Source organism: Neofelis nebulosa, chromosome 3 (assembly GCF_028018385.1).
Source record: "Neofelis nebulosa isolate mNeoNeb1 chromosome 3, mNeoNeb1.pri, whole genome shotgun sequence".
NCBI classification, from domain to species: domain Eukaryota; kingdom Metazoa; phylum Chordata; class Mammalia; order Carnivora; family Felidae; genus Neofelis; species Neofelis nebulosa.
Genome location: NC_080784.1, coordinates 119514098 through 119658276, shown reverse-complemented (window position 1 = coordinate 119658276; position 144179 = coordinate 119514098). Strand labels below are relative to the sequence as shown.

General features: G+C 37.7%; 1 protein-coding gene across 4 annotated transcripts; it reads right to left on the bottom strand.

The window, feature by feature from the left end:
• Positions 1-41886: 41886 nt before the first annotated feature.
• On the bottom strand, positions 41887-96954 carry CXXC4 (CXXC finger protein 4). Of its 4 annotated transcripts, XR_009259409.1 has the most exons (5): positions 77339-77666; positions 77143-77218; positions 73295-74631; positions 50036-55050; positions 41887-48274 (listed from the first exon to the last, which is right to left on the bottom strand). XR_009259409.1 is itself a non-coding variant. In XM_058721761.1 (4 exons), the coding sequence occupies exons 3-4, from the start codon at positions 74372-74374 to the stop codon at positions 55006-55008; spliced, it is 1125 nt and encodes a 374-aa protein (XP_058577744.1). In that variant the 5' UTR covers positions 74375-74631; positions 77143-77218; positions 77339-77666; the 3' UTR covers positions 41887-55005. The 4 variants fall into 4 exon arrangements, 3 of the variants coding, with proteins under 3 accessions (XP_058577744.1, XP_058577746.1, XP_058577745.1); XM_058721761.1 differs by having other exon boundaries at positions 41887-55050; XM_058721763.1 differs by lacking the exons at positions 77143-77218; positions 77339-77666 and adding an exon at positions 96808-96954 and having other exon boundaries at positions 41887-55050.
• Between the last annotated feature and the right edge of the window lie 47225 nt (positions 96955-144179).

The window sequence follows — 144179 nt, the reverse complement described above, 5'->3', positions numbered from 1 at the left end:
ATAGTTGATGAACACATACCTTTTCTAGTGAAACACATACATTTCAGAAAGAAATGCATAGATCATTTACTGAAGCACATTTATTATAGCAAAATGTGTACCTCAACTAATGAAACACATAGATCATAGAGTAAAATGATTATACTTATATTGAGAAGATTTAACCATTTATGGATGTTTTGGGGACAAAACAGTTTCTGTTAGCAGGCCCAAACTGAATTTACAAACAACAAACTAAACATTTCTGTGGGTTAATTTTTTATTATTATTTTATATTTCACCTGCCATTGAAAATAAGGGAATTCTATGTGTGTCTTTAACGCCACGGTTTCTTCGACAATTACTAATCGTACAATTAACAGGACATGTATATTTTAGCATCCTATAGTGTTGTGTTAACAAGGGCTAAACATGAGTAAATGTGAGAAATTGAAATATGTTTAGGGAAGGCAGAGGATATTTGGGGGTGCCAATGTATTGCTCCCCTTCAAATAAAATTTAGCACTTGCATCTTGACACAATTGTATTCCAGGACCAACAGCACATCTTGACACAATCTACCTTTATCTGCGGTAACAAATGCCAAGAAAAGCCAGAAATAGGATGTGAGTCAGTGCCCCTGCCCCTCCAGGGTCAGCAATAAACTATCAATTCCCACTGTATAAATTCAGTTAGCTCTGGCTCTCTATTGCCCTGAGGAATAGAGTGGGTCAAACACTTTGTTTATGACTAAGGAATCCCTCAGTACACTGGGCTTTGACCATAACCCTAACTCACCAGTGCTACGAATGGATGTGAATTCCAGGCCCTTGCTTTAGTGAGAACATAATTCATGTGGATGAACATCGCACTGAAAAACTTTGTGAGATTGATCTGATTTGTATCATTGTTCTATATTGTGTGTGAACGTCTGTCTTCGCCCGGGCTTCTGTTAAAGCCTGGCAGAATGGCCTCTGCCAGCTTCTGACTTTCCTTTAAAAAGCCAACTAAGTTAAAGAATTCTCTTCTCCCATTTTGCTTCTCTTTCATCCTATTAATACATGCGCGAACAAAGGTACAGAGAAGTAAAGGGGAAAGAGAAAACAAAGTCAAATGTGAAAAATGATCCCCAAGGGAAGGTAAGCAAAGTCTTTATATATGCATAACTTAAAATAAATGTTTTTGTTCTTTGTTTTTAATGCAATGAATCAATCCAAATTTCAATTGCTTGTCTACATTTAGAGCAAGCCAATCTTAATTTCATCTCTTTCTTTTTAGGATCTTCTTGAAATTCAAGACAATCTTCATTTTAGAGCAAGTCTTTGCCCTTTTGATATTTGTAGCTGACTTTAGAACTGCCATCCGTCCCCAACATTGACTTGAAAACTCAGCTACAGAGATTCACTACATTTGAAAGTTTTACTTTTGGATATACTTATAGTGCCTTATCATTCAATATTGCATTTGCTGTTTGTTTGTTGTTTAGTCCCCTTCTCTCATAGTGGGCAACCTTGATTCCTTGGGAACAGGAGGTGTAGGAGATAAAATTGGATTAAATGGAATATTCAGCATAACGCACAATGGATTTTTCACGAGTTACTCCACTTTTCCACGAGTTATAGGAGCTCATTTCATTATTCAGTGAACCCTCCAGTGACCCTGGGATTTCACTATATAATTTATGTTTCCTGATACAATTCAACAGTGTAATCTTATGATTTATGTGCTTCATTTATAATTTGATCATCTCAGTATAATGCATGTTTTTGTACATGATTTATGTACTTTATCTCATAATATATGTGTTTCCCTGTATGATATATGTATTCATCAGCCATGTATTATGGCCTCGGTGGCACATTCCTAGAAAAGAAGGTAGAATACCCCAGCCTGAGGGTAAGTCCCGAGGTTAATTGCAATCAATTCACCTTCCACACAATTACACTTTCATCTGCAGGAGCTTGTGAAGTGAGCATGCTTAACATGGCAGCAGCAGGGAAGCAAATGTGCCAGTTTCTTTTTCCCCCAGATCCAAGAAAAAGCGAATTTCAGCAGCAGATTAGGGAAGGAGAGTCCCTCATTTCAGCTTTCCCTGAAAAAAAAAAAAATTCAGGCGTTATTAATCACATTTCCATCTCCCTGAGGTACCCCATTTCAAGCTATAACAAATGCACTTTTACAGAAAGTCTGGCAACAAATAAACTTTCAGTATAAAGAATCAGTTTTTAAAAATAATTATTATTTAAAAATCATATTGGAACAACTCATAGAAAGTGCTCCACAAGGTGTTCTTTCAAAACAATTTTCATGAAATTCATTCATTCAACAAACATCACTGAGTTCTAACTCTATCAGGCATTTTCACATTGACCTGTCTGTTCATTTATTCAACAAATATGTATTAAGCACTAGATTTGCTCCAGGCAAGTATAAAACAGGTCAAAAGCCCTGTCTTCATAAAGTTTGCATTCTCTGAGGAAAGGCATACCACAAACAAAATGAGTAAGCAAAGCAAATAATACAGAAGTTTAGAATATGACATGTGTCACGCACCAAAATAAAGCATGCAATAAGAGTTCCTAATTGGGATGTAAATAGTTTAAAAATTTTTTTTAATGTTTATTTATTTTTGAGACAGAGAGAGACAGAGCATGAATGGGGGAGGGGCAGAGAGAGAGGGAGACACAGAATCGGAAGCAGGCTCCAGGCTCCGAGCTGTCAGCACAGATCCCGACGTGGGGCTCTAACTCACGAACCGTGAGATCGTGACCTGAGCTGAAGTCAGACGCTCAACCGACTGAGCCACCCAGGCGCCCCTGTAAATAGTTTTAAAATTAAATAAAGTACTTGATTAAAATATTATCGAGAATGAGACATTTGGACAAACACCGGAAGGAGATGAGGGAAACAGCTGTGTGTGTGTCTCAGGAAACAGTATATGCAAAGAGTCCATGAGGCTTCAATGACCTGGTCTGATCGGGAAAGAATAAGGTCCATGTGACCATAAGGGAATGAGGTCACATTCCCTTCTTCCCTTAAGGGAAGAAGGAAACTGAGGAAGCCGTGTTTAGGCAGGTGTCAGTTAACCAAAAAGAACATACAGGACCTTGTAGACCATTGTATGTATTTTGCAGTTTACTCTGGGCAAGTGGGGGGACTGGTAAGGAAAACAGAGGAATAATATGAGCTGATTTCTGTTGTGAAAGGATTGTTCTGGGTGCCATGCCAACATGTCTGTAGGCAAGAAAGGAAGGGGGGGACAAGGGGGAAGTAGTTAGGGGCTATTGCAATAGTCCAGGCTACAGATGATAGAAGAATGGTTTATGGTTATAGAGGTGAAGGAGGAGAAACGTGGTGAGATTCTGGATATATTTTGAAGGTAAGCAGACAGAACTTTCTGGGGGATTAGATAGGGAGTATAAAAAAGTCAACTTATTTACAAGCAAATAAAGGAGAAGATTAAAGCAAATACTTGAGTATCTATGAATATATTTGCTTCACTTGTAAAATAAAAAAATGGATGTGCTACATGGTTATTCACGTGGAAAGTGATATTGCTAACTAGAGAATAACTGATCAAGTCATTTGGATTCATCTTTCCTTTATACATACTCACACCATCTGAAATCATTTTCATGTTTCTGTTCAATTAGCATCAAATGCTTTACCTCCTCCTAATCTGGATTTACTTTCCAAACAGATTGATTTTTTTAATTATTAGTTTATGGTTATTTTTATTTTTTATTTTTTAAATGTTTCTTTATTATTGAGAAAGAGATGAGGGGGCAGAGAAAGAGAGAGAGAGAGAATCCCAAGTAGGCTCTCAGCATAAGGCCCAATGCAGGACTTGAACTCACAAACCATGAGATCATGACCTGAGCTGAAATCAAGATTCAGACACTTAACTGTGCCCCTATTTTATGGTTATTTTTAATTCAAGAATACAAGTAAAAAAATATAGAATGTCTAAAAATATAAGTTGAGTTATTGTGATTTGTCTGGTAAATTAAAATTACTGAAATAACTCTGCCCATATTTTGTGCTCAAAAATCAATAACTCACAATACGAATAAGATTATATTCCATTCTGCAACCACAGTACAATAATAAAAAGACGTATAAAGGGAATTATGTTTTTGTACCTAAAGTAGAAAGACGTTTACTTAAGAAATTAAAAATATTTTCAATATATTTGTATATAAATGCTTCTTAAATAGCAACTGACATTTTTTGACCAAGAAGTGAACCAAAACTAATACTTAATTGACATTTTCTTCTAAGTAAAATTTATTATCAGGCAAATTATAAATTCCACTGATGTCACTATGGATTCCTAAAACCTAAAGATAATATCAAAATCAAACATCTCCTAAGTCTGAAAAAGTTAATTCTATAAATGTTCCAAATCTAGACTCCAAATATGAAATTCTCATCTTCAGAAAAGCTATACTCATCATTTTAGTATCTATGAATAGATTTGAGAAAAGGAAAGGATGAGAAAAATCTTGCCCAATGTTTCACTAAGTTATAAAATTTAACAGAACATGTCTTGACTAAGAAAATCACTTATTAGAAAATAGCCTTTAAAAATCAGGGTCACTAATAACTGCTTTTTGAGGTATCCTTTACAATTATTGGTTCTTTGATTCAAATAAATCAATTTCCATGTTTCTAATGATTAAAACAGATTTCTTAAAATTTGGGGGGTTGTGAATTTTAAAAGTGGAAAGTATTGTTAATGGGATTCCAAGAGTATTTCCCAATGTTAAATAAGATATTCAAATCCAATTAAAAGCTGTCCAAAAGATGAGCATCATTTAAAAATAATTATTAAAGTTACATCAATTAGTATGTTACCAGGTAAAAATATATTAAAATACTTATTATTTCTCTATTTGTTTCCTTTTATTGCCCAAAATAAAATGTAGTTTGAAAGGAGAGTTATATAACTTTTCTGTGTATGTGTGAAACCATTATGACTAAGGTTTTGAAGTGTCCTGGTTTTACTGAATTTGGGGGTTTAATTTCTGGGGCCCAGGCCCTACTCCACCTGTCCTACATCACCTGGGGGCGCTTCTGCAACCCCTCTGCTTGTTTACCTGTAAAATAACAAAAAAACATAAAACGGAGTTTATACAGACAGGAAGTAGTTTAATGGGAAATCCCTGTGCTCCTTCACTGAAGAAGATAGTTAATAAATCTAAAAAGCAAGGGTCAAGGCATCCAAGCTTCCATTCAACAAATATAATTTGAGCATTTACTATTAATTACTGTGTTCATTTTTCAAGGGGTCCAAAACCGAATCCCTAATAATAAATAAGATTTGCATACTAGGGGATTTAGTTATTTTAAGACAGGATGTTAAAAGCTATGACATATGAAATGAGGGTGCTGGACAGTATGAAATGAAGGCATTTAGTCAGCTTGATCATGTGGGAGTGAAAAGAAGACTTTCATGACACTTCCTGGAAACAGTGGCACTTGAAAGGAGCCGTAAGGATGTTAAGGGCCAGCTCAGAAGAAAGGAAGTGGGGTGCATTCTAGTAAAGGGAATTAAAGAGGCAAAAGCTCAGAGGTCATTAAAAAGCTAGGGCTTTAAATGCCTAAAGGATTGAACAGTTAGGAATTAACCTGGAAGGGTGGACAGATCAGATTCCAGAGGATTTGGATTTTATCCTGTAGGTCAGAGCTTTCCACCCCTTGTGCTGGGACACATGCGTGAGCTGTGAATAGGTTATACCTGTGATCCTGTCAGCTTCCAGGTGACAGGAGAGACCTGAGTTAGCCATAGCCTCAGCATGAGTCACCTCAGACCTTGAACTATTGTGCCCATTTTTCTCACTGTATTCTATAAAAATGATAATTTCCTGTAACAATGTGACATGTAAAAGTTAGGAATCTCGCTGTAATGTTAGGCTTTAAATAGTTCCTGCCAAGAGGCAAATTTGTTTTAATCAGAGAGGTACTCTTCCCTACTAGCAGAGGACTAAATCCCTCCTGTTGCTGGAGAGAACACAGGGGCAGTAGAACACAGAGGCTGGCTGAGGATTCAGTCTGTGCCCAGGCACCCCGGGGCTGCAAGGCCACACAGCCAGCTCTGGGGTAATGAGGGATGCTGGTGACCAGAATTCTACACAGCACATTGGAAGGAAGCAAAGCCTCCATGGCAGTGCCTCTGATAAGACCTGGGGATTTAATGAGGAACTTAGAACAAATATGTCTGCTGAGAGATAGGAATGAAGGAAATGAGATACCAAAGAACATCCCAGCACAGCTCAGCCTGGTTCACTCAGAAGAGGCCCCATATGACTCAGAGAGCTCAAGAAAAGGAGAATCTAGATAAGCCAGGAGAGAAACCCATTTCTCAGATCTCTCGAAGGGTTTCTTCCATTCTTTACGGGTGAGAAATCATGTATTTATAATGCATTTAATCAATGTGAGTTCACAAATACTTTTATAGTATTTATAAGATGGGGCACCCAGGTGGTTCAGCCGATAAAGGGTTCCACTTCCGCTCAGGTCATGTTCTGTCTGTGTGTTCAGCCCTGCACCAGGCTGTCTGCTGACAGCTCAGAGCCTGGAGCCTGCTTCAGATTCTGTGTATCCCTCTCTCTCTCTGTCCCTCCCCCACTAGCACTCTGTCTCCCTTCCAAAAATAAATAAAACATTATAGTATTTATAAGGTTCCAAAGCTATTCTAAGTTTTTGCGGTTTTTTGTTTTATTCACACATCATAACAACCCAGTGAGGTAGGGACAATAAAGTCTGCAGTTATCCTGATTTTACAAATGAAGAAGCTAGGATGCAGAGAGGTTAATAAAAAAAAAAAAAAGTTCCAAGATCACACTGCTATGAAGTGTTAAGGGTTGTGATTCTACCCAAGCGTGGTTGCAGATTTTTAACAACTAAGCTCTATTCTCCTAGAACCCACCGACTACAGTCTGTGACTGTAACATGTTATGTTATAACAGAACATGACAACATCATATTTTATACAATTTGACACACACACACATGTTTAGGTGTACAGAATCTATATAGCTTTTGTTTTCCAGTGTTGACTCCATCTTTTTTGCTCCCAACAATGAATTTTCTGCCTAGCAGTAGAGAAACCTTCCTAAAAAAATAATGATAATACTGATGATTCATGACCTTGAGGGAAACCTTTCAGGAGTTTCCCATTGCCCTTAAAATAAAATCCACAGTTGCTGTGGTGGTTTACAAAATAATCCCCGCCATCCCAACCTCCACCTCCAAGAGTCACAACACTCTTCTTATGACTCAAAGCCCTCCAGTTCACTTGTGTTCTTTCTCCTTGGGACTCTGGCGACTGGCTCTTCTTCTTATCCCCATCACTCCTGTAACACCTTTCCTCAGAGACCTATTCCTTGACCACTGTAAAGTAGATCCTTCCCAGACCTTTTGTGATGTCCTCTTGTTTTATTGCCTTTGAACTATTTATCAGTCTCTAAAACTATCTCTTTTTATTTGCTTACTTTTATTATTGTCTCCCATTTCCTGGTAGAATATTAACACAGTGAAGGCAGGCACTTTTCATGCTGTTCACTTCAATTTGAGGCATGTGGATGTCTGAAACAGTGTGACATTACCCAGACAACTGGTGCCCTGTATTTTTTGAATAAATACATAAATGGATTATCCAAGAAAATAGATTAGCTAAAAGCTTCCATTCAATCAGTGATAAAATTCTGTTTACCTTATGAAGAAAAAAAAAATCACTCTAATGGCTAACATAAAATAAATGATTTATGAAATTACCTAATCTTTAGAGAATCAATGTAACATAATTCAAAGAACTTTGAAGTCGAACAGACCTTCTTTGAATCTTGACATCCTTAATTACAAGCTACGAACTTGCGTAAATTACCTGATCCAGTTATGCCATAGTTTCCTCAAATTTAAAATTAGAATGGTCATAGTATTACCACATAGCACTGTGTGTAGGTTAAATAAAATCACATGTATAAAACTCTTACCATAGACCTGGTACTTAATACATCTTAACACTTACTACTATTATAAAGAAATTAAAAGCAAAATCCCTGTTTTCACATTGAATCAATGGGTAATAAATGAACACCCAGTACTGAAGATTTATTTCAAAATAAAGATAAATATATACCATAGTAGTTCACTTATTTATTTATTATTTTGGTTAAGATAACAGGATAAAAAAGTGTTTTGCCACACTGTTACTTGACAACTTCTCTGAAAATGTGGGATGGAAATAAAAACCAGTTGCTTAATTTCAAATAATAAGATTTAAAATCTAACCAAATTATAATTGTTAGAATGAGAAGAAAAATAAATTTAATTTTTTACATTCAGTTAGTATTAAGTATGTAAAAATTAACCAATATTTCATTTTGGCAAAAACTATGAAATCCATTTTATTAAAATATCCAACATATTCCTATTTAACATATTTAACACCTAGCAAAAGGCAGTTATAAAAATCCAAAGGGCAGTACACATTGCATGATACTAACAACCCAATTCTATTTGTCAGCTAATGGTAATTGTATGTGTGGCATTGTTTTGATGACATTACAGTTATATAAATAGGCTACAAACTTTGTATCAAGTATTAATTATCCCATCTAAGTAAAGTGACATACTATGATACTATTTAGCTGTTTTAATAATAAAATATACCAAATGGTTATTCTTCAAAAAACTTGAAAATTGTGTTTCTATGGTCCATAAGCCAACAGACTTGGAGGTTGGTTTCTAATTTGTGTTGCCAAATGCTTGTATTCTTTTCCAATTCCATAAACACCTATTTGAGTAGTTGTCCAATTATACATAATAGGGATAGAATTTTGTCTGATAATTTTCACTATTCTTTCCATCAGTTTCAAATCAATTGCAACCCCTTTCCACCCCCCAAAACCAAACCAAATCAAACTAAACATTGCTTAATTTCTCCCCAAACTAAACTCTTAGATGGATTGCAAATTAAGAAGAAAATCTTAGCATATTGAAAGTGAAATATGCATTGATTGATAGTTGCTTTGGATCTTTTTATAATAAATAGATACTGGGAGCCATGTACTTTTTCAGTATAAACAACAATAATAACTGTAATTCTTATAAGATTGTACTTAGGAAACTCATCAAAGTAAAGTATACAAGTCAGATATCAAAGATCTCAATTTGTCTATAATCACAAAGGTCTAGCCAGTCTGGTGGCTTTCTCTGTTAGAATATATTATCTGCATTTCTATAATTAAAAGAAGGAAATTTTTTTTTTTATTTTTTTTTCAGCGTTTTTTATTTATTTTTGGGACAGAGAGAGACAGAGCATGAACGGGGGGAGGGGCAGAGAGAGAGGGAGACACAGAATCGGAAACAGGCTCCAGGCTCTGAGCCATCAGCCCAGAGCCTGACGCGGGGCTCGAACTCACGGACCGCGAGATCGTGACCTGGCTGAAGTCGGACGCTTAACCGACTGCGCCACCCAGGCGCCCCAAAAAAGAAGGAAATTTTTAGAGTAAGTTAAGATTTCAAATTTGAAGTAGGAAATGGCTCAGAGTAGACTGTACACTTTCCTGTGGTTATTAGTCTATTTGGGGAAACCCAGGACATAAGAGGAAGAGGCTAGCTGGGTTTCTGTAGCACAAAATTCCAAGGTCCATCTAGGAGGCACAGTAGTGAATGGATACAAGAGGTCCCCAGCTATTTTCAACACTTTATACCTAAGAGACCTTATCTTCAACTTATTCCTTGGCTCTGGGATGCATGATCTTGCTCATCACAAGATGAAATGCTACTAAAAGGCAGGTTTCCTGCATGGACACTTTCCTTTCCAACTTAAAATCTCCAAATTACATATAAAATGTTCTGAAAGAAAGAAAGAAAGAAAGAAAGAGAAAGAAAGAAAGAAAAAGAGAGAAAGAAACCTATATTTGATTTCTTCTAGAAGAGAAGCAAACTGGAGGGGAAAAAATGAAGTAAATTAGTCTGGAAGATTACAGTTATCACCAGCTATGAAGAATTTCAATTATAAAGCCCACTTTGCTCCTCCTGGACTTTCCACACTAGCAGCTCTGTGGAGCTTAATAACTCTAAAAGCATCTAGATTTTCTTTCATTGATCAGATTGCCCTCTTTTCCTTTCTAGTTTTGATCTGATAAGAAGGGAATGTTAAAAAAAAAAAAAAAAAAAAAAAAAAAAAAAAGGTTTATAGAGGCAGCCCAGAAAAGGAAAAAAAATTTAAAAGGCTCAAGCAAACAAACTGTTAAACTGTAAGCAACGATATACAACACTGCTCTCTTTACACGAGGCTTGGGAGGCATTTTCCTGAACTGTCTGTGAAAGAGCTATGTAAAGCTAGGGGATTGAGGGAGTTGAAGTGAGAAGGCACAAAATTGTAATGCTTCCCAGAGTGGTCGAGCTCAGCTCCATCCCCCAAGGCGCCTCTCCCTCCCCCTTCCCCCATCCTCCTCTAATGAGAACACATTAAGCCTTTCTCAATGCCCTGATGTGCTCTTACACTGCAGAATCCTTGCATTGCAATGCACAATGCAGTCCGAGGATTTCTAACATTATAAAGAGAGAGAAAATGCTTTCTAGACAGCTCATCCAACCCCTCCCTAGCGCTCAGCAGGGATTTAAGTGTGTCTACTTCTACTGAAAGTAAATGCATATTTTTGCCCCCAACTAAAAGGGACTTTTTCCCTGTTTCCTGCTCACAAAGGCATCTGTATATTCTCTCTGCATCTTACTCTTACACTGTGGACACTGTCAGAATTTGGAATTGTAGACCACACACACATAGTTTATGCTCTTGGTTTATAATACCTTCGCATTTTATTTCCTTACACACATGGCCCATGAATTTTAAGCTCTTCGTGGAAATAAAGAAAATATTTAACCCAGCTAGGCAGGCTGGAAGCCCAAATTAATTTTAGGAATAACTCCATTACTTAATTTCTCTTTTGTTTTTATACTCTTAACTATGGTGGGATCAAATATTACATTTTCAAAAAAAATCATTCAAAACAATTCCACTGCCCAGCTTCTTTGATTTAGGTGAAGATTTCTATAATGAAAATTAGGGTGCCAGTTCCTTCAGGATTTCCAAGATTATGTAGCATATTAGGTGAATAAAAACTGAATTTTCTCCCCATGGGAAAATGCTTTCCAAACACCTGCCTTCTGCTGTTGCTAAGCCCAAGGACAGTTTCTGAGTCACCAAGCAGACACTACAAATGATGGCCAGCAGAATGAAGCCTCTGGTCTGACAAGGGGTTAAAAATGCTGGTAGGAAACGAAACCAGCTCACAAACCAGGCTAGTGTCCTTGGCCCCTGTGGCAGAGTCTCACCAACATTTATAATAAACATAAATGCAGCCCAGTGATGGCTTTAAAATAGGAGGAAGTTTCACTCATCTGGTGGAGAGAGGTTGCCTAAAGATTTGTAGTTTTAGTCCTTTTAGGTGATTCTTTCGTTGTTGTTGTCGTTGCCAGAAATTTAACAGGTAACAGCCCCCATCAGCAATTCATCTACCAAAACAAGCTCAGAGTTGCAAGTAGAAGAAATGTTCAATTTTTAAACTTTCATCAGGACAGATAGCTAGCAGGGCTGGGTGCCAGATGGGATTATATGACAGAGAGATATGTAGTGTGGACTCAGGGTGAAAAATGGGATGTAAATTGTTAAGTGACACCTGGGCAGTAGAACTCCAGTCAAGTGCAGGAGATCAACCATGGATACTTGTACTTTTCTTGCCCTGTGCTAAGATCAGCTTGTTTCTGAGGGAGAATGTGCCCCTCCCCCTCCAGGCAAAAATGAACAGCTTCATCAGTCTCCCACTGCCTACCTAACACAGACGCAGGGGCAGTTCAGAACCAAGCGGTAAGGCAGAGGGGTGGGCACCTCAGAGACAGAACTGCTGGATGAATGACTTGTTATTTTTGCTCCTTTTTTGCTTTTTTTTTTTTTTTGCCAGTTATGTTCTGGTCTCTGTACCCCCAGTATAATTTCTATCTAATATAATTTATTCAAGTCACCTAATATTTGTTGACTAACATCTGTGTACAAGGAAATTAAGAAATGTGCTGACAACCGGGAAAGGTGTGTGATACTATATTCAAGGTCTCTTTGCCATCCGTGCACCGGGATTTTACCCGTGCTGTGATAAAGGTGTTCACTCGCACACAGTTCTCTGGCTTTCTTGCTAGATTAGCACCCAGTCCCGAGTGTGTCCTTGCTTATTGCAGGCTTCTTTCAGTCTCTGAGGTTCAAGATTGCCCACTTCTCTTTTCCTAACCAGGAGACTCTCCCTCAGCCCCAAAGCATGCATTCATTATAGAAATTGGTAGTGTGAGAGTTCCCAAATGAGATAGTGGCCACTTCCACCAAGGAAGAGGGACACTTGACCAAATACGTGATTTAATCTTTGGTTAAAAAAAATCTTATTATTTTTTTTAATTGGTCATCATGTGCCCTGTCATCAGCACCTGAAAAATGACTTAATCCTACCAAACATGCTGTTCCGTGATAGAGCAGTTTAAAATTAAACCAACTTCATGGAGTGAATACACACACACACATACACACACACACACACACACACACTTGTTTTCTAATGGAAGGAATTTCTAACTTCTACAGAGTACCATTCCTTTGGTTTTGTCAACTAGCTAGCTCATTCAGCTCCCTCTGGAATTTCTGCACCTGCTTCCTTTAGTCTGAAAGTTTGGGTACTATCTCTTCAGACCACAGTGGTTTGAGTGAGAGGCTCTTGGAGTTTTCAGCACCCAGGTACTTCTTAATCTTTTAATTTCTCTAGTAGCTAAGGGGAAGCATTGTTTGTCCTAACTTTCAATATACGTGTAATTCCACAAAGAAGACGAAGTAGAAAGTAAAATGTTTTCAGCTAGCTCAGTGTAGATTTAAGTCTTGTTTTGAGGCAGTAATATAGCCAAGCATTTCTGACAGGGGGCATTTGCCCAAAGCAGATCTTCATACAACTTCCCGAGTTTTTAAAATTGTGTTTGAGATCTTACTTCCCTTTTTTTCTCCCTTTCCAAACTTAATTGCTGTCTTTTACAGTCTGTGCTGAGCTTGAACAAAGCAGGAAATAAAATAAAAATTAACACATGTCATTAAGAGACAGTCCTGCAAAATGAATCTGAATGTTTGACATATTTTAGTTAGATAATCCGACAGGCAAAATTCCAGATCTCAATTGGATACTTTAATTATTCCTTATTGGTAAAAAATTTCTTTATTAATAAAAACAAAAGTCAAAATTTACCTTTTCCTTATAATTATTGTTATATTTTCAAGGATAGGTCTTGATTGCTTATCCTCACATTTCCTTTAGCTTTTTTTCCCCCAATCTTTTATGCTTGTTTGGGATGCCAGAGAAAATAAGTCAGATTCAAAAGGCACTTCACAGATGTAGTTATTTTTTTTTCCGATTATTAGTAATCATGGGAACTTTTTATAAAACACCTACAATTTAAATGCAGTCTAGAGGAAGACAATACGCCTTTGTGTCTGTTGAGTGAAACCTCCTATTTCCCTTTGTTGTCTGATGTATTTCACCCTTCTGTCAAAGTGTGTCCCCTCTAACCTTTCCTTTCCCACTGCTGGCATCCCTCCAGTCTCCAAAATGCCCGTTTGACTCTCCTCTGACACCTTCATCTGATACAGTCACAACACTTCTTTGCATAATGAGCAGGCATTCCCTACCCATCAGAAAGGTAATTAAAAAAATGTTTAGATTTTTGTTTTCATAGACGTAACAGTATAAATGCAACTTCTGCTCAATTAAGCCCCAGTGTCAGAGATGGGGGAGGGGAAGAATGGTTCTTTTAATAAGACCCGGTTCTATGCTTCTATCTTAAAACTGGAGATACAGATTTGTGATTTTCCCTCCCCACCCCTCCCCCCCCCCACACCGAAAGAAATCTTTAAATAAAGATGTCTTCATCTGAATTGACCACCGTTTATAAAAGCAAATCTGGTTGGGGCTCTGCTGCTTATGCTAAGGGAACATTCCTCCCCATTACAACGGCATTTGCACATTTATAGGAGGAATAAAGAAAAAGATGCATGATACATGTGAAGGAGCCTTCTCTCTGCCATCCAGAGAAAGAAGAACTAAAAGGATTATAAAAGTTCAGATTAAAATGATATAAAATCTAGCATTTGGCTCCAACACTAGTGCCTTGGTCCTCTGAAGCTAATCTGTATGCACTCTGTGACCTCCTCGCAGCGAACCCTGCTAAATATATTATTCCCACGGGGGCTTTCACTGCTGCTTGGTGTCAGAAATCAATATGTATGAGGCGCGTGGATGGGAATTTCTAATAGATCTGCCTGGCCCTGTGCTGCTTTTCAATATCTGCCTTGGACTATTAGTGCCGGCTCGGTGCCTGTGAAATAACCGAGATAATCTTTTAAGGTGCACTGTTAAGGTGGAACCTAAATGTTGCTGTTTCAATTAAAACAAAAATTATATTCGTAAATCAGTCAGGTCTGTGTAACCTTGGATAGTCACTCCAGAGGGCTGATGAGAAACAAGATGGAATTTAAAGCTTTAAGGAGCGAAATGTTATTTTTAACTTCTATTTAGAGTTGGGAGGAAGGCTAACTATTTAAAAAAGGCTAATGATGTATTATTTGGGGAAGGGTATCAGGTTAGAAATGAAATTTAGAAAGCTCAGAGTTCTATAACCCAGTCGTGTTTATTTACTATATGTAAAAGAAAAAAAAGAGTCATAATATATGGAAAGCCCAGTCACTTTTCCCATATTGGATAAGAACACATTCATATATAGTCCTTTTGCATCTACTTTATTCACACTAAAATTATTGCATGAGTGATTTTTTTTTCTTTACTTATTTTGGACAACTGCACAAATTAATTTTATCACCATCATGCAATAATATTGTGCCATTATTTATATCTGTATAAGTATTTGGACATAAAAGTGGGCAAGAAACTGGTTCACTAAAGGTCAATGTTACCCACCCTCATCGATGAATACCCTCCCTTCTTCAGGCCCAGCAGCCTGAGCACAGAGCAAAGAGGCTTAGGTCGGAGCTGTGTACAGGGAACAAGGCGCCAGTCTCTTGATTCTGGTTGTTTCTCTCTTTGTTTTCAGGCTAGTGCTCAGACGAAGCTGTTCCAGCTCAATGCACCGAGGTACAACACGCAGAAACAATGAGCTAAGGTGCTTCATCATTAGTGGTAGTAGCATTACCATTATTAGCAGGAATGAGGAAAAGGGAGGTGGTCTGTAACCCACATTTACACTCATCTGGCAGTTCACGCAGCAAGAATGGGTTCAAATCCCTGTGAGGTGTGTGCCACCAAGAGAGGCCTCACCCAAGGGCGTCATTGTTGGCCTCCTTTAGCTCTCTTGCCTTGTGATGTTGTCAGCCTACCAAAGGTTGAGGAACTGGCATATAACTCTTTTTTTTTTCTTTTCTTCTTTTCCTGCACAGTTCACTTAACACAGCACAGTCCACCTGACAAGCCTCCAAAACCTCCCTGACTGCTTGTCGGCCTTCTCCAGATTGTGTGTGAGGCCGCAGCATACAATCAGGGATATGTTGGCTCCACACTGGAAACATCAAAAAGGAAGCGGAAGGTTGGTAACCCTCAGGTGATTAGGAAGCTGTGTTTTTAAAATATCCCAATCTAGTTAGGCTTTATTTATAGTAATATTGGTGCAATTGTTTGGGGAAAAAAAGTGTGTATGTGGGAAGTGGGGGGTGGGAGACATGACCCGCTCTTCTTAAAAAAAATACTAATTTTTCTACTCATTTAGTGAATTGAAACAAATTTAGTAGGAATTGAACTTATCGAACTGTGAATCTACTCCTTGGCGCAAATTTCTGAGACCATGTATAAGAAAACTCTCTTTGAGGCGGTTTCTCTTGAATGTTTATTGTGTTTGAGAGATGCCAACCTACAGGTATGTTGTTATGTGACCTATAACCACACTTCTGAATTATTAGGAGAAAAAAAGTCAAAACACAAGAAACCAGACTACTCTATGACCTCTTTATTGAGGAAAGAAGATTCCATGTACTAACGTTACTTAAAATATCACCAAAGCCCATAAATAAAACGTAAATGTCTATAAAGCGGCGTACCATTAGAGCCATTTCTTTTTTCTCCACCATCCAGTATGGAGTAAACAAGGCAACAAGCTCACATTTCAACTGGGTATGTAACACAGTTGTGATCTAACATAAGAAATCCCCAGCAGTTTAATCTGTCTCAAAGTCCCTCCCCCTCCGAATCCCTCCCTCTCAACCCTTCAATTAGAGATTGTGAAAACAAACAATCTATGTGTTTTCCGCATCTCCCGGGGAGGTATAATGTTGTGAAGCAGTGGCTATAAGCATTGGCAAGAGTAAGGGGAATTATGATGGAGTTTTATAAATGAGGACTTTAAACAATGGTTTTAAAAAGTGGAGGAGGAGGAAAGAAACAACTGCCAAGGCAGTAGTGTTGAACCGTCTGGGTTGTTTTTTTTTTAATGTTTATTTGTTCTTGAGAGAGAGAGACAGAGCATGAGCAGGGGAAGGGCAGAGAGAGAGAGGGAGACACAGAATCCAAAGCAGGCTCCAGGCTCTGAGCTGTCAACACAGAGCCTGACAGGGGGGCTTGAATTCTGGAACCATGAGATCATGACCTGAGCCAAAGTCTGACGCTTAACTGACTGAGCCATCCAGGTGGCCCTGACCTGTCTGCTTCTAAACTGGCTGACAAAGAGTAACTATTCTTAATAAATTTCACTAAAGGTGAAGTCAGGGTAAAGGAGAATCATTTTTGAAGATAACTTCTTAATCAATATATTGGCTTCTAAGCCTAAGTCAAGCAAAGCACAGTAAAATAAACAACAGCAATACCAACAATATGATCATAGGCATAAAGAATGTTCTTGACCAGAAGAACAAATGATAATATTTTTTGTTTCATACTCTTGCCCCAAAGTTGGACAAAACACCCTGTTCATGGATTTGCATCATCTTTCTTTGATATGTCACCACAATTTTACCTAACATGGAATACCTGAAGAATTATACTGTATAACATCCTTATCCTCATTAAATATCAATTACTTCTACAACAGCTAGAACACAATGTAAAATAACTATTGGAATCTTTCGTGGATCTGTCCGTCTAGTCAAGAAAATGAAGACTTTTCCTTTCATAGATTCTCAAACATAGTAGTTAAAATAACCAAATCTTTACTTTACAGTCAATATCACTGATGGAAATTTCACCACCCAGCCACATAAGAATAATATACATTCAACCATTCCTGCTCCACCTGGGATTAGAGATAATTCAAAACATACCATCAAACCAATATGGAAGAAAAGTGTGAGTTCACATCATAAAAGGGAAGCTTCGTATCTTGACGTTTTGTCAAATCTAGGAAAAAAAGGGCTTTGTCCCACAAGTTCTGTGCTCTTTCTTCCAATGAGATAGAAATATCCCACACAGAGATTTAAAATGCAATGTTACTTATTTTGGTCTGCGATGGCTCTCCTCTGTTTATTTCTTTCTGATTTTTCTCAATATTTTGGCCCATAAGAATAGAGTAGGTGACTAAATCACAAACACAAGGAAGAAGGAAGAATAGAAGAAAGAGAAGTAAAAGGTAAATAGGTTGCTTCTTATGAAATTATGAACTCCTTGAGGACACTGAGCCCAGCGTCTTCCTTTACGCTTCCACAGATCCAACTAGAAAGCTGTCTTTGGGCATCTTTAAGTCTCTGTCAGTGTGACAGGCTCTACAAATAAAAGGACTAGTAGGGTTCATTGCCCATACAGAGCTTATATTCTAACAGAGGACAGTGACCTGCAAACAATATTTAAAATGTTACATGGGGCGGAGGGTGGTGCCTGGCTGGCTCAGTCGGTAGAGCCTGGACTCTTGATCTAGGGGTTATAAATTCAAGCCCTAAGTTGGGTGTAGAGTTTACCTAAAAATAAAATCTTTAAAAAAAATCATAAAATAAAATATCACAAGGAAAGTTCAACTTTTCCTGTCATTCTATGAAGTCCGCCTTTCAGCCTGTTTTTCTCACCAATGGCCCCAGTGCACAGTCTTGCTCGAACATATAATTAGTCAATCAGTCAATGTCCAGTCAGAAAAAAAGAAGGTCTTTCCAGGAGGGAGGAATTTAATGTCAGGAACTCACTGAAGGGAGTTAGAAGAGCTCTAAGAGGCGAAAGAAGAAAGTTGGGGCTGGTGAAAGCATACCCAGAAACCAGGGAGCTGCCATCGCCCCCAGGGCTGAAGCCAGGAGCCAGCGCCCGCTCCAAGCGCTGACACTGTTGGCCCCGCAGCACATGTGCAGGAGCCCCAGGAGCAAACACTTGCGCTCATTCCTCTGGAGATGCTGCTGCTTCCGCCGTTAGAAGGCATTGTCTGAGCAGGAGCTCGGCTCCCCTGCTGTGCGCCACTGTGGGAGGTGGCTCCCGCGGCTGGGAATGGAGAGGGGCAAGCTTCTTTTTTTTCTTTTGTTTTCCAAACTCCTACTAAAGTCTCCCATTGGCAGAACCTAAGGAGAAGCGGGCTGACAAGGGAGTCCAGAAGAGTAGTTTGTAGGCTTTTAGCCTGCTGAGATACAAAGGAGAACAAGGAAGGGGTAGAAATAAAGCTGAGAGGCAACAGGCGAATAATTGGCACAGTAGCTTTGCAAATAACTTTTGGTGAATGCACAATAGAGGTATATAAAATGTGCAAACGTGACAGGGAAAGGACTGGTAGCTCAGCCTAGAATCCTGTTTAACTCCAGCAATTTCCAAATGTTTTTGGTAGCAAAACCATTATTTTTTTTCAAGTGAAATTTTAATAAGAAACACTAATATACATGAAGTGTGGGAGCCAGCAAGTAAATTAGAAGTTCCTATACATTGTAATACAAGTTAAAAGCTACTAAGAAGTTGTTGAGAACAGCTAAAGCTGTTTTGATCAACGAAAACTTTTCGTTCTAGGGATTCTAGATGACACATGAAGTCAGGATCCGAAACGTTCCAAATGAATCTTAGAAGATTTCCTGAAGCACCTATGCAGAAACCTTGAGTTTCAAAGAACGTTTACAAATCTCTATTTTAATCAAAACTGTATATTTGATAGCTATTCCCAAATCATAAATTATCAAAAAGCCCATAGCACTATTTCACTATAGCAAATCTTAATTTTAATATAATTCATCATAACAGAGATGTATTTATACCCAGGTGATATTTAGTTTATTAAAATTAATGACTGCGTGCCGTAAAAGCTTTGAAATAAAAAGTCCCACAATAGGGAGTCAATAAATCATATTTATCTACAACATTTAGGTTACTCCATGTCCCTTTATAGGACCCAATAAGATACAGAATCTGGCTTTGCCCACATTACTCCTCTGCTCAAATAATTCTAATACTTTTTCACAGCTCACAAGACAAAGCAACAAATGTCCAGCTGGCCTAGAATTCAAGGACTTCTAATGTCTGAGATGAAGTCATCTTCCAATCCTGTCTTTCAAGATTTATTTACGTGAATGAATCCTCTCCTCCAAATTGATCCCTGCATGTTATTCACATTTTTCCCTTTTCTTCTTCAACTCATTCTTTTTATCAAAGTGTTCCCTCCTTCTTTACCCAGAACACCCCCAAATATCTACACCTAACTATACTGCTGTGGCCTTCCCTGAAATATCTCATCTAACATGTGCATGTGTGTGTTCATGTGCACGTGTGCACGTGTATTTCTAAAAATCTGAATTGATTTGAGAGCACTCTTTACCAAAATTCAAATTCAAGTCAACTTTAAAACACGTACACCTGCACACACACGGGATGACAAAGCCATGAAGCCATGAAGGCAATCATGGTGTATATTTGACTTAGAAGCACCTGTTACATAGTTTACTACTTAGTATTTGAATTCATAAAATCAACCATTTTTTCCTAAGTTCCAAACATTCTCAAACTTAATAACTTGTAATAACTGTATGTGGATAGGCCTTTATGTCTCTCTCCCTCACCATGGACAGAGATCAAAAACTAATCAAGGGTGCCTAGGTGGCTCAGTCGGTTAAGCTTCTGACTCTTGATTTGGGCTCAGGTCATGATCTCAATGTGGGTTGGAGCCCTGCTTTAGGCTCTGCACTAACAGTGCAGAGACTCCTTGAGATGCTCTCTCTCTCCCACTCTGTCTGCCCCTCCCCCACTTGTGTGCTCTCCTCTCTCTCTCAATAAATAAATAAACTTAAAAAAAAAACTGAATTGACACTTTTTTTTTTTTTACTGAATTCAGGATTACTTTCATAAAACCTTCTCAACACAGTGGCTCTAAGCCACCATTATTCATAATCAGAATGGGATAGGAAATAATTATTTGCTATCTATTGGCACTCAATTGGTCTTTAAACTATGACAGTGTTTTCACTTGATATTTAATGGCAGTTTAACATTTTGCCCACCAACTGGAATATAATTTCTGTGAAGAGAGGGACAAGATATGTCTCCGCAGCCTATTCAGGGCTGTACACATACTGGTAAATAGATATTTGTTTAAAATTTGTGAGAATCTCCAAGGTATTCGGATTCATTTCTACAATGTCACCCACCAATGAATGTGCTCAGGAGAGGCTGAACATTATGGGAAAATGTCCCATTACTGAATGTGTGGCTTCTATAGAGCATGGTCAGTTGAAGTTCCTGACACAAATCTCCTGAGGATCACAGTCAAATATAAGCCCGTTTACAAAGGTCATAAGCCCTCCTGCTGCTCCTCCCCCTTTACCTCCGAGTTATTCTACAGTTTGTGATTTCTTTCCATGTGCTTAAAACATAGCAGGGAAAACCAGCTACAGCATTTTGTGTGAAAGTCACACACATGTTGCCTGCTCTTGCAATGGGTGATGCGATCAGCCTTAGAAAAATCAAACTTATAAAGATAAGCCTTCCTCAAATGAAGCTATAGCTACATATTAATATAAACAGGGAGGCAGGGGAGAGTGATACAAAGTTTTACCACCTTTTACTCACATAGTCAGAAGTAGGATTGGGTGTTACTGGTACAAACAAACAAACACTACCATTTAGCTTTGCAGCTAGGTCTTGGCCAATTTTGCAGGAGCCACAAGACAATAGCAGCTGCACTAGGGCTGAAGAACTCTCTTCCCATGTGCACTGAAAATGGCATAGCTGTCTTACAAAAAAAAAAAAAAAATCCAATCCTTTTTAATCATGTTTCCAGTCTGCTTCTAAAAAACAAAAACAAAAACAAAACAAAACAAAAAAACAAAAAATAACAAAAACAAAACAAAAAACAAAACAAAACAAAACCTGGAGGAAAGGGGTTGACTTACAAAGTATAGGACAGCCTGTTCTTCTATATTCTTTCATTTCCTTCATAAAAATAATGAGTTTGATAGTAAAGTATCAAGATGAATCCAGCCAGTATCCTTCCAGCACACTCTCATTTATCATGACTGTTTTCTCTATCATATCTCCTTGTAGCTAGATAATCCCTTGCCCATTTCAGTTCAAAGAGCTTTATACATACTACCTCATTAACTTCACAAAGAGTTGTGTGAGCTGGGGAGAAGGGAAGTAAACCAACACAAGACCTGGGAACAGGTTGCCAAGTGTTAAGCCATGCAATTGAGTTCATAAACCAAGAGTTTTGAATGCTCCTTTTTGTGCTACCTCTGTTAATGACTCCATAGTTTCTCATATAAATGTAAACAGTCAAAATTAAACAGAAAGTGGACTAATTCTCTAGGAATTATCTTTACCTGAATTCTCTAGGAATTACCTTTATCTAGGAATTATAATATACCATCAAACAGGATAATTCCAGCAAAAATAATTTGAATTATCTAGCCACTCTGGGCTAGCTTTCTACCAAATAAAGTGAGGTAAGTAACAACAAGTAAATATTATCCAAACTGGCTATTTATCTACTTGAATTTATCAGGTAACTGCTCAGTCCTTGGGATGACTTCTGTTGGTGAATCTAAACTTTTGAGGCATATTTTCATTTGTAATTAATCTATATACTTGATATAGTCTCTGCTTCATTAGTTAAACTCAATACCAGGAAATCTTTCTGACAGATTCATAAATACTCAGAAATATAGTATCAGGAAAAAAAATTATATATATATATATATATATATATATATATATATATAGCAATATGTTTCCAGTTTTCCACTGTTTGCAGAGATAAACTACATGTCCCAACATCCATTGCCATTAGTGGTGCCCACATGACCAAAGTCTGACCAATGTAATGTGAGTAGGAATGATGTGTCTCTTCTGCATAAGAGTAGTTAAGACATGGGTATATTTTTCCCATGGTGTCTTTTTCCATCTGTCTGCTAAGTAAAGACTTAGAAAAAGGTAGACATATAAGACAAGGGAAGCATGGACTACTGAATTATTACATTGGAAACTGCCCAACAAGGAACACTGGAAGTGAATTAGAATTTGTGGTTTATCTTTAACGGCAGTAAGCATCCTCTCAGTTTCTACATAATTGTACAGCCTGACCCCAGGTTCCTACTTTTCATGGCAATGTTTCAGGTGTTCCAGGTTTGGCACACACTATTGAGTGTCTAGAATTGTCTGTCTTCCCTGTTCCTTGCATTTCTCTCACTCCTGATCATCTGTAAGATTTCAGATAAACTCCACTTTTTCTGAAAAACTACTTTTCCCAAAGGCCAAATCTGTACTCAAGCATGATTTCATAACATCTTGTGCCTAACTTACTTAAGCACTCATCAAGCACACGGTATTGTAATTGCCTATTTATGTCTCTAACCCACTGGTTCTAGCTAGGTGCCTTCTCAAAAAGTATGTCTGTGACTTGTTCACTGTAGTGTGTTTAGCAGATTACACAGGGACTGAAATAGTAAGCATTTACCTTTCAAACAATAAATGACTATACTGTTTGTATTCATTCAATTCACAAATATTCACTGATACTTTAAATACTAGGCTCTGTACCAGACAAAGAGAATACAGTGGTAAACAAGATAATTAAAGGCCCTGCCCTCATAGAGCTTAATGGATAGTGGGCAGAAGATACAAATTGTAACAAATGCCAAGTAGGAAAATTATATAGCAAATAAGAGTGTCAGGGGTGGGAGGAGTAATTTGGATTATAAAGCAGACCTTCCATGGCCTTGAATTCTAAACTACAGTTTGCTTTAATTCTGTGGGCAAATTACCTCAATCATGGTTGGTAAGTAAGAGAATAATAATGTCAGTAGAACATGGAAATTGCGTTGGTTCACGTACAGTTTTTTTCCCTAGTGTGCCGATACTTTGTTCCTCCAGGTTCTTGCACAGTTGAACCCAGCAGGAGTGCGCAGGAATATAAAACAGGACATGATGCCCATTCACCCTATGCTCTTACTCTTAGCTCAGGCCACATGTTCTGTCCTGGAAATGGTAGCACATGGTCTCCCTCGTAGATGTGCATTTTCTCATTCTCTCCGTAACTCAGCAACCTCAACCTTTTGTTAAAATCCTTCCATAAGCCTACCTCCACTTATGTTTTTAGGCATAAATTTCCTGTATTTACTCCAGTAGTTCTTCTTGTGCAAGGAACTTAAACACATCTTTCAAACTGTGTTAATATTTTTTTAGGCTTGTTACTGGGTTTTGTTAGTGTGTTGATTATGGACATTCAACGTTTCTTAGTTTCATGAAACTACAAAAGTTTCAAGTGGTCTACCCCAAACCTATCCTCCTGTAAACCCTGCTATTCTTCTGTAAATGTTATGAAACACAAGGTTTTTCAGAGACCTATATTTTGTGTGATAGCAGAAATCCTTCTACTTCCTTTCCCAACCTTCCCTTTTTCCTTAAACTCTCTCTATAGAGCTTCCTCTGGAAATTAATAGGTGCTCTGCTCCTCTTGCCATGCACCAAACACTGGGCTTGTCATCTGGTTCCATCTGTGTACAGAAAACCTGTCCAAATCTACTTGTTTAACTGTGAACTTGGCCTCTCCACCCAACTTGGCGAGAGTTTTCTGTACAAGGCATTTCAAACTGTATGTACTGTCACTAACAGAAATGAAATGTGGAGAAGACAATTCAGCTTATCATCTTGCAGTGACAGAGCTCTGTGCCTGGTTTCTTTGTCACACTGGGTAATGCCACTATATCAGCAGCCAGCCACGCAGGAAATCTTGGAGTCATTGTCAACTCATCACTGTCCTTTGTTCTATAGATCCATTTTCTTCAGCCCTTGCTGTAATTGTACTTATACTTCCCAAATATGGTTCTTCACTCTGCTCTACTTTATCCCCTTATTACATGTTTCATATTAAAATCCTCTCATCATCAGACTTTATGTATCCAGTTACAGTGTAACAGGAAAATGAATGAGTTCTGGGGCCAGAGTGTCTTGTAACAAAAAATTTGCCAGGTGGCTCAATGGGTTAAGCCTCTGACTCTTGATTTTGGTTTAGGTCATGATCTCACAGTTCATGACCTGACATTAGGCTCTGTGCTGACAGTATGGTGTCAGCTTGGGATTCTCTCTTTCACTCTCACTCTTCCCCTTCCTTGCTCATGCACACATGCATGTCTGAACTATCTCTCTCTCTCTCTCTCTGTCTCTCAAGAATAAGTAATAAATTAAAAAAAAAAAAAAAACTTACTTCATGGGACCTACAGCAGGTTATTCAACCTACCTGAATCTCTATTTTCTCATACACAGAACGGCAATAATAATGCTTATAGTGCACAAATTCTTATGACATTTGAATGACTACATATAAATTAAAACACATATACCAAAAACCTTAAATAATCAGGTTAAAAACAAACAGAAGTTGGGCAAGTATTTGCCAAAAAATTAAAGACTTAATATTATATTTAAATTTTATAAGCTGTTAAGAAATAGACTGAATGCTCACTAGAAAACCATAAGAGGGGCGCCTGGGTGGCGCAGTCGGTTAAGCGTCCGACTTCAGCCAGGTCACGATCTCGCGGTCTGTGAGTTCGAGCCCCGCATCAGGCTCTGGGCTGATGGCTCGGAGCCTGGAGCCTGTTTCCGATTCTGTCTCTCTCTGTCCCAAAAATAAATAAAAAACGTTGAAAAAAAAATTAAAAAAAAAAAAAAGAAAACCATAAGAAAGGACTTGATAACAAACTAAATTTAAGAGGCTAAAATTAGGGAAAGATTTTAATCATACTAATAACCAAACACATGCCAATTAAAGTATCTATAAGATACTATCTTATCATAAAATTAGTGAAGAATAAAATAATAAAACCCAATATTGAGAAAAAGATGTATTAAACAGAGACATTAACTGTTAGGAGTTTAATTAGTACACTCTGAAACCATTTTTGTAAAATTTATCAGAGCCTTCACTTTTTTATCATTGTGACTTAGTAAATTTACCTCTCCAGAAAGCTCATACAATTGGTATTCTTAGAACTCTCCTTTCCTAGGAGAAAATATAAAATAAAACATAGGGCAATCTTGCAAAGAAATTATGATATATGGGATTATATAGCTAAAATAATTTCTTGGCTAGCACCCTTTGAAAATGAGAGCCTTTTAAATAGATACTTAGCATGCCTTAGTCTCACTTTATGTGATAGGTTTACTATGTACAAATCAATTAGAATCTAACTGTGAGATGTTCACGCATTTATATGCATGAAACAAACTCACTTTGTTTAGCAGATAATCAAGAGAATACTGTTCAAATATGTACTCTTAGCTAGGTTACCAGATGTGAAGCAAAAGGAGAAAATGTCCCTTATGTCTACCCTCACACCTTTTTACTGCAATATTCTCAGACAAACTTTTAACATCTAGAATATTTGCTGTTCTTTTAGTTGTTTTTTTTTTCAATTTCTCATTCAGTGATTTAAAATTTTAAGACAATTATCTTTCTAATCTATCTATTTCCCTAGGGTAGTCCCATTCCAACAATTTTTTGAATCCATCACCAGTTTGATCTACTCAATTTTGACTACCCATAATCTATTCATGTTCCCTTTCCCCGCAATGAGCTTAGACTCTGTTACACAATTAAAATCATTATATCACAGGGGTGCCTGGGTAGCTCAGTTGGTTAAGTGTCTGACTTTTGATTTTGGCTCGGGCCATGATCTCGCAGTTTGCGAGTTTCTTGCTCCATGCTGACAGGCGGAGCCTGCTTGGGATTCTCTCTACTTCTCTCTCTGCTCCTCCTGTGCTCAGGAGCTCTCTCTCTCTCTCTCTCTCTCTCAAAATAAATAAATAAACTTAAAAAAATAAAATAAAATCACTATATTACATAAACTCCCTTGCTTCTTCTATCTCTTCACACTTCTTTCTTGCTAAATCTAACTCTCTATTTACATCAGATTACACACCTCTGGTGAACATGGATTGTGGAAAAGTCACAGCCACCTTGACAGGTTTTCCTTCCAACAATAACCACAGACTTCAAGTGAGCCTTCACCTGGCCTGATAAACTTGCCACATTCAGGTAGTCAATTTACATTCCTCTTCCCCTAAACCTCTACTCATCTGCATTTTCCCTTCCTTTCTCTTCCAATCATCAACACCTTCTCACTCCTTGAATTTCAGTTATGACTTTGTTCCCTATACTAAGAAAATAGAAGCAGTTGGAAAAGGGCTTCCTTACCCTCTTCCCTCCAAATCTGCATCCAATTTGACGATGGAAGCATTCTATTGGATTCATTTTTTTTCTCATCTGCAGAGTGAAGCAGGCCCACATGATGGGTCTACTTTTATTCAACCTGTTTTCTTAAGGTAACTTTGAGTCTTCAGCAAAATATTCAGAGATTAGCATTAGGATATGGCATTAGTGTAAGGGTTTTTCTGATTCAATCTCTTCCTTTAGTAAATCATGAATCTATCCAATGGTTCCTGTGAAAGTCAGCAATAAATTACTATATCATGGTATCATCTGTCTAATACGAATATTCTAGTTTATGGATCATGTTGCATAATGCATAGCATTAACATTAATCTAAGGACTCTTATCTTTGCATTTTTCCTTCACAAAGCATTTCCAATTCATTGCCTTAGATTGTGAGTCAGGAAACTACTACAGAAATGTGAAGCAGGAACATGGCACAAATGCCCTCTCTGTTTCCAAATTAGTTTCAAGATCTGTAATGCTGAAGTATAAGTGGAAGCTGTGGCAGTTCTGAAAGAATATGTCAGTCTTTAGAACCCGGGCTCTTTTAACTCAGCCACAACATGCTGTGTATGTGAGACAATCAAAGGATGGTGAGTCAAGGCTGCAGTGGCAGTCAGGGTGAACAGAGAAAATATAAAGTAAGTTGAGGTTAAGAAAATAAAAGCATGAAAAGGTTAAATGAAATTGGAAACAGTTTCAAACATGTAAAATAAATAAGGTTGCATTCTTCAAAATAAAATGTTTTAAGTAAGGGTACCTTATAAAGTCCAGACAGACATTTCTATCACTAGAGCCATTTTTGATGGCTCCCAAGAGCTCTTTGTCTATTTTTTCCTGTTTTTTTTTAATTCCTTGCCTTATGTTTATAAACATTGCTAAAATAAATCCATAAGAAGGCGGTATGACATATTCGAAAAGAGATAAAAGATCTGAATTCTAGCCGCCTGTGCACTGGTTTATGGTGTTGTGACCTTAGCTTAACTCTCTAAAGCAGAGTTTCTTCATTTGTGAAATTAGGAAAATAAGATGTCTATAACCTAGCTATCTGGCACACATCTAGTAAGTTGTGTAAGAAATTGACTACGGATATGCTTGGCATACTCTGAATGCTAAATACCTTTATTTTTTAAATCATTACACAAACGTTGCTGGTTCTGTTATTAAGTGAAACACCCTTCCTGAACAATCCTAATCATGTCTATAGCAGCAGCTCCCTTTATTTCGTGTTGATGCTTAAATCTATGTCATTGGTCCAGAGGTCTCCTCTGCACACTGCAGTCGCTACATGAGAGTGTCCCACAAAAAACAACCCCAAAGCTAACTCTTTCCTTAGTATTTTATCCCAAAACATGCCCTTCCCTTGCACTGCAAGTCTCATGAAACAGTGATATCAACATCAAACCAGAAGCCCGGGACCATCCTACGGCTCTCTTTTTCTTTCACCTCCATTTCCAATCCATGGGCCACTTTTATTAGCTCTATCTCTCTAACATTTCTTTGTGTTATTAGTGCTTGAATTAGTCTCTGTCTTCTTCCCTGTTTCTTTTCCTCTCCGTGTCTCCAGTTGTGTTCTCCTTCAGATGAGCTTCACTGTCATCGGAAAGCTCTATCTAAAGACAAAATTCATTTTTCCACTTTTTAGCATACAAACTTCCGTGGCTCCCCGTGACATACAGAATGGGGTCCAGATTCCTTAGTGTGATATATTGGCCCCTCTAAAACCCTCAGACTCTTCCAGACTCTCATGCTCCTTCTCTCCTGTGGGCTCTGGTGATGAGGAATTTGCAGTTGTCTGCACACGATAATGTTCCAGGCTTTCGTGCTTCACTAGGTCTGTTCCCTCATCCGAGAATGGCCTTTCCGCCCCTGCTGCAGCCCAGCCCTTTCATCAACCCATTGATAACCAGCTCATTTTTCCAGGTACCACTCAAGCATTACTCCAAAAAGCCCTTTTGATACCCTCTTCCCAGATAGTACCAATCACTTTCTCGTCTGTATCTTATATTGGCTTCTATCTGTCACATGTCCTATAATTCGCAATTCATAAGTTTGCACGGCTGGCTCCATTGCTACAGTTCAAGTTCCTTAAAGGCAACGATTAAATCTAATTCCTTATACTGTACTCGAAGTCCATGTCAGTTCAGAAGACAGATGCTACACTCAAAGTGTGTAATTTGAGGAATGTCCAATAATGAGCCTTATTTTAAGGACTGTGGCAGGAACTTGGGGGGACCAATAATGGATACCTCAGAACTTGGAAGCTAACATAGAGGAAATCCATATCGAAGGATGAGGTGGGGGGGGGGGGTACCCAGATTGGGTGGAGAGGTTTTCCTGTGGCCCAAGAGCTGTGGCCTTTTCTGCAGGGATTCCACCAGCCGGAAGTAAGCTCCATACGGAGAGAGCTAAGATAATAAGTACGTCCTCTTCAGTGTCCTTCCTACCTGCTAGTGTCTCCCATATTCTGAACCTGATTCAGAAGCCAGGGGGAATTGCAGCCCATTGATGTAGTCCATATAGTTAGCTTTTGCAGGGGCTCAGAGCACACTAGAACAATAAAGAATAATATGTAGTGCAGGATTTAAAGAGGTTGACGAATCCTAATTGCTTAAAAAGTGTATGTTGAGTGCAAATTCATGTACCTTTGTACAACTGGTACAAAACGGACAGTAAAGAGTTAAACACGAATGCTCTGAAATAGCATTTCTGCCAGCTTTATACAGGATTATGTTGTGCAGCCACTTAGCTGCTTCAGCAGAGACATGCTTTAAAAGGAAAGAACAGGAAGCACTGGAGAGAAAGGTTTTGTCATATTTCCTGGGGGAGAAATGTATTCCTGGTGGTGTTACCCAGAAGGTGGTCCTTTCTGACAAAATGGTGATGTTTACGGAGGATAGATGCAAAAAATTAGGAAGGCCTGCATATAACCACAAATAAGCGAGCGGATGTAACAAGAGTGATGTCTAAATGAGAATGCCAACAGCACAGGGATAAAGAGAAGTGAGTTTTGGTGATAGGTGAAAAGAAGCAGCAGCCGGGTGACTGGAAAGAAAGGAGAAAATGGAGAAATAAAGTGAGATAATAAGGATTTACGGCAAGGAAAGCAGGCAGTGGTATCAGCAGGAAAATGAGGTATCTGCCGAAGGAATCTGTAAATCTCCCACAAAACTCATAACAACTGTGAGAGTCTTGGAATAGCATGTCTGCCAGCTTGGAAAGATTGTCCAAGAAATGACAGCCTGCTCAGCCAGCAGGATCTGCAAGGACAATGTAGGCTCTCAAGGAAGACAAGGAAATAAGACCAAAAGGAGAAAAGACCTGGACCCAGGCCATCCAAATATAAACTGACGCATTTTCAAGAATGAGTTACAGCTAGTTTTCATTGATTGTACGTGTACAAATCAATTCTTTGTTTAACTGGCTATCATTTTGACATTCTGTGTGCATGGAACTGGTTTCAAATAAATCAAACAGTTGATTAAGGTTCTAATCATATGATGTCAAAATTTCCTAACCAGGTATTGTCTATGAAAGAAATAAATGACTTGATGCATTCTATGAGGCATGTGACGCAATGCTTATAAATGTAGACTTCACAGAAGGCAGATCTTGATGTCGGTTCTTCCTCTACCAACAAACAGTTACGTTGACTTGGTTTCTTCAGTCTTAGTTTCTTCTTCTGTACAATGAGGATAGTAATAGATGCTCCCTCACAGGTTTCTTATGAAGATTAGAATAATTAAGGCATTTTGAACTATACATAGTTGATGCACGGTAAAGTAATGCCTGGAACACATGAGGTTGAAAGGAAACTTGTGAAAATTATTACATTGTGAAGACTGTAAAATATTACACAAGTTTAAGATACCATCATTATTACATTTGATTGTTTATGGTCTAGGGAAACTGCTCTAAAATAGATTTCGAAAGTAGCAATTCGTAGTACATCAAAATGCCACACCTATATTGCATTGTTAGATCATAATATAGCATTATGGTTATAGTGATAGATTAACACAAAATGTTATTTTATGAATTAACTATATGTTAATCATCACAATGTCGTAAAGTGTCCAATTTTTTAAATCATATTTTTCTTGATTTTCAGGGTTTTAACAAATAAAGTGGAGAAGCATACCATATTTGTGTAATCTAAGTCTTAGTTTCAAGAGTTATTCCACTTTACAGTGGTGCTTGGGTGGCTCTGTCGGTTGAGTGTCTGACTTCGGCTGAGGTCATGATCTCACTACTCCTGGGTCCTGGCCCTACATTGGACTTTGCACTGACAGTGCAGAGCCTGCTTCAGAGTCTCTCTGTCTCCATCTCTCTCTGTCCCGACCCCACTCGCTGTCTCTCTGTCTCTGTCTCTCTCTCAAAATAAACATAAAAAAAATTTTTAAAAGAGTTATTCTACTTTACAAATAAAGCAAATATGTGTGTTTAACACATAGTGGGTGTTTCACATTGAAATTTTCTGATTAAATAGGTGAGCCTTGTTTTGATCAAAATTTTGATATAAGTCAGGAGTCAAACACATAAAATAAAATCTTAATGTTTAATCACTTTTAGCTAAGTGAAAGTCTTTATAAATATAACCAATGTATCCAGCTAAAAACTGAACAGGTTTTAATTAATGAGTTTGAGCCAAGGAAAACATTGTAGCACACTCCTTATTCCCACACCACCCTTCCCAGCTACTTCCTCCAGCAAATGAAAATCGCAGGGAAGCCAAAGCCCGTTCTTGCAAGTAATATTTATCATTGTGGAATTTCTTTGCCATAACTGAAAAATTACGATTTTGGGGTTAAAACATTGGATTTTTCCATTCAGCTCTATTTTCTCTTGATCCATTGTAGGAAAACGTTAAGAAAATATAGTCTTTTTCGTTGTAAAAATCCCAAAGGAATGGATTGATTATGGTGTCTTTACCGGAAGTCATCGAGACCGTAGCGTACCCAGAACAAGTGTACCCCCTTGGCCTTTTCTGAGTCCTTGCAACACCACAAACTGGTAAAACAAGAGACCTGAGGTCAGGTATATCAGCTATTTTAATCTAGAACTAAGCTACCCATTCTGTATCCAGAACATCTCTAAGGTTAAATTCAAAGTCCTTTTTTTTCTGTCCCAACATCCCTGAATAAAATGTCACACTACACTTTCCACCACTGATGGTGATTCACTAAAGCAGTAACAATACTTCTGAAATTGGGGGGAAGGAGGGAAGCCAAATGGACATGTGATTTTATTTTTTTTAGTGTTTATTTATTGAGAGAGAGAGAGAGAATGAGTGGGGAAGGGGCAAAGAGAGGGGGAGAGAGAATACCAAGCAGGCTCTGTGCTGGCAGCAGAGAGAGGCTCCATCTTGTGAACCACCGTGAGATCATAACCTGAGCCAAAATCAAGAGTCTGACGCTTAACTGACTGAGCCACCTAGGTGCCACTGGATATGTGATTTTATTTTATTTATTTATTTTTCAACGTTTTTAATTTATTTTTGGGACAGAGAGAGACAGAGCATGAACGGGGGAGGGGCAGAGAGAGAGGGAGACACAGAATCGGAAACAGGCTCCAGGCTCCGAGCCATCAGCCCAGAGCCTCACGCGGGGCTCGAACTCACGGACCGCGAGATCGTGACCTGGCTGAAGTCGGACGCTTAACCGACTGCGCCACCCAGGCGCCCCTGGATATGTGATTTTAAAAGATCCCCCAAATGATTGTGCTGAGTGTCCTAGGACAGTGGACCTTCTTCCTATTGTCTCCCTATCATCAATCTCTGGATGGAAACAAGGATCTCAGTGATGTTCAGTGAGAACTAGTTCTTATGAAAAGTTGTAAAAAGAGAACATGGCATTTAATCTTCGTTACCTAAAATTTGCTGAGCACTTACTGTGTTAGATATTTTTGAATGCTTTACATGTATGGCTTTATTTGAAGCTCATAACATTTCTTTTTTCTTTTTTTTTAATTTTTTTTTTAACGTTTATTTATTATTTTTTCTTTTGAGACAGAGAGAGACAGAGCATGAACGGGGTAGGGTCAGAGAGAGGGAGACACAGAATCTGAAACAGGCTCCAGGCTCTGAGCTGTCAGCACAGAGCCCGATGCGGGGCTCGAACTCACAGACTGAGGGATCATGACCTGAGCCGAAGTCGGACGCTTAACCGACTGAGTCACCCAGGCACCCCGCTCATAGACATTTCTAACCTTATAGGGTGAAGTGCCTAGGCACAAAAAGGATGAAAACCTTGACCAGGATCATAATGCAAGTTAATAAGTGATACACCCAAGATTTACACCTGAGCTGTCTGGCTCCAGATTTCACACTCTAAATCATAATCCTATGTTGCACAGAAAACGTATTCCAGCTAAAATATAGATTTTTTTTAAATTTTTTATTAAACTGTATTTTCTTGTATTAAATTTTATGAAATTTTATTTTTTTAAACCTAAAGTACATCATTCTGTTACTTTACATCACCATGTTCTTGCTTATGCTGCAAGTCTGCCCCTCCCTTTTCTTTCTTTGAGTGCTGTTCATCCTCTGAGACTCAGCTTGGTCACAGCCTCCTTTAAGACTTCCTTGGGACAAACCAAAGGCCTCTGCTCTGTGCTCTCAAGTAAACCATGCATAACGTTATCAGAATTCCTTATTCATTGCATCCCTAACAGTTCTCATGACTGCCTTGTGTCAGGCTCTGTTCTGGGTATGCGTTTCATTGAAATTGCTTGTTTTAAGAATATCTTTGATGGCAAGCCTCATTCAGTTTTACATCTCACGAGTCTGGTGAAATGGATGGCACATAGAGTGCTTAATATTTTTTTTTACTATTTATTTTTTTTATTTAAAAATGTTTTTAAATCTTTATTTGAGAGAGAGAGAGAGAATGTGAGCAGGAGAGGGGCAGAGAGAGAGGGAGACACAGAATCTGAAGCAGGCTCTAGGCTCTGAACTGTTAGCACAAAGCCCGACACAGGGCTCAAACTCACCAAGTACAAGATCATGACCTGAGCCGAAGTGGGACGCTTAACTGACTGAGCCACCCAGATGACCCAATATATTTTTTTAACCAAAATCATGATTAATATGCTGTAGTTAGTTACATCAATATCAATGATCCATAACAACAGATAAGGCCTATTGAAGACCAAGAAATTATAAGGAGAGATTCAAACAAAATTGTAAATCTTCGCCATAACCAGCTTCCTGTAGTTTGTTCAATTAATATGCTCAACATTTTTAAGTACTTCTATGTGTCAAGCCCTATTTTAGGGACCGAAGAGAATATACATACCAAAAATGAGTAAGGTTTCTTGCCAGTTCGTTCACAAGAAGCATGTGGTTAGTGGAAGAGAGTAGAGTATGTACCAGGCCATTTGAAATGAATGTGGTAATGACTGCTTTAAAAAACTTAGAAGAAGAAAGCACTTTGGAGTGGAGTGATAGAGTGTTTCCAACAAGAGAAGGCATTCAAAGTGCAACTTGAATATATAGAATTCCAATTAGTGGCAAGAAGAGCCTAACCAGAAACATTGTAAAGAATAATATTGTGAGATATTAACTAAGATTTGCCGCTTGTAATGTATTTCCTTTTACTCTTTGATCCCTCTGGCATTAGAGGAGAGATAGGATATAGCAATATACAAAGAAATACCTTCTGATTTAAAAAAAACAAAAACAAAAACAAAACTTTTACGTCTCAAAAGGCAAGGCTTTTTGCAGTGAAAGAAACTAAGCCCTGAACATTTTAAGGCATAAAGTTTATGCCATAAACAAGGAATAAAGAACCAGGCCTCCTGCTTCAGACTACATGAAGATTCCACAGAGTGAGGAAAATGGAAGATAACCCAAGAGGAAAGTAGAGCTCAGATTTTGTTAGCTTCCTGGAAAGGGCCCTGTACTCGGCCACTCCCCACCCCCCACAACTTTGGAAGGTAAAATTAAACACTTAGGACTTAGATACCAAAAACAAGATTGGCCGTAATCAAATCCAAGTATAGGAACAGTAGCAGCCAGCCTTGATGAAGCACTTAACAAGACCAGGCATTACTCTTACCAAATTTTGAATCACAATCAGATTAAAAGAGATACGCCATTATAGTATCACCATTTTATAGATGGCACACATAGGTCATAGAGAGTTTATGTTTTTTATCCAAGGTCATCTAATTAGAAATGGCAGAGTTGGTATTTGAATCTCAGGAGTATAATTCTAAATAGTGCTTATAATCATCGTGCTGTCTAGGAAGACACAGAACTACCCGAAATTTAGTGTCTAACACCAGCTAGGATTAGGGATGGACATGAAAACAACAAGTTCAATTATAGAAAAAGAAAGAAAGTTGCATTTTTTTTTTGGAATGACTGAACTGTGAACATAATCGTCATAATAATGGCAACTTTTATGTGAACGATCTCTTGTAATCCCTCCCGTGGCTCATTGAGTGCAAGCATTATTACCAAGTTAAAGACGAACAAGTGGAAGATTATATATTTTAATTTGGCCACATTACCATGGTAAGTAGGTGGCCCAGCAGAGTTTGAACTCAGGCTGACTCCCAGATCCATGTTCCCAATCATGATTATGCCATCCATTTATTCAGGACGTGGCCACTGTGATGTCCATGAACATGCACTGCTTACATCTCCTGCTATAGGGTACATAGTTGACTGATGGCCCCAACTATGTCCCTCTAGGTCTACTTAATGTTACATCTGCTACTTGTTCTCACCCAATTACTGAGCATGGCAATGCAACATGTGAGACCCTCCAATGTGGACTTTGGCTCAAGGACTACCATCGGCCTAAGCAAATCTTTATTAGAACTGCGCTATGGGCTGAGATTCTTTCTACTTAATTCCCCTTCCTGCCTCTCTTCTACCACAGCTGTTAAACCTATATCATGATCTGAAGCTCGCCCTCACCTGCTGCTGCTCCTTTCCCCAATAAACCTCTTGCATCTTTAACCCTCTTTTGGCACCTGCTTCTCTGCGGATTCCAACTAATGCAAGTGGTGCTGAGAGTGGTCTGATAAAACAAGTGGTAAGATGAGGATTTACTTAATGGTTCATCTTAACCCTCAGTCTGATTGGAAGATGGGTAACAGACAGTTCCTTGTATAAGGCCCAATTGCTAAAAATTTCAGTGGGTGATGATTTGTCTTTCAGGTATAATGGTACAGAAATTCAAAAGATGGCACAGTTGTTTGGTTACTGCTAAACAGTACGGTATTGACATTGACACCGTACAAGTGGTGATGCATTAAGGACAATTAATAAGTAGTTAATAAATGTGAAAGCCAGAGGGACTCTTGGTAACCTACAAAAAGCTCTTGTCTCCTGGAATGGAAGAACAGAACAGCAAAGCAGCAGATCAAGATCTGATGGAGTCACAGAGTTCCAGAGACCATAGAATGCTCAGAAAAAGCAGATCTGTTGTGCCAAATTCAGGGTCCTAGTTGGGAAAACCAGGGATTTTGAAATACGGGATGAGAGCACACAGATGGATATTCTTGAGAATATTGGCTTTGCACTGACCCCTTGCAGTTTGCCTACAGCTTTCTCCCCATGTTAGAAGATGATGCAGAGGCCACTATTCTGCAAGATTAGCAGGTGTCTCCTAAAGACTTATGGTCGTCACCACCTCTCCTGGTTTTTGGGACCATGACTAAAGTTAAATCCCAGAATTGCCCACCGGAGTGCTCCTGGGCTTGATAAGGGAGGAAAAAGACCACATTCAAATATACTTGCAAGAATTAGCTGGCATGTACCAGGGAGAGCCTGGAAAGCAGCCCTGGGGGTGCATTTAGAAAGTGTTTAATCAAGAAGGTGAGAATGGAAGACTGGATAAGGAAGAATTCATTGACTTGGGGGAAGGGAGGCTTTCTTCATACTTAACTTTCTCCAGATTTAGCATTCCAACAAGGTCCCTTAGGGCATGGGCAAATGTGCTGCTTGTGTGGTTTAGCCTAAGCAGATCTTTCTTGGAACTGTGTTGCAGGCCAACACATTCCACCCAGTTTTCAGTCCTATACTGTCTCACACAAGCCTCACACCCCTCTGTGTTCTGAAGGTTCTCCCGCCTTCTCCTGCTCCTCCTCATGAAAAGTATCTTGTACCTCTCTAATCCTGTTGTATTGTCTGCTCCTGGATAGATCTATGCTAATACAAAAAGGAAACGCACCCATAGATTTTATAGAATCAAACATAGAAAATAAAGTTGAAACTGAAATCTGGATCTGATCATGCACCTCAAAAGCCAGGCTGAGAAATTACGTCTTAATTCCCCAGTGAAGTGTCATAGTGAGAAAACTGATGAAGATTTACAGTAAGCATTTAACATAAACAAATGTCAGTATGAGTATAATAATTTGGGAGTTAGGGTGAGAAAAGAAAAATTTGGGGGAAAAATCAAGGGAAATGTTTGATTAGAAATCAAACATTTGAAAATCATTTAATTTTTCTTTTTTTTTTTTTTAATTTGAGGTAATAATGCTTGTAGGCTTTGTGTGAATGGGTGAGGTAATTATATTAAAATGCTTAATTAAGAAATGGCAAATAATAGATCAGTAGTTCCCCTTTTCACGATGCCTTGGAGTCATCCTAGAAACCCAAAGCCCTGGTTAGGAGGCCCTGTGGTATACCATTAGCAGACCTCTGATAAAATAGAGACTAAGAGATGGACAAGGGTCCATTTAAGAAAGTGTTACCTTATTAAATATGAAAGGTAACTACATTTACAGATTAATGTATTTCATTTGCAAATGAATCACCACACACATTGACATCTGACAAAAAAAATTAAGTTATAATTAATCAGGGTTTGCCACCAGATGAAAGAGTGCTTCCGGTGTTACAGGTGGGGGAGGGGAGGAGACCTCAACAGAGTAGGCTTCTGTCAAAGTTGCTAAAGATTGTTTAGTTTTCTTTTGTGTTGAGTACTTTCCACTTTTTGAAACATTTTCTTGCTTCAAAAATAAAAAGTAAGTTATAAGGATATCAACTATTCCTTTTAAAAAAGCAAAATGAACTAAAATAAATGTCGTGCTGATAATGCCAGCATCTAATATACATAAGACTTACTAAAATGTATGTTTGTTTGGAGTCTACTTTAGTTGTATACTTTTTGTCAGCTGGGAGCTTTTGAGAAATGTAATATTTCATGTAATTACATACGTTTGTGAGCTATTGGTGACATTCACGCTAAGGAGTTGCCTTTCTAGGAATGAATTGAGCACAGGATCCACTCAGTTGACTTTCTCACCCTAAAGAAGAGACATGCAAGTAAGCGACTGAACATGAACATATGATAAATATTATACAACAATAAAAATAGCGGTAGTTACATTTGAACTATCCACTATCAAATGACATAAGAATCCTTTCTGTCAACTAATCAGTTAGACTTTGAAATATGTGAATTTATTAATTCTATCAATGTTGTAAACATAAGTGTCTTGCTTTTAGGATGAATGCCATCACTTTTTTTTAAATCGGTGTTTATATGAGTATGTATTCTACTAAAGACTCAAGAATAATAAATAATTTTTAAAATTCATAAATATGGATATAGACTCATTATTAAGCCTAACCATTTACTTTAAATAAGGTGCTCCAATTCGATTGAAAGCATTCATTGTCATAAATCAAAGAAAGCATAATTAAATTTCCTACAAGCATATTTAAATGTAATATTTCTTAGATTTTATAGCAGTATTCCTGGAGCAAACTTTTCATGTTGATATCTGTAATAAAGATCTTTTTTTTTTCAAAATAAATATCAATGTTTCAGCCCCAAAAAATTGTCTCTTACTATTCAAATATAGAGAGAACCCTAATTCAGGATTTTACAAATTATTCTTTCTTAACATTACCTGTTTTAGATGTTTTATATTCATACATGTATATTTTAACCCCTGTACATGTTTATATCAACATAAAAGTCCAAATTATCTAAAGTTTGCAATCCTTTTCTTCTACTCCAAGTTGGAGTGCAAGAAGAAAAACACTTATATACATACAAGAACTAAATATAAGCTGTATAAAGCAAATGTATTTACTCACTGGAAGATTTTTGTTCATGTTGGATGTTCATGTTTCCTTCCATGTTAATGAATAATGAGAACTGACTGACTTGTATAACTAAAACCCAGCAATAGGCATAGCTGAATCTGTGTGTTTAGGAGGTCTTGTTAGATGTTTTTCTCTCTGTCTTACGTCTAGGCTTGAATCTGTTTAGCTTTATTTTCAGGGAGATTCCCACTCCTGGGAATGAGCAACATGGTAACCAGGAGCTCCAGTCATACCGTATTGAATTTGGCAAGCTTAGCAGAAAAAAATGTGTCACCTTTTGCAGTGATTTCTGAATGGGGTTTGGAGAGAGAGAGAGGGAGAGGGAGAATATCCTGGTTTCGCTAGACATGTATGTTGTACCTATCGCTGAATCACCAGTCCATATATTTACTAATCAAGATGGGCTCATGTAATCCCTCCCTCACCGTCAAAGCTAGCAGTGTGAAATCAGTCTACCTGAACCACTGGGGCAGAGAGCAGAGGAGGCTCTCTCACATGTTGACAACAAAGAGAGTATGGATTTGAACACTTGGGAATACTGCCTGTTACTCTAACAAGATTACAGGCCCACTTACTGTGTATTTCTTCCTTCTCTAGCTACGAGATTGAAGTGCAGGCGATGATGAGAGTTTCTATTTCTCCATGTAGTGGTTATTGCATTTGCCTGCCCTGCATTTACTCCCCCATCTTGTGGTTTTGACTACACTTTTCCTCTGACACTGATCCTCCTCTTTCAGTAAAGTTTAAAGTGATACATTTCCTAGATCCCTATATACCTAAGTGGGAACCAGAAGTCCTTTATGCAGGATTTACACTTTTCAGCAAAGAACAAACACATTAAGCTGTCACTGTCACCCATGGTACAGCTTCTCTAAACGTGCCATCTTTGTTTTCATAGCAAAGTTGTTATAATCATTTAAGTGTTTATTACCTATAGTTTTGTTATTCGATAAAATAATAGCATACAATGGGAAATATGACTTTGCTTTTCCTAGGAAAAACAAATATGAATTTTCTCATGAGCATAAAGTAATTGAGTCCAAGATGAAAAACATTAAGTGTGCTGAAACTAGTCAACCTTTGTCTTCAATCATACTCATTGGACCAAATCTGGTGAGATATAGGTTTGCAGAAAATACAATTAAAGAATCTGTGTGAAATGCATGTTAGAGTTGGTGGCTAAAATCTGGCTTGTATTCTGAGATTTTGTGATCTTGTCTTACTTCTCTGAAACAAATCATCGCACATATAAACCTATAGCTAACTTCTACACAATCAATATTTGTACACATTTCTGTAAAGCAATGGGGTAACTCATGTGGACCCACAAACGTAACGGTGTTGTGTGTGCCTGTGTGTTGTGTGTGTTTATGCATATACATGACTAATTAATAAAAACGGATCTTTCAAGTTAACCAAATAGAGTTATCACACAATTATAGAGAAATTAATTATCCTTTTAGGATTCCAGTGAAGATCTCAGTCTCTCTGCCTCCTCCCTCCTGCTGCTTCCTTGCCCATTAACCCTTCAATAAAACATAATGTAGTAGACCCTTATCATCATTTCCTCTTCTTTTCTCTCCTTTCTTCTCGCTTTCTCTTTCTTCTCTTTCCCCTTCTTCAGTCCTTCCTTGCTACTCTTCTTGCAGTTATTTTTTATTTTTATTTATTTTTTGAATGTTTGTTTATTTTTGAGAGAGAGAGCATGAGTGGGGGAGGAGCAGAGAGAGAGGGAGACACAGACTCTGAAGCAGGCTCCAGGCTCCAAGCTGTCAGCACAGAGCCCAACGTGGGGCTTGAACTCATGTACCTGAGCCGAAATTGGATGTGCAACCGACTGAGCCACCCAAGCATCCTGCATATTTTTTTTCCCTTGTCCAATGTCAATTTTCCTTTTTGTTTATATAGTCATACTCTGATTTTCCCTGGAAACATACTATTCTTTTGTTCCCAGTAAATGTGGTTGGAAGAGGCTTATCTCTTCCTAAGCATAGGTTAAACACAACTTTCATATTGCGTTTGCATAAGATTAACCAAAACTTCTCTGTTAACAGTGACTGGCTAAGCGTGGAGCACATGATCTAACTTAGGCCAACCGGACCTACCAAGAATTATTTCTGGGATTTTTGCTGGATTTGTCTGAAAAGAAAATTTTTCCCTGTACAAGAATTCTTAGCAATGGAAATATATGTTTAGAGGTGCTAGGGGGCAACTTAAACAGATGAGGCCGCAGAATACAGCTGACTAGGAACACTATGGAGACAGAATAAGATAAAATAGTGTGATCCTGGCTTTAGTCTGTTCAGGATCTTTCAATTTTTCTCGGCTAATGTATTCCCTTTTTTCTTATTTAAGCCATTGCAAGTAGTTACACTTTCTACTTTCTTTAAGGAGTAAGTAACTATGAAATAAAAGATTATGAACAGTGCCATTCTCAGAAACTGGGACTTCATTTACTCTTCTAAAAAATGCGAAGACTAATTATATTGACTCTAATCCCCTGACATGGTGGTTCAAACTTGGCATCTCAAGAAAGGATGAGAAATTTGGGAATAAGGTTATGGAGACATGAATACATTAGTTTTGTTATATTAGCTGTTATTTATTTTTCTATACTTTTCCTATGCTAAATTGTAACTTGACTGCGAGCATAAAGCAAGGACTGACAGTTTACTTCCTCTTAATGCTTTAGGGCTTCTGGTGAAGTGTCTTTTCAAACTATAACCCATAATTTAAAAACATATTAACTCATTATTACTCACCAGTCTCTGAGTAAACCAGTAGGTAGTTTAGAAATCACTTTTTACCTACTTTTCTTTTTAAAAGTAGATAAGACAGTCATCTACTATGTAAGTGTCAAAACGATAAAAAAAAAAAAAGGCTATTCAGTGATACTCCAATGGCACTGAATAGCTTCACTGCCTTAAAGTTCACAAAGTAAGACATATTAACTTCATGTCATGAATAAAATGCAAATTTATCTTCCAATTACAATTGATATTCTAGAGTTTACTATTGGTGGCAGCTGTAGGGACAATTAGAGAATTCTAATTAAAGTTAGTTGAAGCGGATGAATCCTATACCAGATTCCTCCATCTGATGCAGTTTCTAACTTTTAAAAACAGAAAAGGATCTACAGTCACTTTAAATCTAAATCAGGAGCAGGTTTATTTACCTATTACACGCCACTTCCACTAATAACATAAGGAATGAATACATAGATTATGTAATGGAGGATATAAATGTACAACACTGGCAGCATGTGTGATGATTACCGACAAGAATTAATCAGCATTCCTCATGCCATACACAATGCAGTTAGAATAGAAACAGCAAATCTGTTCAAGTAATGCAAACAAGCTGCATAAAAGGCTAAACAAGTAAAAGTATATCATCAGCCATGACTCAAATTACATCTTTAAATTGTGTGCCAGCTTCCCTCAAATTGGCCATTGAAGAACCCGATCTCTGACAGACTTTACAAACTAGAAAGTACTACATTTTCTCAGGTCCACAATTTTGTTATAGTGTGGGAATACATTTAATAATTCAGCGTGCAGATTCACCCTTACTTGATACAACAGCTAGGGTGCTGTGGATTTTTATGTGATGTTTTTCTCATTGATGAAATCTGTTGATAAACCTCAGAAGTTCTACATCCATGGTGACAATGTTGCCCAAGTTCCTGAAGCAAGTGTAGATTACAGTTGTATCACTAAATTATTTTCAACTCACTTTTTTTTTTTATTCTTGACACTTCATAAGATCCTCCACATTCTCCACCAAACTCTGAAATCAGGCTCTTCAGATTTTGTTGCAGTCATTGCTGGTTTCCTTTCTTGCTCTGGATATATTGAGGTTCGTCAGGACTTTAATGGACTGAAATAATTAGCATTCGGTTCTTTCGGATTTGGATCTACTCACTGTTTAGTCCTCAGAATGTGGTAAGGATACAGTGGTGAACTTCTCATATGTAGAAATTTCTGTCAAATGGTGGGTTTGAAATGGAAACTCTGGTCTAAAGAGATTCTAGTACAAAATGCTTTCTCTTGCATACAAAATATAAAGAAACACTTCTCTCTTAACCACACTCTCTGTAATTCATTTAGGTTGTTAATGAAAATATGCATGACTAATTCTGTGAAGTATCAATGGTAAATAACAAAAACAATAAGTATTTGAAATTTCAACTCTAATATTGTTATACTAATGAGCTAACTTCTTCCCTTGTGAAGGAAAGTTTAGGCAAATTAAAATCTTACTCCTATCTCTTGACTAAGAGTCAAACAACTTAATTCCAATTCTCAATTTGTAGTTTTAACGTCTATCCACTTTCTGTTCAAACATTTTGGTCCCTGAGATGTTAAATAAGAGATAATAATTTCATCTCCTTTAACGGAATTGCTAACAAAAATTTAAGAACAGAAAGATAAATTATGTGATATCAAGTACAGTAAAATTACGCTTATTTTTAATGGTACTAATCCTGGTCTTCATCAAACTCTGAACTTGATGTATTTCTATTTATGTTAAGAGAAAAGTCATGTGCAATCAATGCATTAGAATGTATGGATAAACATAAATAGTAAGTGCAAGCTTTTGTGTGCAATGGAAACAGGAAAAATTGAGGGGGATGGTCACCTGTGAATGAAGGGTAAGGATTGGGCTAACTAAAGGTTCAAAGAGTGGTGCCTGCGCAGTTCAGTTGGTTGAGCGTCTGACTCTTGATTTCAGCCCAGTTCATGATCCTGTGGTCCTGGGAGTGAGCTCCATGCACAGGATGGAGACTGCTTAAGATTCTCTCCCTCTGTCTTCCTCTGCCCCTCCCCTGTGCACTCTCTCTCTCTCTCAAATACATTTTTTGAAAAATAACCTCTAAAACAAATAAAGGTTAAAAGAATACAGGTTACTGGGATGGGGGAAATGGGAGAGTACACCTGCAGAATTTTCCTTGGGTTTCTGTATCTTCTCTACCTTGGTCAGTGTGGAAGATAGTCACTGATCCAATAATGATTACAATGAAAATGGAAGTATAACTGTGGTAGGTGAGTCCAAGATCTCAGTCCTTGTCCTTCCTCTCCCTTGTCTATCCACACTCACTCCTTTGATAAGCTCATCCAGGCTCATTATTTTTAAATACTATTATTTTTGATGTTTCAATGTTATTTTGATGTTATTCACATCAAAACCATGGGCATTGGGGCTCCTGGGTGGATCAGTTGGTTGGGCCTCCGACTTCGGCTCAGGTCATGATCTCACGGTCCGTGAGTTCGAGCCCCGCGTCGGGCTCTGTGCTGACAGTTCACAGCCTGGTGCCTGCTTCAGATTCTGTGTCTCCCTCTCTCTCTGCCCCTTCTCCGTTCATGCTCTGTCTCTCTCTGTCTCAAAAATAAATAAACATTAAAAAAATTAAAATAAACCCTGGCATTATTAATTTTTGTCTTACATATGTAAAGCCCTGCCTTGTCTACAAATGTTATTTCCTATATTTCAAACTATATGCTGAGTTCAACCTCTTTTTACAACCTCCACTGCTAACATTCTAGTTTCACCATCTTTTTTCACTTAGGTCATGGAAATGTCTGCACCACAAACTGGTCTCCCTTCCTCCGTTTATGGCCTGTGGTCTACTCTCAACACAGTAGCCAAAGCTGTCCTTTTATAATATACGTTGGATCACGTATCCCTCCCATCAAACACTCCAAAGATTTCCTTTCTGCTTCTGAGTAAAAGCCAAAGTTCTTAACATGATTCCATACAATCTCATCACTCTTACTTCTCGAACCATAGTTCCTACTATTCTCTCTCTTACCCATTGCACTCAAGACACAATAGGTTTCTTGCTGGCCCTTGAAAACTCCAGTCCCACTCTTGCTACAAGGTCTTTGTACTTCCCATTCTCTTTGCTGGGTTGGCTGTTTCTAAGATATCCATATGGGGTATTTATTTACTTGCCTCCTTCAAGTCTTACCTCAAATGTTGCCTTCTCAGTTCGACTTTCTGTGACTATCCATTTAAAATTCCAACTCATCCTCTCACACATTCCTACTCTCATTCCCACTCCTTATTTGTACCCATGGTACATATTACCTTGTGGCATTGATATTTGTTTACTTCTTTGTTTTGACCTCTTTCTTTGCGCTAGAATATAAGTAAGTTCTATAGAGGAGAGGGTTTTTTTTGTCTTATTTGCTTATGCATATATTGTAGTTGCTTGAATGAGTGAAGGGCACATAGTAAATGTATAATATCTATTTATTGGATGAATTAATTCATAAATAATTCCTGTGAAGAGATACAGGGTACTTTAAGGGCCTGTAACAGGTGAATTTGACAGAGTCACAAAAGTTAGAGAGAACTTCCTTTTAAAGAGTAAAGTTTTCGTGAAGTTCTGAAGAATGAAGAGCCATTATCCAGAGGAAGAAAGTGGGAAGGAAGATTGGAAACATTAAAAACAATGTTAACAAAATGTCCTGAGGTGGGAAGAGAAGTGTAAGTGTAATCCCCGTAAGTGTAAGGATTAGAAAAAAGTTGAAGCAGCTGGAACAGAAAGAGAAAAAAGGACGACATGATACGTGATGAGATTGCAGAGCCAGATCACAAGATCCTCACAGATGACATTTAGGTGTTTATTCTACGAGCAATGGGAAACCACTGACAATAAGCATAGAATCACACGAACTCCGTGTGTGTGTGTGTGTGTGCATACTCAGGCTACTGCATAGAAAATGTACTGAAGACAGACAAGAATGAATTGAAGGAGAATGTTGTGGTAGCTACTGAAGTACAGGCATACCTCATTTTCCTGCACTTGATTTACTGCGCTTGACCGATTTTTTTTTTGAGGGGGCGTTACTGTTGTTGTTTTACAAATTGAAGTTTTATGGCAACACTGAATCAAAGCAAGACTCTTGGTGCCATTTTTCCAAAAGCATTTGCCTACTTCATGTTTCTGTGTCATATTTTGGTGATTCTCAGGATATTTCAAATTCATTATTATTAATTTGTTATGACGATCAGTGATCTTTGATGTTACTATTGTAATTGTTTTGAGTACCACAGGCCACACCCATATAAGACAGTGAACTAAACAGATGCATGTTGAGTGTGTTTTGACTGCTCCATTTACCCACCTCTCTACCTCTCCTTGGGCTCCCCTATTCCCTGGGACACAACAATATTAAAATTACACCAATCAATAACCCTGCTATGGCCTCTGAGTGTTCAACTGAAAGGAAGAGTCACACATCTCTCACTTTAAATAAGAAAAACTAAAAATGATTAAGCTTAGTGAGAAAGGCCTGCCCTAAAGCTGAGGTAGGCTGAAAGCTAGGACTCTTGCACCAAAGAGCCAAATAAATTAGTGAAGGAAAAGGAAATGTTCTTGAAGAAAATTAAAGATGCTGTTAACAGTGAACACATGAATGATAAGAAAGTGAATCAGGCTTATTGTTGATATGGAAAAACGTTTGAGTGGTCTGGATAGAAGATCAAACTAGCTACAGCATTCTCTTAAGCCTAAACCTAATCCAGAGCAAGGGTCTCACTCTCTTCAATTCTACAAAGGCTGAGAGAAGTGAGGTAGCTGCAGAAGAGAAGTCAGAAGCTAGCAGAGATTGGTTCATGAGGTCCAAGGAAAGAAGCCATCTCCGTAACATCAAAATGCAAGGTGAAGCGGCAAGTGCTGATGTGGAAGCCGCAGCAAGTGCTCCAGAAGATGTAGAGAACATTGTGAATGAAGGTGGTTACGCTACACAACAGATTTTCAAGGTAGATGAAACAGTCTTTTACTGGAAGAAGATACCATCTAGGACTTCAGTAGCTAGAGAGAAGTCAATACCTGGCTTCAAAGTTTCAAAGGACAGACTAACTCTCCTATTAGGGGCTAATGCAGCTGGTGACTGCCCATTAAAGCCAGTGCTCATTTACCATCTCCCAAATCCTTGGCCCCTTAAAAATTATGCTAAATCTACTCCATCTGTGCTCTATAAATGAAACAACAAAGCCTGGATGACAGCATATCTGTTTACAACATAAGGTATTTTAAGCCTACGGTTAGGGGAAAAAAAAAAAAGTTTCCTTTCAAAATAGTCCTGCTTATTGACAATGCACCTGGTCACCCAAGGGCTCTGACAGAGATGTACAATGAGATTCATGTTGTTTTCATGCCTGTTAACACAACATTCACTCCACAGACAAGCTATCAAGGAGTAATTTCAACTTTCAAGTCTTTTTATTGAAGAAATACAGTTTATAAGGGCATAGCTGCCACAGATAGTGATTCCTTTGGTGGAACTGGGCAAAGCAAATTGAAAATCTCTGGAATGCCATTCTGGATGCCATTAAGAACATCTGGGATTTATGGGAAGAAGTTAGATATTAATATGAATGGGAGTTTGGAAGAAGTTGATTCTAACCCCCATAGAAGACTTTGAGGGGTTCAAAACTTCAGCAGAGGAAATAACTGCAGATATGACAGAAATAGCAAGAGAATTGATATTAGAAGTAGAGTCTGAAGATGGGACTGAACTGCTGCAATCTCACGATACAAATGGATGAAGAGTTGCTTTTTACGGATGAGCAAAGAAAGTGGTTTCTTGAGATAAAATCCATTCCTGGTGAAAATGCTGTGAAGATTGTTGAAATGACAACAAAGGATTTAGAATATTACATAAACTTAGCTGATAAAGCAGCAAGTGGGTTTGAAAGAACTGTTTCCAATTTTGAAAGAGGTCTACTGTAGTTACAATGTTTCAAACATCATTGTTTGCTACGAGAAATCATTCATAAAAGGAGAATCAATCACTTGGCAAACTTCTTTGTTGTCTTAACGTAAGAAATTGCCACAGCCACCCCAACCCTTGGCAATCACCACCCTGATCAGTTAGCAGGCACCAACATCAAGGCAAGACCCTCCGGCCAGCAAAAAGATTACAACTCTCTGAAATCTCAGATGATGATTAGCATATTTTAGCAATAAAGTATTTTTTAATTAAGGAATGAACATTGTTTTTTTTTTAAAGAAGGAATGCTGTCACACACTTAATAGACCACAGTACAGTATAAACATCTTTTAAATGCACTGAGACACCAAATTAGTTTGGCTCTCTGTATTGCAATATTTGCTTTATGGTGGTCTGGAACTAAACCCACGATATCTTCAAGGTATTCCTGCAATCCCCATGAGAAATTATTGCAACTTAGACTAGGAAGGTAGTATCTCTCAGGTCTTTTGAACTTTGTCTTTTTCTTTCCTGCAATTCCCATCTCTTTGGCTCACTACTTTACTCTCAGGTTTGATATCCCAGGAGTGCTCAAGCCTTGCCCTCTTCTTTCAACCGTGAAGAATGTGAAATTCAAGAGCTTCACTCTATCTCTTCTTGCCACTCCTTCACATGATGCCTGCTCCATTCACAACACTTTCCACTGTTTTTATTTATTTGTGTATTTATTTCAACCATTTGATTGAGTTCCATGGTGATGGTAAATGTGTCAGGAATCATGTTTTATTCATCTTGATATTCCCAGTAGCTGGCACATTGAAGATACACAATAAAACTTGTTGAATAATGAGGAATTAAATCAATTGCTGGTTTGCCAACACACACACACACACACACACACACACACAATATTCACAACGTTCTTCTTATTGCTGCTCGGTAGATATCACGAATTTGGGGGGGAATGCAGGCTTTTTCCATATGGTCAAAATATATAAGCTATGGATTAAGTCATCTATTAGTGGTTGGATGTGCACTTGACACTCAAATATACATACAGATAAATAACCGAATAGTATATAAATATACCTAAAATGTAAAAATTATATAAAGGGAAGTAATGTATTTGGGGAACAAATTGTATACATAATTTTGAGTACAGTCCCTTAAATAACTGAAAGTAGGACATAGTGAACTGAAGTAAAAGCACTTAAGACCAAAAGATTCCAGGTAGGTTCCCCACATTTTCTGATTCCCAGAGAACAGATTAAGTATTGTAAGATGCTGAGTCATCAAATTCAATTGCAATGGCACAACACTGACACTCTTAGCCATAAAACATGTTTAATGAGACCTACACTGATCCTTAACTACTTCAACTCTGCTGCCTGAAAAAACCACACACTCATATGCACACACAGATTGATCTTTCTATATCCACCCACACACACATATTAATTCAACATTAATAAATAAAATTACAAATTATAAACATGTACCAATAAAAGTTATAAACAAAATCATAAGGCCATTCATGCAAACATGAGAAAAGTTCTTGAAGGATACAATGAATACGAATTTTCAGCTGTCTTATGATGGTACCAAAAGTAAAAAAAGTATCATTTAACTGTGTTCTTTTCTAACTTCCCTTCCAAATTGTGCAGGTTTCCTGGAGCCATATAATTTAGATAGAAGATTACTTTTCAGAAAAGTCATAAGCAGAAGGTCATAATTCAAACCAGGCAGTCAGATTCTCCTACCATCTAAATACTGGACAAGTCATGTAATTCAGTCTTGTATTAAAAATGCTTTACATGCAGGATTTATACAGGATAAGAATAGCTTTTAAAAGTACTGTTCTTGGAAAGAGATCTCTACACTGCTTCCAACTTGTGAAATTATAACACCTGGTACCAGAATGATTTTTGTCTTAAGTAACATATGATAAACAAAGCATTGACTTAGACTAAAGATAATTTGGTTGACATTTAATTTTATATAAGTACATTAAAAATAAGAAATATTGCTTTAAAAATTGGCCAAAATATGTGAATTGCAAAGGACACAAAGACAGATCTTAAGCCAAGATACTAGAAGATTAGAAATAAAATTGCCAAATAAGAATAAATTTTTTTCATAACTACTCTACTTATGTAGGGCATGCAGATAAAACAAATTTGTGTTCAGCCTGTTTACCTTAAATAACAATTTTCACCATTAAAAAGAGACAGAATAAAGACAAGAGTAGAAATAAACTGGAGAATAGCTTCTGCATAAAACATGCAAATAAAGGTAACTTTTACCAATAAACACTCTTTAAAAAATACATGATTTTGCAGAAACCATATGAAACTGTTATCTGGCTCAATGTCTAAATAAGGTATAGAAGTCCTCCCCTCTCCCTTCATGGTTAATTCAAACTATTTTGAAGCATTATTCTCTTATCACTACAAATAAACCTTATTTGAAGATTTCAAGTAAGGAAAGTATTTTCTATGAAAACTCAGTTTTATATTTTTGCCCTATTGTTGCTTACTCCAAAATGTAATAAACAAGCACAAAAACTCACCTGAAAATATTGCTGAGTATCCAGAAACTCTCGTAATTCAAGTTACCTAATTCTTCTTTCGCACACTATGCGATCTAATTCTGTTGCCAGGGCCAAGGTATTTTACATTTGCGGTATTATACTAAAAGAACACACCCTGAAATTTATAAAATCGACAAACATCTTCTAATGTGGTATTATTTTCTGTGGACATGGACTCTTTCAATTGTTTGAAGTTCGGTGTTTGCCATCATATTAAGGATTTCCAAGATATAAAATTGTGTTCTACATTTCTTGTAGTTTATGAGGCATCAAAAAAATTAGAGCTTTGTTCTGAGAAACAGTGAGGTAAGTAGGGGTTAAGCACATTCACCACCAAAACAATAAGCAGCGTGGGCAGACCATCATATTCCATAAAAATTTTTTTAAAAAGTACAATAAAAAAATTTAATCTCAGAGTATTGCTGGGAATGGCTGAAGATAGAATTCCAGTGTTGCACATTTCTTCATGAACTTTAATGCTTTCAAGTATTACCACCAGGACTTTCCATTCATGGCACAAGGGATTCATGGGATGCTTTCTCCTGGCACACTTAGGATGGAGAAGGAAGGAGAAAAGTTTGGATACATTCATTTCTTCCTCTATTTAGGTGACCTTTTAAAGCTTTCAACAACAACAAAAAATATCCTCTAGAAATGTGAAAAGAACCATGTTCTTCTTTTTCCTTTTCTTTAACTCTCTGAGAAAGACAAAAATCTATGAGGAAAAACAAAATGAACAAAACTGCCGTATTTTATGAAAGATTTATATACAGTATTCATTCTGCTGACATAAGGGCAAGTGTAGAATTATACACTTGTTTCATCATAAACAAAATTAGATTATCAGGATCACATGTCCATTACTTAAATTCCCACAAATAAAAATTTGTTCATGGAAAAATAGAGATATTTTGAATACTAAAGTCCTTTATTCAACAACACAGAAATTTCACAAAAACAACTTTACTGGGCAAATCGAATGTGTTTTTTTTTTTTTGTAGCTTTTTTTTTTTTTACAGTTTTGTACATGCCCCATAAGTAATTTTCTTTAATAAATACACTGTTTTCCAAAACTGCTTTTTTTTTAATAATTGCACAAGCATACATACACCTTACACAAATATCTATTAGAAAATTTAATAGATGACTGCACAGTTCAGAAGAGGGGAACACTGAAAGGAGTACATTTTGTGGCCCACGTTCCTGAAATCTCAGACTTCCTTGCCATTGTGAAAATGGAATCCCTCCGAACATAGTAGCTGTCTTTTATTCACTAGGAATACAGATCTCAGTGTGAAACTGCCAAATTTAATAAAAACAAAATGTGAAACATTTAGCTGTTACATGAGAACCAACTGTTTGATATCACTGTGAATCTAACCATGATCAAAGACCCACCACGGCTTTTTGCTGAACATATTTGACCCTGAATAGTGTGTTCATTTAACTGCTTTCCCTTGTTCATTATTTGATTACAGATACTATCGGCCTAAAGACTTTGTAAGCTTTAGTATTAATTGTACAACTTACATGCCAGGGGTTCTAAATGAAAGGAAGGGGATATTCCTTTCTGTAGTGATTGCTTAATAGGAATTCATAGGAAGCCCACCATGTCTTGTTCCCTGTGAATGTGTATAGAAGGAAGTTGGCTACTGGGGATTAAGCAACCACGAGATGCTCTTAAATACTCTTACACTGGAGGAAGACTATCACTGTTTTCTCTCCTAAAGATGGACACATTTCTGATTTGTAACTATGCCTCCACTTGGGAACAGACAGGCAAAATCCATCAGAAAGCCACTTTGGTCTGAAGGCCTGGAAAGAGGGAAGTTTGCATGATGCTCTTGGGATGTTTAGGGTGCCGAGTGACAGCTGACAAGGAAAACACTTCACTGTACTATGTACCAACATCCTACGTATTTTCCAGCTCTCCCCAAATGCTTACGGTATGTGCGTCTTCTTATCTCCTTACTTTGTAGGGAAGGTAAGACATCTGTGTATGTAGATCTCTCTTACAAAATTTTAATTGGACTTATCCGATATGTAATTTTTAAGTTGTATAGTCCGCCATGATCTATATTCTGATTGCCATGTTCTGAATTTTCTTGGTACTGAATATGAAACATACAGCAAGGAATTTTCAAAAGTTACATGTCATTGGGTATTTTAGAATCATGAAAAATGTAAACCTTCAAATAGTTCCCTTAGGGTTATAATGACATCCTTTACAAGTTCTCAGTATATGGACTTACAGGGAAGAGAACCAGAGGGAGGCTGGAAGAGTAACATCTTTCTTCGACATCACCAACGAGAACTTTTATGCACCCTACATTATATAAATAGAGTTTTACCAAAATCATAAAAAAATGGGTGACGTAAAAGAACAATATTGAGAACAAAAACATGTAAGAGAATTAAAGAAAAGCTGCACTTTTCCATTTCCATAATCAACATTTTTTCATTAAAAAATTGATTTGACATGTAAAACACCACATTTTACAATATACAGATTCATTAGTTCTTTAAGAAAACAAACAAAAACACATCGAGACATGCAATACTAGCATGTATTTTAGACTCTCAGTACATTGCTGTGCGATCTTTATCCGTTATTGTATGCCTGATACAGCCTGAATGGACGTTTGCTTCAATCCTATAGTAATAATCGTCGTTTTCCAAATAGCAAGGCAAACTTACCATTCAAATGTGGAAGTAAGTTTTCACTTACTTGTAATTAATTAGCAAATTGGTTTAAAAGTAAGTAAAATCAAATAAAAGTGGACAAGAAAGAACTCCTATAGTTCTCATTGGTCCCACAGCAGAAACAGAAATTCTAACTAGAAACCCTCAAAGGAATATACATCAAGCAGAAAGCTATCTCAAAATTAACATACATTTTAAGCACATTTTAGCTTGTGATTATTTATTTTTCTTCTTTAAACATGGATAGGTGTAATATATAATAAAATTTCCTTAAAAAGGCCATTCAACCATAAGTGGAGACCTTGCATTCATATTCTAGGCAGGTTTAGTCACTTGTTTTTCACATTGGCATTTGCAGGTGACTTCTCCACCCCTCCCACCCATGCTCTGATGAGGAAGTGCTCCTTCTGTGTTTTTTAAAATCTCCTGTGATATTATTTCCCATTCACAACTACAACTAGCCTCTTAAAATTATTAATCTGCTAGTCTTTCTAAAACTTTACAGTCCTTTTCATCACCCTTTCTCTTCTCAGGTTCTTTTCCTCTGTGTGATCCATCTTGCTAACATTTTTCAGCAGGCTAGTGGATGTTATAGGCTGAAGTAGCTGGCTAGTGGATAAAGAACAAAAGTTACAGTAACATGGCAACTTCGATCCTCCATGTATTTTCACTAAACTCTATTTTATTCCTAAAGATGAGAATAGACTTTATAATCTGGCAAGAAACAGAAATGAAATAAACTCCCTAGGAATCATGTCATCACAAGTAACGTATCTGTCCTCCTGGGACAGACTTAGGAACCTTGACTGCCTTAAGAAAACCAAATCCTACGTGAAAAGGTAGCACAGATCCTATGAAACATTAGCTTCTTTGTGTTTGGGGCTGTTTGCATTTATGGAACTCCACAGAATGTGGCCCTGCCTTCTCAGGAATGAAAGCATCAAGTGACAAAAAATGGGAATAGGAGCAATGGAACATTCCACTGAGGGCCTAGGGGAAGGCCAGTGGTCCAACTGGGAGGTTATGAGAAAAGGAGATAAAAAGAGATTTAAAAGCCTCACTTCTATAAATGTGTTTAATTTTTTTTAACTTAAAAATATACCTAGCCATGTCTCAATGCAGGAGGTCTTTACGTAGTCAAGTTTTAAAACAAACTACCCATTTCACTTCATACATGGAATTAAAACATTTGGATACATTTTATCAAAAGTTTCTTTTTCCTACCAAAAGAAAAAGAGAGAGAGAGAGAGAGCAAAATTTAAACAAACAAAAAATACATATACCCCATGCTGGGCTGAGAAAAAAAATCAATCAAGAATTTCTCCCCTAAGATATGATACTTTTCTCTGTATCCTAGAAAACACTGATTTAAAAAAAAAGTTATACAACTGATGCTGCATGTTCCAACTACTGTGAGTACTCCGCCTTACAGTGCAACCCAAGACAAGTCAACTACACTAAGTATTTGGGAGGTATACCCTTCTGTACAGCTCGTTTGTAAGCAATGCAAGTGCATAACCACTACTCTAATATAGTGCTCAAAAGATTAATTGAAACTTTCATAACATCTTCCCCCTCTTATAACAATACAACTGAAGGTAATTGCTGGATGCATCATCATCTTTTAGTCTTGCAAAACTTGGCATCAAGTCTCTACGGAAAGATGCATGGCAAAACATGCCACTGCTGTTGCTGCTTCTAGAAACAACTGGCAAAAAATAGTTAAAGCTAAAATTTATTGCTCCAGATTTAACTCGCAGAACCATACTGTTGTGTACAAACTGTTAATCTCCATAGATGCTCAGACATGATTGTCTCCTTGTGTCTAAACACACAAAATACAAGCTGCTATCTGTACAGTTTACAGTACTGAAACACATATATTTGAAAATGAAGTATAGATATGTACTTTGCAAAGATACATGATTTTACAGCAGGGGTTTACCCAAACTTATTTTTTTACAGCCACTTTCAAAATAGACAACAACTTCACTAGTATAGCTAAATTACATCAAAGAAAGAATCAGTGTATTGAAAGTAAATAGACTGGCCAATTCCCCAAACTCCCAGATTATTTTTATATGTCTTTTTTCTTTTCCTTTGTTTTGTTTTGAAGAAACCCCTATACATAAAATGAAAATAATATCTGGATATTTTCTTCAGTGGTGGACTAAGCAGTTTCTTAAAACAAGACATTAGTTTGCCCTTCACTTCCAAATGCCTTGAAAATAAGATATACTACTGCTTTAAAAGAACCATCGGAATGCTTCAGCGCTGGGAACAGGTGTTCTCTATAAAAAAAGAGCAAGAAAACAAGTTAAGCTTTTTTTCTATGCCAATATGAAATTAGATTTTTCTCCTTTACACTTCAGCAATATTTTTAGTCAGCAATACACAACATAATGACTTGTATATTTCAACATTTAATAAAAAAGAAATGCTCAATCTTAGAACATTACAAAAATTCGAATATTGAAATTAATGATAATTTACTGAATATAATGATTAAAACACATTAGTCTAAAAAATACCAGAAACACAGCCTAGAACATGGATAACCATCAGAATAAATGGGAAGGTTGAAGCTGTTAATCAATAGTAGGAAGTCCAGCCAGAAAGTCTGTATCTGCTGTGTACCTATGCACCTCTATGTAAGGTTGCTGCTTAGAGAATTCAGTGAAGTAGTTTCTTTATTCTGGGGAATTTATTTTATAACAGGACAACAATAAATATTACATCGATGTTACTTCTATCATTTAACAACTATGTACCACTATTTTAAAGTCTGCATTTTCAACAAATTAAGGTCATATGTATGAAACAAACTTACACTAGCCAATGATACTCAATGGAGCATAACTTTTATACCATAAAAATACTATCGTTTTTCAAAGGAGTAATAAGTTAGCACCAAAAGTATGAGCAATTCTTTTAACAAAAAGGTTAAAGTCAAGGTGGGATTTTTTTTTTGTCAGAAAAACGGTATAGGATTGAATTTTCGTCTATATATTAACATTACAGTAATTCATTATACTATACTCTTCTTTAAAAAACAGAATCACATGAGAACATATTGAAAGTACATAATAAACAATAAGCTAAGAGTAAATTTTCCTATAGGGGTTAATGAAAGAGAGCTGGTACTATTCCTTAGACCAGTCCAGCAAGCCTGTGTAGAATATAAGATGGCTGCTAGGATAATTAAGTATATAAATTGACATGTTGAATGTTACCAAATTATTGAGTAGGTACAGAACGCACACACACACACACGCACTTCTTGTAAACACATCTTAAGACAGTGTTAATAGCACTTGAACTTCATGTTTCAGAGTATACATGAAAAATTCTACTGTAAGTACTCCTTAATAATTGAAACTAGCTTTGATTTACTGTCTCACATTTGACTTATTTGGTTGACACAGTCCTATTGTGTTAATGTCATCTAAAAATAAGAGTGTATTAATTAAGATGTGTACTGAAATGTAAATGAAAAGAATAACCATTTGTAAAGCAAAGCCACTTTTCACTATTTGTACTAGAAAGAGTTTTGAAAAACCTGTCCCTGCAGTCAACACAATAAATTTGAAGATAAATATGTAACAACAAACTAATGATTCTTTAGTTTTTATTTTTATTTTTTAAATGTTTATTTATTTTGAAAGAGAGAGAGACAGAGAGTGAGCAGGGGAGGGTCAGAGAAAGAGGGAGACAGAAAATCCTGTGCAGGCTCCGCGTTGTCAACACAGAGTCCAAAGTGGGGCTCGATCTCACGAACCAAGAGATCATGCCCTAAAATCAAGAGTTGGAGGCTTAACCAACTAAGCCATCCAGGCGCCCTGATTATTTTTTAAAATAAACTCTACTCTCAATGTGAGGCTCAAACTCACGACCCTGAGATTAAGAGTCCCGTGCTCTACCAGACAGGTGCCCCAAACTGATTCTAATGCAAGTTTGTACCCAAAGTACAAGTTTGTGTACAAAAGTATTTAACTTGTGAAGTATTCTTTAAAAATGCAAATAAGGAAGTCTATTATTCCCACATAACTAGTACTTATTAATATTTTAATCCTTACTCCTCATGGTGTAATGTTTTCTTCTCTCCAGCTCACTATGCATACAGGAATCTCCATCATTTGATTTGGTTGATAAGAAAAACTCCTTTCCTACTTTCCAAAATTAACTTTTGAATGATAAATATAATTATATATGCTCATTACATTTATTTAATCACTGTTAAAGGAACTATATGAACTCATAAAAAACAACATATTCATTCTAATATTCATGCTTTACACACACACACACACACACACACACACACACGCAGTAAATGAAAACTTAGACGTTTATACCAGATGCTAAGCTTGCTGCCTGATGCCAACTAAGAATAAATTTTATATAAGTATGCATACTTATATAAATGTAGTCATTTTTAACAAGATAAGTTAGATCCAAACATATCCATGCAATTACAGATTCACATATGAAAAATAAACATGTGCATATATATTCATATATATTCACATTTACATGTATAGAATATGACATAGAGATGCCAATTTACTCTCAGATGCCAACTGGAAACAAGACTGTAAGTATATACTTAGATAATCTTGTATCTTGATAAACATATATGTTTATGAAGATAAACAGAAAAATGTATGGAGTACATTTTTTAAATGAGGTGAACTCCTTATGTCTTAGATATATTTTGAAGTCTCTTTTCCAGCTCTTTGCTCTTCCTGTGCCCTCTTCCATTACTCAGTTTTATTTGCAATATTTAGAAAAGGCAAGCTTTATAAAATGCCACCTGAGATCAAAGGTCATTATTGTGAGGAGAAAGATAATCATTTCTCAATGCTTTTTACCACTAAAAATTAATTAGATAATGCAAATATGAGAAAAACAGAGAGCTGGTTTTCTTTACTAATGCATCTTGTCACAGAATAATAGCACTGGGATGTGTGTGTATTATTATGCATACATTGAGACCAGTACATATCTCCACACCTAAGGTACAGACCATCCACCGCTGTAGGGTAAAGGTGAAGATTAGCAGGGTGGCATCTTTTAAAAACGATTTCTCCCTTATATGAAGATTTATGAGGTCATGAAGCCTAAAATGATTTGTTGGGAAATCACCTAAAATGTGTGAGAAAACAGGAAAACCAATGGTGCGTTAATTAGAACAAATTATCAAGGCATTCACCAGAAGCTTGAAATGAGGTTCCTCTAAATGTTATTTCAGGATTAAAAAAGTAATAAAACTCCTTAGTGTCCCCCATAGGTCACACAAAGCAGAAAATGTATGCCCAATCTCCTGCCTGATTTGTATTGGTTCAGTGGAAATTTACTTTATATCTGGACTGAGTTCTTTTCTGCCAAGATGGGTAAGGCAACACTGTTTGTTTTCATACATAAAATATTGTTTAAATTATATATTTTTTATTAAGTCTGTACTAATTTGGGGACATGTCTTCTCTAATCCTGCCAATGAATGAGGTCATCTTTGTAAGAGGACTTTTATTTCAAATGTTGTGTGGATTCAACACACCAATGAGGGACTAAGCACCCTGCCTACCTACCTTCGGGGTTATATAAATTCAAGAGTCCCAGCTGGGGAATCACACTCTTGATGAGATTACAGTGACTTTCTGGATCTCAGTGATGCTTGCAGGAAATCATTATCCTGAGTGACAGGAAAGCCAGATTCCCCAGGAAGAGAAGGGGGTGGAGAGGTAAAGAATAGAATTGAGTTGATCAGCATTGTTTAAGACAGCCTTCGCTGCTCCTGCAGGTGCAAACACTGACAAAAAACAGCCTGCTCCCAGGAGGACTGTGGAGAAACCTGCAGCCCTCAGTTCTCCTTCTGGTATTGCTGTAAAGCATGGTGTTCCAGAGAATTCATCCCTATGAAAGCCAGAGCCACATACCAAAGAACTTAAACTAATGAGCTTAAAGGGCTGGCTTCTGTTTCCCTCCTAAATAACTTTAAAAAGCAATGATACTTTCTTGAATAAAAGAATGATATAACCCAAACCCAAGTACAGTTTACACTGACATTAAAAAATGAATACAAAAAATTATCAATCTGTCTCCGGCAATGGTATTATTTAAGTTCTGTTAAATCAGCAATGAAGACATAAATTAAACAACCTAAAATACACAAAACTACCAAAAGCCGCCACCTTAGAATTTGAGTATTTTTTTCTTTTTTTGTGCCTGTTGAGCAGTCACGTGAACTGTGACATCTTCAGGTTGAGCCTGCATCTACACACTTTTGTTTAAAATATGGCAAGTCCAGAGGTGGCTGGGTGGCTCAGTCGGTTGAGCGTCTGACTTGATTTCAGCTCAGGTTATGATCCAAGGGCTGTGATTCCAGGGTCATGGGATTGAGCCCCACTGCGGGCCCCCCTCTGAGCACAGAGCCTGCTTAAGATTCCCTCTCTCTCTCTCTCTCTCTTTCTCTCTCCCTCTCTCTCTGCCCCTCTCCATTTGCTCTCCCTCTCTCTCTCTCTAAAATAAAAGTTTAAAATGAAAAAAAATAAAATATGGCAAGTCTAAAAAAATTCACCTCCTGAAAGCTGAAAATGGGATATCTATACCTTTTTTACAATATATAAAGTACAGCACTAAACAATACTCATCATTTTAATAAAGCTAGACATGAACTTTCAAAGGGCAAATTAAAGGCAACTTGATGTTGAAATTTACTTCAGAATGCATAAGGCTATAAATTGAGATAATACTTATGACATTTGAAAATTCTGTAACTAAAGTTAAATATATCTTTCTAATATTTATTCATATACTTTTGAATCCAAAAATCTCAGTGATTCACCTGGGTCTTCGGAATTCTACTGTGAAACAACAGGATGGTTTTAATACAATGATTTCCAACATGGAGTGTTTTGGGCGACTGTTATTCTTCTACTAATCAGAAAATTATTTCTAGTTTTCCCATTTATTATTAATTAAAGAAATGGAAATCATCCGATCATTTTTCGATTCTCATATAATGATGTGAAGTATACTTTTTCCAACCAAAAGCAAAGCAATTTAGAACTGCAGTTAGCCAATACAGCCTCTTTTAAGCTCTGCTGAAATAGTTTTCCTGTGAAGAATACCCTATAAGTTTCTTAGACTCCAAGCATCTAAGACCTTGAAACTGGGAACACCTCACAGCATTTGGCTCACCTTGTCACATAAGAACTTGACACCTTAATGAATCACTGAAATTTTGCACTAGAAAGTATGCAAGTATGACAAAAGATAATAGTAGGTACCAATGTTTGCCTTTAGATATTTGATTATATTTTGTTTCGGCTTCATATGAAACTTCAAAACTTTAGAGTATTTTGCATTAAGAAAAGGAAAAGCATTCCTGATGGTGAAGAAAACTACATTTTTTTTTCCGATTTGGTTCACAAAGAATGCTAAAACATCAAGTTATATAGGTTCTCAATTTCTTTTACTGACAAAATTTCAAAACCTACTTGGAGAAGGGAAAATTTTATTCTATGTACAATATTGTGGATGGGAATACACACAGTACATCGATAAAATTAATAATTATGATCTAAAATGATACCTAGAAAATGTTAGAGACATACCAAAAATTTTTTAGCAGAAATATTTTTCTATATCCTATTTATAATTAATATATTGTAGAAATCATAGACCAGTAACCCACTAGCTTTGCTAGAACTTTTAGCAAGCACAAGTATAGCATAGGTCAGTAAATCTGAGAGAACAATTATTTTGTGATATATGATAATCTCACAGTCTAACAACTTACTGTTATTGCAATCATAAACAACTTTATTTGTTAACAATACTTCAATTAAAATATATAAATTAATATAAGTATAGCTTCTACTTTTTAGATCACACCTTTCTTTTTCTGTTCTATTGTAATATATATGCCTTATATACTATGTGATATATATCATATGTGTGGTATGATATATGTACGATATCTATTTGTGATATATGCATGATATATATATATATATATATATATATATATATATATATATGTGTGTGTGTATATATATATATCACATATGTGATATGCATCAGACTAACTTTCCTCATAATTCAGATTCATTTATCATATAACTGTATAATATATATATTACACTCACATTTTATTTTGGCCATTATCCAGATGTCAACTAAAAATATTTATCAGTATTACCATTAACTGGAATATTAGACCCCTTTCTAAATGAAAGAGAGAACCAAATGAGTAACTGGATATGTTTTATGACCCACTTTTTTGGAGGCCTTAAATATGATTATAAGGAGAACTCAACTTTTTTGGTTTTCAAATTGACGTTTATGGCCAGGATTTCTCTGATTAATGGTGGAGAACTCGCAATGGTTTTTTCATTAGTATCCATTCTCTGCGGGCCATTGCTCCTACCACCCCTCCTGCTTTGCCAATATTGACAGTTCTTCCTCTTCCGCCTCCTCCTACACGAACACCACCACCCTCACCATCACCACTGTGATGGTTTTAGACTATGACAGCATGACGTTTTACAAGACAAACCTAGCTAACCTTTGTAGATGGAAAGCTGAGTTGTTATAGTATGTAATACAGATGCTAAAGTCACATCAATGTGGTGGTAGAGCCCGTTAGGAAAATAACTGCCTAAAGGAGAATGTGTGTCTAAAGAATAGGAGTGGGTTGGTAGGAAGGAAAGTAACAGCTGAACGCCATGACTTGGACATGGGTCCCAAAGTGACAAAAAGGCGCCCACTTTTGGTCCTAGTATTTAATGCAACTACTGTATTTAAGCAAGTCTCTTGATAATGCTATGTAGGATTATATTTCAACTGATTTTGGTAAAAACACTTCAAGTCACATCTTTCTAAAAAATAAGTAAGTTTATTGTGTTATAAATGAGTTGTTTAGTGATGAAAATGTTCTTGGACATATAAAAATAAACTGTAATGGGATGGTACGCAGAAAGAAAAAAAAATTTCAACAGTCCACAAATTAAAAAGGTGTTTCTGAAAAACAATTATATACAGTATTTTTAACCCTATGTTAAAAGTTCTTAGAGGGAGTGTGAAAGGAAATTAAATGTAAAACAGAGTAAAAAGCAAGAATTAGATTAATAACATCAATACTATAAAAATGATTAGAATTAATTCTACTTATATGTTCCATATGCTTAGATTTCACTTATGAATATATATACAAATACGTGTGGTTATATGATAAATGAATCTTAATCTATCTACCTACCTACCTACCTACCTACCTATCTGGCAGAGACAAAAGTTAGATAATTCTATGTACCCTCAGAGTCACTCTACTAATCCTGTTTCATGCAATGATACCTTTAGGTAAGATCATTGCTGATCAGCTATTGAAAAATGACCATCATTCTTTTCTTGATCAAGTTGTTGGACCATTTTGAAGATGTTGATTAATTTTAAAGTAGACAGTGAACTGTGGAAATATTCTTGTAAAATGGGAGGAAATAGGAAGCCACATTAAAAAATATGAAGAGGTGACTTTTTAAAACTATCAAAGCTATGATTTGGATAGTCTCTAACATGTAATCAAATGAAACACAATAGTTACACCAAACGTCTATAATTACAGTGCTTATCTTTGAATTATTATAGATCTGAGAATTTGAGAAATATTTTTTTTCTGTATTATATAAAAAGTGAAAATAACTTTAATAAAATTTTTTCTCACTAGGCTAAGTTCCTTAGCATCTTGGATGTGGTCACTGGACTGCATCTGGTTTGGAATCCTCTATGACAAAATACCAACCACTTCTATAGACCCAGCCCAAAAACAGAGAATGTTTTAAGGTCCATGAATTACTTAGAGGAATTTAGAGTCAGTTCCAAATGTTTTGGTCATAAAGATATTATCATCAAAATAATGTACTTGGTTAAAACCATATTTCTGAGAATAACATGCAGTTTTTGGTCTCTCTCTTTTTCTTTTTAAATAACAAAATTAAATGCCATATAGTCAGTAACTATTATAATTTAACTTTATCAAGTTATTACATGTTTATCTAGCTCTTTAGAAATACATTTTGGTTAATTTCCCTCATTAAGAGGATATATACTCTTAAGCATTCTACACTACCATAATATCAGCAAATCTTGGGCTAGAGCAAGTCCTCAAATGTTTAGATTGAAATTTCTCCTCAGAGAGTTTCCATATATTACTTATTTTTCTATGAATATCTTTTGCCCCATCTTTGTGCAAACATAGCCACCTTCACAAAGGTAACTAACCAGCAGAGTATATTAATAAGCCTAACTCTTTTTTCAAGCATAGAATTTATAAGATGTAGTGATTAATATTCTTTCTGCCACTTTTCTGGAGTCTTTTTTACATGTATATTCTGTATTTTCCAGGAAGTTCTCTGTATAGCCACAAAAAACTACAGTTATTTTTGAAAAATGAGTTGTTTATAGATAGAGGATGGCCTCTGTCTCCCGAAACACTATTTTTCATTTTGAGCATTAGTTTTCTCACCTTGGCTTTGCTACATTTCTAACAGTAGACCTGAGTTAATTAATCTTAAAGAGAAATTAAAAGGAAAAAAAAAACACAACACTAAACAAAACCTAGTTTCTGTGAAACTACTTTTTTCATTATGGTAAATGAAAAGAAACAATGCTGAGGGGTTCTAGAGGGTCTAAGCTCAGACTTACGGCATCTTTCCAGAAATTTTGAGACATTAACTATTTCTACCAATGTCTTCTTTAAACCAGACTCAAGAAGATGACCTTGAGCATGACAATCCTTTCTACCAATATGCTCCTTTCTGATTTCCCTTTAATCTGTAACACTACACTCTCCCTGCCCTTCCTCCCTCCCTCCCTCCTTTTCTTCCTTTACTTCTTTTTTATTCAGGTCAAACAAGAGTTTCCAGTACTCTGTTAAATATAGTTGAAATAACAAGTCATACTGTAGATTCTCAGTATGTTCAAATGTTCAAGGCAAGTATTCTTTTTGTTTTCTTATTCCTTGACAAATTCTAGAATACTAAAGAAAACTTAATACTTCATCACATAATCACGTGAGGTAACCAAGCAGAGATCATAAACAGCAATTTGTATTTCTTATTTAAATCTGGGGAAGAACTAAGCCAAGGATGAATCAAGGAATCCCAAGGCTTATAAATAGGTACCAGATTGCTTCCAGAGCAATTATATCATCTTAATTCAATTATATCATTTTAAATGTGTCCATTTCTTGGATTGAGAGTTGAGAATGAAGTAGGAAATTAAGTATTTTAGATGGAGGGCTGACTAAGATGTAGAGTTAGGGATTTCGATGGGTATTGTAAAAGGTAGAAATAAAGAAAATTTAAGGTCCTTAAGCAACTGTGTGTGTGTGTGTGTGTGTGTGTGTGTGTGTGTGTGTGTGTATGAACATATATGTATGTATACATCCACAGCACTTACCACAAACCTTAGAAAATAAGAGTTCCTACCTGAAGATTTGTTAAATTGAATTGAATTTATCAGGGGTTTTCTATGTGCTCAGTAACATACCATGTATTCAGGATTATACAGCATAGGTACAGACCTGCCTAGGAGAAGTAAAGACACACTATTTAAGAAAGACATTTAAATTTTACTCTTTATCTTGTTAACATTGTTCCATTTACAAATATAATTTCTTTCCTCACTACAGACTTGTTCAATAGTGTTGTTGCTGCCACTAAACTAGTGTTTTTCAAATTTTTTTGACTGCAACCAACACTTAGAGATACATTTTACATAGCAGCCTAGTACATGCATACACATACATTTATGTATACATACAAACTGAAACAGAAGTTTAACAATATGTACTCTTACTATATGTGCTGCACTCTTATATTTTATGTTCCACTCTGTTCTGTTCTACTTTCTAAAAATCCTTGTGGTAAGCCAACACATGGACCACTAATGTTCTGTCACCTGCAGTTTGAAAAACACAGCTCTACACCACACAAATAACATATTCATGTGAAGAGAATCACATGAGGAAAATCCAAAAACCACCCCACTTCATAAAGAATTTAATTCTCTACAGCAGACTTACACAAAAGATCTATATTTCTTTGGGGACGGAAAAGGCCAATGTTCTCTATTTTGTTTTTCATGGACGAAAATTAGAGCACACGAAATATTTAATGCTTACTAGAAGATCTTTTCAATTTTTATCCATCTATATACAACTGAGAATTTTAGCTCTTTCCCTTATTCTTGACTCCACCAAAACCATCACTGGTCTCATCTTACCTACACACAAGAACATTTCCCATAGACAAATCTTTCACCAGCACAGTTATTTTTCTACCACCAATTCACCAACACTCGCAATCATCCTTTCTGCACAATTAAATGAATTAAATGTACATAGTCTATCTTTCTTTTAAAATGTATTCCACTTTTTTTCACTCTGTAAGGTTTTGAAGAAAATATACCTTCTCTGGAATTTGCCAGAATTGCTGAAATATACAGAAATGCCATAAGTCTTGGTGGTGTATAAACATATACCCTTTTCCCCTCTCATCCTCTTAGATCATTATCCTTTTGATTCTATCAGTCATCCAGGTGTGTGTGTGTGTGTGTGTGTGTGTGTGTGTGTGTATGTGTGTGTGTGTGTTTAATTTCTGACCAGGAAACTGCACTTTCAGCAGAGTTTTCACCAATTTGACACTTCTTCACGTTCTCAAGAATGTCCTCTAAAGTATGAATTTAGATGCAGAGGAGATCCAAATGGGACACCATTTTCCACCCATCTTGGAAGCATTCTCTTTTAGCTACACTTTGGAATTATTCTACCAAATGTTTCAAAGACATAAGTAAAAATAATAACATCAGCTATAACACAATCTGTTTTTCTTGTCTCTGATTCAGCTGCCACTCCACTGAACTTGAGCTTTAGCTCTGACTCCCAAACCAAATGTATTGAGTGAAGTCATAAAAATATTATATTCCCTCATTTTATAGTTTCCATTCTTTGCAAAACTTCTGTAACTGCTGAAGCAAAGCAGACATCCATATCCTGCCTTGACAAAGTTCCTTCTAGATACTGCATTGCATCCTGACTTGAATATTCCTTTCTACTTGGTTTTTAGTGCTTTCTGGGTTAGTATCTCACCTATCTTAGGGTTTATCACTTTTTTTCTCCCAGAAAACCATCAGCCTTCTCTATTATCGCTCACTAACTTTCTTTACCTCACAAATAGTCTCTCCTTATTAAGAAGAAAAAGGAAAGTTCTTCATAGTTATTTTACTTTTTATCTCAGAATGTATATCTACCTGTTTTACTCCCCCCCACACACCTATCTTTCAAAACAAAAGTAAGTAAAATTTTCCAATATTTATTAAATATGTTCTCCAACTAGAATTCACAAGCATTTAACCATTTCTTTTCACAATGATTTTCTTAAACTAATTCACATTTAGAATAACTCCCCATGTCTGTCAAATAAAGAAAAGAGTAACCAAACGAAGGTATTGAGTTAAAGGGAAACACACATACACTCTCCCCCAACCTCCGCCCCCATTAAAAGTTAGAGAAATTAATGGCAATGGTGTGCTTTTGGTGAGGAAGGAGGAAGCACACTAATGTGTTTAATTTGGCTCATCACATTGACTGACTTGACTGGGTGAGTTGTGCAGTTTTCCTGGGCATTTGACAATACAAGAACAAGGAAAACTTGTTTATCAGGTTTATCTCTTTCCAAGTGAAATCAAGCCAGTTATTTGGAGAACTGGATGATTAAAGCAAAAATCCAGAAAACACAAGCTACAACAGAGTTTATCTGGGCTTTAATTTCTGAAAACTATAAGTAGCCTGCCTGTGTACTGAATTATCTGTAAACATAATTGTCTTATTCTCTACTTTTCATTGACTACTTTAAAATAGGAATGAGAAATTGCATAGCATCTTTCAGTATGCAGAGTATACAAACCTACATATAATATCAAAAAGTTGTAACTTAGTGGGTATTATTATCCCCATTCTATAGATGAGGAAATAAAGTTCAGATAAGTTATGCTGATGTACCTGACATTTCAACTGTAAGTTACCCAATACTATGGGCTCTTCCCATAACACATCATCTAAATGTGGCCACATGGCCCGAATATAATTTTTAATTATAAATGAAATGAAAAGCCAAGAAACTAGTAGTATACTTTCCTAATATAATCTATATTTGGTTTTATATCAAAGAAATACATCTTGAATATTACTTCCTTAAAAAAGTAATTTTTGGTTTGCCATTTGCTTTAGAGTAAGTAATGTAATGTGAAATAAATGCATTAAATATTAAGAAAAGGAAAAACAGGACAAATTTAACAGGCTCGCTCTCATACCTGGCTTCAGATTCTTAGGCTGTTAAAACAAATTAAGGGAAAGCTCCGAAGTTTCACAGAGGAAAAAAAAAATTCTCATAATGTTTTAGAGTAGAAGTTAACAAGCCTGCTGGGATCCTTTTAGCCCCCGCAGAGCTAAGTCTTCAACATTATTAAATGGCTGTCGCATCTGAAGTATGGTGCAACATAACTCAATAAACAACAGAAAACATATGATGCTGAATGGAGGGAGGCTTGTCGATTAACGTGCAGAATAATTCAATTTTAGGACAGGTGTTTGTATGTGATGGAACGAGATACGACTGAAAGATAGACCACCCTTGTGCCGCTCCCCCAAATATTTTGAAACTCATAAGGACAAGAGCATAATGCCAGATGAAAACCTATGTCAAGAATGAACAGAAGCACCACAAAGCAAGTGAAGGAATAAAATTACAAATATGCAAAATCTTCAAAATTTACACTGATTACAATAAAAAGTATTCTTGAAAACAAATGTTTGTAAAAGATGGTATTTTCTCAAGTGTTCCACGTTCCCAACCAAGATCATCTACATTCTAATCGGTGACTGAAAATCCCACATAAAAATGGAAGAGTTTACCATTATTTTGGGTGCATTTTTGCCTTTTAATGACTAATCTAAAAATAAAGGAAAACGAAAAGAGATGTGAGTCCTTTATCCAATGTAGATATATACTTGGGCCATTCACTAAATCTTGAATTTAACCTACTAATTTGATTAGATATTTTTACATAATGAATGTATTAGTTTAATGTTTTGCATAATTTAAGAAAACATGTAAAAAATGGAAGCATATACACTCTTGTGAAATTTATTGGACAGTAGGACATTTTGTTATGCTTTCTCAAAGCAAGATTAAAGGTGAATTGTTTTCAGGTAAAAACGAACTATGCATTCAGACAATCTAACCAACTAAGTCTGAACAGTTTGAACAGTTCTAAGTACCAACTATTTCAAAAGAGTTTTTAAAAACACATTTCGACCTATGCAAGTAGTTTATATTACTTGTGAATCCAGAAGGATTCCATCCTACAGGGTTTCCAGGGTCACTCCCATATAGATCATCAGTCTCCAACCTGGCAAACTAGAGCAAATATGGATGAAATGCCCACCTGTTTGCACTCCTTTCCATTTTTAGTGGACAGACGATTTTTTTTAAATTTACTCTGTTAATATCATTCTGTAAGTCTGACTATACAAAACTCCTAACTATTCACCCAGGAAAACAGCTGACTAAGGCTAACCAAAATACACAGCACTGTTTCTGTAATCAGCTCATCAAAAAGTTTAGGAATCAAGTAACTTTTGTTTATTTTCCTAATCAATAGATACACTCTTCATTCTTATTTAAAATGTCCCATATTTTTATCTGGTTAGTCTAAAATTTGTTGTCGTTTTTATTGATTTGCTCGGATTGGCTTTCTGGTTGCTTATTGGTTTGTATTTTGTTTGAGGACAGTTGAATTTCACCCAAACATTCCTACAGGATACCTTAAATATGAATTTTAATTATTTTTATTTTACTATTCCTAATTGCCATGCCAAAGATTGCTTAGAAGTTTCATGATATTTGGATGGGTGGGGGTATTATTTTCATTTAGGAATTATTGAAAATGTATGGTCCTTTTAAAAACAACTTTGGACCACCTTGCACTAAATCTAGTGATAGAAGGAAAATCGCACTGGATTTGTATTACAGTATGATGCCTTGACCACAAATCTAGTTGACTTTAGTCAAAGTTAAACTTTTCTGAACTTTTTTCTTATCACTTATGAAATTCAGGATTGTTTTCCTACATTATTTCTATATTATACACCTGTTAATATCCTATCATTCTGTTTAAGTTGATTGAAAACTTTCCTCTTTCCCTTGATAGTTATATATTCGCATTTTGAGAGTAAAACAAAAATTTACGCTTTTATAAACTGGCATGTTTTTTATTTTTGAAACTAAAAATTGAGAACTCATTTTTAAATTATGATATAACATGACAAACTGGTGGATGTTTCACTTTAAGATAGGAAACATCTGTATTTACCTATAAATTTTTTATTTAAAAGTCACCAAACTTGAAAAACTTATTAACATGGTCAATTATTTAACTAGACAGATGCTGAGTGTGAAGAACACCCTATTTTACACATGGTCTACAAATGAATTTCTTTGGGAAACAGGAACCATCTCCCTTGCAGACAATGCTTTGTCCAGAATTCTACAATTGTCATTTGGGTGGCTGGGGCTCTCAGAACTTAATAGCATATATAAAGAAACGTGTCCCTCCTCCCCTAAAACACTCCTCAAAAAAATCAAGTTATCAAGTTTGGGGCAATATTTGGATGTTTTCCACCAAACTACTGAGAAGCACAACCAAAATTGTTGGCATGTATATTCAGCAGATAAATTTTTTAATGAGAGAAAAGAGAAGAAAGTGATTGAAATTGTTCTTCTTCTTGAGTTTCTAGTTTCTCAGTCTCTTCCCTCTAAGGTACCCTTTTCAAGCCCCTTCTCCAGCTTGTGATGCCAGTGTGTAACTTAGAGCTGAGAGCCAAGGGTGGGGGCAGGGAAATCTCCTGAGGGGCTGCTTACTAATGTAATTCCATAAATCAGCTAATGGGAGAGAAACCAGATCTGTGTGGTTTCTAATGCTGTCCCACAGAGATCAATCATGTCACCTGAACAATGTTCAGGGACTAAGAGGCTGGGGTTGCCCAAGGGATGATTCTATCCCTTGAGTCATATGAGGCTGAGATATTTTAAAAAGTTAGATCTTCATATCAGAAATGTAACTACTGTGAATCTGAAAACTGAAGGATTGATTACCTTTCCATGAGACAAAGTGCTATTATGTAACTTATCATAATGCATAATCACATGTTTATTAAAATCTCTCAATTTAATATTGATCATTTAGGATGCAAGTTTTTAAGGTAAGTTTTGTTGCAAAAAGGGCATATAGTATTTGTAATAACTGCTTTGAATAATTAGTGACAATTTTTTTAATACACTAATTGACTAAATGAACAGTGTTCTATGCAAATACACAGTATCACAGAAAAACTAAATTTGTTTTATGTGCATTGTAATCTTATGGAATATTATCAAGAGGGTGATTTTATAAACATATTTCCAAGGCATTAAGATGCTCTTAACATGAGATGAAGCAGGAAAATGTAAAAATAAGTTAGGTTGTTCTAAAAGGAATGCCAGAGAGGGGGCTTTAAAAAATGTGGGCAAGAATCCCAAAACATCCATGTGAATCTGTCTTAATTTCAATTTACTCACCCTGAAAATCTGATCAAGCCTCCAGTCTTTGGGAGGAGAATAAGTCAATGGAAAGAAGGACTCATGAGGTTTGAAATGATAAATAAGAATAAAACTAATGATTATGATGCAATTATTAATTGGTGTCCATAATTTAAAGCCAACAAATATTAGCTACTGAACTTAAACCTGAAGTCCACAGGTAATACCCATAATGAAACCCCAAATCATTATCCTCAGCCAGGGAGTCTATCCAATCTCTAAAACATCTCCACAGATGATGATAACTTACAGGAACCAAATTAGAGAGGGAAGCAGGACAGCAGGGGACTTTTCACCCACCAGCAAACACTGCTCCAGCTTTGGTTCAGTCATGTAAACCCTGTCACTCTGACATGCATCCAGCTGGTTTCCTACAACCATAACTGTGTGGTTACACATGTGCTTAAGGCTGCCATTGCCTTTTTAAAATAAGCTAGATAGAGTCTTAGCCAATTAAAAAACAAAACAAAACCCCTCCCCCAAACTTTTTCTTTCTGCCAAATAGCATTCCACTAACAATCTTAGCCTTGAACCATGACCTTGTAGGAAGGAGTATGTAGTTAGGAAAACATCTTCAGAGAGCTCTATGAAGACTGAAATTTGTTTCCCTTCTCACCCACACCCCATTTTCTGAAGATCAACAGAACTTTTGTGCATGTGGATTTAAAAGAAAAGGTAGTACTATGGGATCATCTGTGATCAAAATGTCTAAGGAATTTAAACATCACAACAAGTCTGTGGAAAAACTACCCAAATGAGAAAAAAAAATGGACATTTATGAAATTTGTCTAGACTGACAAATCAGCATAGAAACTTGTGCAGAAAACCTATTGATAGCCACATTAAGCTCCTTCAGAGCGGTTATTTACTAAGTAAATCAGAATTATTCAGTGGCCCTTCCCACTGCATACTCTAAATCGGGATGCAGGCTGGGCCATGGGTCTAGCTGAAGGTGTAGCCTACTTGCAACATGAAATCTATTATGCTACATACTATATAGTTAAAGAGGAAAAATAAAGCCATCTAGTCCTTATCAACTGGGCATTAACAGGAAATTTTATCATGAACTGAATTTTAATTCCCATAGGCCTTAGAGACTAGAGGTAAGTTGCAATAAATTAATCCAGAAAAACACAATTCAAAAACTAAAAACTAGTTTTTGCCACCTAATAGATAGACCTGCATTTTTATAATTGCTATTATCTTTGTTTAAGCAGCGTTGCCAAAGGAAATGTAACCACTCTGAAGTCAAGTCAAACTCTTGACAAAGAGATGGATTCTCTTATAAAGAGGTGTAAGTGCAATATTTTGATGGACCCGATCACAATCAATAATGATAGCAATACAACACTGTGGTTTTTCTGGAATCCCAAAGTGCCATTTGCTTTGTATATTAATAAAACTTAAAAAAAAAATCTGTATCTTATATGTGTTCAAACCTGCAACAGAATTCTTTAACTTTCCTCTTTTAACCTTTTAAAGAGGTTCTCCTTCATGGAGAAAACTCCTTGAAGCAGTGCTCGCAATTTTTAAAAAGAATGTGCAAGTGCCCTCTGATAATAACTTGTGAGAGCCAGTCTCACTCTATAATCTGACCCACAGAACATTCCCAAATGCTAAATCCACTATCTACATTCTCAAGTATATATGAACATCCTGCCATCTACTCTGCAAATTTTATCAAGGGACTAAACACGATTACTTTTCCATATTTCTTTGTTAAACATTCCACTAAAACCATTTGCCTATGATTGTACATTTTTTCCCTTTTTGTTTTGATCAAGTTACCATATGAAACTTCCACCAGACACATCACTCCTTGTATTTAACATAATTAAAAGCCTAATTTAACAATTACTTTAGTGGTAATCAGTACATGCCTGTTGTAAGGTCATATAGGAAAAAGAAACTATTATTGACCATCTAGGGTATCAATCAAAACTGTGCTTGGTGTATAGAACAATTTTGTGACCACAAAAATGGTTACTTTGTCAGATGCAGAGCCCAAAGGAAATATACTTTGGTAACCAAATTTTTTTGGAATCATTTGTTTCTGAAACTACGTGAAACAATTCTTAAATAGAATTACCATCACCTGCCCAAACTGAACTACTTTCGTCCCTTTATTCTTAGACACATCCTTCTTAAAAATTGCAGGTGGTGTTCAGCTTTCCGTATTATTTCTGCTTTCTCAAAAAAACACCAGATATGCAGAAAATGGAAAATAGAAACGTTTTTTATCACGGTGGAGAGAGAGAGAGAAAAAAAAACCTATTCTAGAAGGGGGTAGAACACCCTTTTGAAACCATGTATTTCAGCTTCAATGATCACTCAGATTGTGTTTTAATGGAACTATAGGCTTTTGTGCCACAAACTGTGCCCTCACTGTTATAACTGGGCCACTAAGAAGTCTCCCTTAGCCTATAAAAGTATATAAAACGCGAAGTGTCCAATCCTTTGGGCAGAGATGCTTTTAAAACTAATACTAAGAGGGAGGGGGGCATTTGAAACCGCCAAGGGGGCATTTTTGACCATACTGAATGTGAAACTTCTGAGTTTTTTAAACCAATTACATTAGTTTACCACCACAGATAAAAAGGAGGGGCGCACCCCCCCCCCCCCATCTGGAGGCCAGTTCCACGCGAAGTGCAGCTGGGGAGGGTGGTGGAGAGGCCGTGCCCTCGCAACCACCTGCGACTGTATCTTACAACCTGAAGGAAGCTTCAGGAAAGGGGTACTGCATCTTCAAGCCAGACAAGAAGCCCTGAAGGGGAGAAGAGAGGGGAGTGAGGAGGGAAGGGGGGAGACTGGGAAACAAGAAATCATCTCCTCTGACCTCTAGTGAAGTGCCAGGTTTTTTCTTTAGCTCTTCACATTTTCTAAATTTGCAGATCTGGTGTCCCGTTTTGCGGTTCCTGCAACTGCTGCAGACGCCACAGTTGATGAGCCTCTTGCAGGGCACGCAGACCCCACACCTTTTCCTCTTCTTCTTGGCCGGGTTGGCTCCGCTAGCTCCCCCTGAGGAGGACGAGGAGGAGGAGGAATGATTCTGCGGGCAGTCTGCCAGATTGGCAATTTGAAACGCACTGTCTGTGACGGCTGCTGAGGCTGCTGCGGGGGAGTGAAGGGCTGTCATGACGATGACCCCTGGAGGTAATGAGATGCCCCCTAAAGCCGGGATAGCGGAAAAAGTCCCCACGCGCTCGGGGAGATTCATTATCTCTGCTTCAGCAGCGCCGCATTTGAGCTTGTTCATGCATTCCCCCGCCAAAGGTCTGCAGTGTTCAGGGGATAAGGTGGAGAGGAAATTAGTATTTGCCATTTGCAACGACGGCTCTGGCGGGCAGCCAGCTTTCCCCAGCCTCTGGGAGTCGTTTCGGTGGTGCATGCTGGTCCTGCTGCCGCCGCCGCCGCCGCCGCCACCGCCGCCGCCGCCGCCACCGCCGCCACCGCCGGCGGGGAGGATTGCCGAGGAGGAGGCGGAGGAGGAGGCGGCGGCGGAGGAGGATTTCCTGCCGCCCCCGCCGCCCCCGCCACCGCCCCCGCCGCCCCCGCCGCCGCCGCCGCCGCCCCCGCCGCCGCCCCCGCCCCCGCCGCTGCCCCAGAGCATGGCGGTGGCGGCGGCGGCGGTGGCCGCGTTGTCGCAGTTCCAGGGGGACATGCCGATGCGCGCGGCGGCCGCGGCGGCGGCGGCGCTGCTGGGGAAGATGGGGGTGGTGATGCGCGCGATCTTGGCCGCCTGCGGGAAGGCGCCCCCGTTGGTCTTGTAGAAGGAGGTGGCAAAGGAGCGGTAGCGCTCCATCTCCGAGTTGTAATCCACAAGGCTGTTCAGGGCCCCCTCGGGCAGGTGGCTTTCCTTGGGCAAGCCCGGGGCCTCCGGGCTCGGCCCGGGCTCCACGCAGACATTGGTGTTCATGGTGCAGGGGGGGAAGAAGGGGTGCAGGGTGGAAGTGGGGACCGCCTGGTCCGACACCTGGGTGGGAAAGGGGGGGAGGTGGGGGGGAGGGAAGGGGGTGATGGTGGTGTCGGGGTGGGGGCCGAGGCGGGAGGGGAAAGTGGGTCCGGATGGGGAGAGCAAGGTGAGGACTGCTTTATTCCTCTCTGGGGCGCATTTCCACAGACGGTGAATTCCCAGGCAGCGTCTTCCTTAGCATTATCCTCCAACTGTTACAACTAAAATAAAGAAAGTCATTCCAACGAGCTGCACGAGGAAAAAGATTAAAAATAAATAAACAGCCTCCCTCACCACCCCACCGCAGACACTGAGAGCTCCCGCATTCTTCGTCAGGTCGTTTGCATGACAATCATCAAGACGTGACCCCCCGATTCCCGCCCACCCCCCCCACACACGCTCCCAACCCACTCCCTCCCACCCCACAGCACACCGCAGCTCCTCCCCCCTATTCTCATAACCCTCCAGAGAAAATGTATTAATAGCCAGGATACCCAGGGAAAGAGGAAAGACGGGGGTGACAAATGCCGAGGGAAAAGGGCAATTGGAGTGCTAAAGACATGCAAATCAGGGGTGGGAGGGCGATACTACCTATAAGCAGAGGGCATTTAAACATTATGAAATGTGTGAACAAGTGCTGCCTGGGCATGCAAATGCTGTAAAGTAGAAAACAGCAATGGCCCTATGAGGAAAATGAACAGGAAATTAGCAAATGAAGTACTGAGAAAGTCTACAATACATCCGAGTATAAACTGTAAGCAAACACAATACAACTGAGAGCTGAGAGACTGCCCACATACAATCCGAACTAAAGAGGCAGGGAAAAAAGAACTACCAGCTGCCACAGTGTCCTTCTGTGTCTGCGGTCATTAGTTTGAATCCCAGCACAGCTGGCTCTGTTAGGGTCTTAATTCAATGGACCAAGGACAGGTCTCAATTGTACAAGGCATTTGGTGGTGGGGCTTGGTGGGGGTAAGAGGGTGGTGTTCTACTTGTTTAAAAGAAAGAAAGAACGAAAGAAAGAAAAGAAAGATGGACTAGATACAAATTTTTAAAAATAATACAATGTCACAGGTTTTAAACCAAGTGCCTGCAGCCTCTGTAAGAATATTCCCAATAATTCCAAATGGAGACTCCTGTCTCTTCCCAAGACAAGAGGAAAGCATGGGACTTTTTTTTTTTTTTTTTTTTTTTTTTTTTTTTTTTTTAAGAATCTCTCATACTCACTGCTTTTTGCTTTTTACATTGAGTAAAAGATGGGGGGGGGGAGGAAGGGAGATCTCTTAAGGTGTTGTTTACCTGAAGAAATAACCTTTAAAAAGATTTTTTTTTCTTTTGCTCTTTTTCAAAGGAAAGTTTAATGTTAACTGGGTATTTGCATTCATCTCTTTGCTTATAGGCCATTATTATGCTTTAGGAAAAGATATTTTAGTTGTTTATCACAGAGGAAGAGGTACATCTCAGCCCTTTAAGAAGTAATGCAAAGACATAAAGTGTATATTAACCTAAAAAACCCAGTTTCTTTGTTTCCAGATTTTGGGGGGGGGGAGCAGAATATCTTTTGGTGACATCTTCTGAAGCCCACATATTGGCCTGGAATGTTGAGTTCAGGGAATTCTAAATGGGGGCCCAGTAGTCTCAAATATTCAGTTCAAAATGGATATCAATTATAGTAATTATGGTTATAATTAGATTAATGAACCATTTATGCCCAAACTCCAAGTGCAAAAACTTCAAGACCTGCTGATGAGGTGCCCTAAAAAGAGGGGTTTACGTAAACAAATCCCTATTAGGCAAAGTAAATCAAGATAAGGAACCTCACCCCAGGCTGGATTAGAAGCTAGCAGGCATCTTTCAATCACAGCAAAAGCCCCTAATCACTCAGGAACCACCTCTGTGGTTTCGCATTAGGGAAAACTGCTCCCTTCAGAGGTCTGATGGCAATACAAAGGGTGCCCCCCAAATGCTCCTGGCTAAATATTCTTGATGCTTGGAAGGGGGTAGGGGAAGACACAGCAAGATGATGCATATAGCTTCAGTTTCTGCGAATCACATTGTAACTGCAAGACCATAATAACTGCTACTCAGTAAAAACTAGTTATGCCAACCATGCATTAGCTATCACATTGAGTGGAGGGAAAAAATTCAGTATTTTAGTCTTTTGACCTTGTTCCAAATAAAGAAATAATTTAATGTCCCTTTTCCAGAGTATTAGAGGGCTGTTTCCAAACACAAGCTTTCCTTGCTTTTCCTATTGCCATCACCTCCCCCTCCCTCCCTCAAGGTTTAATGCCACCAGAAACTGTAGAAAATGATTGTGCCCAGTATCCAGGTCATTATTGTTTAATCAATGCATCTCTGGAGCATGAAAAAGGTACCTAAGCCACAGCTATTGTTTGGATTTTCTTTAAAAAACAAAATAAAACACACACAAATAACTATAGTCCTATTCCAAAGCTAAATTAGACAACCGTACTTCATGATCCTGTTCTGCCTTTAAACAATGTGACTGTCCATGCCTAATATTGTATGTCTGGTCTACCAGAGACATAGAGATCAAAGGTCATATTTAACATTCAGGAGGAGGGGCGGGTGCAGATTAATTAATAAATTAATACAGCGACGCCTTTTATTGCTGGACTCCAGCATTAATAATCTACTTTTACAATCCCAACGGACAGCAAACATTTAAGAGAAAAAAAGCCAGAGAAAGAGAAAGAACAATCACTTACCAGTCTCTTTTTATTTGGGGAGCCTTAGAATTTGCAGACGCTGCTAGTCTGCCTTTAATTAGTTGCACATCACCCCCTAACACAAAGAAACACAAATCCAGATGTGTCTTGGCAGCTCCCAATTACAACTTTAATACTTGTAAACAAACTGTTGGGGGGGGGGGATAAATAAATATGCGGATCAAAAAAAAAATACCTGTAAATGGCTTTTTTTTTTCTTGTTGCAGAAAGAAGGAGGAGGAGATGGTGTTAGTGGTGGGGGTGGAAGGAGGAGGAGGTGGGGGGAGAGGAAAGAGCCGAGTGTGAGTGTATGTGTGAGAGCGCGGGGCTGTTCTCGGTGGTCTCTCCTCTCCCAGCGCGTTGCTCTCCGTCCGTCTCCAGTCGCTGTGTGCGAGGGAGGGAGGGAGCCGGGGAGCCTCTCTCTCTCCCCTCTCTCTCTCTCCCTCTCTCTCACCCTCCCCCCTTCCCTCTCTGTTTGTGTGTGTGCGTGTGTGTGGTTGCTGGGGGAGGGGAGCGCGAGAGAAAGGCGAGGGAGGAGGTGTGGAGGCTGGGGGCGGGGGCGGGGGCGGGGGGGTGATTGGCGCCGAGGTGAGGAGGACGCAGGGACGTGGACACCTACTGATGATTGGCTGCAAATTACACGGGGAACAAGAGGCGCACGCGGGCCGGCGCTCCCCTTCACAAATCCTCTCCTCGGCGGAGGAGCCACGTTTCCCTGCTCGCCTGCCGTTCGCCCTCCCTCCCGGCGCCCGGCTCTCCGGCTCAGACGCCCAGCACCGAGGGCCGTTGATTATTTTCTTTTGCTCTCGGAGATAATTGCTTGGAAGGGATGGAAAGAGGGCGTTTCCGCCGCTCTCTCTCGGCGTGTGTGTGTGTGTGTGTGTGTGTGTGTGTGCGGGGGGGGGGAGCGTGTGCGGGTGTGTGTGTGTGTAAATAAACTTGTCTGGGTTTTCTGGATGGGTTGAGGAGAGGAGTACAAGAAACAGAAAAGGTCGCGTTTGTTTGAAGAATGCTCTTAGTTCGCACCCTGCCGCATGGCTTTTAAATAATTCTGCTGTACCTAGAAAGACTTTTTCAAAGATCTTATCACTTGGGGCTTTAAAGTAAGGGAAAACGGATCAGGTTTCTTGTTGTCCACATCTTTTAAATATTTGTATACCAGAATGTAAAAAATTGGTGCTGTGACGCTTGACCGATCTCCAAATCAATCTCAGTCCTTCTCTCCCTCTCTTCTTTCTCCCCTCCCCTCCTCGCCTCCCCTCTCCCCTTTCCTCCTCTCACTCTCCCTCTCTCCTCCAATCCCCTTCTTTTCTGTTCCATCTGGTGGTTCCAAGTATTAACTCAGATTTTTAACTTACTGCCCTATTTTTAATTTCAAACTTTACTCAAACAAAACTACTTTTATATCTGCATTAATTGATTTTATACTACTATGACTTCTTGACGCTCAGAGAAAGAGCTTAATAATGGACAGATAAATCTTTTACCACAGGTCATGTATAAATAAAACTCACTCATAAATGCAGCTATGAATTAACTTTTTCACTGCTGCCTTCAACAAAATGAGATATTCCTGGATTCATGCTATCCTACTATTGAAATGAAGTATGCTCTAGTGGAAATGGTTATGAAATAATATATAAAAGCATGAATCTTTTTTGATAATAATTTCCTAAGACCGACTAACATTAAGCTACAAAAGTAAAAAAGAAAAAAAAATAGACTGTTTAACGTGGTGTTCTAAAGTTTTGTATTAAAATTCAAACAATATTCTGAAATAAGGCAATAGTGTATCTTCAGCAAAGGAAGAAAAGTATCATAATGAGTTGTTTCTTTTATAATAACAAAATACTGAAAAGATATTTTAAACCATTTTATATTTGAATTTTCAAAAGATTGACCTTGACCATATCAAGATTCTGCCAACTATACAGGATTGATTATTGATAAGACGTTAAGAACTGTGGTGTGTATAAATGAAGTTGATGTCCCAAGAGTGGGTAACTACTGAAATGAGGGGAAGATTCTTTCATGACTCATTGATTAATATGAATGTTTTGCTGTTTTTTAAACATAAAATAAGTTGGTTATAAAATTAAACAAACTGGCTATCTGGCATTTACAGACAAAATAACTGGATGGTTAATAATTACTTAAATTCACTCATAAGATTTTTTATACTTTTGTTAATTCCTTGTAAAAGCAAAGAAGGCCATTTTCTTTCTTTCTTTCTTTCTTTCTTTCTTCTTTCTTTTTTTTTTTTTTTTTTTTTTTTTTTTTTACTTTTTTGAGCCTAGCATCGTAGAAAATTGATCAGCAAAATGTAGGCACTTTTTAATGAATGAAAACATACTGCAAAGCTGATAGATTCTTAACCATCTTTTCAAGATATTTATAATATCAGTCCAATAATAAAAGTTTTGAAGTTCGTAAATAGTTTTTTAAAATCAAAACACTATGCTTTCTCATGCCATATTTGCTTTCATTTTCAGAATACACCAAGCTCACTTCCAAAATGAAACTCTAAACAAATGAGAGAAAATAGGCACCAAATTCCAAAGAATTTTATTTTCTAGCTTACAAAGTAAAAACTCCAGACCATTTAGGCTTAATTGGTAAGAGATGCTATTAATGACCCATCCGTATCAGATCTGTGCTAAGTGGTTTGCAGATACTTTATTTTAATATATATTTATGCACTAACCATATGAGGTAATTATTTCCATTCTTACAAATAAGTAAATTGAGGCCCATAAAAATTAGATAACCAGGATTGAGTCTTAAATTTTAATGTATAACAAGGCAAAATCTGCACCCAATCCTGTCTCCAAAGCCTTACGCTTCTAATCTTTATCCTAGTCTATCAGTAATGAATTAATTAATCAATAAACCCTCTCTGCATACTAGAACCTTAGTTTTAATTATGATCATAGGCCTCTAATTAATATGACATTAATTGAACATATAGAACAAATGATAAAATATACCTCATGGCTCTGATATTATATCATCATCTTTCGATTAGGGAATTGATTACATCCTTGGCCAAATGTGATAAAGACAAATATCTCTTTTCTGGTCTACCTCTTGTCCTTTATTATTATTATTTGTTATACTAGTTTTGCCACTTGCATATCTGTCATGTTTCACACCAGTCCTTGTCCTATGTTGTGATGTGTCAGTGTTTTGTAACAATTGCTGAGAACACTTAGTCCTCTGTTAACTCTTCTTAGGAATCCACAGTTCTACAAGTACTAAAAGTTAAGGTTTGTTCCCTCTGCAAAACGCCTGCTACAGCTTCTGATTACCTGAAAGTGGGCCTTTCCTCTGCTTTATGTGTTTTGTGATCTGAAGCAGGAGTACAGGGGCTTCATTGATATCTTCATGGGAAAATGCAAAATTACAACTTGAGTATCACCTGAAAAAGTATCTTCTCCTCTGAAAACATTTTGTAATGTGCTATGAAATATCATTAAAGCATTGCTGCCTTTCATCATGATCAGTATCACCATTATCCCGGAATCTCTAAAAAGGTAGCATATCTGTCCTAACAAAAAGACTCTGAAATGTATCAGCACAAAAACCATAGGACTATATTTTTTGCTTCTGAAACAGCCCAGGGTGGGAATTTCAGATCGGAGAACCATTCTCCTCTATGAGTGATTCATGGTTCCAGTTTCCTTCTATCTTGGCACTTTGCTGTCCCCAAAGGACTGCTCACCAACTACAAGGAGCAAGCAGAAGGGCATGGAGAAGGCACCATCCCTTCTTAAAGACCTTGGTCTTGAAGTGATCCACAGTGCTGCAGCTCACATGCAATTGTCAAGAATTGTGACGTGCCACGACTAGCTGCAAAGTTTGCTGCACAGTCACTTCCTAGATGTAACTCTATTACTGTGGAGTAGAGAAACGATTTTGGTGGACAGCTGGCAGTTTCCCACACAGAGTAACACTAAAAGGAGAATAACCGGCTGGAGGGGTTAAATAGTCCACACAGCTCAGAAGTGACCTTAAGATTCCTCCTTCCCTAAGAGCATTTTTGCTGATTATCACCCTGAGAGATTACCATTAAGAGCAATCTCAATGACTTTGGGGGAAAGTTTGGCAACCAGGAACAAATTATGTTTCTTAAATACGTGTAGGACATCCAAACTATGGTTAGAATATTCAAACAAGAATTTACTAAAGAACAAAGAAAGCATAAGTAACCGAAGCAGAGGAGATACCACAAACATAAAATAAACTTAAAGATAAATTGTAGTCATTAGCAGCTTACTGGTGTTTTCAAAACCCAGAGATACCATTTAACCCTCCAACCAGTAAGGTGCTCCCTATTAATCGCTAAAACTATCCACCATCCAGGTTAGGAAAGGTGAGCAGAGCTCTCTCACCTAACATTGTAGAAGCCACCTTCCCAATTTGTGTTTACAGTCTCTGAGAACTGCCTCTTTCCATCGTAATCCACACTGTGAATAATAATACATTAACTATATCCTTCACAGAAGGAATATACCTATAAAATGGATAGGGAATAATTTTTTTTAACTCTTCTTTGGAGCTACCTGAGATTTTTATTTCTCTGTCTTCTTTACCAAATTTGAGATCCTTGGTATCAGCAATTGTGTCTTCAGTTTTGTGTCCCAGCTCATAGAAGCTTGGCACATGGTAAGATCCTAACCTTCTGTGCCATGCACGTTGAAGGAAAGTAGCACACACAAAACATGGAAATAAGCTCTCCATTGCCTGTAGGATAAAAATGCAAAATTCATAAGATGGCATTCAAAGCTCTTCTCTGATTGGCCCCATCTTTTGAATCTCATCTCTTATTATACCTTACAAGAACTCTCTACCCCAGCACATCCGTTTCTTCCAGACAACATTCCTCACTTTACCATGACCTTATAAAAAAAACAAAGACGAAAACAACAACAACAACAACAACAACAACAACAACAATAAAACCCTTTACTTACAGAATCATAAACTAAGAGGAAGTACTGCTATTTATATAAAAGAGACTTTTTTGCTTGTGGCAAATTATTCTATTATAATGAAATAATATTTTTAAATCCCTTAAGTGAACATATTTTAGAAAATTTTTAGAGATTTTCTTGGTGACTCAAGAAGTGGAATTTGATCAAATTAGTTCTTAAAAATCAATATTTTGCACACCTGTTATTTTCTTTCACTTTTAATTAAATATCGATACATCATTATCACAATGCTGACCTTCATATTCCAAGCTGGTACTCTTAACCCGCCAACAGTAGGTCATGTGCTTTGAGCTGTTTTCCAGCAATAATAAATTTGTCTTAAGCTATCTACACTCTCTGGCCTTGTCTTTCTAATGACTAACAGGAAGAATTTATGAAATGGCTGGCCACCGTTAAGGATAAAATCTGTGACTATTGAGGGTAATGAAAATAATGGGTTCACAGGGTTAAACCCATTACCTTGGCCTCATTAGCACCATATTCAAATCAACTATCCTCATAAAGTACACACATTCACCTGTTTTTACATACAGTCTGGGCACTAGACAGAAATGTACCAAACGCTCTTCTGGGCATTGATTTTTAGTATCGTTCTTCACAAGGTCTAATTTGGTCTAGGCCCACTCTTATTTCTTTGCGGCACTCCTTGTTATATAAATTCTCATTTCTATAAAATTACATCTTTGAGACTCCACTTTGAGACTCAGCTGTGTAACAGTTGTCCACAAACACAGAATCCCATACAAATGAAATAAAAACAGGTCAGAAAGGGAAGTCTCCAGAAGAACACTTCTTCCATAGACTTCCTAACCGGCTTGATTTTGACGAGATACGGGCTTCCTTGTACTTTACCATAACTACTTGGTATGTTTTGTTCATTGGAGTATTAGAAAGCACAAGCAAGAACCTTACAGATTTTTTCAAAGTATTCACCCATAAAGGAAATAATGGTCAATTTTGGTACAAAACACCAAGTCATGGTAAGTATCTTCCAGACACCAGCAAATCTAAGCATAGTTTTGCAATTTGAGCCCCAAGTTTCTCTTTAGGGTCTCTCTTTTTCTCTGCTTGGCAGTATCCAGGCACCCTTCATCGGCCCTTCTCCCAGGAAAATTTGCTTCAGGCATGGAGCTGGGTGCTTTCCTGAAAGTGTATTTCTTAAGATAGATAAGTAATGATAAAATCATATAAAGTTTGGAAATCTTGTGAAGTTTGCAAGTGTGAGCTGACCAGAAAACACTTCATGCACCTCTGTCAGCAAGCACTCAGTGTCACAGTGGCCCGTGCTTCCTGACGACAGTCCAGAATGTGGCAGCCTCTGTTCCTTCTGTTTTCAGCCATTCTCTTCTGCACACAAGTCTTACCTGACAGGATTTACAGAACACTGGCACGCAAGTAACAGAGTCCCCTCTCTCACTCCCTCTCTTTATTCTCACTCAAAGCCTCAAACCCAAATGTTCTCCTTTGCTCAAAGACAAGAGGCAGGCTTTTGTTTAAAATGAATTTATATGCAGAAACTGGACATTTTGTAAATAGGCTTGTGATCCTTCAAATCACCAGACAGGACTTGCCCAGTTAGTCAAAGCAAACAAAAAAAACCTCCAAGAATTTTAATAATGAGGTTATTTCTAAAATTTGCTTTTGTAAAGACATAAAATTAGGCTTACGACCATCATACTTTTTAAGCTCTATAAAATTTTGAAATTAAATTTATTTTAAACCGTTTTCTATTAAGCAATGTTCACTGAAATCACCATTTTTGAATTTGACATTTTTAAAATACAATAGAGACATTTTTTATAATATGTTTGTGATTTTTTTTCTACTGAGCTTGAGATTTTGACGTCCAATGTAACCTGGATAGCCCCATTTGCAATTACATTTCGAATCAAAACCTTTTTTTTTATGCTTGCTTTTTAAAAATGTATGTTTCCACCATTTAGTTTATCTTTAATTAACCCTTTTCAGAATAAAAGATTATTATCTTTCTTTGTTAAGATGAAGAATTCAGGATAATATCCCTGAGTTGTTAATGTTCAGTCCAGGAAGGTTTTTTTGTTTTGTTTTTTTGTTTTTTCCAGTGCTGACCTTTGTTATGCCGTAGTTATAGCAACAAGAAGAGTTCCTTCTGTCTGTCTGTTGTGTTCTCTTTCCAAACTAATGACAGTCTTTTCTATGCTGCTGTGTAATATGGCGAATGCTTTATGTGCATCAGTTTCTTGATTTATTGATGTATTTAGTGAAACCAGCAATTTAAATGGAAATATTTTAAATAAATGAAATTAATTGAAATGGAATTTGCATATTATGTGTGTTTGTGGAATATGGCTCATTCATTTAGGTATTTTTCCATATTGTCTTTAAGCTTCCCTAATCAACTTGCAGTTTAACTTCTCAAAGATCTAATTTATTTATCCTATCATTATATCCTTAATCTAAACACGAAGAGAGAGAGAGAGAGAGATTGAAAGAGAGAGCTAGGGAAGCCCTCCTTAGGGGAGTGATGTGTTGTGAGAACATATAGGTTGTCTGCCAAACTGGGCCACACAATCTTCCTATGACCTTGGGCATTCTAAGCCTCATTTTACTGATCTGGAATATCAGTGTAATTATAGTAATTACCTATCTCACAGGGTTTGTGAGGTTTAATTAATGTTAGCAAAGTGCTGGAGCTATTTAGTAGAACAGTACTATAAAAGGCAAACTACCTGAAAATCACAACTGCTTCCTCCCCGCATAGTACTTAATTTTCTACACTACTTTTCTCTTCAGCCTTAATACCACATTTATTGCTTTTTCCCTCCCCTTCAGATCTCTATCCGTGGTCCTTCCTACTTGAGACTTGCCGTGGATGAAGCACATGGCCTCTGCCCCACTTCTCTCAGGTGTACCATTTCCCCCGGGAGTTGAAACATTCTGGAACCCAATAGGAACAGGAGAAATGTAGTATCTGAGTGGCGGTGCCCTTCTCTTAAGTCAGAGTCTACAGTCTGAATTTGGGTCTCAAACACCTTCTGCTTGGGTGTTATTGGAGTTAGATTTCCAGTCTTTTTCAAAGATTGAGAGATCTGAAAGCCCTGTGTCTACATTCCCTTCTGGAAACAGTAGCTGGAGCTGTGATTAGAGATGGGGTTTCTAGTTTGCCGGCATTCTTAGCACTCCTTATTATCTAACACTTGTCCACCTAAACATTGGAATTTGCAACTCAGGGCCTCTGAGAACATTAGTGCTAGCTAGCTGTTCACTGCACAACAATGCCTGGCCAAATGGACAAGTAGGGGCTGGAATCCAGCCCATTGCTCTGCTTGCCAAGCCATGTTCTGGTGGGTCTAATTTGCACAAAGGCATTCTAGGGACCAGAAGTGGCCTTGTCAGTATCCCAGCTATAAGTCAATTAAATAGAACAGTGACTGCCACAGTGACCTTAATTAGTATTAAAAAATTAGCATCCCGTCTTTGAAATTATACCCCACAAGACTATATCAAACTTAAAATCGTATTCCATTTTTGTATTTACCCTCTCATCTTGTGGACCCATTTGTACCTAAAACGCATTCCAACATGAGCTACTTTTCAAATACGATGTAAATAGCATGAAAATTTTAGTTGTGTTAACTCACTGCGGCTGAAACAGAATTATATTTAATTAAAAATTAATAAAATGACCAAAAGCATAATGTGTATTGGATCGTTGTAATAATGTTATATTTCTTTCTTTGGGGACAACTACCTTTTGAAATAGGGGACACTATTTATACCCTATTCTCTGTTAACTGCTAGCATCTTACAAGGGTAGCACTGCTTGAAAGACCAGTTGTTCTTACCTATTAGGAACTTGGCTTTTTTTTTTTTTTTTTAAGTTTATTTATTTTGAGAGAGACAGCCTGAATGGGGGAGGGGCAGAGAGAATATATCAAGCAGGCTCCGTGCTGCCAACTTACCGCCTGACGACCACGTGGGGCTCAAATTCACAAACCAGGAGCTCATGACCTGAGCCTAAACCAAGAGTCAGATGCTTAACCGACTGAACCACGCAGGCACCCCAGTAACTTGGTGCTTTTAAAATGATGATGATTTGATGGCTTTTCCTTTTGAATGTCTCTACTTTTAGAACTATTCTTTTCCTGTCATTTTGGCTATGCTATATAAGCAAAAAAAGAAAGTGAAAAGTGAAAAAGAAAGTTACCCAACGGCAACATTCATTGATTTACACTTCTTTCCCAAGTTTCACGAGTCCAAAATTTGAACAAGGTCCCATGAAAGCTAACCTCTAGATATTTTACTGATCACTAATCTATTTGCAAGAGAATCCAGATAACTATATCTTTCCCTTATACAAAACATAATGTAACTTTTACTCTTCCACTATAGTGGGAAGGAAAGTTGTCAAATTTCTACTCACTACATGTAAGAGAAAATTACTCAAACTGGCTTAAATGATGAGGTCCCAGATAGGCAGGCTTCAGGCATAGAACAATGTGTAGTTTCAGGGTGTCATGGGTGGTACACGTTCTCCCCATCTCTTTCCTCAATCATCCCCATCACCTTGGTCTTCCCTCAGGCAGATTTCCCTCACAGTTACTGCTGCAGCAATTCCAATCATCATTTCCAGGCATCTCAAGGAAAGAAAAGGGCTGCCTTGTTTTGTGTCTATGTCTTTAGAGCAATAAAATCTAGAAGCACTAAGGCTGATTTCCACTAAGATCTCATTAGCCAAAATGAGGTCACATGTCCACACCCACACCAACCACTCTCAAAGAGAATGAGATTGCTTAGTCTTATTTTTTTTATTTATTTTTTGTACATTTATGTATTTTTTGAGAGACATAGAGAGACAGAGCACAAGTTGGGGAGGGGCAGAGAGAGAAGGAGACACAGAATCCAAGGCAGGCTCCAGGCTCCGAGCTGTCAGCACAGAGCCCGACACAGGGCTCCAACTCACAAACCGCAAGATCATGACCTGAGCCAAAGTCAGATGCTTCACCGACTGAGCCACCCAGGTGCCCCTGAGATTGACTTAGTCTTATGAGTATCTACTATCCCAGGAGCTAGCAATGAGATCATCCTGAAGCATATGACGGTCTGGAGGATAAGAAATATCTAAACATAGAGCACCTGGCTGGTTCAGTCAGTTAAGTGTCTGACTCTTGTTTTCGGCTCAGGTCATGATCTCCCAGTTTCATGGGTTCAAGCCCTGTGTGAGGCTCCGGGATGGCAGTGTGAAGCCTGCCTGGGATCCTCTCTCTTCTGTCTCTGCCCCTCCCCCACTTGCATTATCTCTCTCTCTTTTTCAAAATAAATAAATAAACTTAAAAAAAAAAGAAATATCTGGGGTGCCTCAGTGGCTCAGTTGGTTAAGCGTCCAACTTTGGCCTAGGTTGTGATCTCACTGTTCCCTGAGTTGGAGCCCCATGACAGGCTCTATGCTGACAGCTCAGAGCCTGGAGCCTGCTTCAGATTCTGTGTGTGTGTGTCTCTCTCTCTCTGACCCTTCCCTACTCATGCATGTCTCTCTCTCTCTCAAAAATAAACATAAAAAAAAAAAAACAGAAAGAAAGAAATATCTGAACATTAATCATCATTCAATTGAGAAAGAGGAAGAAGGAGGTGGGGACTGGATGGCTGTTAGTGAGACAAGTATCAGTGTCTGTTGTTGCCTTGTATAATTCCATTACTTTGTTTTTTCCTTCTTGAAAAGGTAAGCAGTCCTAAATCTCATGAATCATGCCAGATTATACATGATAAGGAGAAGTCAGTTTATGGATACTAACATTGTATCGTGAGTAAAAATTAAAATTCCAGTTTTGACTCTGTAAGTAAGAGCTCATTTTTAGCCACATGGCTTTCTGAGCAAAGCTTTACCGACTTATTACTACTGAATCCTCTCATATTTGTCTCAGAACTTGTATGCTCTTCTACACAAGTCAAAGAGTATCTGAGCTCCAGAATAAGGGATAGGGTTAAAAACTCTGGATGTTAGGAGAAAGCAGAGAGAATGAGGAAATTAAATTAAGAGAAGTGGTGAAATTTTCATGGTATAGCACATGTATTTCCATAATTAAGTCTATCATGAATAATTTCCTCTTATACCTTCTGCTGGCCCTTACAACCATTACTTTAACATATTTGCAAGGTATGAGAAGCAAAATAAATAGCCAGTCTTTAAAATTTCAAGTTGATCCCCAAACTGACTCAAATTTGCAAAAATCTGGCATAATTTAAAAGTAAATAAATAGAAGCAACACTTAGCAGAAGGTTCCTAACATAAACAAAGCTGTGCACGTTTTGTTTATTTATGGGATCCATGCAAAGTGTCATATTCATTTAAAAATATTCAGCACAAGAGTGATTGATTTAAAAAATTGAATAGAATTAAGGACTATAAGCATTCTTTAAACCTAAAAGTTTGGAAAAGGGAGATTGACTAGTTTTTGTAATATTATACTTGGGAAAACATTTTTCTCCTTTACGTCTGTTCAGATTTTTTTTAAAGGAAGATTGTGAGAAAGATAGTCACCATTTCTCAAAAGTGCATATAATTTGGGATGTGACAAACTCCACCCTTCATACAACACCTGAATGTTGCTCAAGGTTAAGTACTGAAACATAAGTATGAAGTCTCCTATATTAGTCTTTTTCATTCAAGGAATTTTTACGATGCTCCTAAAAGACAAAACAGTTTGAAATCCTTATCCCTGTGGGACTCACCTCTACTGCCATTTCTTTAGTCAGCTGATGGCTATTCACTCTTCCTTTCCAGCCTGAATTATTCCCTATCATATTTTAATTGAATAAACATTCCTTAAACACCAGATATGTGCACAGCATAGTGTGTGAAGTACTGAGGGAAGGAAAAACTGCCCTGGAGAAACTAATAATCTGACAGAAAGTACTCAGATGAGGAGAAAATACATACACATGTACACACGCAGAGATCTAATGACAATTATCCCATTAAAAAAAATTATCCCATAAAAAATTTTTAATGTTTCTTTCCGAGAGACGGAGACAGAGAGCAAGCAGGGGAGGGGCGATAAAGACAGGGAGACACAGAATCTGAAGCAGGCTCCAGGTTCTGAGCTGTCACCACAGAGCCCTACGTGGGGCTTGAACTCACAAACTGCGAGACTGTGACCTGAGCCAAAGTTGGCGCTTAACCGACTGAGCCCCCCCCCCCCCAGGCACCACTATCCCAGTTATTTTTTAACAAGAAGAAGTTAAGTGAACAAGTAAAGGGTAACATGAAGTGGACTCTGAAAACTTCTATATATCGGAAGGGTAAATAGAGGGTAAATATAGCAAACAGGAATGATTGGATAATTTGAGGGTTAGGATGCTCTTCAGAAAGACCTCACAAAAGAAGTCCTCTTTGAATTGGAATGACTAACAAATGGAGAAGAGGAGAAAGAATATTTGGTGTAAAGGAAATAGTGTAAGCAAAAGCTGAGGGAACACAGAGTACATTAGAGCCCACAAACGGTGTCTTGTTGAACGTGACTATTGTAAAGGGTCTCCCAAGAAGAGAAAAAGTGATGGGTAATGAAACCCTGGAAGAAGAACAGAGTCAAATTGCATAAAACCTTTAACGTTATCCTGAGGAAAAAAGCCTTGTTTGGTAGTAAAAAGGAGCCATTGAATGTTTTGAGTACAGGACATTTACTATCAGCACTTTTGTTTGTTTTTAAGGTCCCTCTGACTTCCACTGGAGAAGATGATTTGGAAGGAGGAGAGACATCATGTTCCTGGAGGGCATTTTAGATTCAGATTCCTGCTACAGAATAGAACAGGCAGGAGACCAAGCCGAAAATTTTTGGAATGCCTACATTTTAATTAAGGGACCAATAAGTTTCAGAAGACAAGGAAGGTGACTCAGAAAGAGCCATCAGGAAAGGAGATAGTGACAGAAAATCCCAAAAGGAAGGGTATTCCTAAATTGCTAAGTGGTCCACAGAAATAATGATGCTGAAAAATCCAAAAAAGGCTTGAAAGAAGCTGCCAGGGGCAATCCTAGAGTCGTATTCAGAGCAGTTTCATTTTTACCACTAATTGGTTTGGGAAGAGATGTCAGATTCCCATTACTATTCCTGGTCTTAGTGCAACCCCGCAATTGGTATCTGCTCACTCATGTGCCAAAATCACGGTTATTTTATAATTAATTTTATGGGAAACTATTATTTATTTTATATGGTAAAACAGAAACTAGACGCTCCTGCTGTACATTTGAGCTTCCCCATAAAGAAGCCAACACATTTGGCCATAAGAACTTTTTGCAATTGAGAGAGGGTTTCAAAGGTTTTGTGGTTACATGATAACTATGTAGTAAAGACCATCTTTTTCCAGTCTCTATACCTCTATCAAGATGATGAAGAGAGGTTCACAGATTCCAACCTTTGTGTATTTCCCAATACTCACCTCATCAGAACTCATCAGGAATGTCAGGACTCATCTCTCTCTCTATCTCTTTGGTTTTTTTTTTTCCTAATGTTTATTTATTTTTGAGAGAGAGAGAGAGAGAGAGAGAAAGGGGGGGTAGGGGGAGAGAGAGAAGGACAGAGAGGATCTAAAGCAGGCTCTAAGATATCAGCACAGACCCCAACACAGGGTTTGAATCCATGAACCACAAGATCATGACCTGCCGAAGTCAGACCCTTAACTGACTGAGCCACCCAAGCGCCCAGGACTCACTCATCTCCTGATGCACTTTGTCACTATTTTGTTCAGTCACCATGAGAAACCCTGATTCCCAGGACAGAGTTCATTTTCCACATTCTCATTTCCATATAGCTCTGCACATCCACCTTTCAGTACCCATCTCCCTGTCTCCTGAGACTGATGGTCTATTAGTAAAATCCTTCATGTCCTCAGCAACCTCTCTGGAGGCTCCTTTCATCTGGCTCTTGCTCAAATGTGGTTCCTTTAGCAGCACTGCCTGCCCTTTAGGTCTCACAATTGGCAAACTGGGAAGGGTTCATCCCTGCTCTTTATTGCCACTTACAGACTTCCCCATGCTCTCCAACCACTCCCCCCTTCCCTGCTTTAAAATTAATGTCATCACACTGTACCATCTACTTCTGGTTCTTTTGAAAAATCATCTAAAGGACTTGGAGGTTTGTCTGAATCTTCCACGAATTTCTCTTTAGCTCCTGGCTCACTCTGCCACAAGTCTTTCCTTGATTTTGAGAGATTGCAGTATTATTTGGGTATGTAATTCTCCCAGGACCCTTTCCTCCTTGACATCCCCCTTCCATGATGATTTCTTCCACCTTACCTCAATTACTGACCTCTGTGGTCACACACCCACTCTAGACCCACTGTCTTCTTGTCACCTCCTAACTTTCTAGATCTTCAGATCCTTGATTCTCAAATATCCTTCAAACCCTCACCCACCAGACCACCAATCTATTGATCCTACTACCACCTTTTCACTCATCCATCATGGCCTTCGCTTCCCTACATCCTCAGCTTAGTCAACATTATAGGCCCTCCCTTGCAAACTTTCTCAATTTTCTGTGATCAATCATTTTGAATATTCTTTCATATACCTTAATCTGCTTGCTTTCTCTTCACTAAACTTGCTAAGCAAACCCTTACCCTCGTTAAACACAGCTCTGTAACTCCTTCATTTGTGTATCTGAATAGCTGAATGTGGCTGTTTGGTATTGTGATTTATAAGAAATTTGTATTTCTCATCTGAATGACCAAAATATATTCTCATGGGTATTTCGTCTTTGGCTACACAGTTCCTGGCTCACAGTTTCCAAAATCCTTGGAATGTCCTAAGTACTGAGAGTGATAAATGTGTCTTTTGTCATATAAATGAAGGTGACATTTGGACCCCATCCAAGGGTGGGGGCTGGTTGCCAGGAGGACCAACCACATGCTTAGAAGTTTGGAACTTTTAGTTCCACACTCTTCCCCCCACAACATGGACCTTTGGGCAGGCGAGAGGGGCTGGAGGTTGAATAGTCAGCCAATAGCCAGTGACTTAGGCAATCATGACTATGCAATGAAGCTTTCATAAAAACCTAAAAGTGGGTTCAGAAAGATTCTGGGTTGGTAAACACATGGAGATTGGGGAGAGTGGTGTGCCTGCAGGGGGCATGAAGGGTCTGAACCCTTTCTCCTCCATACCTCACTCTATGTATCTCATCATCTGGTTGTTGTTTGTATTCTTTATCATATTCTTTAATAAACTGGTAAACACAAATGTTTCCCTGAATTCTGTGAGCCATTCTAGCAAATTAAAAGAACCTAAGGAGGAGGTCACTGGAACCTCCAGTCTGTGGCCAGGTGTTCAGAAGAACTGGTAAGAGCCTGGGGCTTGCAACTGGCATGTGAAGCGGTGGCAAGAGGGAGGGGCACAGATTTTTATGACTGGACCCTTAACCTATGGAATCTGATGTTATCTTCAAGCAGATAGTGTCAGTATTGAGTGGATTCAATTCTCAAAATTCCTGGTGATGGAATTGCTGTGTGTTTGTGTTGGGGGGGGCGGGGGGAGGGCTGGTGCAGGGAAGGCCTCAACATTGGAACTGAAATTGGGAAAAGTTGGTGTCAGTAGAGACCAGAAAAAAAATGCACAAATCTCTGTCTCATTTTAACTTCATAGAAATTACTTAACGTGGGCATTTTATGTTGTAGAGCAATTACGTTACTTTCACTCTTCCTCTCTGTTTCATATTCTTCTCAAATCCCTAACACTTCATCCCTATTGTTTATTCTAGGTCTCTGCTTTCACTGAGTTTATAGAAACTATGAGAATAAAAATTCTATGAGCTCCCACCAACACATCTACTCATCTTCTATAAACAGTACACAGACATTTTTTCTCCTTTCCTTTCAGTGGAATAAACTCCAAGTGTTCCTATTCAAAGTCAAACCTTCCACATTTTCTCTAGATTCCATTTGCTCTGGCCCTACCTAAAAGCCTCACTCTTGAATTTTTTGTCTCTCCTTCATCAAATTATTCCTTTCAATTGTACTATTAACATTAGTAAACAAATATATATAATGATATATATATATATATATATATATATATATATATACACACACACACATATATACATACCCATTTTAACCCCATTCCTTGCTTTACCTAGCTCATCCATCCTTTGACAGCAAAATTTCTTGAAAGAACCATATATATATATATATATATATATATATATATATACACAATGTCACAACTTCCCTCTTTCTTTTACCTGTTGAACTGACTCCAGTCAAGCTTTTGTCAAAATTTCCAATGACTTCCACTTTGTTAAATCCAAAATCATTTTCATTCTTCCTCTTGTTTGACTCATCAACATCATCTGGTATTTTCTTCACATGGCTTTTAGGAAACCACTGTCCTGTTTTACCTTCTGCCTTGCTAACCTCTTAACACTTAAGTGACCCAAGATTTACTCTTTAGAATGCTTTTTCTTATCTGTCTACACTCATTCTCTTGTTGGTCCTATCCAATTTCTTGGCTTTAAATTTTATCTATATCCCAAAGACTCCAATATGTAAATCTCCAATATGGACTTTTATATCTAACTATTTGAAAAGTCCACCTAAATTTTCTAAAATTGAGTAGCTCTCTTTCTAATGCCACCAAAACTGACCCTCAGTTAATGGTGACTACATTACTCCAGTTGTTCAGATCAGAAATTTTGGTGTCATTCTTGACTCTTCTTTATCTGTCATGTTTCTCTACTATCAAAATATATTTAAAAAAAACAAACAGGGGCACCTGGGTGGCTTAGCCAGTTAAGCACCTGACTTTGGTGCAGGTCATGATGTCATGGTTTGTGAGTTTGAGCCCCACATGGGGTGAGCTCAAGCCCCGCTTCAAATGAGCTCCACTTCTCTCTCTCTCTCTCTCTCTCCCCCTCCTCTGTCTCTCATGGGATTCTCTTTCTCCTTCTCTGCCCCTCGCTTACTTGCGCCCTCTATCTCTCAAACAAACAAACAAACAAACAAACAAACAAACAAACACCATACCACTTCTTACCACCTCAACTGCAAACACTCTCATTCATACCACTAGTATCTCTTAGAGACCCTCATGACTGGTATCTTCTTTCCCCATTCTCTTCTACAATCTATTGTCAACCCTGCAGCTACAGTGGTTATATTAAAACCAAAGTCAGATTTTCCATACCACTCTGTGAAAATCTCACAGGCTTCCTACTTCCCTCAGAGTAAAGCCAAAGTCCCTATACTGGCTAAAAATGGCTATAATCTGGCTTCCTTTTACCTTTTTAACTCATTTCCTCCATGTTCAACTACTGCAGTCTCCTTGCTATTCCTGGATCAGCTGAGGTTTGCCCTGCCTAGCGACTGGGCAGTGTTGTTCCTTTTGCTTCATTTGCTCTTCTCCACCATCCATATTGATTGTTCATGTCCTTTCCTCCTGCTTTTATTCAGATGAGTCCTTCTCAGTGAGGACTTTACCTGTTCATGTTTTTAAAAATGTCATCCTGCATCCTAGCACCTCCTATTTCCCTTCCCTACTTGTGGATGGTTAATTTTATGTGTTAACCTGACAGGGCCACAGTTTTATGGTATATGCCCAGATACATGGCTAAATGTCATTTTTGGGTGTGTCTATGGGAGTGTTTCTGGATGAGATTAGCATTTGACTCTTCATGCTGAGGAAAGCATATTGCCCTAACCAGTATGAGTGGGGCCCATTCAATCCACTGAGGTTCTGTATAGTACAAGAAATCAGGGAATAGAAAATTGGCCCTCTGCTGGATTGTTTTCAAGCAGGGACATCAGCCTCAGGCTCAGACTGGAACTTACATCATCAGTTTTCCTGGTTCACCGATCTTCAGACCTGGGCTAAAACTATACCACCTGCTGTCTTGGCTTGCAGATGGCAGATGGTGGGACTTCTCAGCCTCCATAATAGTGTGAGCCAGTTTTTTATTATATCTATATTATGTATGTCTACCTGTCCATTTCTCTGGAGAATTCTGACTAATATAATACTTAATTTCCCCTGATAGTATTTATCACCCCTTAACAGTTTAGAAACAACATATATTCAAAAATTGTCTCTCTTCACAGAAGGTAAGCTACATGGGAACAGGGAAATTGTTTTGTTCAAGGCTGTGAATAATGCAGGGCATGCAAGAGTAACTGAATTTTTAAAAATATGAATAGATGAGAGTAATATAACATATACAAGAGAGAGAATAATTATAAAGTTAGCAATGGAAATTTAAGAATTGGATCAAGAGCCCAAATGCTGGAACCAGCCTTGGGAATAAGTAGAAACAATCTTCTTCTGAAAAATAAGAGCAAAGAGAGAAGAAGAATAAAAGGAATGAGGGACTATAAAAGCAAGTTCTAAGGTGGGATAGTGCGGATTTAAGAGATTTCAATTCTGACTACCCCTATTTTTCCATTAAGGCAGTAACCATCTATTAAAAATGAGGGAGTGAAGACAGATGCAGTGCATACAATCAGTGGTAAATATTTTGAAACTTTAACTCAGTGAGTATGCGTTGACTTCGATTAAGTAAGCTAGAGAAGAGTAAATTGTTAATAGCAATATTGATACCTGAGCCTAAAATGAGTGATTTGCAGTGGATTTTTAGCTGCTCAGGAGCAGAATAGAGGGAATGTGTGTTTAGATTGATACAGAAAGGATGATTAGCATAGTGAGCATGGCCAAACTTGGTGAAGATGATAGAATTAAGAATCCTGCAAAAAAATGTACTTGAAACTCCTTTGCATTTTAACAAATATTTAGAAATAAGCATATAATTGTTCACAGTGTTTCTTTATTGTCCTTTTAATGTCCATAGGATCTGTGGTAATGCTCCCTCTTTCATTTCTGATATTAGTTTTGTGTCCTTTCTTTTTCTCCCAGCCTAACTGGAGGCATATCAATTTTACTTATCTTTTCAAAAAAAAAAAAACAAAAAACAGATTTTGGTTTTATTGATTTTCTCTATTGATCTCCTGTTTTCAATTTTGTTGACTTTTGCATTAATTCTTATTACCGGCATACATTGGAAATATAAGAGGGTCGTTCCAGACCACCACAATAAAGCCAATATTGCTTTATTAAATATAGCTCCCTAGTTACATTTTAACATAGAATTATATTAAAATATAGCAAGTCAAATGAATTTTTTGTTTCCCACTGAATATGAAGATTATGTTTACACTACATTATAGTCTATTAAGAGTGTAATAGCATTGTCTAAAAAACAACGTAATTCCTTAATTATAAAATATTTCATTGCTAAAAAATGCTAACCATTATCTGAGCTTTCGGCAAGTCATAATATTTTTGCTGGTGGAGGGTCTTGCTTCTATGTTGTTGGCTGCTGACAGATCAGGGTGATGGTGGCTAAAGGTTGGGGTAGCTGTGGCAGTTCCTCAAAATAAGACAACAGCAAAGTTTGCTGTGTTGATTGACTCTTTAAGTTGAACACATAGGGGCCATTGTAGGTCCTTAATTGGCCTAATTTCAATATTACTATACCTCAAGTAACAGGGAGACCTGATAAGAAGGAAAGAGACAAGGGAAAGGCTGGTCTGTAAAACAGTCAGAATATACTTAAAATTTATTAAGTTTGCTGTCATAAATTGGTGATGTCTGTGGTGCCTCAAAACAATGACAATAGTTAACACCAAATATCACTGATCAAAAATCACCTCGGCATACCTGGGTGGCTTAGTCTGTTGAGCGTCTGACTTCAGCTCAGGTCATGATCTCATGGTTCTTGAGTTCGAGCCCTGCATCGGGCTTGCTGCTGTCAGTGCAGAGCCTGCTTGGAATCCTCCGTCCCCCTCTCTCTCTGCTCCTCCCCTGCTCATGTTCTTTCTCAAAAACATAAAATAAGATAAATAAAACATTTAAAACAAATCACCATAACAAATATAGTAAGTCTGAAATATTGTGAGAAATACCAAAATGTGACACAGACATGAAGTGAGTTAGTGCTGTTGGAAAAATGGCACCAATAAACTTGCTTGACTCAGAGTTGCCACAAACCTTCAATTTGTAAAACAACTGCAGTATCTGTGAAGCACCATTAAGTGAAGCACAATAAAATGAGGCATACCTGTATTTCTTTTACTGTGGGATGAATTTTCTCTTATTTTCTCAGTTTTCTGAGGTGGAAACTTAGGTTATGAGTTTTCAATATTTCTTCTTTTCTTATATATGCGTTTAATGCTACAAATTTCCCTCTAAGCACTGCTTTTGCTACATCCCACAAATTTTGATAATTTGTTTTCATTTTCATTTAGTTCAAAATATTTTTAATGTCCCCTTGAGATTTCTTTGACTGATGTGTTATTTAGAAGGATGCTATTTAGAGGCGTCTGGATGGCTCAGTCAGTTAAGCGTCCGACAATGGCTCAGGTCATGATCTCACGGTTTGTGAGTTCGGGCCCCATGTCTAGCTCTGTACAGACAGCTCAGAGCCTGGAGACTGCTTCGGATTTTGTGTCTCCCCCTCTTTCTGCCCCTTTCCTTCTCACTCTCTGTCTCTCAATAACAAATAAAACGTTAAAAAAATTTTTAGAAAGATGCTATTTAATCTCCATGTTATTTCCCAGTTAGCTGTTACTGATTTTTTTTCATAATTGCTCTATTTTTCCCCTATAAAATGTATCAACTTTTCTATTGAAATGTGCTACATTGCCTACCTTTTACCTTCATTCCCCTAGTGAGTGCAGTGATGACTGTGATCCTAAGCTGAATTTCTCTCCAACAATTACTCTTCACTAAGAGAATGGCTTCAGTTAAGGTTATGTCCCTCCTGGGAGTCAGCCCACTGAACTTGACTGGTTAGTTCAAGAGACCTAATGGTCTGTATCCCATGCATCACATAGCATAACTGTGAAGGGCCAGCCAAATTCTACAACTCCCTGTAGGATCAGCTGAGTCCTTTACAGCAACTGAATCACAGCTCTGCTTCCCCTTCTGCTCAGTCCTTCCCTCATCCCTCACAGTGGTTGTTTCTGCGACTTCTACCCAATATTTCTCTGCACACAAATATCAGAGTCTCATAAAGTTTGACCTATGACAATTGTACTGGAATTATTCAAGGGGGCAAAGTCTAAAGTGAGCTGTTTAGAACTAGATCACCAGCAAGCGAGCAGTAGTAAAAACTTCCTCGGTAGAAGTAGATTAAACATTGTAGGTCCAGGCATCTGGTTATGGTGAAATTATTAAAATGTTCAGTGGTACATAACTGGGAAAAGATAGATATTAAATGGAATTCACTGGCAGGTAAAATTTCTCATTAGTTTCAGAATTTCAAAAATAATAATTTTAAGGACTTTGGAATTTGATGGTTATTTCTGGAGGTCATTGATACGTTGGAGGCCAGGAAAATCTGAGGGTGATTATCACTTATATGAGTAACAGTATAAAACTCAGAGGGTCTCCTGTGGCCATAGGTGAGTGAAAGCTGAAGATTCAGTATCTAATTAAAGAAGAGTAAAGCTTCTTAGAAAGCACATTATTCAGCTCCAGGAGGTCTATGATGCCAAGATCAGGTCCCAGGTTCAGAAGAAGTAGAACTCTGGAACCTGGGATGTGAATATCTGGTATGTAGAATTTTCCAATCTCCAGAAATCCCTAAACCTTTTGAGACTATTAAAACGTTACAGTGCTCCTATTAATTAACAGTCTAGCCTAATTTGTTTGAGCTGTCTTCCCTGCCAGATCAAATGTGCTCTTCTCAGGATATGCCCCTACTTCTCCCCTGACTCTCTCCCATCACTAAGCCAATAACTATGGGGATATCACAACCTAACCCAATTCGAGGAAGTGCTGAGTCTGCTAACACAGCAACAGGATGGTGTGCTGAAGGAAAAGCTAGCCAATATCTACTGGCTGGATCCCGGAGGGTCCATGTGGGATTACATTCAGAGGATGCTGGATAAAAAAGAGTTTATTGATGTGACAGCACTCTCCTAGGTTACAGGATTTAAAATACATGCAAAGTCCCTGGGAGAGGGGCAAACAAGGTGGTGGGAGGGCTCCCAGAAGCTTGGAGAAAGTAAGTGATGGGTTACACTGTGCAGGTAGGAGTGTTAGAACTGCTGTAGCTTACAGCTGTAGAGGGATCAAAGGGTTTACAGAAGTAGGCATGCCTGAGTGGTTATACTAAATAGGTCAGAAAACCTACTAGATCACTATGATTCATGGGAGAAAATTCCACTTAACCAAAAGAACAAGGAATGTGCTAGTGAGAGAAGCGTGGGCACTGCTGAGATAGATGTTCAGTGGTGGCTGTCCTCTAGAGGCCAGGGATGACAGTAGGAGATGCTGTTGATAACTGGGCTCACTGACAGCGATGGAACTCATGGGATCTCTAGTTAATAGAGGCAAGGTGGCAGTGCTGAGCTGTCAGAAACTCAACGGGACAATTATTATAATGAACGGCCACATCAGACTGGGGGCCAGGAGAGGACCTGCAGAAATCTACAGACATGGTTCTCCGAGTACGATATGCCAGCAGCCAACAAAGGTACTGCTCAATATGTACAGCCAAAATAAAGGATGGATGATCAGGAGGCTGAAGGCAGTTACCCTAATTAAAAAAAAAAAAAAAGTCAATCTTTTACCCAGATTCCATACATGAACCAGTTTTCAGATCTAGAAATTGTTGGTTACAGGAGAGACTTGTACCTCAAAGGACAGAACTTGCAACACCACAGCAAGGGTACACAGTATCAACCCCCCCCCACCCCAGTCCATCCCCAATTGCCAGTGCCACTTATTTGGGTAATTTTACACTAGAGCAAGGGGTAAGAGCCTAAACCTTCCAAGATATCTTCATACAGGGTCCAAGTTGCTTAAGCTACCCAGAGGACCAAAGCACCATTGTGGTCCTCCTGTTTGGGGCAAAATTGAGGGGACTTAATCAATGGAGTCAGGTCCCAATGTGGCTCACAGTGAGTTCACAAGGACTACTGGGTTTTTAGACTCATTTTGCCTCTGAATACTTAACTGAAATAGATTTCACTTAGCTTTTGAAAAAAAAACCCACACTGGCTGCTTGGCTTGAAGGTTAAAAATCATCATAGTGGGAAAGGCAAAGTCTGAAACTTGCTCTCACAATGGTCTTGGATGTATTTCTATTGAAACCGGGGGAGAATAAGCAGAGATTATTGGCATTACTAAAGACATAATGGATTCAGGATTAGTGACCCACATTATATCTCCACTTATCTCACAAAATGGGTCTCTACAAGACCCAGATAGATCCTAGGTTCATGGTGGACTTCTTATTGAAAAGCTTGTCTAGAAGAAATCTCAAATGCAGTCGCTTTGCTAGATGTGGCATCTTTGCCCAAGTTGGTTAACATGTCAAGCACATGGTATATAGTATGTGATCTGGCAAGAATGTTCTTTTCCGAATCTTCAGAAAAGAGGCCAAGAAACCATTTGTATTCGCTTCAAATGGACAATAGTATACTTTCACAGTCTTAAATTAGCACTGTGTTAATTCTCCTGCCCTAAATCAAGATACAGTCTGAAGGTACCTCAACTATAGATTTTACCAGCTTAGTGGACATGTTCCCAGAGGGAGAATGCTTCCAAAAAAAAAAAAAAAAAAAAAAGGTTCAGTGAGTGTTCCTTCATCTTTAAGCTATGGTTGCCAGCAGGTTACTTTCGGCTACTTGTGTCAATTTCTCTCCTAGCTGTTCTTCCCAAGAGCACTCTCCAAAACACCCCTGAATGCAAATTGCAGAAACTGATAGTCTCTGTTTCCCTGGGAACTGGTCTTCCACAACTTCTAACCCACCGTAGAATTTACTCATTTATTGTTTTTATTGCTATTTTTCTCTTTTCTTTATACAACATGAGATCCATGAAGGCAGGAATTTTTGTTGGCTTCCTTTTTAGACGTAAATCAACATCCTAGAACAGATCTTGACTTGTTGAAAGCACTCAAGGAATATTTGAAAAATGCATGTTGTACATGAAGACTTAATTTTTTAAGTTTAACTGTGACTGGTTTTGTAACTCCAATTCTTCCAAAACCATTTTATCTTTTAGAGCATCTTGCTATGTGACCTAACTTTTTTGAAATATATTTTCTGAAAACTAAAGGCCTTATTTTAAGTATATCTAATGATCATAATTAGCTATTAGTTTTCAAATAGCTTGATAATTTTTCAAATTATCTGCACAACTGTTTATTTTTACTTAAATAGCATAGAAAAGCACAATAGAAAGGTAATGTTACAACCCAGAGATAAATACTATTAGATATCTATCCTTTAATACTTCTCTCTAAGCACTACACACACACACACACACACACACACACACACACACGTTTATTTATTTTTGAGAGAGAGAGAGAGCTCTTAGCACAGAACCCGGCGTGGGGGCACAATCTCATGAACTGTGAGATCATGACCTGAGCTGAAATCAAAAGTAAGACAATTAACTGACTGAGCCACCCAGGTGCCCATCACTACATATATTTTTAATTTACCTAAATAAGATATTGTATCTTCTTTTTTGTTATCAATGTTTTTACCTTTTGTTTAGTTTGATTACTTGCACTACCCCCAGTTCAATCCCTTTCCCTGTTACCAAGGTTTATATTCTACTTTTCTCTTTGCATGTATAATCGTTTACAAACATGCTTACACCTTTTGAGTTTGGGCATGATTTGTTTCAAGTATTGTGATAGATAGAGGCATCCCCCAGATCCCCCTTCAACCAAGGGCTAGAAGCTGGGAGTACTGTCAGCCATGGCCTCAGCCCTCAGTTCCTTAAGGGATTACCTTAGGGGCAGAGAGGTGCCTCACTCAAGGTCACACCATTTCCTGAGCCCAAGTGACAGAGTATAACTTACTGGCCATTCTGTCCCAGTGCAGGGACATTCTGATGGCCCGTTTTAATTTCAGACCGTCCTGCGAGGTCAGCTTAGATTTTCATGAGGCCTGTTTCACTGTCCAGTTTCACCTTCTGCCCAATCTTCCTTTTCCCGTCCCTTCCACAGGCATTGATTCTAAACCACTCCCTAATAAATAGCCTAAAGTGTAAATTCCATCTGAGATTCTGCTTCCTGGAGAATCCAACCTGAGTAACAGAGCCTATTATGTATTCATCTCTGCATCTTGCTTTTCTCCCTCACTATAATCATGGATTCTGTCCCAGACAATTGACATACATCAAACGCTCTCTTTTGAATGACTATGTAATTTCCCAGGGTTTTCATGTATCACAATTTGTTCAACTTTCCATACGAGGGAACATTCTAGTGGTTTCCAAATTTTATTTTTAACCGTACGTAAAGTTACTGAAATAAATGTCCCTGTCACAGACCAATTCAAACTCAAAATTACATGATTACTTGTGAAATTCCTATTACTTTTCTTCACTAATCACTTCTCCTTTATTTCTTTAATGAAGTCCACAGTAGTCCACTTATGCCTTCATCTACTTTCTGAGAGTTCTAATATTATCAACACAGGTCATTAATTTAAGGAGTTCATGGCTGGTATCTATAGAATTAAAGTCTTCACAATTTCTCAGCCAGTCTTCTTCTCCTAATTTTGTGAAATACATAAAAACAATACTATCAATATTTGTCTTTAGCTGGGATAAATCGCTCCCATAAAAAAAATAATGCCAACTTTGCTCCCGTCTTAATCTAATCCACATGCACTGAAGAAAATATTAAAACCTATAAACTTCGAAATCATAGACTAAGTTGGAATCCTGGCTATACAAAATATTCCATGTGATATCCAAGCACTCAAACTCTCTCAACTTTCCTCATTTGTAAAGTGTGCTTGTGTTACTGTGTTCTAGGGCACTGTAATCTTTACAGAACTGAAGATTCTATCTCTGGCAAAGTGCTTGGTATGGAGAAGATAGGCTATAAATCATTCTAATCATTTTCTTCATATTCTTGGATTTGTGTGCCCATATGCGTATATAAATGATATATTCACATTTTTTCTAAAAGTTATTTCTTTTGAAAGAAATCCACCTTTGTTCTGCTGAAGTAACTAAAGAACACTATCTCGTGTGGACTATGTGATATCTCATTAGATGAATTTACCTCCTTGTAAAATTCCAGGCTCACTGTATTTCTTAAGTCATCAAAGTGTAGCCCATTGTCCATATGAAAAAGCAGAAGTGGATAGAGCAAGTTTATGTACTTTATATACTGAGCCACACTTTCAGTGTCAAGACAGCAGCAAAACAAAACACAAACCACGATAGATTCAAGGAACCAGGTCAGATCTAAACTAGAACTAATGCACAAGCCTCAGCATGGAGTCAATCAGTATCATTTCACCTCCCTGTTCCTGCATCAGGAGCTGATTTCCTCAGCTGGGGATGCCTGTGGGCCCTCCTTGGTGCTGTACAAAAAACTTTTTTTCCCAGATGATCTTTCTGTTATATAGTGCCAGTATTTCAAATTCTCCTCTACCCTCTATTTTATAACATATTCTCTAATTGGCAAAATTTTTCTCTTTATTTTTATTTCCTTTGACCTTCTAGCTTTATTCTTGGATTGTATTTTCCATTCTGTCTCGCAAGTCTGCAAATCCAGGTGTTTAGGAACATTGCTCACAATCTTTCATCACTTCTTGAGGTAAAAGGTGATTCAACTGAAGCCAGAGTCTCTCACCTGTTGGAGATTAGGTACTTAAACCATGAGTTGAAGAGCAGTGGACAGAATGTAACAAGCAGAGAACCTCTAAGCAAAAACACAAGAGGGGCAAAGAATTCTCTTTCAAAGAAATCTCTCTAAATATTTACCCAAAGTTTGTGGCAGCGGAGAGCAAATTCAAGGTGGAGCCAGCACTAAGAAAAGGCCCCAAACCCCATTTTAATATAGTGCTTTTTGAAATGTTACAACAAAAGCTGTCCTACACTTTAGGTATTAAAATAACATTTTACTATGAGATGAGTCACTAGAAGATCTAATGATGAAACAAGAACTCACTTAGGAAAAATTTATTAAATGTATCTATAACATCTTTATGAAATCTTTAACAACCTGGGTGTTACTTGAACCCCTTTTGAGCATCCAAAAATATGTGGGGGCATTTTGGATTATCACATTGACTGAGGGGTATTACTTGCATAGTGTTGGCAGTGATCAAGGATGTAAACGTCCTGTGGATTTTCCCGTAAATCCAGCCCAATAACAAATTGGTTTATGCAAAATGTCATTGATATTTCAACTGAGAAATATCACATAGATACAGATATGCTGTTAAGCTAATCATAACCTCACTGTTTGACATGTTACCTAGTAGAACTCAATCTATAGCATATAGTTATACTCCTGTACCCATCACCTCTGACTCTGGCTACATAATTACACTGTATAGCATTCAAGCTGCTCTATTCAGTATCAGGGATAGAAAGTAAAAATAGATGCTTGTGAGGAAAAATCAGAAAAAAAGAAAAAAAAACTTCTCAGGTAGGGTCTCCTTGCTCCTTTCTAAGATATGTTTCTCATTAGCTGAAGACTCTTGTTTTCACAAAACGATACACAACTAAGAAAAAAAGCTACTCAGATTTAGAGAACAAAGCTCACCTCGGCCAAAGGTGTTTAAGTACACATGGATCCACGTGTGCATACAAACATACAGGTATCCACACACAAGTCATTGTGTTAATTAGCAAAGATCAAGACAGGCTATATTTCCTGAAAGGAAAATTCTCTGACAAGGAAAATTTTAATAAGAATGTAAGTGAGAATCCCCAGGAATGATATTGGGCATTCTTAAGATACAGATACGGATGGCTGAGAGATGCATAATCATTATCACAGGGTAAATATTAGGACTAGTGAAGATTTCCTAACTTGGTAAGAACCTCCGCCAGCTGAAAATGTTTTTAGCTATTTGTAAAAGTGCTATTGTGCTCTTGTTAGTGGGAAAGAGGTTTCGACATTTATATCATCGTGTGTAGAAAGTTATATCTGCCTGGATTAACAGCTGTAAATTTTCTGACTAGCATTGGGTGAATTTTTGAAATGTAACAATGGAGGACAGTTAGGATGATCCCCTGTTTTTGACATGCATATTTGAGTAAGAGTGCAAAAGTTTTCTTTACAACATCTGATTCAGCAGTTCTCTTAAAGATCTTATTGCAAAATGACCAGTATATTTGAAAGTTTACTTAATATCTGAATAATTTTCATCAAAGAAAGATTTTGAGGAGCAACTCTTATTTTGAAATCCACATAAACAGACAAAAGTGTCTCCTTTCTTCTAGGACCATGTTCTAATCTCTTTGTGTTAGTTTCTTCATGCTTAAACTATCAAAAATTATTTTCCCTTTTTTTCCCCCTCTCTGTACTAACAACTGAAGGGAAGTACTATTATATAGGGGAGCCTCTTTCCAAAAGTACAAATGGCATAGAATTTCATTAATCCAGCCAACAATATCACAATCAGGTTCTCAGTAGATAATCCCACTCTTATTGCTATGCTTTAAACATTTAATGATATTTGAACGCTATCTCATGTTTAAATAAATGCCTAATATCTTTGGTACAATTAGAGGTTCAGTTAAAAAGAATCCATGAGACCCTGTTGCAGAGACACAGAAAGTAATAATAAGGGGCAGGTGTCATAGATAGGAACTGTAGTGCAGTAGCATCAGGTGAATGGCATTGCCCCCCCCAAATCTCATCCTTCCTACCATCCATTAAGAAAAGGTATCTTTCTGTTCTCACGATGTCTTTGCTATACAAATCATGAGTGAAATTTGAGGCTCCCTAGATTTGGAATATCAGATATTATCAAAAGAGATGGGACTGGGACCATCAGTTAATATCATAAACTGCCCCAGAGTCAGGGAGTACTGCTCTCTCCCCTAGGCTATACCACTTGTTGACTTAGTCTTCTCACCTTTCTAAACCTCATCTTTCTCAATGAAATTCATCATGTGAAAATGGTGGCTTCTAGTTCTAAAATTCTCTAGTGCTAAAAAAAAATCTTTACTTTCCCAAACTTCTTATAGAAGCTCCCATGGAAGCATGGAAAGTAAAACACAGGAAGAGAGGGATGGAATTAACTGCTTAAATAAAATATTCTCTATGCTATATAAATAAAGTGTTTTCTATGCCAAAGGTTATGAACAAAAGTATAAGGTGACCTCTCAAGTGGAAAAATACTTATAAGGAACATGCCAAAGCATAGTATGTTTACATATGAAAAACTTACACAAATACAAATACAAAAGAAAATTATAAGATTCACATTTAGAAAAGTAAGTAGACAACATAAACATGGGTCAAAAAAGTAAAAATTCATATGGGTAATAAACTTATGAATAAATATTCTAGACTGCCTGAAAAGCCAACTATTTTTCCATACCTCACTTCCCCATGTTTCAAGACTTTTATTTTTATTTATTTTTTTTATTTTAGAGAAGAAGAGAGAGGGGGGGATATAGAGGATGAGTGGGGGAGATAGTCAGGGGGAGAGAGAGAGAGAGAGAGAGAGAGAGAGAGAGAGAGAGAATCTTAAGCAGACTCCATGCTCAGTGCAGAGCCCAATGCGGGGCTTGATCCCACAACCCTGGGATTGTGACCTGAGCTGAAATCAAGAGTCAGATGCTCAACTGACTGAGCCACCTAGGTGCCCCAGGACTTTTATAATTTCAATTTCTTCCTACTCTTTCTCCTATACCTGGTCCACTTCTCAAGTAATTATGTCTCTTCAGTCTCCATGGAGGAACTGGAAGTAATCAGGCAAAAACTCCCTCAACATCACAGCATCAAATCTATAAATGTAACTGCATTTGTTCCTATATTCTTTGTCTAGCTTCCAATCACAAGGGTTGAACTTTAGTTAGTATCTCTCTTAGCTATAGTTACAAAGATACTGCATAACAAATCGCTCTGAAATTCAACAGCCTAAAAAATGCTCGTTCTCGTTTGTTATCTCATTCACAAGACTGTTGGTTGGCTGGAGCTGTACTGCCTCACTTTGCCTGTACGGTTGCTGGGATAGCTCTGCTTCACCAGATTCGTTCTGGGTCTGAGACTGGGTGGGGGGCGTTGGATTCTCAGTGGAAACATTTCTTGTCAGAGTCTGAAAGCTTCCTGAAAGAGGAGCGTAGGAACACATGACACCTCTTATGACTAGATTTGAACTGATAAACTGTTACTTCTGCCCATATTGGCCAACAACACAAGTCACTTTGCTAAGTCTAATATAAATGTGTTGGGGAAAGTATGCTGTTTTTAAAGGAGGGACTATAAAGTCACATGGTGAAGGGTGCGAGTACATCAAGAAGCAAAGAATTTAGAATAGAAACGCAATCTACCACAATTAGAAAAGAATTCAGAGAAATGAACAAGATTGACATAGTCTGGGCTCTTACAGAAAGTTGTCTACTGGGGACATGGAAATTATAAGTAGAGAGATGCAGGTACATATGAGATTTGAGAATCTTAAGTACTTAGTGGATACCTGAAATTACTTTGAGGATGAGTTTTATAAAAGAGAGCCAGAAAGAAAAAAGGAAAGACCCAAGGACAGAATCTCATGTTTAGCAGACAACAGAGAATTAAGATCTCTTGAAAGAGATAAAAAAGGAAGGTCCAGGGGCACCTGTGTGGCTCAGTCAGTTAAGCATCCAACTCTTGACTTCAGCTCAGGCCGTGATCTCACAGTTCAAGAATTTGAGCCCCATATTGGACTCTGCACTTGTGTGTGGAACCTGCTTAGAATTCTCTTCCCCCCCCCCTCCCGCCCCTTCCCTGCTTGAGCTCTTTCTCTCCCTCTCCCAAAACAAACAAACAAATATTTTTTAAAAATTCAAAAAGAAAAAAAAAGAAAAGAAGGTCCAGAGAGATAAAAACAAGAAAAGTAACTGAAAGTAAGAAAGAAGTGACCTTCTAGAAGGTGAGTAATAAAGTAAAATCCTTCAGAGTTCAGGGAGACTGTGGGCTGACAAGGGTCCACTTGATGTGGCTATTAAATTGTCAGTGGTGTTGATGATGATGATGTCAGTGGGTCCTGGAGCTAGACACTAGATTGAAGTAGCTTGAGGAAGTAGAAACAGAGAATATGGTCTCCTAAGTTTCTAGGCTTAATTATGAAGGGAATGAAAATGACAAGAAAGCTAAAAAGGCTTGAAGATATCAATAGAGGGAAAAGGACAAAAGATAAAATAGAACATAAGGCCCTCCATAAACAAACCATTGCTTTCTTCTTGACTCCCATCTTCTGCTTTTTTTCCCCTTTTGAGCTCCTTAGTCACTTGAAATTTCTCAAATGGGCCATATTTTTTCACTGGGACAATCCATTTTGTATGCTTTTTCCTGCTTGAAATCACTTTTCATCGTAAGGCATTCTCTTGCATTCCTTCATGTCTTAGAGGGACAAGCAAAACATTTATGAACACCTACTATGCATTAGGCACTGTATTCAGGGCATTACATCAATTGTCTTAATGAATCATCACAGAAACTCTGTAATATTAGCATAATTATTTCCATTTTATAAGTGAAAAGCTGGACTTAGGTATAATGACTGGCCCAAATATACATCTTGTACATGATACGTCAGAAATTTGAATTTATGACTGTTTGACTCCAAAGCTTGTGTTCTACTCTCAGCTTAATTAAGCACCCACTCCTTTGTAAAATCTCCCTTGTTCTGAGGGCGTGATTTCTCCTGTAAGCAGTAGAGCAGACACGGGAGATTTTGCATCATAACAGATTGAAGTTGATCTCACCTATCTTTGCAACACTGACATAGCTTCCATACGTCAGCTCTAGCGCTTATTACAACATATTATAACGTTAAAAAATATAAAGAGCACTCTCACAGGCAGCAAGGAGCCACACAAGATTTTGACGATTTAAGTAGAGAATGACTTACACCCCGCTGTGAGAAGAAACACTTATACTAATAGGGAGTGTAAATTTGGAAAGGAAGAGACTGGAAGCAGACAGATAAATTGACTAATAATTTCTATATTCAAGTGAGAGAAGTGAGGACCTAACTAATGATAATACAGGGAGGCTAGAAATGAGAGGAAAGGTTTGAGGGTTTATGAAGCAGAATCACTAGGACTTGGCCAGTTGGATGGGGAGAGCGTGATGACACAAGTTTTTAGCTGAATGGATTGAATAGATTGAATGGATTGATGCATCATCTCAATGAAAATGGAAATATAGAAGAGAGAACAGATTTGAGGAGGAAGTGTGGAGCCAACTATGAAATATGTGTGAGACATGGAGGAGAGGGAAGAAGAACACAACCGAGATCCTGAGTAGAAATACAACCAAGTCTGAGAAATTCTATATCCAAAACTCATTCAATCTATAGAAGGTTTTAACTCCAATTATTATCTGTTGATTTTGACTCTGTGCAGCAACCAAATACATTTCTATAGAAGACTTCTCAACAGAACACTCCTTCTCAAGGTTTCCCATAATGAAATAAAAGTATATTCTTCAAAAATACTTCATTTTGCTCTTCCTACAAGTGGCCTAAGGTAATCTCTGATAATACTTTACTATTCACTTGACTCCGAACCCTCCCCCAAAAGCATCCAAATCACATGGTTCAAATCCTTGTGTTCACTTTAAGAACATCTGTGAAACTGCCTAGGCCACTGAGGGTAGGCATATCTGAAAAGCCACGTAGTGTCTGAAAAATATCACTTTAAAGAAGCTAGTCCATCATTATAATGGTGGAGTTGGTATGTGTGCCCACACAAAACAGGGAGTGGACACAGAGTCAGTGGCTCCAAAAGAGTGATTTTGCTGCACATGCTTACAAATTTAGAGTAATACTGAACTTGATGGGTTATAGAGTCTCTGATCATTGAGCATTTGCAGGTGAACAAAACTACCAAGATGCACTGGCTCCTTACAGACATCGTTGGCAGATGAACCCGTAAATGATCTTGCCCTGAAACATTGAGGTGATCTTATGAAAAAGAACAAATTGTTTCCAAATCACAGGAGCAGGTTGCACAGAAAAAGATATCCCTGAAAAAAACTAAAGAAACTAAAGAAACTTATATCTTGTGAATAAATTTAGCATAAAATAAATGCAAATAAGGGTAAAACATCATTTTAGTTAAAAAGAAATTTTTAAATTGCAATTTGAGTTTTGTGTTGCTGAAATGTAATGTGTTTAATGCCCACCAGCATCACTTGTACCCAGTGGTCTGTAGTTCTATAATGACATAATAATCTGGGTATTGCTTTCAGGATTTTTTTTTCTTTTTTCTTTTTTCTTTTCTTTTTTTGTATTTAAAAACTAAGGGAGTGCTTTAAGATTGACTATGAACCACAGAAAACACACATTTGCTATTTGGTAAAGGGGAGAGCATAACATAATTGGCCAATATCACATCAGCGTTTTCAAGAGTGAAATGACCCCACATTCCACACAGGTATATTTATCACTTGCCCTCTCTCGGTGTTGACACTGCAATTTTGAAGTCCTATGGTCCTCTGTTGGAGCTTAAAAATAAAAAAAAAAGAGGGAGGGATGACATTAATGCTTTTGCGATCTACTTCCATATTCTTGTCAGATACTATGATGTGATGCAGAACGCTGAAGCTCTTCTCTATTAAAGATGTTATTTTAATCACATATATGTTAGAATTTCTGTTCCTTCAGGAGAGTTCGTTGAAATGGTTAAGTTGCACTGTGGAGACTTATAAAAAGTGAAATTATCTCTGCCAAAGTTTCAGCAATAAGTTTGGTCATTAGTGCTCTCTAGTGGAGCAGAGATTTTGTGCTTACATCTTCAGACCTCTCTCAGAGAGCTGTGTTCCCAGCAAATCTTATAACATTGCTCAGCATGGCCTGATGCTTATGGCCTTACAGGCTGTACTATGGCACTTGAGTGTGGAGTCACGAGGTGTCAGCAGGGAGTTTTTAGACATTTTGGACGTTGACTGAAATTGCATCATTTGTAACAAACCTGTTTTGGAAGTGATCTTTCATCCTGTTACTTTGTTAAAGGCCATGCATATGCACATTCCATTCACGCTGTAGTAAACACAGAAATGATCTAACTTTAAGCACCAGATCTTACTGTTTCAGCGTCCTAGGTACTCTCCTTTTATTGTTCTTAAATGATAATTGTTATTCTAAATGTATCACATCATAGACATTTATTACTCAAATTATACAGACATACCTTGTTTTATTGAGCTCTGCTTTATCTTTTAAAAAAATTTTAATGTTTATTTATTTTTGAAAGAGAGACAGAGACAGAGACAGAGTGCAAGCGGGGGAGGAACAGAGAGGGAGACACAGTCTGAAACAGGCTCCAGGCTCTGAGCTGTCAGACGCTTAACTGACTGAGCCACCCATACACCCCTACTTAGCTCTGCTTTAATGTGCTTCACAGATATTGCATATTTTACAAATTGAAAGTTTGTGGCAACCTTGCATCAAGCAAGTCTATTGGTGCAATTTTTTCCCACAGCATTTGCTCACTTTGTGTCTCCGTGTCACATTTTTGCACTTCTTACAATATTTCAAACTCTTCCATCATTTATATTTGTTTTGGTGACCAGTATTCAGTGATCTTTGATGTTGCTATCATCTTTTTGGGTGCCACAAATTGCACCCAGATAGACAGCAAACTTAATAAAATGTTGAGTGTATTCTGACAGCTACACAGACTAGCTATTCCCCCATCTCTTTTCCTCTCCTTGGGCCTCTCTATTTCCTGAGGCACAACAACATTAAAATTAGGCCAGGGGCAACTGAGTGGTTCAGTGGGTTAAGCATCCAACTTCGGCTCAGGTCATGATCTCACGGTTCATGGGTTTGAGCCCTGCATTAGGCTCTGTGCTGACAGCTCGGCTCCTGGAGCCTGCTTCAGATTCTGTGTCCCCCTCTCTCTGCCCTTTCCCCGCTTACAATCTCTCCCTCTCTCTCTCTCTCTCTCTCTCTCTCTCTCTCTCTCTCTCTCTCCCTTTCTCTCTCTCTCTCTCTCTCTCTCTCTCTCTCTCACACACACACACACACACACACACACACACATAAATAAATAAATAAACAAACAAATAAAATTAGGCCAACCAATAAAATTAGGCCATACAATGGCCTCTAAGTGCTCAAGTGAAAGAAAGAGTTACAGGTCTCTCACCTTAAGTCAAAAACTAAAAATGATTAAGCTTAGTGAGGAAGGTGTGTCAAAGCTAAGACAAGTTGAAAGCTAGGTCTCTTGTACCAAACGACCAAATAAGTTAGAGAAGGCAAAGAAAAGTTCTTGGAGGAAATTAAAAGTGCTATGCCAATGAACACAAGAAGGATAAGAAAGTGAAAGAGTTACTGTGGATATGGAGAAAGTTTCAGTGGTCTGAATAGAAGATCAAATCAGCCATGACATTCCCTTAAACCAAAGCCTAATCCTGAGCAAGACACTAACTCTCTTCACTTCTATGAAGGCTGAAAGAAGTGAGGAGGTTGCAGACGAGAAGTCAGAAGCTAGCAGAGGCTGGTTCATGAGGTTTACAGAAAGAAGCCGTCTCCATAACATAAAAGTGCAAGGTGAAGCAGCAAGTGCTGATGTAGAAGCTGCAGCAAGTTCTCCAGAAGATCTAGCAAGATCATTAACGGAGGCGGATACATTAAATAACATTTTCAATGCAGACAAAACTGACTCCTAGTAGAAGAAGATGTCATCTGGGGCGCCTGAGTGGCGCAGTCGGTTAAGCGTCCGACTTCAGCCAGGTCACGATCTCGCGGTCCGTGAGTTCGAGCCCCGCGTCGGGCTCTGGGCTGATGGCTCGGAGCCTGGAGCCTGTTTCCGATTCTGCGTCTCCCTCTCTCTCTGCCCCTCCCCCGTTCATGCTCTGTCTCTCTCTGTCCCAAAAATAAATAAAAAACGTTGGAAAAAAAAAAAAAAAGAAGAAGAAGATGTCATCTAAGACTTTCATAGTTAGAGAGGAGAAGTCAATCCCTGGCTTTAAAGCTTCAAAGGACAGCTTGACTGTCTTGCTAGTGGCTAATGCAGCTGGTGACTTTATGCTCATTGATAATTTATGTACATTTATGCTCATTTATGCTCATTTGCCATTATGAAAATTCTTGGACCCGTAAGAATTATGCTAAATCTACTCTTTCTGTGCTCTGTAAATGGAACAACAATGTCTGGATGACAACACATCTGTTTACGATATGGTTTGCTATTTTAAGCCCACGTTTGAGAGAACTACTGTTTAGACAAAAAGATTCATTTCAAAATATTACTGTTCGTTGACAATGCACCTGCTCACCCAAGAGCTCTGATGGAGATGTACAAGATTCATGTTGTTTTTGTCTGCTAACATATCCATCCTATAGCCCAGGAATTAAACAGTAATTTCAAATTTAGTCTTCTTATTGAAAAAATACAGTTCATAATGGCATCGGTGCCATTGATGGTGATTCCTCTGATGGACCTGTGCAAAACAAATTAAAAACCTTTGGAAAGGATCCACTATTCTATGCCATTAAGAGGTCATTAAGACTTTGTAATTCATGGGAAGTAGACAAAAAACCATAATAAACAGGAATTTGGAAAAAGTTAATTCCAACCTTCATGTGTGGTTTTGGGGGTGGGGGTCAAGACTTCAGTGGAGGAAGTAAATGCAGATGTGGTGGAAACAGCAAGAGAACTAGAATTAGAAGGGGCTTGAAGAGGAGCTAAGATGGTAAAATAGCAGGAGGATCCTAGGCTTGCCTACTCCCTCAAACTCAGCTAGATAACTATCAAATCACCTGAACACCTGAAAAATCGATCTGAGGACTGACAGAACAAACCGTACAACTAAAGGAAGAGAAGAGGCCACGTCGTGGAAGATAGAAGGTATGGAGAATTGATTTGGGGAGAAGCAGATCATGGATGCTGTGGAGGAGTGGAAGCCCTGGTCGCAGACAGACAGACAGACAGACAGAATGCAGCACACAGGGGATTGCACAAGAAAAACACTTCCCCAAAGCCATTGACTAGGAAAATGAGAGGGGCTGATTTTTGTGAGGTTTTACAACTAGTGAGTCTCAAAGACTGGAGCTTTAGAGGCCTGCAGCATGGCTGGTGTGGATCCTTGAGGACACTGCAGTGATCCTATGAATAGCCCGGGAACAGACAGTGCAATCTGAGGATTCCCTGGGACACACTGGAAGAGATGGTTCCCCCACTTCTTGGAATGCATCTGGGAGAGGTGGCAATGCCTCTCCAAGGACAATGTATCCTAAGGGTGTCATTTATCTCCAGCATAAACAAACTTAAGTAAGCAGCACAGTGCCAACAGTGGCAACCTAAGTTGCTTTCATCAAGCCCTGCCCCCCCCAACCCCTGCACTCTACAGAGATAAAAAACCTAAAAACTAGTCAAGCTGAAATTTAAAAAATGGTACACCTGAGATGGGCAACCTACAGGATGTAATGACCACAGTATGGAAGAAACAGAGGAATAAATGAGTGCTATAGAAGATAAAACTATGGAAAATAGTGAGGCTGAAAAGAAGAGCAAAAGAAAAATATTGTATCATGAATGTAGACTTAGAGAATTTAGCAACTCCAAAAAGCATAATAATATTCGTATCATAGGAGTCCCAGAAGAAGAGAGGGAAAAAAGGGGAGAGGATTTATTTGAGGAAATTATAGCTGACAACTTCCTTAATCTGGAGGAGGAAACAGACATCCAAATCCAGGCCAACATTATACACATTGTATTTAAATTTGTAAAATATAGAGATTAAAAATCCTAAAAGCAGCAAGACAAAAGTCCCTGATTTACAAAGGAAGACAAATGAGGTCAGCAGCAGATCTTTCCACAGAAACTTGAAAAACCAGAAGAGAGTGGCATGATATAGTCAACATGATGCATGGGAAAAATATGCAGGCAAGAATACTCTATCCAGCAAGGCTGTCATTCAGAATAGAAGGAGAGATAAAGAGTTTCCCCAACAAATAAAAACCAAAGGAAATGTGACAATCAAACCAGCCTTTCAAGAAATATTAAAGGGGACTCTATGAGTGAGACAGAAAGACCAAAAGTGACAAAGACTAGAAAGGAACAGAGAAAATTTCTAGAATCAATGAATTAACAGGTAACAAATGGCAATAAATTCATATCTATCAATAATTTGAGTGTAAACTAACTAAATGCTCCAATCAAAAGACATAGGGTGTCAGAATGAATAAAACACCAAGATCCGTCTATATACTGCCTGTAAGAGACTCATTTTATACTTTTTAAAATTCTTTTAAAGTTTTATTTATTTATTTTTGAGAGAGAGGCAGAGAGAGAGGGAGAGAGAGAATCCCAAGCAGGTTCTGCACTGTCAGCATGGAGCCAATGTGGCTCACAAACCATGAGATCATGACCTGAGCCGAAACCAGGAGTCAGATACTTAACTGACTGAGCTACCCACGTGGCCCAAGAGACTCATTTTAGATCTAAAGATACCTGCTTATTAAAAGGGAGGGGATGGAGAACGATTTATCATGCTAATAGATGTCAAAATAAAAGTAGAGCAGCCATACTTATATCAGACAAACTAGATTTTAAACCAAAGACTGTAACAAGAGATGAAGAAGGGCACTATATCATAATACAGGGGTCTATCCAACAAGAAGAACTAACAATTGTAAATATTTATGCCTCCAATTTGATAGCACCCAAATATATAAAACAATTGGTAATAAACGTAAAGGAACTCAATGATAATAATCCAAAAATAGTAGGGGATTTTAACACCCCATTTACATCAATGGACATATCATGTAAGCAGAAAATCAATGAGGAACTAATGGGTTTGAATGACACACTGGACCAGATGGACTTAACAGATATATTCAGAACATTTATTCTAAAGCAAAAAAATACACATTTTTTCAAGTGCACCTGGGACAATTTCCAGAACAGATCACATATTGGGTCACAAATCAGGCCTCAACAAATACAAAAATACTAAAATCATATCATGTATATGTTTAGACAACAATGCTATGACACTAGAGGTCAGCCACAAGAAAAATTAGAAAGACCACAAATACATAAATGTTAAAGGTCATACTACTAAAGAATGAATGGATCAACCAAGAAATTAAAGAAGAAAAAAAATACATGTTAACAAATGATAATGAAAACACAATGGTCCCAACACTTTGTATGCAACAAGAGCAGTTGTAAGAGGGACACATATAGCAATACAGGCTTACCTCAAGAAGCAAGAAAAATTGCAAATATACAACCTAACCTTACACCTAAAGGAGCTAGAAAAAGAACAAGAAATGAAGCCTAAAGCCAGCAGAAGAAGGGAAATAACAAAGATTAGAGTAGAAAGAAATGATATAGAAAACCAACACACAAACAAACAAAAACAGTAGAATTGATCAATGAAATCAAGAACTCATTCTTTGAAAGAATTAATAAAAATAATAAGCCCCTAGCCAGGCTCATTAAAAAAAAAAAAAAAAAAAAGAGAAAGAACTCAAATAAATGAAATCACTAATGAGAGAGAAGAGAACACAACCAATACCACAGAAATAAAACAATTTTGAAAAATTATATGCCAACAAATTGGGCAATCTGAAAGAAATGGATAAATTCCTAGAGGCATATAGGCTACCAAAATTGGATCAGGAAGAAATAGAAAACTTGAACAGATCAATAACCAGCAAGGAAATTGAATTGGTATTCAAAAACCTCCCAAGAAACAAAAGTCCAGGGCCATATGACTTCCCAGGTGAATTCAACCACACATTTAAAGAAGGATTAATACCTATTCTTCTCAAATTGTTCCAAAAAAATGGAAATGGAAAGAAAATTTCCAAACTCATTCTACAAGGTCAGCATTACCTTGATTCCAAAACCAGACAAAGATCCCACTAAAAATAAAGAATTACAAGCCAATATCCCTGATGAACATGGATTCAAAAATTCTCAACAAGATACTAGCAAATTGAATTCAACAGTACATTAATAAAATTACCCACCAAAATAAAATAAAAAGGAAACAACAAAAACAACAGGATAATTATTCACCACGATCAAGTGGGATTTATTCCTGGGCTTCAGGTGTGGTTCAATATTCGCAAATCTATCAACATACCATATTATAAAAAAGAAAGAATAAGAACCATATGATCCTCTCAGTTGATTAAAAAAAACCCCAGGATTTGACAAAGTATAGCATCTATTTTCGATAAAAATCCTCAACAAAATAGGGATAGAGGCAACATATCTCAACATCATAAAGGCCATATATGAAAAACCCACAGCTAATATCATCCTCAATGGGGAAAAACTAAGAACTTTTCCTCTATAGTCAGGAACAAGACAAGGATGTTCACTCTCACCATTGTTATTTAACCTAGTACTGGAAGTCCTAGCCTCAGTGATCAGACAACAAACAGAAATGAAAGGCATACAAATCAGCAAGGAAGAAGTAAAACTTCCACTATTTGCACATGACATGATACTCTATATAGAAAACCTGAAAGATCCCACCAAAAAAACTGCTAGAACTGGTACACAAATTCAGTAAAGTTGCAGGATCCAAAATCAATATACAGAAATCCACTGCATTTCTATACACCAATAATGAAGCTACAGAAAGAAAAATTAAGGAATCCTCCCATTTGTAATTGAACCAAAAACAGTAAGATACCTAAGAATAAACCTAACCAATAGGTAAAACATTAGCTTCTGAAAACCATAAAACACTGATGGAAGAAATTGAAGATGATACAATGAAATGGAAAAATAGTCCATGCTCATGAACTGGAAGAAAAAAATCTTGTTAAAATGTATATACTCCCCCCAAAGCAATGTACACATTTAATACAATCCCTATTAAAATACCATCAGCATTTTTCACATAGCTAAAATGAACAATCCTGAATTTGTATGGAGCCACAAAAGACCCCAAATAGCTAATGCAATCTACAAAAAGAAAATCCAAACTGGAAGCATCATAATTCCAGATTTCAAGTTATATTATAAAACTGTAATGATCAAGACAGTGTAGGACTGGCACAAAAACAGACACATAGATCAATGGAACAGAATAGAAAACTCAGAAATGAAACCCACAACTACATGGTCAACTAATCTTTGACAAAGCAGGAAAGAATATTCAATGGAAAAAAGACAGTCTCTTCAACAAAGAGTGTTGGGAAAACCGGATGGCAACATGTAGAAGAATGAAACTGGACCACTTTCTTACACCATACATAAAAATAAATTCAAAATGGATGAAATATATAAATGTGAGACAATCAGAATCCTAAAGAACAGAGACAGTAACCTCTTTGACATGGGCTGTAGCTACTTTTTACAAGATTGTCTCCTGACATAAGGGAAACAAAAGTAAAAATGAACTATTCAGACTTCATCAAGATAAAAAGCTTCTGCACAGCAAAGGAAATAATCAACAAAACTCAAAGGCAATGTATGGAATGGGAGAAGATATCTGGAAATAATATATCTGATAAATGGCTAGTATCCAAAATCTATAAAGAGCTCATCAAACTCAACATCCAAAAAAAAGAATGAATCCAGTTAAGAAATTGGCAGAAGTCATGAATAGACATTTTCCCAAAGAAGACATACAGATGGCCAGCAGACACATGAAAAGATGCTCAACATGAGTCATCATCAGGGAAATGCAAATCAAAACTACAGTGAGATATCCCTCACACCTATCAGAATGGCTAAAACTAACAACACAGGGAACAACAAATATTGGTGAGGATATGGATAAAGCAAAACCCTCTTACGCTGTTGGTGGGAATGCAAACCACTCTGGAAAACACTATGAAGGTTCCTAAAAAGGTTACCCTATGACCCAGCAATTTCACTAGTAGGTATTTAACCAAAAGATACAACTATGCACATGCACCCTGATGTTTACAGTAGCATTATCAAAAATAGCCAAATTATGGGAAGGGTCCAAATTTCCATCAACTGATGAATGGATAAAAAAAAGAAGAGGTCTACACAATGGAATATTACTCAGCCATCAAAAAGAATGAAATCTTGCCATTTGCAAAGATGTGGATGGAGCTAGAGTATAGAGCTTAGAGTATGCTAAGTGAAATAAGCCAGTCAGAGAAAGACAATTACCGTATTTCACTCATATGTGGAATTTAAGAAACAGGACAGATGGACATAGGGAATAAAGAGAGGGGGAGGCGAACCATAAAACAGATGCTTAACGATAGAGAAACAAACTGAGGGTTGCTGGAGGGGAAGTGGTTGAGGGATGGGCTAAACGGATAATGGGTATTAAGGAAGGCAATTGTGATAAGCACTAGGTGCTGTATGCCAAGTGATGAATGAATCACCGAATTCTATTCCTGAAACCAATATTGCACTGTATTTTCACTAACTGGAATTTAAATAAAAACTTAAAAAAAGAGAAATGATAAAAAAAAAGAAGTGGAGCTTGAAGATGCGATTACATTACAGCATTCTCCTGATAAAACTTAAATGGGCAGTTTTTTCTTATGGATGAGCAAAGAAAGTGGTTTCTTGGGAAGGAATCTTCTCTCCTGATGAAGATGCTGTAAAGATTGTTGGAGTGACAACAAAGGATTTAGAATACTACATGAACTCAGCTGATTATAAAGCAGCAGCAGGATTTAAAAGGACTGACTTCAATTTTGAGAGAAATTCTACCTTGGGTAAAGTGCTATCAAACACTGTTGCATACCACTGAGAAAGTTTCCATGAAAGGAAATGTCAATTTATGCAACAAACTTCATTATCATCTTTTTTTTTAAAATTTATTTATTCTGAAGGGGGAAGGGGAAGAGAGAGAAGACAGAGAGAGAATCTGAAGCTGGCTCTGCACTGTCAGCACAAGCCCAATGTGGGGCTAGATCTCACAAACACATGAGGTCATGAACTGAGCCAAAATCAAGAGTTGGACATTTAACTTACTGAGCCACCCAGGCACCCCATTGTTATCTTATTTTAAGAAATTGCCATAGCCACCACCACCCTGATCAGCGAGCACCCATCAACATAGCAGCAAGATCCTCCACCAGAAAAAAGATTACAAGTCATTGAAATCTTAGATGATGGTTAGCCTTTTTTATAAAGTATTTTAAAATTAAGGTATGTATGTTTTTTATACACAATAATATTGCACACTTAATAGACTACAGTATAATATAAACATAACTTTTATATGTACTAAGAAACCAAAAAATTCATTTGACTCACTTTATTGCAATATTTGCTTTATTGCAGTGGTCTGGAACCAAATACACTATAGCTTTTAGGTAATGACTGTAAATAAGCAAAAAGTGTAACAGGCAAGAAAGAATAATTTCTGAGTCAAAATTAAATTGCTTTGCCAAAATGATGTTTCTTGGGATAATCTGAGTCTGAAATGAGGGAGGAAATATCCCCATCTTTTCTGGTAAGTGAACACTGAAAAAATTCATTCAGAAGAAGACCTCTTGTACTAATTCAACCAAAGTGCTTAAATTTTTCCTAATTGACATCAATTAGGTATCCGAATTCAGCACATTGGTGAAAGATTCAAATGAATGGTATAAATACAAATATATCGAGGTGGTTTTTGAAATGTAAAAATTTTTTTGTATGGATGAATCCAAGTGCAACAATATATTTTGGAAAATTTTGGTCATGTGCACATCCTAAAGCCAACTGGTGAATTTTTGTTTACTGAACAAATGTTGGTGCTTAAATTTTCAACACACTACTGTACAGAGTAATGTCTCTGTATCTATCTATATCTATATCTATCTGTGCATAAAATAAATGTAATGAGTAAGAATGTAAGAAACTGAACTCATTCAAAATTTATATATATAGAAACATAGATAAATATACATACATACATACATATATACATACATAGAAAGAAAGAGAAAGAAGAAAGAAAGAAAGAAAGAGAGAGAGAAAGAAGAAAGAAAAAATTTCAGTCAGTCTAGCCTCTCACATTTTCATCTGTTATAGTTCTTTTCCATACCCCTATTGCTATCAGAGCTAGTAATATCTCTTACCTCTTAGCACAGCAATGCAACGGTGCAGCTCTACCCTTTTTCTCACCAGTGCCTTTTCCTATCACTAAGAAGTTACTTTAAGTCCTTCATTTTAGGCAAAAAGATGTATTCTATAGAACCAAGCTTGTAAAATAGAAATCAGTGGATTTGAAAGACAGGACAGAGGTTTTAAAGGAAAGAGTTGGGGCGCCTGGGTGGCGCAGTCGGTTAAGCGTCCGACTTCAGCCAGGTCACGATCTCGCGGTCCGTGAGTTCGAGCCCCGCATCAGGCTCTGGGCTGACGGCTCGGAGCCTGGAGCCTGCTTCCGATTCTGTGTCTCCCTCTCTCTCTGCCCCTCCCCCGTTCATGCTCTGTCTCTCTCTGTCCCAAAAAAAAAAAAAAAAAAAAAAACGTTGGAAAAAAAATAAAGGAAAGAGTTGATGGTCAGAGAACTAAGATAAAGAGGAAGACAGAAGAGGTGGAGTTGAGGCTTTGGCTGAACGTTTCAAAAGACAGGGCAAGAGAGGGCAGAGGGATGTAGTGTAGCCTGAGTGTGGTGAGGTGGTTGGGGGTGGTGGGGGGAGCTATTTACAGGAACACAGTCTACCACAGAAGGATATCACTTAAAAAACAAACATTTCTTACCTACATTAGCTGACAAGACCTGAACCTTGGACCTCTAGTGATCTCTATTTTTTAACACCCCTCATATCAAGGTACTTCTTGCTGTTTGAATAACAATCCTCACCTAAAGGCTAGCTTCACTGTATAAATAGCATGCAAAAGCAGTTTCTATGGTGCTATATTTCATAATGACAGGATTGCTAGACTACTTTGCCAACTACCATGGTTTTATTTTATCAACACAGTCTATGCCTCAACTCAAAATGTCCCATTTTATTGTTTCTATAGTTTTCAGGCCTTGTATTTCACCCTACCCACAGCCGCAATTTTACAATAAATAATTATCTGTAGGAACATAGTTCAGATCAACTGTCAGATCCCACTAAAGACTATTTAAAAGCCACCATTAATAGGAGTTGAACTCCTGAAGAGCTCTTCTTAGTAAGAAAATTTCCTATATCTCCTCTAACTTACTCAGCCATATTAAAAACGCTAATGACAGAAAGTTATTAATTCTGTGGCTTTCATCTATAATTCCTGCCACCTGGAAACATTTTTTCCCAGTGCTCTAAGTAGAACCAAGCAGGATTGTGTAGTCCATGGGAAGCCACTCACCTAATAACTATGAGCATCAAATGTGACCTTGGTAGAGTATCCTAATTGAAAAATTTTTTCCATCTTGTTCCAAAAAGAATTTAATGTAGTTTCATACACCCAAATACTATGATTTATGGCAGCTAATGCTGGATATATTCTTCTAGCATCTAGTGAACTAAGGGATGTACTTATCAACAAGTGGACCTGGGACCTGGCTGCAGTTCTGGGTACCATTTCTGACTTCCAGCACTGCCTCTTGATGACCAGGTGAGAGAAACCATATCAGAAGCAGAGTGTTATCTCAAAAATACACATTAAAAAATGTTGTGGAACATCAAAAACATGCTAGGGTGGGAAGGATGATAACTAGAACCCTATATACTGATAATTATTTCCTTCTGTAGGCATTCATCTTAGTTTCCTCTTTTTCAAATGATATGGGATAATTGCTATACAATGGCTCTTGGCAGCCTCTTCTTTATGCCTACACTTGAGTCTCCTTTGAGCTCTTTTGTCTATGGCTCGTCTGCTTCTTATGTTTCATACTACACAGATTTCCGGCTCTGCCCAGTTCCCCTACTATGGAGAATATAACAATACTTTTTTGACAAAGACTGTGGCAATTTAGGATAAGTTGTTTGGAAATATAAATAATAGTAAACACAGCTAAAGTAGGCAAAATATGGATTACATATTAAAATATATAACTGGATAATAAAAACTAAAGTTGGTTATATTATACAAAAAAAGCACTGGTGAATTTTTTTTAATTTATTTTGAAAGAAAGAGAGCATGAGTGGGGAAAGGGCAGAGAGAGAGATGGGGAGAGAGAGAAAAATCCCAAGGAAGCTCTGTACTGTCAGTGTGGAACCTGACATGGGGCTCCATCCCATGACCGTGAGATCATGACATGAGCCAAAATCAAAAGTCAGAAGCTTAAACAGCTGAGCTACCCAGGCGCAACAGCACTGGTGAATTTTTATGATTTCACTGAAGTTCTATGGTTGCATCCTAACTGAGAGCTGATAGACAAATATGTAGAAGTATAATGTAAGTGCAAACTTAGAATTGTCGAAATAGTAGCTAGAAGATACACTGGCAGAATTTTGATAACAACCAGAATATTGTTGTTAAAATGCCAGATATTCTGCTGTTTGTTAAGCTCAATAAAGTGGTAGGGCTTATTGATATTGCTGTTTCATTAAGCAGAAATATCTCAAGGATATGTGTACAGAATATGAGTAAGCATTTGGGATTGGAAGAAGAGGAACACAAATGAAGTTCTGGGGGAAGCAGAGTAAAGCCATTTGTGCTTCTGATGATTAAGTTCTACGAACATAAGGAACTGGGGTTTCATTGGCCATGACATCAATTCAGAAATTCGTATTCCTGTGCACATGACTGGGGCAATAATCTCAGTGATAGATCATATTCATGCAATTAATTAATGTAACATGTTAAATGTGTGAAGATGAATGCTTCTCTGAGACTCAACTATAACAACAGCAATATCAGTAATAGTAACAAAGATCCTATCATCACTTTTTTTTCTAGTGATCTTTAAATACTCAATGATAACATAATTTCCTGCTAACATAAAAATGCAATGTGAATGTGGAAATTCTCCTGAGCTAGATCTTCCCTGCCTCAAAGCCTCCAAAGCCACCCTCTGATTTGAAGGAAAGCAGAATTGAGTCGCAATTAAATTCTAATGTTTTTGTGATCTGTGTAAATGTTATTGTGAAGGAGCAATTCCCAAAGATGAAGATGTACCTAAGGAAAGAGACGCTTGAGGAGGTCAGAGGTTCCAGATCACGCAGGTAATAACAAATGACAGAAGGATCCCCTAAAGAGAAAAAGGGACTGAAAGGAGGAGGGGTGAAGGAAGGGAAAATGGAAGTATCTAGATGTTGACTATGTTGGGACATTCTAGTTAGGGGACAGAGGGAGATGCTCAGTAGTGTAAGTGCAGCTAATCAGGTATTCAGTTGGCGGAGCCCTGGAAATTGCAATGGCTCAGATGTTAAGTGGTTAGACCCAGATCATTATAGACCTGAAGTGGTCACGAAGGGGAGCATTTAGTACTCAGACAGAATAGAAGTGGGGAAAGTCTAGCCTGACTTGCCACAATCTCTCCAAAAAGGGGCTCTTATAATTTTCATGATGTGGGAACCAGACAGAGGCAGAAATCTGGGACATGCAACCTAAGAACCAGATTTACTTAATTCGTGAAGAAAGGAGACTTGAGTATAGGCAGAAAGAAGAGGCTGCCAGGAGGCCTTTCAAGCAATTTCCCATATCATTTGTTACAAAGGTAGTGAGGGAAGGAGATGGAGTTGTTAGAGTGGGCCTAGAAATAGAAGTAAAGTAAATTAGGAGGAACGAGGAATAATACAGGGAAGGAGAGTCTGGAATATACTTAATAAATATAGGTCAACAGAATTGATTACTCTGAGAATATAGACATAGATATAATTATAAAGATACAATTTTACTTAACTCTTTATAGGACATGACCAAGGTACCATGATTTGCTTACGATGTTCAGTCAACCACATCTGTATCTTCTCTTTATTCCAAAATAAGGTCTCTTTGATTATAAAAGTAAAATACGTTCATTGGAGAAACTTTGAAAAGTACATAAACACCTTTAAAAAATAAAATCGCTCCTAACCCTGTTATACTACTCAGGTATAATGACTGTATACATTTTACTATATTTCCTTCCTATCATTTTTCTACACATTTTTTCCTGAATTGAAAGCATATTAATTATGAGTTTATATTCTTAAAAAAAATATTGTATAACTAATTTGTCATGTTCCTAAAGCCTTTTTTTAAAAATAGCCTCTTTTAAAAATTTTTCTAAAGAATGCATAATTCTTCATGCTGTGGGTACACAAAATTTTCTTTTTCTTTCTATTTTTGTAAAGTTAGGCTCAACCCCACCTAAATTTTTCCTAAATCTTTTTTTAAGGGAAATTTTTCCTAAATTTTTGCTTTCAGGAAAATTACTATTATAAAAATCATTTCATATATATATGTTTCAAACTGAAACTTTCTTTTGAAATCCAAATGATTCTCAGATGTTAAATTATAGCATCAAAAAGATAGGAATTTGTTTTTAAATTTAAAATACATTTTCAAATTGCTTTGGGAGACAAATCACGTTGTTTTTTTTTTGTTTTTGTTTTTTTAAAAAAAATTTTTTTTCTTAACGTTTATTTATTATTGAGAGATAGAGAGAGACTGAGCGTGAGCAGGGGAGGAACAGAGAGAGAGGGAGAATCTGAAGCAGGATCCAGGCTCTGAGCTGTCATCACAGAGTCAGACGCGGGGCTTGAACTCACAAACCACGAAATCATGACCTGAGCCGAAGTCAGATGCTCAACCAACTGAGCCACCCAGGAGCCCCCAAATCACGTTTTTTAAAGTTTATTTACTTATTTTTGAGAGAGAGAGAGAGAGAGAGAGAGAGAGAGAGAGTGAGAGTGTGAAAGTGAGGAGGGGTGGGGCGGTGGGGGAGAGAATCCCAAGCAGGCTCCACACTGTCAGTGCAAAGCCCACACAGGGCTCGAAATCATGAACCTGTTAGATCATGACCTGAGCCAAAATCAAGAGTTGGATGCTTAACTGGCTGAGCTACCCAGGTGCCCCAGAAAAATCAGTTTCTAGTTAACTATAGCCCTAGTTTTAAATTATTATTACTCTAAATTCAATTGCATCATATCTATAATAGTTTGTATAAATATTTAATTATTAAATTTAATACAATTATTAAATTTACATTTATTACTATTTTATTTTGGCAATTTGAAATGTGTTAAGATTTCAGTGTGTAAATTGGTATTGCATAAAATAATTTAATATTTCCTCTAGGTTTATAAGCTTTTTTTATGTCTTTTTTTTGTGTGTCCTGTTTAGTTATTTTATTATTACACGGTAAGGACATTAATTCCTTGAAGCTCCACTCATGATAAATAATATTTACCATGTGTGTCTCTTTTTATATTATATTTATAATGTTTTATGCCATCAAGAAATTTAAATTTTTATGTGATCTAGTCTGTTTTCCTTATGCTTTCCCCGTATTGCTTCTAAATTTAGAAATTTTGAATTTAGAAAATCATCACTCAGACCCACAGTCAAAACATATGCACTTATATTTTCTTAAGCATTTCAATACTTTGATTTTTAAAAAATATTTCACTATGTAAAGCTAAAATGTATTATGGTGTAAAGCATAATTTTAAACTACTTTTTAGATTTTCCATTCATTCACTTATAAATATTTATATAAACTGATGGTGTGTCAGGCTCTATAGTAAACTCTTGGGATGTCAGTGTACAAATCAGACAAAGATCTTTCCCCTAAGGGAGCTTACATTCTAGCCAGGAGGTGGAGATAGATGATATAGATTGGAGATATAGATATAGATAAAGATATAGATATAGATGGTATAGATATAGATATAGATATAGATATTTATATGTACATATAAAATTCTCTATATAACTATATATATATATATATATACACACACACACACATTATCTGTCTGTCTAAATATCTCATTTTTATTCCTCAATGTTTAATGTCTTCTATAAAGTAGGAAGTAGGAAGCAAAATCAACGAGTGTTAGATGGGGAAGGATGGGCTGGGTGTTCTAGAGGAGGGGAGAAGGTGGGAAATTGCCACATGGTTGGGGGGATGGCAAAGTAAAGAAACTAAGTAAGTATAGTAAAATTTCTTAGCAGTATGGAGATCCTACTTGAGCTTAGGAATCAATGTGAAAAAAAAAAAAAAGCATTCGGCATGATTATATGCTTTTCTCCAACCACATTCAACCACATGGCTGGAAGTGTAAAGTAGGCAGAGTTGAATTTATTCAGGTCTGTTTTCTTTTTTTTGTTTGTTTGTTTTGTTTTTAAGTGAGTACAAGGAAGCCAGAAAAGGGCAAGGGAATAGAAAGTGTATATATAAGGGGATGATGAAGATGATGACGACGATGATGATGATGATGATGGAATTAAAGATACTAACAAAGAAAGTGAAGGACTCAAGAGGTTAAAGGGCAATTAAGGTAGCATGAACAATAAACTGGTGGGTTTGGAGATTTATTGGACTGGGGTTCTAGTATAGTTGAGTCAGAAATATAGGACATGGAGTTTATCAAGGGACTGAAGTTATTGGTAGTGAGGAGAAACTGGCATGACCCTGAGAATGAATGCCTCCTTAAATTTTGTACTTGCCTCATCCTAATCTCATCCTTGCTGAAATAATAATATTGTCTAAACTAAGAAGACATTAGATAGAATTATAAACTAAGATAATTTTTTTAAACGTGAGAAAGAATGTCCTGAAGAATGCCAAATGACAGTAAAAATGAGGGATAGACAGTGATGTGCTGTGATGACATATGACAATTCAGCAAGAAGACCCAGTGGGGTGATCCCAGAAAAAGGAAGTACAGACCACTAAAAACGGAAATGTAGCAGTAGTATTCAATGTTCATAACACTGGAAACTGGCCCTTGAGCTCCCATAGCTACCATCTGTCTCAGCCTGATCTCTTTTTGTCTCTGCAATCTGCTGTCTGCTCTAGATTTTCCAGTTTGGCAAACCAATCGTTCAGTTTCTCTGGCTCTCTACTGTTTCTCTTCATTTCCCAGCTGATGGCTTAATTTCCCCTCTGGCCTACCACTTGTTTTGGAAAATGCTCCTTTGCCTTGGCTCAGAGACTTGCTTTGTGTACATGCCTCAGTAGTTCTGTAGGATGTGGACAGGAATCATGGGACGTACACCTCTGTCCTTTGCTTAAACACATACAGCAAGAAACCACACTTGTGGGGCAATTTTAACAAAATGATCTTGATTTCAATTGTTTTGAAAATTATATAACTTCATCTACTGTCCATTTTGCCTCATGAAAATTTACAATGAGAATTGAAAACAGCAAGAAACTAAAATTCTACTTTAGTTTCTCAAAAATAAAAATTACCAGACTCTGACTCTCAATCTATCTCTTTAAAGAGTCCTGCTAAAATTATGTCCCTTCAACCTCAAGCCAAAGGAAGCATTCAAAATTTCATTTCTTATGCAATAGATTTTTATTGCCAATACTATTTCAATATCCAGTAAATGTGGCTCCAGGTTTTTTGTTTTTTTATATAAATTTATTTTTTAAGTTTTTATTCATTTTGAAAGACAGAGAGAGAGAGGTGGGGAAGGAGGAGCAGAGAGAGAGGGAGACAGAGAATCCCAAGCAGACTCCATATGGTCAGTGGGGAACCCAATATGGGACTCAAGCCCATGAACAATGATATCATGACCTGAGCCGAAATCAAGAGTCCAGCGCTTAACTAAGCCATCCAGGTGCCCCACAGTTTGTTTTTGTCATGTTATACTTTGGAAAGTCCTGTATATCATTAAGATATATGGTTTACAGTTAATTATAATGTTGTTCTTTTTCTTTTGGTCTCTTGATTAAAAAACATTATCTTCTCTGTCACATACAATTCAGTGTATAGTTTTTTTGTTTTTTTTTCCAGGACTAGGACTTTGCTCCAATATTTGCTCACTTTAGTATCTATACAGCAGACTCTTTTATCTCATCTCCACTTACCCAAAACACTGGTAACCAACCTTCCAGTCCTCTATAAAACATACCCAATGGGGCGCCTGGGTGGCGCAGTCGGTTGGGCGTCCGACTTCAGCCAGGTCACGATCTCGCGGTCCGTGAGTTCGAGCCCCGCGTCAGGCTCTGGGCTGATGGCTCAGAGCCTGGAGCCTGTTTCCGATTCTGTGTCTCCCTCTCTCTCTGCCCCTCCCCCATTCATGCTATGTCTCTCTCTGTCCCAAAAATAAATAAAAAAAAAAAAAAACAAAAAAACAAAAAAAAAACATACCCAATGCTCTCGGCTGATCAGCCACTGTCTTGCAGCCTTGAGTACTCCTGCGTCCTCCAGCTTACAGGTTTATCATGAGTCTGTTGAGTTTGCCCCGAAAGTCATTTTATTCAGTTTCACTCATCACTTCAAATTTAAATAAATATTTTGTAAACCATTTAAGTATGTGTCAAATAAACCTAAACTTACTTCTATGAAAATTAAACTGAATGCTTTGAAAGTCTTGATAAAGTTGAATTATAAATTATATTTGAATTAGATGTGGACAGAAACAGTTTGGAAAAGTTTGAGAAAGCTTTTGTTTTGTAAGGGCTTTAAATGTTAATTCCACTTTAAAGAATTCACACCTGAAAAACTACAAATGATGTACCATGAGTGTGATTTATTTCAAAAAAAGCCATTGAAGAACTGAAGTCTTTGACCTATATGTAGAATATGATGAAACAGTGTGCCCTTATATGCTTTACCTTAAAATAAACTTTAAAAAATGTGTCATATTTCATGAATGCCCGCTTAAGTCTATATTTGAACTTAGATTAACTAAAGTTTCTAATAACGTTGGATAGGATGGTTTCTACTTTATGATCCCCTCCATACTACAATCTTCCTGAAACCCCAATTCAAATCTGCTTCACCTGATTCCAAATCCTTTGTTTTTAAACACTGTGGTAACATTATTCAACTCTTGCCTACCTTTCCCTACCTTCAACAAGTGCACAAAGGATAACAACAACAAAAACCTTTCATTTTATAATTACCTTCTAGTCAAAATCTAGTATTTCTCCTTTTCAAAGCCAAGTTCCTCAACAGAATGGACTATGATTTCTTCCTCCACTCCATGCACTCTTCAAGCTACAGTAGTCAAGAATCTGGCAAACAACTCTGACAAAGTCCTGGGGCTGCTGTTGAAAAGTCCACCCAACACTCTTTCAGTTAGACTTTCCCAGTGGATTCTCTTCATCCCCATCTTATTTGATCCCACCGCACTATTTGAGACCATTAACTGTTCTCTTCATCTTCGTGTCGTCTGCTTTCTTGGCAATCTTCCTCCATCTCTGTTTTTTTCTCAATCTCTTTTGCAGGTCTGTTTTTCATATGCTTACTTTTTGTAGGATTTGTCAATGTCCCTCTTATGTTCTGATTTTGAAGTAAAATATGGCTATGATAGTATATTAGATATTAAACACTAACTTGAAAGTAACATACAAATTTATAATCATGCGTAATCATGCCACCTGGCAATTACTACTGCCATCATACTGATATTCTCTCTGCCTTCTCTATGCCTAATATATTTAATAGGAGTGAAAAATATTCACATGTAGTTTTTATCTTACTATTTTATTAAACATTATTTTATGAAATTTCTAACCATTTTATTGAGTATTTTTAGATGTAATTTTTTATAGCTGGATAACATTAAAATATATGAATTTGTACTGGTTTATTTAAGCATTTTGCCTCCCCCATTATTTGACATTTAGCTTGCTTATATATATAAATATATTTTAACTCAAAATAAGAATTTTAGCTCTTTAACTGTAGCGTTTAATTTATTCACAGTTATTGTCATAACTAATAACCTTTTTTGTTTCAGTAAAGGTAAGAGTGTGGTTTTTCCAAGCACTTACATATTAGAGAACATGTAATTCTTGTATTCCTTACAAATAGTTAACTACTTGGCTTGCTATAGAATTCTTAAGTCATATTTTTGATCAATGAAACTTGATATTTCAGATAATGTTCTGGAATTTAGTATTGTAAAGCAGAAATATCTGGCCACCATATTTTTATTTTTCACAGGTGTCTTTTTTTTTTCCCATCTGTTGTTTATAAGGATTTTTCTTCATCCACAAACTTAGCAATTTTTACTAAACTACGTCTAGGATTGATTGTTCGGAATTAACTTTAGTAGAAAAACTTCATCAAGGGCCAGCACTGAAAAGTAATTACATGTTGGCTTCTTTCTCTTAAGTCATAAAAATAATTTTCAACACTTCCTTACTGCAGAACTGGTCAACTATCAAACAACAGTAGTATTAAATGTGTGATGCCAATAAACCTTCAGGCTCACATAGCAATATAAGCTTAGAGAGATTTTGGCAAGTTTTGAGATAGGTACCATTCAATTCTGCCCTAGGAGGTATTTGCACATTTTTATGTTTCCTACTTATAATATATTTGCATGTAACTGAATGATTTAGAAGAACATTCAATTTGATCCTCATCACAGCTATGAGAAGGAGGTTTGGTTATGATTTTCCTATCTTGTGGATCAGAGAAAAGATGCTCAGACCAGTTCAGTGACTCTCCCCAGTTTATCCAACTATTAAGTCTTGGAGTAAGATTTGTGGGCCAGGTCTCCTGATTCTAAATACTGTTTGTCATACCTATCATGTTGAATTTTTTTTTTTACATAATTTATGTCATTACTAGCCTAAGAGACAAATGAACAGCCTCCATGGACTGGAGTAAGAACTCGTGTCAGTCTCAGTGTATGTGGAAAAGTTTCATTCTATCCACCTGAGATTCTACCATCTTGGCTAGATTAAACAGGCCTGTGAAGAATTTTCTTTTTCATTTCTTCAGAAAGCCTATTTAAAAAAGAACACTTCCAAGAAAAATCAAGCCATCCTTTCCCGAAGGAAAATCCTTCTGCATGTACTAGTAAGTATGGAAGAAAAGAACAACTAGTGTGAGAAATGTATGATGATCAAGCTAAAGGGGAAGAGGTACTCATTGGAAAAGAACAGGCTAACATATTTTATTTAGTTCACCACATAGCCTAGTAATACTTCTGTTTGAAAGTACTATAATATTCTAAATATAACTCAAATGATTTTCATTATCAAATCATATGAAGTATGTCCTTCACATTTAAATATATCTCAAATTTCACAGGCATTATAAACCCCTAAAATATACATTTCAGCAGATTTTTTGTATTAAGTCTTCTGTAGCATTGCTAAAAATCAGTCTATAGCATACACGTTTTTTAGGGCTTTAAACTTATTTAAAACTTAGGGCACATTATATTGTAACAACTATGAAAATTTTGTGCCATAAGAAAGTTGATACACCTGCTACTTTATTACTGTCAGAGTACATATTACGATTAAGTTGTCTCGTAGTAAAGGCTGTCTTCACTTTTAGGGTTTTTTGTTTTCTTTTTGTCTTTCTTTCTTTCTTTTTTTTTTAATGTTTATTTATTTATTTTTGAGACAGAGAGAGACAGAGCATGAATGGGGGAGGGTCAGAGAGAGAGGGAGACACAGAATCTGAAGCAGGCTCCAGGCTCTGAGCTGTCAGCACAGAGCCCGATGCGGGGCTCGAACTCACGGACCGTGAGATCATGACCTGAGCCGAAGTCGGACGCTTAACCGACTGAGCCACACAGGCGCCCCGTATTTTTTTCTTAATGATCATTGTCAAGGACTTCGAAAAATCTGAGGCTTAGCCCTGCTTTCTGGGTAACAAGCTAGTTTGCCATAGTTCGTGAATGCTGTCCCATGCTCATGCAGAACCTGGGTTAGGGAAAAAGGACTTTCTTACGCTAATAGCAACAGCCTGTGTATCAGCATTTTCTTGTGCAGCTCCTCAAGCTCCATTTGCCACAGAATAATGCTAATAGGACCAGGTGACAACTTCACACCCAATAGGTTACATTACAGAAAAACTCTAAACTTAGAGGTTCTGAGTGCTTTATAATGGGAAGACACCATGTCTGCCCTCTACTCTGCAGGAAGGCATTATATCTAATTCCCAAGGATGTTTGCTATACAAAAAAAAAAAAAATCCTTAAAAGATAGTCCAGGACAAAGGGCAGTTAATAACTTCACTCCCAAGATGTCCAGAAATGCAAGACACTCAAGACACCCAATAATCATTTGCAATATGTTGAGCACTTTGTGATAATTTCTGACCATATAAAATAAATACCGAACTACATATTTACATTAACCTTATTGGTATATATAACCTCTCGACCTTTTTTCTTTTACAGCTTCAATATTTTATATCTAGTGACAATACCTTGTATGTTTTAAGATTTTGAACCCGTTCTTTAGCTTCTCAAACATGTATGCGTATACGTATATGTAGCCAGTTCAGTTTTTGGCATTTTTAGAACTAACTTTGTGCCTGTGTTCTTTTCTGTGCCATGGACTCTTATAAAAAGAGTTTAATGTTTTTAAAGAATAAACCTCCAAATAAATAGGTCAAGCATATATCTCAGTCAAAATGCAAAAAAAAAAAAAGTCAAGATAAGAAAATAACACTTAGAATTATATTCATGAAATTTATATGATTTTTTTAATTCACATAATCTCATTATATGAAAATGTACACAGATATTATTTTATGCATAATATTTATATGAATGAGTATTGTTTGTTAGGTAAAATTGAAATTCATATGCGACAAATAAATCAGTTGCTACTGATACACATACACACATAATAGGTATTACTATTTAGGATGTTTACATCTCTAGAAGAGAAAAATAGAAAAACCCAACCAGTATGCCGTTATAAGACAAATGTGGCCTATCTAGTTATCTATATAAAACACATAGTATATTATACCTATCACATATATAATAGATTATCTATATAATATTTCAGTAGGGACAAACTTGCTTTTAGTATTTTAGATTCTCATGTTTTGATAATACATGTGATGATACATGTTATGTAGCATATGTTTAATTGAAAAATCTTGCTTTTCATTCTGCTTTCAAGAGTCGTTAAATACATTCATGCTCTGGTAAAATGAAAACATTTGAGAGGGGTTTGGGGAAAGCTGCAGACGCAAGAAGCTAGACAATCCTTCCTCAAAAAATAGATCTATCCACTATTCAAGAATGATTCAAACATTCATTATCGCTTAAATACCTGCCAAGCAATTGAAATCCCTCTAATTGCCAGGACCCTAAATGTAGCTTGTTGCCTCCGTCTCCCATCTCCTGACTTCTCTGGGTCATTTCATTCGCACCTCTCCTTCAAGCCATCTGGGATCCCGGGTACAGCCGCATTTTAATGCCGAACACCTGGCCTGACAGTGTTTGCTGCTCTCTTTCACCTGCCAGCCCTTTGTTCCTCCCCAAGATTGAATGAGCCCTGCAAGCCCTGTCAGGCATGCACACACAGCGGCTTTCCTTGCGTTCAATCTCTTCCTCTGGTCCTTAAGTCTGGTAAATCTTTTTATTATTTTGCCTTTCCCGTATAGCTGTTCCATCTACTTTGTGATCTTCAGGAGCCAAAAATCCACACGAGAATTAAATCTAGATAAATGTGATACCTCCAGAACACCAGAGTGGTAGGGAGGAAAAGCATAAGTGAGGAAATCACATAAAAACTCCCTGCTCTTGCTATGAAATAGTTATAAATCATCTGGGTTTGCACTAAAATTTAAAAATTCAAAAGCTATGGGATTTGAAAAAAAATGTGTTATCAGTACTTAGAGAAATATCAAATAGTTCCTCCACAAAGCAGATAAACCCAACTTACCACCCAAGCCTTGGTTTTTCATTCTTTGCCTAGTACCTCGCGGGATTCATATCCCACCTCTTGAGCTCCTCCCACACACAAAGCTCCTTTTACGCTTCCAAAAATAATTTCTGATCTGACATTCCCAGTGATATTGAGTCTACACCTCAACTTCCATCTGTTTCCCACTCTCAATTTCTATAGACTATACAACTAAGAATATGGTACTTGGCTTAGCAGTCATTCTTCTTAATTATTCAGAAGTCTTTCCAAACTTTAGCCTTTTCCAAGTTTCTTCTTTCAGTCAATACAGACAACTTTCCCAGTTTAACTCAGACACAATTATACTTCTCAGAGGCTTCTGTTAAAATGATATCATTCACTTCAGGGCTCAATACAACAAATGTGATTTAAAATTTCAAAGCTTGAACAACTGAGAGCAAGCAGGACCCAGGGGTTCATCTGGTTCAGGGCTGACTCTGAGATATGTAAACATTGATGACCTTCTTCAAACGTGTAAGGAATAAAAACATTTTTAAAAATGGGTAGGGGAATTTAAAAATCTGAAAAAATATTTTCCATTCTAATTGTAATGGATAAAATAAAAATGATACAAAAATCCTAGAACTTTACTGATTATAACCCAAAGAAGCAAATAAGCCAGAATGTCACAGAATCTTAATGGCAATCCTTCAGTCAAATTAGAATATTTCCATAGAAAACTATGGGGAAGCCAGCTTTGGGAATGAGGTGGGCAGAGTAATTTTAAATTATATAGAAATCATGAGGATAGGGGTCTTTTTATAGAGGGGCTCAGAACCAATTAGGCAAGGCTTAGTTTTTGATGACTTATTCTCGATAAACCAATTCCAGAGAGATTTTTTCACAATGTACAGGGGTCAAGGGAGCACTGACTCAGTCATGTGACTGTAGAGAAATGTTAAACTCTGGTTCTTCCCCTCCTCATGCTCTGTATGCCTTGCTCCCAAATTCCTGCCTGCTGTCCCTCCCGTCCATGTCACATTTCTTGCCAGAAATAAGGTGAGTTTCATAATTAAGCAAAAAAAAAAAAAAATCAGAATTAATGTATTAGAGATACAGCTCTGGGAATGCAGGTAATGTTTTTAAAAACTGAGAGAGGGAGAAGAGGGAATTCTAATCTAAGAACTGAGGAAGAGAGAGGAACATTTCCAAATATAGTCTCCGTGTGTACTATGACCTTTGTTGGATAAAACACAGGGTAAAGACTCTCGGTGGTGAAAGTGACTTGTAATTCACCAGAACATGTACTGGGGATGGTGTGAGAGACAAAACTTGCAGCCTCATGTATGTCTCACATATAAACTTAGTTAACTTGAGATTTTAAACTAAGGAAGTAAAAAAAAGAACTGAACTTTTGTGAGACAAGGCCATATGTAGAAAGTGGAAGTAGAATGATTTTGGTTTAAAAGATAGAGATGGGGCTGGGAATAGGGGTAGCAATGTAGCACAGAAATCCAAGGGGCTTTCTAACTGTAGAGAAGCCCAAGGGGTGTGGTGGGAGAATTTAAATGAAAGACAAAGGAGACATGAATATAAGTATACTATAGGTCACCCAGTTGAGCCTAGAAAATTTCACAGAGCAAAACAACACCCAAGAAACAAAAACAAAACATGCTGAAGTTTTAACTAATGGAGAAGCTTTGGACAAAGGATTTCAGTAGCACACTTCAGTAGAACTCTTTTATTGTCTCTGTTCTGATGGACATTTTTATCAGTGATTTGGAAGAGACCATAAATGACACGTGGATATATCTGCAGTAAGAACAAAGTGGACAAGGGACCTAATAACTGGTTTATCAATTTTTCACTTCCTCAACTGGTCCCTCATTTTTCTCTCACTACTGATCTTGATTTCCCTATACTTATTCATTTTTTTTTCCTTTTGATACAAACTTCATAGCAGTTTTTCTAATAACCGTGACCATGTTTCCTCAACAATATTCACATCTCTGGGCTCTGATTAACACCCCTATGATCCTACCACAATGATCCTTCTTAATATCCTTAATGGTGTCCTAGTTGTCAAATATAATGGACTTGTCTCAAATCTCCCCTTATCAGCCTCCCTGGTATTTCGCTCCTTGGACAAATTCATCCTTGTTGTATTCTCAGTCACCTTCTTTGGGTCCTTCTCTGATCCCTTTCAAACTGTAGTTCTTTGCAGTCCCCTTTTGTCTTTTCATATTCTGCTGGTTTTAGGACAATCTTATATACTTTCATGATTGAAACAAGTATCTATAGCAATTATCTACTCTGAGTCCCAGGCCAAATATGTCCTTCTGAATGTTCAGAAGAAACTAGAATTTAACAAAGCTAATTCGACAAAACTAAACATTTCTTTCTACTCCTAACTCTTCCAGAAGGCATTGACTCAGAAAAGAGAATGAGAAAACACATAGTCACCCATCTACTAGACTATAAACTCCTTCCTAATGTAAGTCCAGTGATGGGTTGGGATTTAGTTGACTATGGGCTTAACTAACTATAGTGTGTGTAGAAACAAAGAAGGCAATTTAATTGCAGGTTACTTTTATTCTTACAAAGTTATTATTAAAATATCATCATTTTGAAGAAAAATAAAATGCCCACTTCAAATTCTTTGTCTATTATTTGCATTATTCTTACTTTTATTATGTCATAAAATTCACAACTCCCTCTCTCTCTGCCCTTCCTCTGCTCATGCTTTCTCTCTCCCTCTATCTCAAAATAAATAAGCTTAAAAAAATAAAAATAAAAATAGATGCTTTTAAAAATGATAGATTTAATTCTTCCTGCTGACATGTGGGTGATATAAACAAACATGTATTATTATTTTGGTGGGGACCATAAAGGGTTCACCTACAAATAAACAAAACTTCCTTTTTCCTCTTGTATGCCACCTTTTAAAGTAGGGCAGAGAAGAAGCTGGTTTGCAGATTCCAAACACACGAAAACCATTGCACCTAAATTTAGAATTTTTAAAAATCTTTTTCCATATTCCAATTTGGCTTTGAAAAAAATTGAATTCTTCAGCTGCACTTTAAAACTTACTCATTTTTTTCTAGTTCTAGGCTCAGGAGCATGGTAACACTGTTTGTTTGTATAGCACTTTATGTCATTATACGTGTTAGGGCTGATCCTACGGAGGAAGTGGGTTGTTTTAAAGTCCCCCAAGGTTCATTGGATTTGATGCAAGGAGTAGAATCTTTGTCCTCTTGTATCATTTAGCTGTTTCTGTTTAGCAACACTCCCTATTCTGCCTTCTCCTCCCCACCCGAAAAAAAGAAACTCAGTGGCTTGAAATGATAAACATTTATTATTTCTCACGAGGCTACAAGTCAGCTGGCTGGTCTTTCTGGTCTTAGATGGGCTCCCTTGTGCACCTGAGGTCAGCTGCAGGTCAAGGACATAGCTCTGGTGATCAAGGCTGGGCTCTCTCTCATATGATTGATCATTTGTAAGCTGGTCTAGGTCACTGATTGTCCGTCTAGCTAGCCCAAGCTTAAGGTGCAGGCAGGGCTCCAAGAGCAGAAATATGTGAGGTCTCTTAAAGCCTAGGCTTAGAACAGACACACCGTCGCTTCGGCCTCATTTTTGGCTCAGATTCAAGGGATGGAAAACAGGCTGCACTTATTGATGGAGGAGCAGCAAAGCCACACTGCAAAGAGATTTGCAGGTATTATTGTGGCATAACAACATCCCCCCAAAAAATAATGACTTAAAACAACCATTTCATGTTTCTCATGGATTCTGTCCATCAGGAATTTAGACAGAATGCACTGGCTCCTCTCTATTCCACTATGTCTGGAAAGACTTGAAACCTAAGACAGACATGGCAGCTGGGGGCTAGAGTCATCTGAAGGCTCATTCACTCACATGTCTGGGACCTGAGCTGAGGTGACTTGAAGACTAAAAATGCTAAATGGGAGCCTGTGTGTGGCTTCCTCACAGTATGGCAGCCAACAGGTCGTCACTCTCTTTACCAGAGATCCAACGCAGAAGCTGCGTTGCCTTTTAGGATACAGCCCTGGAAGTCACACAGAAAAAAATCCCACCATACTTTATCATGGCGATCACAAGCCTCCCCTGACTTAAGGGGAGAGGAATCTGCATCCATCTCTGGATAAGAGAGTGCAGCAAGATCACACTGTAGATGATTGTGTAGGACAAGAGATACTGTTTCAGTCACCTTAGAAAAATGCACTCTGCTATAATCTGCCTTTTAGCTACATCAATTCACATTGCCCCTACAAGGAGAATATATTCACCCCTCCCCCCAAAACCTTCAATATGGCATCAGCTTGAAATCCAGTGGCTCATTATCTAAATCAGGTCCAGTTGTGGATGAGGCACCTTAAGTGTAATCCCTTGAGTTTAGCTTCTAAACTACAGTTCTCTGTAATTCTGAAGATCTTTCAATTAAAGAGGCTACCTGTCAGGCTACTGTGGAACAATACTCTTAACATTCTTAGGAGCCCTAATTTTCAATAGAAACTTTCTGGTAGGCATGCCCTTACGTCTTTGGAAGGACTTCTTGCTCTTTGAAGGGCCTATGAAGTATGTTTGTTAATCTTTCTGAGGTCTTAATAAAGGGTTATATCATCATACCCTTGGCTTTATCCTGACCCTATTAGTTGAAACAGTTATAAGCCCAGTCTACCTCTTGAGTACAGTGTAATATTACATTATAGAAGAACATATGATAGAGGAGATATTGTTGTAACCATCTTTGAAAACCATAACCTGCCACAAAGTGATACCAGAAGGCCATTAATTGGATGAGATATCAATGTAATTAATCTACCAGACCCTGCCTATAAAGTTAATTCATCCAGTTTTTGATGTTTTTATCTATTTTTGAGAGAGAGAGAGAGAGAGCAGGGGAGGGGCAGAGAGAAAGGGAGAAACAGAATCCAAAACAGGCTCCAGGCTCTGAGCTGTCAGCACAGAGCCTGACACGGGCCTTGAACTCATGAACCATGAGATCATGACCTGAGCCAAAGATGAACACTTAACTGACTGAGCCACCCCGGTGCCCCAATTCACCACAGTTTTGGGACAAATATTTAGAGTATCTTCTATGTTTTGGGCATAGCTCTGGGCATTAGCAGTGAACAAAAACATTCTACCCTCATAGCTCTTTACATTTTCATTGGAGTCAGACAATAAATAATGAGCATAATACATCATATGGTATATAGTGGTACATGCGAAGAGGAAGAAGAAAAAAACCACAGGAAGCAAGATGGAAAATACATGTGGTGGATTACAAGTTTAGATAGAACTACCAGGGAAGGTCACATTGAGAAGATAATTTTTGAGTAAAGACTCAAAGTAAAGGAGGTCAGACAGTGAGCCATATGGATATTAAGGAAAGAGGATTCCAGGTAGGAGGTATAGTAGGTGAAAGGTTTCTAAAGCAGTAGTGTGCCTACTAAGTGTTGAAGAAATAACAATAGAGTGAGCAAGAGGTAGAAAATGAGGTCACAGCAGTAATGTGGGCCAGGTCATGTAGGGCCTATTGGCTATTTTAAGTTATTAGACATTTACTCTGAGGGAGATGAGAAACAATAACGCATTTGTAGCTCATGAATGAAATGAACTAACTCCCTTTTAACAGAATCACTCTGGCTCTTTTGCTGAGAATAGATTGAAGAAGGCAAGAACAGAACAGGGACATTGGTTAGGAACCTGTGGAATTAACACAGATTAATGGGCTAAGGTGGTAGTGGTGGTGATGAGTTGTTGTCTGATTCTGCGTATAGTTTGAATGTAAGGACAATAGGACTTGATGAGATAGCGGATGTGGATAAGTAAGAAACTGAGGATAATGCCAAAATTTTTGGCTTGAACAACAGGGTGGATTTATTGGAGAGAGGAAGATGATAAAGTATGAGAATGGAAGAAAGCTAGGTGCCTGAATATTCTGCTGGGGTTTGAGTAGCATCTGATTCACAAATTGATTCTTCTTTGCCAGACCAAGAATACCTGTGGGTTGTTTGTTTAACAAACAAAGGCATACATAAATGAATTCTATCCTGTGACAAAATTCTATCCTGTGATTTTCATCACCCATTGCTATATCAAACAAGACTGCTCAGGAGTGATTCAGGCAGATTATGTCTTTCCAACACTTCAACAATTCGTTTGTGGATGGCCTCCACATATCTAAAATTTCTACCTAGGTTCCCATCCTTTTTACTTTGAATATTTTCAGCTTCCAAATAGCTGGGCTTCTTAAGATGTCAGAAAGCTTTCTCGGTGAACATAGCATTATCATAAATGGGACACTATAAGGCATAAATGCTGAAAGGGACAACTTCTCTTTAATTGCATTGATTACTATCAGTTGCCAGTCAGATATTACTTACCATACCTGCTAACTAATCCCAAAGCACACTTATCCTAGACAAAAGCAAAAATTAAATTCAAAGGGCTGACAGTTTCAGCTGCTAATAATAGTCATTAATTAACCATTTTTCAGAATATCTTATAACTATTCATTGAATCTTTATTGTTATTTCCAATGCATTTACTGAGCATCTACCAAGGGCTAAGGGTCCAAAAATGGTATAAAATCAGTCACTGCTGTTGCTTGGATTACAATCCATTAAACCACAAACAAAATTTTCAGGTTTCTAAATTTGTTCAAGGTTCTAGTGTGTATCAAACTGTATTAAGGGAAGAGAAGGGAAACCAAAGGCAAGAGAGGACAAAAAGAGGATAAACATAGACAGTTCACTATGTTTGCATGGAGAAATATTTATTTAAAGCCTTCTAAGTGATATTTTGATGAAAATGGTTTATCTATGAGATCCAACTCTACCAGTGAGAACTTTCTTTAAAATTTGCTGTTTATGTCTTTCAAAAAAGGGTTACTTTCAATATGCAGAAATGCCATTAATGCATTTTCTAATGGCAGAAACAGAAGCCTAAGGTGATATGAGAAGCAGTAGAAGGAGGAAGAGTAAGAACACCATGAAGATAGGGATTATGATTGCAAATTCCCAGGATTCAGAATGGAGATTGACACATATCATTGACATTATAGCAGATCTCTATAGTAAATATTTCTTAAAGGATGGATGGACGAATGGACGAATTGATGGATGGATGAATGGTTGGATGGACAAGTGAATGGGTAGATGGAGATGTGAATAAGCTGAATGAAGTCATTCAAAATTGCAATGATGAAATCTAGGCCAAAATTTTTCATTTGGGATATAGGACGGGGTCTTTTCCTTTAATTAGTGACAGAGCTATGAATCTCGCTCTCTGGTTCATAATGCCCTCATCTCTTAAAGAAAGTGATTGGATTTTTTTAAATGTTTTTATTTATTTTTGAGACAGAGAGAGACAGAGCATGAGCAGGGGAGGAGCAGAGACAGAGGGAGACACAGAATCCGAAACAGGCTTCAGGCTCCGAGCTGTCAGCACAGAGCCCAACGTGGGGCTCGAACTCACGGACTGTGAGATCGTGACCTGAGCTGAAGTCAGACGCCCAACCGACTGAGCCACCCAGGTGCCCCGAAAGTGATTGGATTTTTAAAATCATTTCTAGGTCTAAAATAAAGTGCTTTTATAATAATGATGATTTTTAAGTTTTTGAAACATATTCAGCCACAGTTCATCTCTGAGCCAGTAACTTGGGAATCTATTTTTATTTTTATTATTTTTATAGCATTTTACCTTTAGTTTTTTATTAAATGTTTATTTATTTATTTTGAAAGAGAGAGAGGGAGAGCTGGCAAGGGGCAGAGAGAGAGTGAGAGAGAAAATCCCAAGCAGGCTTCACGCTGTCAGCACAGAGCCCGACATGGGGCTTGATCTCACAAACCATGAGATCATGACTTGAGCTGATATCAAGAGTTGGACACATGGGGTGCCTGGGTGGCTCAGTTGGTTGAGAGTCTGATTTCGGTTCAGGTCATGATCTCGCCTCTGTGAGTTCAAGCCCCGCGTCAGGCTCTGTGCTGACAGCTCGAAGCCTGCTCTGGATTCTGTGTCTCTCTATCTCTCTGCCCCACCCTACCCTCGTGTTCTGTCTGGCTGTCTCTCTCAAAATAAATAAATGAACATTTAAAAAAAAAAGAGTTGGATACTCAACTGACTGATCCACCCAGGCACCCCAGGAATCTATTTTTAATAATAACAATATTAATTTTAACTTACTGTATACCTTAATTGAGTATTTGAATTTAGCAAACCCACAAGATAAGGGTCATTGTGTGCCTCATTATACAGATGAGGAAACTGAGGTTTAGACCATAAATAATGGCATAACAGACCTGGGTCTCTGGATCACATCTGTCTGACTCTGATTCCCATGTCCTTAATTGCTGTCTACTTATTATTCTATACAGCTTCTTTTGTAAGAACTTGTGTGTGTGTGTGTGTGTGTGTGTGTGTGTGTGAAGCATCAGTGTTGCTGGGCTGGGCACAGGGTTAGGACTAGAAAGTGTCATCGAGCATGAAACATGGCAAGGATAAATATCCTGCATCAATATGTTCAGGAGTCAGCCACAAGGCAAGAGGACAGATAATAGGGCACAAGAAACTAAGAATATACAGCATTTTGGAGGGATTGAGGAGGAGGGCAATTTGAAATCCTAGACAAGTGGGCAGAAATCAAGGAATATATCAAAGTAGAAAGGGTCAGAACAATAGCAAGCAGGAGAGCATAGCACAGTATAGAGTCCATCGACCTTAATCACTGAAGCGTACCCCTCCTCTGGGATTTTTACCATTGCACGGAGCAGGCACAGATTCTGGATTACTGGTCGAGGCACAGCATGAAGAAGCAGAATTAGTAGCTCTGGGTGAAAGGGGCAGGGGATCAGTAGCAGCTGCTGGTGTGCAGCTCCTGACACCTTGGCATGCCTTCTTAGCTCTTGAGAGTTTTCACTATCTGTTCAGTACCTTTTGCAAGGGGGAATTGGTTCTGCAGCTTATATCGTAGCTTCCCAGCTGGAAGAGTGCAATTATGGAATGCTGAAGTCTACCACGGCTGACAGGTTCTTTCTTTTTTTCCCCTGTCAGGAAAAAGTGACTCATAGCAACCATATATTGGTGTCATAACATGACTCTCTCCTCTCTGTTCTTTTGACCCCTCCCCCCACATACTTACTCACCATTGGCATAAATCTACTTTTGTAACTCTACATTGCAAGTTGCTGGTATTTGCAAGACACTTGCAATGTCTGTGGTAGGTGGAGGATATGAAAAGATAAATGAGATATCTTTTCTACCTCTGAGGAGTTCATAATCTCTATGAAAGAGAGATGCATAACCCAATAATAATAGCTAACAGGTATGGAGTACTATAATGAGGTATGGAGTACTTATAACAGGGCAGGCGCTATTATATTTATTATAAATACTAACTAATTTAATCCTCAAAGCCACCCTGTGAGTCAGGAACTGTCTTATCCTCACTTTAACGATA

What these genes read in the sequence shown, in the direction of transcription:
- CXXC4 (XM_058721763.1), bottom strand. Translation starts at nt 74,374, where the DNA reads ATGAACACCAATGTCTGCGTGGAGCCCGGGCCGAGCCCGGAGGCCCCG. An exon ending in AACCTGGCACTTCACTAGAG is followed by an intron (nt 55,051 to 73,294) that starts GTCAGAGGAGAT and finishes CTTTTTTTATAG; the next exon opens with AGAACACCTGTTCCCAGCGC.